The sequence below is a fragment of the Triplophysa dalaica genome, chromosome 23 (assembly GCF_015846415.1).
Source record: "Triplophysa dalaica isolate WHDGS20190420 chromosome 23, ASM1584641v1, whole genome shotgun sequence".
NCBI classification, from domain to species: Eukaryota; Metazoa; Chordata; class Actinopteri; order Cypriniformes; family Nemacheilidae; genus Triplophysa; species Triplophysa dalaica.
Window position 1 is genome coordinate 2,878,069 of NC_079564.1, and position 134,287 is coordinate 3,012,355.

Here is a 134,287-nt window from a genome sequence, read left to right on the forward strand (position 1 = left end):
TAAAACGTTACTTTACACCACTGCAAAATAGTTTAAACTAACAATATTATCGTGGTATCTATGAAACTTTGAAAAACTATATTATCATAACGATCTGTAAAAAGAAAATGTATTTACTTACATCAATTAAATTTTCAGCTACTCCCTCTAGTGGTCGACCTACGTAAAACACTGCATCGTTTATCACTGACACTATGACAGGATCCTGTCACCCTCACTGAGAACTTTCACCAATACTTTGCTCGTTTTTTCTTTATATTGAGATGTACTGTATGTATCGATACTTATATAATTTTATTTTATTTTTATCTTAATCTGTATTTGTGTATGTTTATATTTTAGTTCCCTTTGCTTTGGCAAAATGTTGTATTATCATGCCAGTAAGAATCTTTGAATTTTGAATCTATCACCACCTCTCACTAAGTCGTTAAAATACCAGTAACTTAACTGCATACAACATTTACAGCAGTGATACTTGGACTCGAAGACAAAGGATGAGTCAATACAATCGGTTTTAATGGACCACGGATACTTGTAAAGATTGATAGGCCTATTAACCACTGTATTGCTTTGCGGCTGTTTGGGCTCTGAAAATTGTTCTGCTACCCTATTTGCTCAAGACACCTGTTGTAGACACCATGATGTGAAGACTTTATTAATAGGGCATGTGATCTCCTTGAAAGTTGTAAAATTTGGCTTTATCTCTGTAGCATTCAATGATAAACTCCATTACGATGCACCCAGGGTCCATGGTTACCATAGGAACAGTATAGTTAAATACATGCAATTACATCGTTGTCCTTGTCTCAGAAAGTGAAAGAAAATAAGCAGTGGAGACTGATAATTAAGGAGTGAATGGGTTTTTTTTCTGCTTGTACTGATCCGAAACCTGCTTTTATGCCATTGTTTTGTAAGCACACACACATCTTGCTGAATGATGTGTCTCTCAAGCGCAGTTTTTTCCATTATAACAGATGTGTGAGCTCAGAAAGCCACGACTCAGATGAGGATGCATGCAATTTCCTTTTTATAAGATGATTTGATGGATTTGAAGTACTTGATGGATTGTTGGGTAATGGATGGGTTTGGATGTGGGCTAGCTAGGAGAGAGAAAGAAATTGCATATGGATAGAAACAGGTAATTCACATGGCATTAAATAAAAAAATGCATCAAGATCAGATTATACTTTGAGAACTAAAAATAACAAATCTGTCAAGTTTTCTTCTTATTTACACATATGATTATGTATTGCACTCCAGGTATTGAAAATATTTCATATTTAGTATTTGTCTCTGTGTTTGTGGACTAGAAGAAAAGATTCTGTCTGATTCATAATGCTTCAGTAGATGGGATGGACCCCTATGGCGCTGTTTTACAAAACACTCTCTCTCGCTTTCAAATTCATTTCCCTCCAGCCGGAGTGAAGATTTGGCCTCTGGACATTTAAACCCATTAAATGTTGTTCCTCCCTCTCTTTCTTCCACAAGCTTCAGAATGACAGCTTACACTGCTACAATCAGCCTGACTGATGCATCTCTTCTGGAACTTTAGGTTATTTTTAGACGTGTCCTTTTTTAGCCCTACAATCAATGACATTCTGTTTTCACAGTTTTGTCCCCACAAGACATTCTCTTGTTATTCGCAGTTAAACGGAGGTCAAAGAAATTGATTTTGGTTCTTGGCTTGACTGCATTATTGGACTGCTGCAGTGTGTGTATTTGCCTTGGGAGATTATTTTGTATCTAACATTTTCTATCTAAAGACTTTTATTGACTATTCTTTTGTTGTGAATTTTTTTAAGCTTTAATTGTGCTGTGTTTGATCCTCCCCTAGTACGATTGGGTGAGGTTTAACCTTTAAAGAAAAAAATAGAAAAGAAAGAAAACCATGAGGGGCCACCTCAGCCTCTGCGGCTGAAAAGTCTCACTTTTTACAGAACAGATAGTAAATAAGCCAAAATGACAAACTTAAGGGAAACTAACTCATTTTGGGTGGGGTGGTTACGGACTAAACACATCAGAAAAATTAAAAACAAAAAGCTTGGCACCCTCTCTATACAACTTCCACGAAAGGGGAGAAAGGTCTACTAAAAATGTTACATTGTAAGACTTGAGAATTTCCCAACTGGAAGCAGATAAGGTTTAGGAGCACTAAATGAGCACTATGAGGATGAACAGTAGTGATGTTACGTTCTGTGCTGAAGCTTCGGAGCGTGTGTCGAGAAATCTGGAAGCTTTCAGTGACGCACGTATCGTATGGAAGGCGAACAGAGACGAAAGTGTGAAACTAATGCTTTAACACATATTACATTACAGTCGTAGTTTAACACAGAAGTATCGTAGAGCCGTATCTAATGTTGCATACGCGCATTAATGTTCATTCATTTTAATCAACATTTTAATCTGTCTTTTTGGGGTGTTTCTCTGCTCAATGAATCCGTGTTTTGAACGACTCGGACGAGATAATGATTCAGTGAGTCATTCATCAAGAAACTTGCTTTGTTCTTGAATGAATCAGCTGTTTTGAACCGGTTGGTTGAATGATTCACGGACACAACAAATTGCCAGCAAGCCTAACACCTTCCTTTATAAGCGTTGCTATAAATGCAATTGGTCGCACATTGATTGAATTAGTTCCAATGTTAAAAAAAATGTTCTTTAGTAGTGTTTAGTAATGTTCTACAGCTCTCACTAGACACTAGTGTTTTTAAATCTTACCACAGTAAATATCATGGTATACAGTATTTTCTAAAACTTACTTAATTACTACAGTTAATACTACAAATATTGTTGTGTGCAGCAGAAATACGAACAAAATGGCGGACCAACAACAAATTAGAGATGCCCCAGCGTCTTTTAAATAAAAGTTTGGGAACACTTTGGAATTCGTAGTGAATGTAAATAAGTAGGCGTGGTTAACTCGGGGGCCCTGCAAGTTGGGAATACTCTTTTGACCTTTGTTCAGTCTGTAGTTTCGTGATTCCAGTCCGGCCCTTTCTCTCTCACCCGCAGTGCTGGTGCAGGGGTGCAGGTATCTGCGCGTGCTTATTAAAAAAGCTCATTCTCACGTATTTCAGAAGTCAGATTGTTTTGTAAAGCTTTTATAGTTCTTATAAAGTTAAACTTTTGGCGAGCCGAGGGTAACTTGCTTTTAAATGCGCGATGATGCTCATAGCGTGAGCGCTTTGACGTGATGCGCCGCAAACCCCATGCATGACAGATCTGTGTATTAAGGAATCTTTTTGGTAGATTTTAATTATGAACATGACACAGCATCGCAATACTACTTGGTATCATGATAGTTTTAGAATAATAATAATCGCCCCTTCTGCCAATTATAACCAAATAATTGATTAACAAACATTTGATAGCCCCATTCATTTCAAGCCAATACATTTATTACACAGTTGATATACAATCATTATATACCATCAAAAAATACGCATTATATTTATATAAATAGATGAGTCTATGTGGAAATTGATATTTTCTTCAACGTTATTTCTCGGCCTTAACTGTCGCAAAATACAGTGTATCACCCCATCAGGCACATCTGTAGTACTGTATTTGCTTGTTTTACACTCTTTGGCCACCAGATGGTATTGTGAGCAAATGAAGCCTTGATAAATGAACCCTTTTGTTAATCACTTGGCTAAAAAGCTTCAAAGCTTCTTGATGCTTCATCTCGCCACCACTATTGAACATAAACAATTAACACTTACATCAAGTTGAGGTACAAGTAAGGTCTGACGCAGAGGTGAGGGAACTCTCTGTGCCAGTGTTTCTGCCTCTTCTTTTAAAGCAGAGTTGTGCCCTACTCAGCATGAGCATCAGGTGACAGCAATCTGGGCTGCTGGTAAGCAAAGAGACAGACAAAAACACAACAAAAGCACATGGTAGCAAAAACATACACGCCCCCACAGGGTTAAATTAATGTAGAACTACAATACGTCTCTAGGACGTACTAACACCAGTATGCACTTTTATGGAGGATCTATTGACAGAAATGTAATATAATATAACTATGTTTTCAGAGGTGTATAAAGACCTTTACACAGAAGCGTTATGTTTTTATTACCTTAGAATGAGCTATTTTTATCTATATACGCCGCAGGTCCCCTTGCATTTAATTCACCATGTTGTTTCTACTGTAGCCCTGCCTAAACGGACAAACTGCTCTACAGAGCGCGTAACCTAAATACGTTATCTCCTTTGGCAAAGAAGCAAAAATGTGCCGACATGTTTGTCCTGTGTCAGTTGCTGTAGTGCTTTGAAAGAGAGGGGTGGAGAGAGCCGTTGGTTGCAAATCGCAATCTCACCACTAGATGCCGCTAAAACTCCACATTGCTCCTTTAAGGTCGTGTGCTTACAATTTACTTTTTAGTAAAGCAGAAAAAAAATACCCAAAGTTGTTATTTTAATACAAAACGTCCGTTTGAATAGTTAACTGCAAAATAATTTTTGGTCACACTAGGGCTTTAGAAGCACATTTTACATGTAAAACATGAAATTGGATGTACTTCTGTCTGCGTGGAGGGGAAAAAACAACAACACGGAAGAAAAAAATAGAACTCTCAAGAAAACAATTTACTTTAAAGACAGCAGTTTTTCATAAAAATAAAATCATGTTAAAAAAAGTTAAACAGTATTATCCACAACCATAACGACAATAATTTGCCTATCTTGTAAAACAACAGTGAGTTTGATTGTGAGAAAAACAGTGTCGAAAGCAAAGCAAGGCCTCATCGGAATTCATGTGGTCAGTTTTTGCCATTTGCACATGTTAACTGAGGTAAGATAAAAAAATTGATAAAACACAAAATAACATCTGCCTGCCAGCAGTAAGTAATGTGTGTGGTCTGTCATATTCCAGTGGCTGATGATGGGCCGTGCGCTCAGCACAGCCTGAGAGTTCAGTGTTAGTAACTGCTGTTTCTATCCAGAAACCAGGATGACATCTGGAGGTTTGGGTTGTGCATTGACTGAAATCTTCACAGTATCCAGGTTTACCATACTCGACAAGACTTTGCGCCCCTGTTCATGACTGAATTATCAGGGCAGTTAAAAGCTTTACGGAACTCCTCGTAGTTGCTCATCGCCCCAACAACCCTTCAACATGATAACATGGTTAAAGTGAGTGACAGTGAAGGGCATTATGTTATATAGATGTATGTGTATAACTGCATCGTACCTGTATTTAGGAGGACTGTGAACTCCACTCTGGACCTGATCTCGAGCTGCTTCTGGTCTGTAGGAATTGCAACGAACCTAGAATATAAAAAAATTGAAATACATTTAAGTTCTCTATAGCCATCGACAGATTTCCAATTGAAAATAAAATAACATCGAAATCTGATGAACATTCACATTTTCAGGTGTTGAGTACTAACATGAGCGTAACTGAGGAAAAAGAGCTGATTATTGGTCAGACCCAGTCCAGGCAGAAGAGGTTCTTCAACTCCTGATCTCTCTTTTTCAATCCATCTCCTGTATGCCTGTGGATACACGTTGACATGTACATACGTGAAGGAGAGACTTAAATATACACACTGTATGTTCTAGAGACGACAAGCTGAAGGTTAATAAGATTCAGGTTACTTTAGATACATTAGTTTTACTGTAGATGCTTTAATACCCTAAACGATTCTCTCATCCCTCCGTTGTCAGCAATATTTTCTCCCAGAGTCCTCTTACCCCTGACCTTGAGAGGGAATTGTGGGTAAGCGTTAGGTTGCCGACTCTGTCACATTATGATGAGAAGAGAAATGAAAGGCTGGTGCCTACTGTACATTTAGCCCCGCCTCCTCCCAGGTATAATTGTTGTATTGGTCAATCATGCATTGTGCCTTTTCAGTGAAGCGGGTAATTGATGTGTTGCTCCACCACTGGTCGAGGTTTCCGTCTTTGTCGTACTTCCTGCCTGGATAAACACACAGATGTCTATTAAGAATGGGTCATCGCCATAGCAAAGTGTGTGTTGTGCTGCTGTTATAAATAAAATGACCTCACCATTGTTATCAAAACCGTGAGTCAATTCATGTCCGACAATAACACCAATTGCTCCGTAACTTAAGGATCTGTGAAACACAAAATAGTTTTATCTGATGCAGGGCTCTTTATAAAAAACGAAATATTGGGTTTACTTTAACTAGTTATAAATTAGCAGTAATAAAGACTTGATACATCAATGATTACTTAATGTCATAAATGTAGGCATCGTAATATATTTTATTATATTAATGTGCCACTACATGTACAATTATGCTTTTAGTAGACGTCTGTAGTTTATCCATAATTTATTTACTTTATGTATGTAAAGTTAATTATTCATGTATTCGCTGCCATATGTTGGTACAATGGTACAATATGTTGGCCTTAAAATGTTACACTATATGTTATACTATATATATATAAGATTTGTGTCTCACCGAGGGTAGTCTAGTCCCCAGAAAAATGGCTTTTGAAGTTCGCCTGCAGGGAATCCTGGATAGATGAGGACAAAAGTCTGAGTCAAATTATATGATCCAATATATCATAAGAATCAAATAAAGGTGTCTGTGTGTTTAATTTTTGTTTCTCATTTTGGAAAAAAAACAGTATATATATATATGTATTATTCATATATATATATATAGAGTGTATATTTACTAAATGTACTATATACACACTTACGTATACTTATAATGAAATACTAGATAACTCACGAATCTGGTTAGTGGAGGAGCTGTAAAATGCATTCACTGTGGTTGGGTTGGTAAACCACCTAAAAGAAACAAAACGAGACAGATTGTCTTGAAATCGGTGTCTCTCGATTTAACAGGATCCAAGTCTTTTTAACTTACTCTGTGCGTTGGACTGTTTTCCTCAACCAGCCAATGTCAGCCTGAGCTACAAACTTAAGTGTCTGCATGACATTCCCAAAGTAATCCGTCTCAACGAATGACAACTGTGCAAAGAAAAAAAGTTATATGACCTTTGCGATTTCCGATGACAAAAATATCTAGAAACATATCATCGACATGGAAGCATACTCGTTTGATGTCCTCGTTGACATAAGTGTCGTTCAGGATAAACTCTGGGTAGCCCACTTTGGCCAGGACTGCATGAGCCTAATACGAGAAAATAACAGTGTCGCTTGAAAGAATAAGGTGAGAAACATCTGATGTTGTTGGTATGTGTATTCACACATCCCACACACACACACACCTTGTCTGTTGCTTTTGCCTTTGTTTCTGCATCCATCCAGTCATTCTCCTTTTCCAGCATGTTGATAAAAGCCCACCGGATACCATCTATTAATTCCTCCATCTACATAAAGTTGAACATACATTTGTTTATCACCTATTTAAATGTATTTCATCAATTGGTATTTTATTAATATTACATTGTGAAATAAAATACATTTAGGGTTTAATGCTGTCATTTGTGATTACTACCACTAGATGGAAACAAAATCACTATGGGAACCAATGGGTCGATGAAAGAATGACTGAAAACATAACATGAATAGACTTATAAACATATCCAAATATGTCAATAAATAAACAAACAAATGTCGTACCATGTGTTTCTTATCCTCCTGAAAATGCTTATCGACGAAGATTCTACCGGTGGCGTATATGATCGTGTTTTCTACATAATTCACACACTTGTCCCAGCGTGGGATCAGAGAAGTGGTTCCTGTGGTCACCTGAGAATGGACATTTATATTTGACTCCACTGAGACAACAACAAATGAAATCAAAAGTATTTTTATTCAAAGATCACACTAACCCGAGCGAAGTCCAGGTATCTGTAGAGGAAGCGTCGGCTAAGGGTGGTGACTCGGGACAAAACGGATCTCCATATGACGTAATTGGCAACCGTCCTGGGGCGAGGAAGAACATGTGTAGGTAAGGTTGAAGCAGAGAGAAGGCACAACAGGTATTTAACTGAATTAGAGTAAATTTGAGACTGGTATTAGTGGGTAATAGTTTACAAGGCACACACAAAAACACAGACGCCCTGTTGATACTGTCCAGACAAACAGAGACACATCATGCGGTCTCTGAAGGAGATTATAATAGAGGATGTCTGTTTTGAGCAGTCTGGATACCTGGTTTCGGTGGCGTTGATGAGTTTGAAGAGGTCTTTAAAGTACTGAGGGGAACGTACGATCACTTGCTCCGAAGAGGAGATTTTCAGGTCTGGATAAAGCTCAGGGTCAATCACTGCTTTGACAAAACCCAGCCAGTTAAACTGCAGAGAGAAAGTTAATGCAAAGCTTCAAGAGACATGAATTTAGCAACATGATCCAAACTATTGAGTGACTAATAAAGTGTGATTGTATACAGAATGAAAGACAAGATATTTCTTTATGAAATGATAAGTCAGACTAACCTCCGGAATAGAGCGCTGCAGTTTCGACAAACTGTACCTGTTGTACATGCTCTCGCTGGTGCGGTTTTCAAAGGGGATCAGTATCTACACACACAAGCACATGCTCCATTGAAACATCAAGTACGATAGCAGGACTGTGTGTTATCTTTCTGTGATTCGAAGGAATTCTGGCCCCAGTTTACCTGAGCAAGTTTCATCTCAAAATCAAGCACCGATTTCATCTGAGCCTCTGCGGCCTGCTCACTGGCTCCCAGCATGACAGAAACATCCACCATGAGCCTCAGAAGAGCTTCTCGATACTGAAAAGATACACAGGGAGAGATAAAGATGGAAGCTTCTGGTAGAGAGATGGATGGAATAGACGCCCTTAGACAGCTTTACCCTCCACATTGAGAGCTTGAGAACTGTCAGTTTGTGGAAAGTCATTTAGAACTGTTGCCATGATTGTGTTATAATGTACAAGTTAACAAATTACAGTACCATTTGGGCTTCTGTCGTGTTGGTGATGTAATCCTCTCTAGACGATAGTGCCAAGGATGCCTGATCCAGCTACAACAAAACAGAGACTGTTGAACATTTTCCAAAGTTATATATACATTATAGCCGATAACGATCATTCTCGAACATGGGAAGCCGATAACCGATATATTGTCCGATATACAGTAGCTAAATAATATAAAGTTTCCTGAGACTGAACATTATTTTTTCCCCTTGAAAATCACATATCAAACCTAATTTACACTATTTAAAGATCCTTGAACTTTTAAACTTTTTCGGGATATAATGTTTATTTAAAAAACAAATCGAATATGTTGTTCCAGAGCAACACAGAAAAGTGTTCTCAATAGCCACAAGTCTAACAAGTCTCAAGACAGAAAGCGTGTAGACAGTAGTCTGATTCAAACAATATGCAATACCTTTAACATTAAAAATGGCCATTTATCGGCCGATACCGATATAGCCGATGATTTATGTTGCATCGCTAATAAAAACATAATGCTTCAATATGTAAGATCTGTACACCTCTAAAAACATAGTTATGTATATTATATTGCATTTCTGTCAATAGATCCAGATCCTCAAAACAATTAGACACAGCACCTTCAAAAAGGAGTAATCTGGGAAAAGATTGCACAGTTCAGTTTTGGTGATGTTTGATCTCACCTTGATAATGTGCTGGATTGAGTTCTTGTCATCAGGAGAAACGAAGAGTCGTATGAGGACGGATTTGCTGTGTTGGCTGCGTATCTGAGCTAACGTGTCCAGCAGATTAAACTGAGACTCCACCCACTGCGAGGAAGAGCCCAACACATCTCCAAGAACCGGCCAACGGAATTCCTTCTGCTTTAGATTCTTCAGCAGAGGTTTTGCATCTTCAATCTCAAGCGCAGCTTTGAGATTTGAGAAAAAAATGATGGATTGGTAGACATGATGGTTTTGATAACACATCAGTGAGACTTGCTCCTGTATGCTCTATTTAGTTCTTACTTTCATTCATACAGGATGTGTAGAGGACTTTGGCCTTCTTCACCGCTTCAATGTCTTTATCTCCAATGGGTTCTTCCAACAATGCTATCAAACAAAGATGTCAATTTGAATAACTTGATGGCAGTATTTTTTTATTTTCAGAACATTGCACTGAGTCAACACACCTTTCAGCTTGAGGTCTACATTCTGTCTGAGCCAGGGGTAAATCCCATAGCTGGATGAATCTTCCGGAATGGGGTTTTCCCTAAGCCATCCTCCGCATGCGTACTGGTAAAAGTCATTGCATGGTTCTACGGATTGGTCCATTTTATTGAGAATAGAGCCAGCTACAGTGGACACATGAGCAAAATGAGTCACAAAGTTATTGAGAATTCAAACTCAATAATACATTAAAGTGAGTAATCACCCAAAAATGAAAAATGACTTTCTTTCTTCCACAGAAAACAAGATATTCTGAAGAATGCTGTTAACTGAACAACGGTACCCATTGACTTCTATTGTACGGACACAAAACCAATGCGTTTGTTCGTTTACCAACATTCTTAAAAATATCTTCTTTTGTGTTCTGCAAAAGAAAGAAAGTCATACAGGTTTGAAACGACAAGAGGGTGAGTAAATGATGACAGATTTACTACTAGATACTTTAAATACTAGATAAATATATCAAACTGTACTGCCCTACAAAGGCAAAGTGCAGTAACTACACATTTGATGAAAATTAAGATAAGGTTTGAAATCGACTTTGTAGCATCTGTTCTGTCTTTTGACCAGTCTCCTGTTTAAATTTAGTCCTGTTTTAGAGAAACAAGAGTGTTAAATTGCAGTAACTGTCTGCAATGACTGGCTGGTGTGAAAACTTTGAAGGCATTTTTCTCAGTTTCAGTGTTTGTGGAGTTACTGCACTTTGCCTTTGTAGGGCCGTGTAAATACACACAAAAATAGTTTGACCAGATGTTCTAAATGATAATGCCAGCTTATATGTTCACAGTGTAATTCAGAAATTTGAAATCTACCTGCTTCGATGCAATGTGGGGTAAGGCAGAATTCTTCATTGCTTGTTTTGTGTGACACTACAAGGGAACAGAAAAATACATCTGTCATCCATCCCTGAAACGACCACCAGACATTTACATTTAGTCATTTAGTATACGCTTTTATCTTAAGCGATTTACAGAGACATGTGTATTGTGGTTTCTGTGTCCCTCGCTGCATCTTGTGGAGGGTGCTCTGGGAGTATTTTGATTCGGGACCCTTTGCTAAGGGCTATCCGGACCCTGTATGACCGGAGCAGGAGCTTGGTTCGCATTGCCGGCAGGAAGTCAGACTTGTTCCCGGTGCATGTTGGACTCCGGCAGGGCTGCCCTTTGTCGCCGGTTCTGTTCATAATTATTATGGACAGAATTTCTAGGCGCAGCCAGGGCCGTAGGGCGTTGGGTTTAGGGTCCATACGATTTCATCTCTGCTCTTTGCGGATGATGTTGTCGTGCTGGCCCCATCAGACCAGGACCTGCATTATGCACTGGGACGGTTTGCAGCCATGTGTGAATCAGCTGGGATGAGAATCAGCACCTACAAATCCAAGGCCATGGTTCTCAGTCCGAAAAGGGTGGTTTGCTCACTTCAGGTGGGTGGAGAGTTCCTGCCTGAAGTGGAGGAGTTCAAGTATCTGGAGGTCTTGTTCACCAGTGAGGGAAGGATGGAACGGGAGATTGACAGACGGATCGGTGCAGCTTCTGCAGTAATGCGGTCGCTGTACCCGTCTGTCGTGGTGAAGAAGGAGCTGAGCCGCAAGGCGAAGCTCTCGATTTACCGGTCAATCTACGTTCCTACTCTCACCTATGGTCACGAGCTGTGGGTCATGACCGAAAGGACAAGATCCCGGATATAGGCGGCCGAAATGAGCTTCTCCGCAGGGTGGCTGGGCGATCCCTTAGAGATAGGGTGAGAATCTCGGACACTCGGGAGGAGCTCAGAGTAGAGCCGCTGCTCCTCCACATCGAGAGGTGCCCGCTGAGGTGGCTCGGGCATCTTTTCTTGAAGCCCCCTGGACACCTTCCTGGGAAGGTGTTCCGAGCATGTCCCACCGGGAGGAGACCCCAGGGAAGACCTAGGACACGCTTGAGGGATGTCTCCTGGCTGGCGTGGGAACGCCTCGGTGTCCCCCCGGAGGAGCTTGAGGAAGTGTCTAGGGAGAAGGAAGTCTGGGCATCCCTGCTTAGACTGCTGCCCCAGCGACCCGGCCCAGGATAAGCAGAAGAAGATGGATGGATGGATTTATAGAGAGTTCAGGGAGCAATAAAGCTTTACGTCATAGACCAAACACTGTGTACAATCGCCAATAAAACAAACCTTCAGCTCTCTATGGTCTGAATATCACTGAAAAACAGTGCATGCTCTATTTCACACATTACACGCTTTACAATAAGGTTGTACATGTTAACATCAGTTAATTCATTAGTTAACATGAACTATGAGCTATATAGTTTTCCAGCATGTATTCATCTTTTTGTAAGTTAATGCCAACCGAGTTGTTCAGGCTAGTTTACATAAGAGTAATGTACAGGCAGCCGGTTGTTATCGCAGAAATAAGCCCCGACATTGTGATCCGGTAAGAGCTTCTTGTATCACACTGAAGGGGCTTATTTCGCTATAACAGCCGGCTGCTTGTACATTACCCCGCTTATAACACCGCAACTTGCCACACGGGAAAAAACTGGACATGAAATGTGAAATATATTTTTTGAAGATTTTACCGAATGCAGTCCTTACTCGAGGAAAAGCCATTTAGTTTCAGTTTTAAAGTAAGAAACGCCATTCAAATGTCACGAACAGGCAAATTGCTGAAATCATTTGTAAATATAATGTCATATATGTTATTAAAATACATTTTTATTATACATTTTTGTGTAATGTAAAACTGCCCCTCTCATAATGATTTGTAGCATCAGCGAACAGGGTGTTTGAAAATAACAACCCTTGGAATGTCGCAACAGGCTAATCAGAATCACTCATTCAAACGAGCCATGTAATAATTTGATTTTAAAACGTATAAATAAATGCTGAAGTTAACATTAACAAAAACTAATAAATGCTGATAAATGATGGTTCAGTGCTAGTTCATGTTACTCAAAAGCATTAACTCGTTTGAACAAAAGTCCAACATACAGTACCTACAAGAAAAAAGTTGAGGAGTTACTTTATTACTTTGTTACATTTTTACCTAATTAGGCCAAATACATTCCAATATGTTTGAAGGCCACTCAGCATAAACATGTAAAAAATGCATGTGTCAGTAAAATTGTGTGAATTTCTGTCAGTCCCCAACACAAAACTATTTCATTGTTGTGATATCGGACAAGCATTGTTTTTAAAGGCCTGTGTTTATGGTTCAGTCCACAACTGGACAGCAGATGACCACAGCAGGATCCAGCACCCGGGCCGACCGCACAGAGCATCGACATCCACAGAACCAGCAGACACAGCTTCATATGAGTGTGTGTGACTGAAATATGCACACAATTGAGTATAATTACACTGCAGTCTCACCACTAATATGCAGGCAGCCCTCAGCGACTCACAACAATAAGACATCATTTACTCGCTGTCTCAAATGTACACCACCCAAGATACACTCCTATGTCCCAAAATACACAGAGACTCACGGGTTACCATCCACACATAAACCAGCAATGAACATTCAGGTTATTAGATCCAGAGCCGGATATATGTATCAGTATTTCAGTACTGTAAATGTTTCAAGTTCAAATAAAAGTTACAGTTCTATCATTTATACAGCCACATGTCATTACGTGCGGCTACTTTGTTACATTGAAGTTACATTGACTCCCTTTATAGCAGTAACAATAGTAGTCATTTCCTTCGTAGAAAGAAAGCCAAAAAGGTTTGGTATGACATTATGGTTGAGTAAATGATAACAAAATTGGTTCTGGTTGTTTTTCCTTTGAACACACTCCAAACCAACACACAAATCCACATGCAGTCATGCCTCAAAACTTTAAAGTTACACATATGTTCCCTACCCAGGGCTCCAACTTAGAGCAACTCTGTGCTAATTACAGCTTTGAAAGACACGCTGTGTGTGTAACAGTATACAGTCCTATAATAAGATCACACACAAACACACTTCACGTTACATCTACCTATCTATCTATTTTCATTTAACAGTAACTGAGATAAACGGTGTACTCACGTGTAATGACTGCTATAAGCAGTGCCAGACAAACGCACACACATACTGCCAGGGCGGCTTTCAGAAGAACGTTGTGTCCCGCGCTCGGTTTGGATCCTTCTCTCCCCAGCCTCTCCATTTCCATACTGTCACTAAGTTAAGCCCGTTCTCTCTTTCTGTGCCTCGCTCAACCCCTCACCCCCGCTGAGAGTGCCCTGCAGCCCGCCTGAAGAGAGGTCCTGATCCCAGATCAGTGGCCTATCGATGGTCCCTGTGGATGGTCGAGGGACCCCGGGGAAGTGGAATCACCTCACAGATTTTAGATCAGAGGAGATGCACGGTATGAAGATTAACAACTCAGCACAAGGCAAGTGGAACAAGAGTCATGCTCTACTTGTCAAAGAAGTCCCAGATGAAGAGGATGGTAGAGAGAATAGGAAAGGGAGGGAGGGAAGAGAGAGAGTGACCCAGAGAGAAAGAGAGATGCTGCACCTTACTACCAGACTTAATTATACAGAATCTTGTCGGAAGGGTGGAAGTTTGTCTCTCGTGAAATAGTACCTGCCCACAGCCCACTCTGGACTAAGTTTGAGATGATGAGTCTTCCCTACAGTTAAATGTGGAAACTTCCCTATTTACTCCCTAAATTTCAGAGCCGTGATAAAATGAAATGAGCAACATGCAGGACATGTGTGAATGTGCGAGGAACATTATCTACTTCACACACAGTTTCCTACACATGAATTCTCATGAGGTTTATGTGCACGCTGACTAATATATCTATATTTATTTATTAAGTTAGTTGTTGGTGTCATGCTGTTTAAGTCAAAAATCTTAAAGGGACAGTTCACCTAAAAATAAAAATTCTGTCATCATTTACTTATGTTGTTTCAAATCTGTATACATTTCTTTGTTCTAACACAAAAGAAGACATGTTAAATAATGTAGGAAACCATATCGTTCTGGTGCACCATTGACTACCATAATGGTTTCATTTCTTAATGTGGAAGTCAATGGTGCCCCAGAACTATTAGGTAACAAACATTCCTCCAAATATCTTCTTTTGTGTTCAGTGGAAGAATAAAATGTGTACAGGTTTGAATCAACTTGAGGCTGAGCAAATAATGTCAGAAGTTTAATTTTTGGGTGAACTGTCCCTTTAATATGCATGTTAGGGATTTACAGGTCAGAAAACTTTCAGGGTTAAGTCGAATGTATTTTTAAACTTATGTGGTGGGTTTTATTCTAACTCGGCAGACTTGGTCACTATGAATGATGATTGGAAAAATCTTCAAACTTGAAACAAAAAAGTCTTATATTTTTGAGTCAGAAATGTCAAGGTGTAGAAGATTCACAGCTCAGCAGTTGAAGTGAATACCAATCATAAAGTGTAAAAAGGATAATCTCACCGTGTCATTTTGCTGGCGTGTTGCGTTTCATTTCGGTGGTCACTGGGGGACTTGAGGAGGTTTATAAGACGACACATTTGTGAACACACAAGCGAACATATAGCATGTTGAACTAAAGCCCAATCTTGTCAATTGAAAACATTAACATGTAAAAATAGTCAGCAAATAATTCTTGCCTGGAAAACAGAAAGAGAGAAAAATGTTGGAATTACATCGTTGACACATAACCAGTAGTTCCTCCATCTGTAACAACTCTATTATATTAACACATATTGCATAAAAGACCCCTTACGCCCAAACATCCCCCTTGCATAACTGTAAGCCTGATCGTCATTACAAACAACAGATAATTGCCAACCATTTTTTTTAGTATCGTCCCCCAGAGTGAGTCTGCTTATTTTAATCTTGAGAAAAGCATGTTGTACTGTTCTCATTGAATGTTTGTATGAAGTGTCCTCATTAGAGAATTCAACACAAGCCTGTGAGTGGGTGGGGGGGTTAAAGGGAAAAAGAGGACAAGTATTTCAGACAGAATTGGCAATTTTGGGTAACACGTTTCTTTAAGGTGGGACGGATGATTTCATTTCAGAACCTACAGTATTTGAAGTCATTAAATTGCAATATTATATTAGATGAAGAGTTAAAATGTATTTTTCTGGTATAATATTTAGTTGTGATAACAAGTCAGACTGCACGAGTAATAGCAATCGCACAGAATTCCTTCCGAGGGGTTTCCCACATCCTGTTTTCACCATTTGCTGAAACCATCAGGTTTCAATGTTGATTCAATTCAAATGTAACATTGCAATTTGCGTAACATTTTTACAATAGAAATCATTCTAAAGCAGCTTCACAGGACAAAAAATGCCTCGCCAAAAGTTATAGTTATACACAAAGCAATTGTGGTTTTTGAGGGGGCGAAGGCATCTTTTTACAGACATTTTCTATGGGGAATTGCATCGTGTCTCATTATGCACAGGAGGCCGTGGTCAAGAAGACCAAGTACTGTACACGGAGAGGGTGGATCTCACGTTCTCAACATGGTATGGTCAGAGAGGAAACCAGTATTTAAAGTTAAGGGAAAGAATGCCACACATACATTAGTTGAAACACAGGACGCAGAGATAAAGAACATATGGAGATTGTAAAAAAAATTAGTCAGCCAATGAGGGAAGAGAATGAGAGACACATCCCTGAGTTAAACCTCATGCTGCGGGTGCACTGTTTACAGTACACAGAGAAACAGCCTGACAGTGTGTCATTACACTGAAGAACACAGTCTGAGAAACACACACAGGGTGGGTTTCAATGTTTTTGGGCGGACTTTTTAATAGACATCATTTTTATCATGTACTAATTATCCCCTAACCTTCACCATAACCCATAGACAAACCTTACTGCATTTTTACACTTTTAAATAAACATTAACTAATATTATAAATAACAATTCACTGACAACAAAGGACTACACATCTATGCAAACAAAACACACGCCTTACCAACATTTAACAGTCTTTAGCAGGATGGGACATTTACCAGTGCTTTTTAATCTGTCACCTTACATTTGATTTCTTACTGTATTCTATTTCATTAACTAAATGTATGTATTTGACACAATTTGACATTTATGCATTAGAAAAATACACCATATTTTAAGCAAGTATTTACAATATACAATACAATATCAGTTATGCAACATTATCACAGTTTTTTGTGTGAGGGGGCTTATAGTATTATCAATTATAGTAACTAATTTAGGTGGAAACAATTATTATACTATAGCTACATTTTTGTGAAAAACATCCAGTCCTAAATACCAACTCCAGCCAGTTTTTCCAAGCAAGATTAGTTTTACATGACAGTTCAAAACTGGTCATACCCACCAGAGAGTTGTGGTCTCTATTTCCCATAAATAGCCTATGAAGTTAAGCTTAACATAACCGCTTCATCAGACCAAGCCTTCCATTTAGAGCATTACAGGAGAAAAACGCAGAAGTTCTTAGTAAAAGTAGCTCTTTTCTCTACAAAGACATAAAAAACAACTGGTTTGGCGTCATGACATTTTTGAGGCCTTTGCCAACAACAAATCCTAAAACAAATATTCAGCAATCATGTGTCACAGTGACTTTTTGACTTTCTAAAACTGTTCCCTAATAATGTTTAAATATCAAAACTTATTAGTTTTAGTTCAACATGTTTCCTTTCTTCTTAAAAAAATGAAAAGCTCTTTGAATCATACTATTGATAAATGACAAAAGATGATCAGTTCTTACAAAACTTAAAAGCAACCTAAAATAAGGTGCTACAGGCAGGAATGAACACGCAGTAATTCAGGTTTATTTTCCAGACATGGTTCTGGATGTATATTAAAAGCAGTAATTAGTTCATCCCCCTAATCTATGAACAGACACACATATAAACAGTTTCAGGCGTTCTGGGTGATGTTAAGAGGGGAGGAGTCTGGTCTCCCCACGCACAACCACATCCGAGTGTAATTATCTTCTTTCTGAAATAGCACAGACATATCATCCTCTATTTTTACTGGGGGGGGGGGGGCACGTCCCAAACACGTCAACCCACCCTTCGTGGGAGGAAATGTGCCCCCCCCAAATAAACACGATGAGAGACGATTATAGTTGTGCGTCTGAGACATAATACAAGAGAAACGACCATCAAAGTAACTTTTCCAACCATGGCCATTCTCAAACACATTACTTTTTGCAGTTTAGAAATCCACATCCGTCTCGAACAAACTCAGCTTCATCCCTTCTCAGATGTAGAGATATCAAATTCACAAGAGAGCATGTGGAGGATAAACGGGTTAAATATTCTTGAGAATTACGTACATTCAATGGAGAGTTGTCTTCTCAAAACATACAATGACACAGAAAGATTTAGGAAAATTAACTTTATAAACCTTAAGTTTCATGGCTCAGGAGGGACATCAGAAGTGACACATAAAAAAAAAGTAGGCCTACTTTAAAAAAGACAATAATCAACAAATAAATCTCATTTCGGTGCGGTCATATAACCACGTCTGGCTTACTGTTGTTGGCGTGATTCAAGCACACTTTACAAAACGTGCTTTGTGACACATTCACTTGAAAACAAGTCATATGAACACTCCCATCCGCCGCTATGAAGATCATAGCACTTTTTGGAGGACCGCATTTAGATTTTGCAAAGTAAGAACTCTCCCTAAAACACTACCCCTTTTATAGGCCCCTTTACAAATGTACCTTTTTATGGGTATCTTTGTTTTTTTAAGACTGTGTAATACAATATTCAGAGTCGGCGCCAGGGCGCACAAAGTGATAGCCTGAGGCACATAGACTGATGATCTCGCTCTGTTCCGTGTCAGTGACCACGTTCACATCAGTAATCGAATGGTTTCCCTTATTCTGAATAAGCTAATATGACGATGATGGTGTTTACACAAGTTGCTTTAAGAGTAGCCCTTCCTGTTTTACATGTTACAATAGTTTGAATAATGGCATAGGCCTACGTCCCTAAGCGACGTTCAAAGAGCAATGCTCTTACCACTGAGCTACAGGAGATTGAAATGCTTATTAAAGGTCCAGTGTGTAATTTTTGGGATAATCTATTGATAGAAATGCAATAAATAAACATAGCTATGTCTTCAGAGGTGTATAAAGAGCTTACACAATAAAGCGTTATGTTTTTATTACCTTAGAATAAGCTATTTCTATCTACATGCACCGCGGGTCCCCTTGCATGTAATTCGCCATGTTCTATCTGCCGTCGTATTCGTAAGGGAGGGACTGGAGTGAGCGGTTGGTTGCAATTCGCCACCTTGCCACTAGATATTATTGACTGGACCTTTAATATCCACTTGGAGGAAAGCAAATCTTTTGACAAAATTACATAGATCATAGGCTACATAAAATACTGTGTATTTTAATTAATGAAGATTATTCATTTAATCGGGTGTGTCAAAAGCAGGCTTTGAAGAAAAAGTGACGGCAAAGCAGGGGGGACTGCTGAGGTTAGAGATTTGTGTCTAGAAAAACCATCGCAAACATTATAACAACACTTGAGCGAGCTATTTCTTTATGGTGCCAACTTTGAATTACTTTCACTGAAACGCGCTTCCATTTCACCAATAACATGATCCAAAGCACTGATAGACAGCCTGTTGTCTGTATCTCTATAACCTCAGCTCTTGATGCTTCTTTAATTCATATTCACAAAATTCATTTCCAAAGTTTTTAAATGATTTCGTTTATCAACATTCAAAAAGAGGGCACAGTGACTTAAATAGCTGGGCTAGCCACGCCCACCTTTGACTGCAAGACATTCCTGGCGGTATTTGTTTCAACTTAAAAGTATTATACCCAGTCTTTTTCAAAATGGCTATAAATATATATATTTATATATAAACCTTTATAATGTTTATAATAATAACATTAAATGCAATTAATACAGATATGTAACAGCAGGTGCTTGACATGACATCACTGCTGGTGGGAGGGGCCCCATCTCGTGCTTTGCGGTAAGCCACTGGTTCAGTCCAATAGATTCGTTTACAGATGTGATATATGTTCATTGCAGATTTCACTTTTAGGCAAGACCTGTTTTAATTAAGTTTTAAAACATGTAATTTTTTGTATTTGTCTTTAATGTTTGTACTAAGCATAGCGTCTTTAAGGGAGTAGCTCACTTTCAAAATACATTTTCATTATAATTTACTTTTCATGATCAGTGCAGCTTCAAAGGGCTTTAAAAAATATCATACGAGGAATAACGGTCTTATCTAGCGAAACAATCGGTCATTTAAAAAAAAAAAGACATGTATATGCTTTATAAACGCAAATGCTTGCCTTGCTCTGTTCTTTTTTACAAAAACATAAACATCTTGGATGACAGAGGGGTGAATAAATTATCATGAACATTTATTTTGAAAGTGAACTAATCCTTTAATATCTATACTCTTATCCTGGTGTAAATAAAGTATTGTATATGGCTTTTATTTTGTATATCCAAACGAAGTATACAGAAACAACTAAGCTGTGGAAAAACTGAAGTTTAAAGTCATAATACGTGTCTTCATACAGAAATGCCTCTACTGTATGTTTCGATGGATGATGACACACGTCATTTGTCATTTTACAGGTTAAACTAGACACTTTTAACACAACATGCTCAATGTGTGTGTATTTATGAGGCCACTACTGGTGCTGTCCTGAGGTCACGGTGTACACATGCAGCTTCAAAACCTACTCTTTGTTTCTAGCTGAGCACTTCAGACCTTAAACACATTGACAGCAGCACTCTCTGGCGCCCTCTCTTGGCTGGCAAGTGCTATTTTCACCAGTTGAAGTTCACAACCAGTCCTCTGCTCCATCAGTTCAAGTTCAATAGTAACATTTCCTCCAAGCAGTCTGATTGGAGGAGTTAGCTGTCTGCTACCGTGCGGTGACCATCCACAGGCCCAAAGCCACGTTGGCTGCTAGAAGGGCACTGCCGCCCAACATAAAAAAGAAACCGATCAGCTCTCGGTTGTTCCTTTCTTGGATCACAGAGCTCAGTGTGGCATCTAGAAAAGCTGTGAGTATCCACTGGCCGTCCAGCGCAAAGCAAGGAACAGCGTTTACTACTGCCAGAGCCCCAGATAGTGATACCAGATATCTGAATACACAAAAGGGTTAAGGATGAATCCATAAAACAACCCATGAGCCCACAAAAATAATGTCTAAAAACGGATTAAAGAGCAACTACAGAGAGAAGCAAATACTTGTTTTGTGAAAAGGATACTTGCAGAAAGTCTCCAGCATGACCGGCAGGTCCGGATGGAGAAAACCCAAACGAGGAACAAAGTTGGTGAGACTGACTAAAAGCACAAAGAAAGTATTTCTGTAATATGCAGGCGACATGCTGAAAGATTTTGCGCACCAAAATTTCCTGGACCGACGTATATCAGTCAAATGATAACCTTTAAACAAATACCCATCTGTCAGACCTGAGTACTGTAGGTGCGATGGGTAGCCGACGAAAAGCATGTCAGTCTGGGGCGGATGTTTCACCCGGATCAGTCTGGTTTGGTTCTCCAGAGACGGGATTAAACACAAGCCGGGGATGAAGTCTGTCTGACAGTCTGTGTTGGTACGACATGTGCGACTCGCTTCGATGGTTTTTCTGACCGACAGGCAGGCGAACTTGCGTGAAAGCAGACGGAGTTCAGAAAGTAAAAAATGTCAAGATTTCCAAAAATAGTTGAAAAAAGAAAGAGGAATTGTTCCCTCTTAACCAAACACAAACAAATCTAACCTGTCATTTGCAATTTTGCCTATGTAGGACTAGTTTTTTTGCAATTTAACAAAGTGTAATTAGGAAAAATCATAAATATAAGAATGAAATAACAATGTTGTGCGTTCCTCATATAGACCCCAAATATGAGCGTTAAAACTGTAATTTATCTGTATAGTTTACTTGTACTTTATTTGTCATTGCAACCGGTTTGCTGACATTATGAGTTTATGGCCGATATTAAAATGAGAGAATAAATCTTCTAATATTAGTTAACAGGATTACTATCCAGCTTGAACTCATCCACTGTGAATTTTAACCCAAAGTTTAAGCAAAAAATGTTCATAGTTCTTAGAGGCAACTATCTTTCCAGAAGATGTTTGTATTTTATTACTAGAGTACAGATGTGTGAAGCAGGTATATCATATGTATCCAAACTTACGAGCTTGCTTTCCACATTATTACTGTAAGAGAAGCAGAGGTCCGACATGCTGTTATTGCCACAGCACTCCATAGTGCCATCAAGTCTCTTGTAGGCTGTGTGGAAGAGTAAAATAAATATTAATAATAAAAAGTGATTAAAAACTGCACATCCTATACACCGTGCTCCAGGAAAACTTCACATTCATATAAACATTTCTGTTATTCTTACATCATCTCTTACATAATTAATGCAAACTAAATCTCTTCATTTGTGTAGGTCAGAGCTCAGTACCTCTCCCTGCCATCCAGCTCAGCTGAAGCTTGGCAGTGTGGACACAGTAGCCCGCCTGAGGATTATGGGAGAGATGTTGAATACAGTTGTGCCAGTCCTGTACTCCTCTCACGGGACAGTCCTCCAAGTGAGTAACCAGATCTCCTAAAAACAGCCCACGAGGTCCACTCGAGGGAGATCCCTGGAGACAAAAATAAGATTTCAAACACAAAGCAGAGTAGAACATGTGGTCCTGTGGTACAGACCGAGGGTGTCCTGACCTCCATCACCTCAGTGACCAGTGCTCCGGCACCCGTGTAGTAAAAGGGGAACATGAAGACAGGTAACAGGAACAGGAAGCTGAGGGCCGCAACACATAGCATGAAGTTGTGCCACACACCTGTACAAAGATGCGTAAGGTGGAAATGTTATATATTTTGATTGGTACTTAAATTGAAGGGTTTTAATGGGTTTGTAATCTTTTCATTATTTCATTATTTAACAAAACAACTGGTTTCTCAATAAGGAGTGCTGCCACCTGGTGGAGGTGTTTTGAAACTTGTGCACAGCCTGCGTTGACATGGAAAACCTGCGTTTGAAAAGTCTCACCTGCACAGAATATTCTCAGCTGCTGGACTGGAGAGATGAGGTTCAGGTGGGTGGTAAAGAGATCCACAAATGCACCCGGGTAAACCACAAACATAAACATGCCGAACCCGTTCAACCTCACTTGTTCCCTGAGAAGACACCAGATAAACAATAACACTCTATGCAAAACTAAAACAAACACTTTTAATACAAAACACACCACTTTTAGGTGTGACTAGCACTATCATAGCACAAACCTGAATATTCAGACTTACAGACGAACACAGAATTTTACTAGTCAAATGGGGTGAGACTAGAGTTTGTGACAGAAGACCCTACCCAAAACTCTGTCTTTCTTTCTCTTACACAAACACACACGTGCATGCAAACTACAAAACAAAAGAATGTTTCCCTCATACATTTTGCACCACGATAGACTTTAATGAGAGAAATTACACCTGCATCTTTAAGATCGTTATTTTACCTCAGCGCTGCCACCCCATGCCCAAACTCGTGTATGACGCCACTGATCAAAATAGCGATGAAGAAATACGCCAGCTGACTGACTGGCAGGTTCACACCAGGCACCTGATGATAAAAATTAAATTAAATTAACTGCAGTAATCATGGGTCAAGGAAGCCAAGTTAGGATATTTAACATCTTGTACACACCACTACTTGCAAGACCTGCTCATGGGACCCCACTGGGGTATCTGCCATCATTTGACTCAGAGTCTGCAGCAGAGTTTTGCTCAGCAAGAACACAGACCCAAACATCGCCAGAATCCCAAACACCATACCAGCATTGAACCTGAAACAGTACGTCAGCAACAAGTTAATTTAACACATCTTTTACACATGATGCCTGTATATTTCTGGGTTCTACTGAAGGGTTTGTTTTGATGAACAGTCTTTGTGGCATGTTCATGACAACCTATATCGCACAATAGATATGACAAAAAACAAATGAGTAGAGAGAGTGTGTGGGGGGTTACCCATGATGCTTTGCGGCTATAAGTGGTGACGTCATGAATACCATATCCCGGTCCAAGCATCTATTAATTTAAAGCGGTGATACAGCTTAAACAGCTGGTAGTGAGCACTGTTTACTCACATCGCATATTTAAATGGAGTATTATTAACTCACAGTATACACTACAGTCTCAAGGCTTACGGAATCTCAGACATCAATATTTGAATAAATTATTAAAAATGAATCACTGACTGGCCATGTGGGATTTCATCACGAAGATGAAGGTTAGGGTCGTAGTTTTCCGACAGCTCGCCATGAGCGTATTCGCAATTTTGTTGTTTCCTATAGCATCTTATTGAGCGTTTGGACCCGGAAACAGTAAATTACTTTCTATATATTATGGTGCGTGACGACGGACTACACAAACGAATAGCCTGAATCCTTCCCTCCTCACAGAAATGAAATAAATATAGGCAAACTGGGTATAGTATGTCAACATATGGGAAATGTAGAAGAAAAATGAAGAATTATTTCAAATTCGTCTTCGAGATTATTTGTATGTCTTCCATTCGGAACCTTGAAAATCATAATTAGCAGTTTTGTCAATGAACATACAAGAATTAGAACTGATCTGAGACAGAAGTGATAAACTCTCATACCAGATGTAGAGAAAGTGCGGGTTAAGATGAGCACATCTGGCAAACAGGCGGTTGAAGATGCTCGTGTGCCATTTGATGTGGAAGGGGGAGAGAGTGAATCCATTGGAGGACAACCACGATTCATAACGGTTCTTCAACGAACTGGACGACTGCGGGGAAAAAAGTTGGGCATCGATGAAGACAGGTAGTTGGGAACCAATGTACACCATTAAACCCTACTGGTATAAGGCCCAAACACATTACATAAAGGAATATTGTAATGGCTTTAATGGTAAACAGCTGATGGTTTACAAGGACATTTGTTAATGGAAACCATTAGATTTTTCTGTAAGGTTGTCACTAATAGAGTTATGATTTGATAACAAATACTGCGAACATATTATTTTGGCACAACGTTTATCATTAACCCCTAAAGAACTACATTTCAACAGAATATCAAAAATTACGGCTCACTGTATATAAACATGTTGAGTAAAGTTACAATCTTAAGCATTGTAAGAGCATGGGGCTATCGTGGGTTCGATCCCCGGGGATTGCAAATAGCTTACTTAGAAACAAATGTATAGGATAATGCAATGCAAGTCTGCCAAATGCGTTAATGTAAATAAGCTACCATTGTAAATGAATATTGTAGTCATACAGTATGACTTTTTACAACATTACAAGGTACACCGAACAATCCAAGTAATGTGTCATGTATCTGTGCCACAGTAGTCCCGCCTGTAAAGCTATAATGGGATGTAACGTACGTTAATGAAGTGACCCGCCTACCCGCAATAACGTGTCCGTCAGATAAACGGTACACCAGCCGCCCATCACACACACCACAACCCCTATGGGAATCATGGCACACCGGACTGCATACGTATCGACAGCGTCCGACTTCAGGGTCAATAAACAATAGAAAAATCCGATTGTCACGAGGCGACAACCACACTGTACACAAAACACCGCCGCTTCCGCGTATGCGTGACCAGCAAGCGCGAGCGCAAGACTACTAATCGACTGTGGACTTGAGTCAGACCGTATAGTTGCGCACAGAGCGATTTATTTAGCACCTCGTTATTTCGCAATGCAGCTTGTGTTACGTCATTTGCATTCGGTGTCAGCATCGGGTCACTCTTGCGCCTTGTGAGAGCAAAAAAGCTTTAATGATTTCCATTACAAATGAACCATCTGCTGTTTACCATTGAAAGCCATCATGAAATGTCTTCTGTGCCTTTTCAGTAAGATTAAAGTCAACGAAATGTTTAACACAAAGTTGCCGTGGTTGTCATACATGATTTTAATTGATTTATGCTTGTAATCTTTAATCCAAAACATTAAGGTCCTCTCCCCTCTCAACAGCAACTCTTCAACACATGATGTAAGCAACAAAAGAAGATGTGGGACCATAGTCTGTACAATGGCCGGCATTTTAAGCCTTCGCCTCGTGGCCTGAATTACAACAATCCAATCGAAAAGGGGTGGGAAAAATAAAGCCCATCCTACACTTGTTGCTATTTTCAGAAGCCGTTTCATTTGGATATAAGTCATGATACGGAAAATAAGTCAATCTCAACTTCGTGGTGACTTTAAATGATATATCCAACAGAACCAATCATATTATCAGGTCTACAGGGACCACTGGTTTCCATTAAATCCATTAGAATAAGGACGCCTGTGATGGTTTAAATCTTAAGTGTGAATGCAGTGTGTGAGTATTTGGCTTCTGCAAACTAAGTGTTTTTGGTACTCAAAACCCTAACCCAAAATATGCTCAGTGTGTTAATACAGACCAGAGAAAGATAAACAGCGCTGCTGTGGAAGCTGGATATGAATGTAAGCACACAAGAGCAAACGACGGGGTTCCGAACCGTGAAAGTTGCAGCCCAATGCAATATATTTGTATAGTTTTAGCTTCGCTGTGACATGTGTCACACGTTAATGAGTTATGTATATGTCATTGTTACACACATATTGATTTCTTCTTCTAAGTAGAAAAAAAAGGCTATGGCTAGTGGAGATTCCAATAACACAGTCTTCGGTTTAACTCCAAAGTCAATAGACCATGTGGTGATTGACAATTAGAGGAGGAAGTATTTAATGCCAGTTTGAGGGAGGAACATTCAGGTGAGTATTTGCATACTGTAGCTCTGCTGTTTGTAAAGGGCACAGGCACGTCAGGTGTGAGCTCCAGTACAGCTAACACTCCACAGTGACGTTACTGAGGAGTCGCTAACATCCAGGTAAGGACAGATGTTTTTCTCCACCGCAAAATGTTGTTTGTTATTATTTACGCCTGTTCATGGTTCATTTAGTAGAGTGGACTTTAGGATTAAAAACTCGGTTTTCTAGGAACCGGGATATTGAATGTGTAATGCATATGGTTGTGTCCAAAGTGACTTAATCACTGTATTCATCCGTGGTGTTGAAACTTTTTGCATGAGTTAGTATGATGATGAACCTCTTAATAAAACAGTTCACACCTAAAGGAAGATTAATTCGTAATTTTCTCACCTGTCATCCCAAATATGACTTTCTTCTGCAAAACTCAAAAGGAAATATTTTGAAGAATAGTGGCAACCAAACATTGGCCCCATTGACTTCCAATGTATGCACACAAAGCCACTGAGACATTTCTCAAAAAATGCAGGTTAGATTTTGAAATGCACTTTTAACTATCTTACCTAGCAGGCTCCTCTAGTCAACTATGAATGTGCTGAACCCCCAGCTACTGTAGACTAGCTCCGAATTAACACAAACTAGAATGTACCAGCTTGGACCAGGAAATTCATTTTTTAGCAAAGCTACAAAACAATCTTAAGTTTTAACTGATAACATGTGCTGTTACTGTGGTTTGTTTATTCCTGTCCAGTCGTCACTCAAAATTAGCCCAGTTTAAAACGCCTCTAGATTGGTGGCGCTAATACCACTGGGAACAGGTCGTCATGTCAAACCGTGGGCCAATCAGAGGACTCCCTGGGCTCTGTATGCTGGAGCCTAAATTAGGTCATGATCTTAATAAGTATAGTCGCTCTGTTATTCTGACTGCGTGGAAGAGGACCTCACAGAGAACAGACAGGGGCTTTATACTGGCCACCAGAGTAGAACAGACGCAGCGAGGGGGTGTGGACCTCACGCTGGCAGCTGAACAGGTAAGAACATGCTGAGGTCAGGGTACAGAGTCCTGGGTCATGGAGAGGTCGTAGTATACTCGTATACTTCCATCTTTGTGGTTGATGTAATTGAAGTGCTGTAGATGGTGTTGTTTGGGTTGTCCAACCTAAGGCATGTGGAGAACATTTTGATCTAGGTTATCGCTTTCTAAATATATGCACTAGATAGCACACATTTTAGATATATGTGAATGCTGCAAAGGCGTTGAGAATTGCAGTTTTGAACTTATGCTGTGAAATTTCAGAATGCAATGCTGGGTAATGCAACAACATATGTAAGAATAATGTTGGATGTGTACAGTATGTAGTTCGAAAAGCATCAGTGATAAACAGCACATTTTTGGAGGGCAAATTCAGAGGGCGGTTTAAAATCAGCCCATTAGTTTTCATTTATTTCATTAGTTTTTCTTTTCACATTTTTTAAATGTTATTATAAGCATAATAGAGCTAAGTACAGTATATTAGATATAATAGACAAAAAAACTAATCTAAATGTATAAACATTGCTAGTAACATTTTTAATCTCATTATTTAAATACAGTCTAAAAAACTGTACCCATGTACATATATGTGGTCACATTTTTTGTGTGGGTTATGCAAATGTTTTGGAAATGGCTATAGTGTGCATGGATCATATATACACACACATACGTACAAGGTCCTCAATGAATGGTCAGAGTAGACAGAAAGCAGGTCCCCTCTGTGTATCACACTACTATTTATAGTGTGAACGAATCCCAGATATGAAAGGAATCCTCCGCTCCTCCATAGCCCGGAGAGATTGAGAGGCGTTGAAGCAGAACCCAAGATTGTCCAGAAGTCCAGAGAAAAACAGAAGCAGAAGACGGAGAGAGAGCAAGAGAGAGAGAGAGAGAGAGAGAGAGAGAGAGAGAGAGAGTAAGATCGGCATTTATACTGTATCTGGAAAACTACAGTTTACGTTACACCAGCAGGTATGGCACCTTTGAGAGTAGAGGGAGGATTTGTGTGTTCACGTGTGATGTGTGCATTTATTTATGACAATTTAAGGTCACAGTTCATTTAAGAGAAGGGCTGTGTTTTCTTTAAGTAAGGCAAGATTAATAAAAAATTATAAATCAGAAGTGTTAAAACTTAGCGATCATTTTTTTTATAAATGCAGATTAGTGTATAGAGATAGTTATTATCGGGTATGACTGGACTTTGTTGTGGTGTTTCCAACTTTTTATCAAAATTCTTTTTTATATGCCACTTTAACATGCAGTGACAACTATAAGTAAACCATAAGCTGGTTTAATCAAAAGAGTAAAACACTTCAGTTAACTTTACTTAAAAATACTGTTATGTTTTTGTTCTAGCTCATTTATGCTAGCATGTTGCACTGTTTGCAAGTCACTGTGCATGTAAACTTGCAACTTTGTGTAATTCATGTCATAAACAATATGTGAGGTATATAATGTTAACCACAGATCTTTTTTGGTCATAAATCAAAAACCCACTGTAAATTTCATCACTGGGAAATTTTTCTCTTTTTCGGACGATAAACTGAACTGCTTGATTTCGTTGGATTTGGGTCTACACAATACACTATAATACAAGGCAAGGTTATTTAGAACTAAACCTAAGGGTGTGAATGTGTTTACACATGTAAATGATACTCTAGTTTTATTGCAGGAGCATCAGGCTATTTCATCATAAAACTATGAGGCAGAATCATTTGATGTTTTGCAAAATAAACAATGTTTATGGTGATCTCTATGTTTATTCTGTAAATCTGTTTAAATAACCACTTGACACATGGCACGTTCATAGACCTCATGCGTCGCCTTGTCAAATACACAGTTCTGTGTGCTTTGAATTAAAGACGTGTGTGACAGATAGAAAGATCTTGAATTTCTGAGGTTTCCATTGATTGTGGGCAGGTCATGCAAATGGATTATTCTTGTGAAAGCATTGTGGGAGATTTATGAGGGATTAAGAAATATTATTGGATTTGTCTTGGTTTAAAGACTGGGTTATATTTGCATCTCATTAGACCTGGACTGCATTAAACAGTTTGGTCGTGGTTTTAAGTTTATCATAATCAGGTTTATGATATCGACAGGGCTGATTTGTACCAGAAGCATTGTGCATATTGTGGTTTTATTTAGGGGGTTAACGGTCTTTTAGAGGGGCAGTGGTTTAGAGTCGACCATGTGCAGAAGACAAGTGTCGGACAGCTGCCTCTGCTCTCTTTGAATGATAAATTTAGCACAGAGACGCCGCACCAACAATGTTTATGTGCAAACAATATCCCTGGTTGTGGTTGCTAAGGTTCACTTCTAAACAAATTATAGGCATTAACCCCCCACAACCACACAGTCACACATAAGAAGAGCTCTACATGCACATCAAAAAAATGTTGGACCGTAATGAACAAGAGTGCACAGCTGTGTTTATTAAAACACTGAATTTATGTAGGCCTATTATTAAACAGACACACGAAATGAGAAAATGAAAAGAATCCTTCTCTCGTATTGTGAAGGTGAAACATTTTTATTTCCATGTTGAGGCTGAGTTGCCAATTATGCAAATGTCTTTATGATGTCTACGAAGTTCCACCTGTGGATCATTGTTAGAAAACAGTCCCTATTCATCAACATTGAAAACTGCTGGGTTATGTGTCTTCTTCCCTCTAAAATGTTTTATGTATTTGGCTGTTATGGAATGACATTTACCCCTTTAAAATAATGTAAGAGAGATAAAGTCTTTTTGACCACGTTGTTTAAATAGAAACCTTCTGTCCTTAGCCAAACAAAACATATTAGTGGCATCAAGTTTTTAGATGTGAACACAAATGTTTGAACAAAATACAGCCGACCTTTATAACCAAATCAAAATGTTAAGCAATCATCTTTAAAATTTTATTGTAAATGTGATCAAGATTTAAAAAATTATAATATTAAGTCAATTTCAACTGAAAAGCTCTCATTATATCTCCATTTCTTGTTATGTCTCAATTGGATTTAAGGCAAACATCAAAGTTGTTTTTTGAATTAAACATCATATAACCCCGTCAACTCTCATCTTGACTTAAAACAGCTACATTAAAAGGTCTATCTAAAATTCCCTGTCAGTTTTTTAAACATTCCACATTTCATGTTTCAGAAACTACAATGTGTATGTTATCCCAAAAGAGTCCTCTACCTTTAACATAAATGATTCAGGGGTAACAGCTACTACCTGCTTCTCACTGCAGGAGTCACTAAGCAACCGAAAGATTATCCACGGCCACCTGAGAGCCACAGGGGGCCTTTACTTTTCCCAGTCTCTGTTGTTCGGGCCTTTTGTAACATACTTACACATATTCGTATTCACACAGGCTCATTGTATCCAGCTGATCGATGCATTCAGTTTTTCCTTGTTTTTTCTACAGCAGGAACGTGGCATAACAGAACAGAATGTCTCAACAGCCATCGACCAACGTAAAAGCCCTTCAGGTGAGTATGCATCCATATTTAGTTTAAAGAAAAGCGTAGTGTGTCATAAGTATGTGAAGCTCTTTGGAGCCGATTTGAGAAGTGTTGTGCACATGCACTCAAAAACACATTGAGGGACGTCAACATTAAATAATTTAATCTGAAAAGCGAATTTCTACATTAAACATTGAGTTATAACTGTAAAAACACATTTCAATGCATATGGCATTACAGTATTGTACATCTCACAACAAGGCAGTTGAGCAGTACATGAAATTCACGATGCTATTGATGTATTTATTACAAGCTTCCAGCTAAACTCATTTCGTTAAGAAAACACATCTTATCCAAACAGAAACATGTATATAAAAATAGACTTGTAGACTCTAGTACACTCTTTCAAAGTTTCTAACAAGCATTTCCTTTCTGTCAACCGTTTATATTCTAAGTCTGGCTATGCGGAGAATTTACATAGACAGAAGAAAACAAGCATGGACGGACAGGTTTTCATAATGCTTCACCACAGTTCAGTAACACGGTGTGGAGAATAATTGACAAACACCGAATAGATCAGCCAAAAATCTCAATATATAGATCAATCAATAAAAGGCCCAAACTCACACGCGAGATGATCCATTAGAGCACAGAGAAAAGGAAGCATGCAGAGACTGGGGCACTTGGTCAATACTGTACAACCGTAGGAACGTTCATCCAGCAGCCTTTACAAACAGAACAATTAATGGAGATGAATAATGAATGGATGGAGAAAAAAAGTATTTTACGCAGGAGTTTGATGAACTGGCATGGCTCAAGTATTAAACCCCAAATGTGTTTTTCTTAACTAATAGTTAATGGTTCAACATAATCATTAAAATATGATTATTTAAAAGAAAAATATTATAATGGGTAAACAAAAAAAATTGACACCTGATCTTGTTTGCTTAGTTCTGAAGGTCTTTTTGGGAAGAAGTGAATTTCGTGACAAATCAAAAATGTTGGATTAATATTATTCTTTTTTGTTTCGGATGTTATAAAAAGGTGACCTTGGATATGCAATATAATTTTAGTCATGTATAATACAAAAAAATTGTTCTTTAGATATCAATTTTTGCATTTGTGATTTTAATCTCTATACATTTTTTTAAGCATTTTCATTTTCATAAAAGAGTCTGATGTATAGCTTATATTTATACTTTGGGGATCCTTCTGAAGCTCTACTTAAAAATTGCAGAAAAAAGCTCACTGATCAAAAGCACTCAGAAACGAATCAACAAAATGCAGTTTCAAGCATGGTAACCAGTGTAATGTAACCGACCTGACAAAAGATTTCCAAATACTTCTAGATGAGCTAGGTTTTTCTAAATTGTGCCTCTGCCTCTGAAACCCCATTTTTTTGAGATTTACTTTTTTCTACATAAAATCATCTTACATTATGTCAAGAACATTCTGTGAAAATATCATTTGAATATCTTTAATACTGAATAAGGCCATGTCAAAGATTGAAATCATGGTGATATTAATAATTAAAATCAGATTTTGATGCTCATTATCTCATAATTAGATAGTTATAAAACTATGATAATTAGACTTTAGCCTGGATTTCCCAGGCAGGGTCACAAAAACATGTTAATATTAATATTTTTAAATTAGAGTGGGATTTTTTTCAAATCTACATGCAGTCTCATTGTATTCTTCTCTAAAAAATAAACCATTTTGTTGAATGTTATTTGGAGATCTGAAGTGACCTTAAAGTGCAGTACATGCAAATCTTACAGATTTGGCTCAATGATAAACAATTGGTTGAAGCATCTCACAAGGTTTCCCGAATAGTAAAATTTTTAAAAATGCTTTTACTAATAAATTTGTCTTTGACCTTGTGTAGGCAAAACATGTGCGTGGAACTTTAAGAAAAGATGTTTCTTTCAGGTTTGGATGGTTAAAGACCCACTGAAGGGCCTTGAAATCTGCAGCTGTGTTCTATGCTTTGACACAATTTCCTCTGAAACAGGAAGTTAAGCGTGACATATTGAGTGACTACTCCTCTTTTACAATAGCCAATAGCGGGGACGTATGCTGGATTCTAGAGCTTTAGATTGGTCAGAAATATTTGATGACAAGCTGAAGTGCAGAATGATGTCATAAATGAGCCTGTGAAAGGTGCTTTATAAATTAATAATATTATTATTATAAAAATCTTTGATCTGTTTGGATAGAAGTGAGATGTTTGAATGTTTATGTGTTCCAAAATGTAAATTTTGTCAATGCTTTGAATCACACTAGTTTATAGATATCCATATGGCTGATATATTTATCCTTAAAAACATTTAGATTTCGAGGGGACTTTAAGAGAAACTGAAAAAAAAACACCTGACGAGATACTTTCGCTTTTCGCTTCCTATATTGTAAACACATTTACATTTTCACATTTGAACGCCTCCGTTTCATAACAAACACGTCATGGAGATGTCATCTAATATAGATCTGGCTAAAACAGACAGGGCTTTTTGTTTCGGTCTCCGCAAACACAGAGGCATCACTTGTCATCTCACTGGTTTATCTACAGTACATCGTACGCAGCTCATTTCCATACAGGCACTTTGCTCTTTATGAAAGACAAGCAGGAAGACACGTCCAGCAGGTTTTGTGGAAAGGCTTGGTTTCTAACTACACTCTGCCATTGCACAAGATCACATGAGCTTAACTTTGGTACTGTGGGGATTAGATAGGCATGGTTACAGGAGCTATTTGCAAATTGGTTGACTTCAGCTCGCTCCTTTGTGAGGGTGTGACAACGGTGGCAGCGTCTCATTGGTGCCTCTTCTTGTCTGTCTCAAAGGCTAACCTCAATATTCCAATGGGGGGTCTCCGTCCTGGGGCGGGACTTCCTGGGAAGAGGCGAGAAGAGTCAACAGAGGTTAGAGTCTGATGGAAGAATCACAGACACACATCTACATTTACAAAAAAATAAAGAAATAAGCCACACATATAGATGTCCAGGTCCTCGCCATGACCTTGACATGATCTTCACCAGCAGTATCTCTCACATTAACACTGATTATGGCTCATTTCATAGGCAACCCCGGTTTCTCCAGAAGAGAAAAAGCCCCTGCCTGGTGCTGTTAAACTACCGGGCCCCACCGTCAACCTCTCTGAGATCCAGAATGCAAGGAGTGAGCTCAAATGGGTCACTAAGGACTAAACAACACAACACAGGTATATCGGAGTCAAATATACACAAACACACTCGTTGGTTAGTCAGCCATCCCTGGTGACTGGTTTAAATCCTACGAAGACGTGCACACCAGTAGGCAAGAATGCTAGACCACACGATCTGATACACACATCATTACTTCAATCATTCTAGAGAGGACCCCATGTTGTGTTCAGAGACGACCACATGGTGTCAGTAGATGTTACCAAATAGCGTACACGTGTGTGAGTGTGCATATATCAGCCATGGAGCTGCTGTCTGGGAGTGTGAGGGGTATGTGGGTGAATCAGTTTCTATTAATACCAGTGGATCAGTGGGGCAGCGAAAGTCCGTCTGTTGTGCGCCATCCCAGCATGCCTCACCAGACTTACCTATTATAGAGCTCAACATGCTCTGTGACCCATTCCATCCATCTGTAGAACATGTGCGAGCGTGTCAACAAGAAGCAAATTCAATGAGATCATGCTGGGTCAGGCTTTAGGATAAAGTCAGTTTTCTGAGAATATTATGGATATTAACACTTATATATTATATAAATACTAAAACTTATAAAGCATATTATAAAAACTTTAGTTTTGTGGTTTTTATAAAGCTAACAATATTAAAATAAGTGACGGTTCTAGCAAACTACCTTGACCGCATACGTCGTGATCTGAACAGGTTTTTAAACCCATTTTTTTCCACAGGTGTCTCCGCCCCCGGTTCACTTGCAATCCCACGGTTACCTTCTCCATCCAATGATATTCAAGTATTTACCATTAACACCCTGAGCATCGATCACAATGTCATGACGGAATCGACGACGAGACTTAATTATAATGATGATACCCAACACGGATCTACAATAAGAGAGGGGGCGGATACTTTTAAAGCAAAGACTGATGGGAAATGAGGAGTTATAAGATCAGAGATCGGTCCCTGTCAGCTATAGGTCATCTCTGTTTAAATCTCTCTGTATGCTATTCTGTATTTTGTTTTTAAATGTTCTGTGTTTGGCATAGATTTGCTTTTAAAGTACATGTAGTTGTGTATTCTCATTCTATCATGTGTTGAATCGTGTAATGCTTTTATTTTTCACAATATCACAGTTTGAAACTACACAAAATGCACACTTTATATATGCTTGACAATTCCAATGAAACAGCAAAACTCCTTCACAATAAATTTCACAACAGTTCACAATAAAAAATGAAGTCATATGGGTTTGTAAAGATTTAAAGCTTCGTAAGTGATCACAGTGATTTGTCCATTTTTAAATTCTTCGAATCTTGAATCTATCACACCAACAACCTTTTCCTTTTTAAACACTTTCTTTGTAGCTTTGTTTTCACTCCCTGCACATCTTTCTTATCTCTGGCTTTGTTCTTGTTGCAGTACATGAGTAGGCTGTTGCATAATAAAACATAATTTCGCATTCTCTCCAGGAGCAAGCCTGTAGGAGGATAAAGCCAGCACTTGTTATCCTTGAACAAATAGAACTGGATTTCAAATGCAGCACCGTCGGTTTGTTATGTATATAAACCAGCAGCAGTTTAACTGTGTAAAGCTCCTCTTTTCCTCCTCTGTGAACCAGATCATACGTATGTGTCTGTACTACATTGTGGTCCATTTTGAGTGAAAGTGTCCTTATTAAAAATCACATGTTCCTGCTAAGTACGGTGTCAGAAATGTCCATCATTTCTAAGTTTAGATGACTTTACTGTTATTGTGCAATATAACAAATAGTAAAAAAAACGTATAATTTAAGATATGACAATACTGTTAGCGATGCTACAACAGCATCCTATAGGTACAAGAGGAAACTTACGTTTCATTCCACATAACTATGGACACAGAATGTAACTGGCAGAATTTTACATAAAGTTTACAACAAAAGAAAAAAGAAGCAACTTGGTATGTTAATCATAGATTAAATATGAACAATGGACAATATTGACAAGTTCAGAAATTGTTAAATTTATATTTGACCCTGGACAACAAAACTAGTCTTAAGCAGCAAAGGAAAATGTTTAGTAATCACCAAAAATACACGATTTTTCTTTTTGCCAAAAATCATTAGGATATTAAGTAAAGATCATTGTCTATGAAGATGTTTTATAAATTTCCTACCGTAAATGTATAAAAATGTGTGTCCTATTCCAATAAACCATAATCAATAGTATGATTATTTCTTCAGCTTTTAGATAAAGTTAAAATCTGAATTTCTAAAAATTGACCCTTAAGACTGGCTTTGTCGTCCAGGGTCACATATAGTGACAGCTGTCGCCAATCTATAATAAAAGATACTAAGACAATTGTGGAACAGGACCAGTCAATCCTGTGGCACTGGGACGGACTTTGCCAGGATTAAGCATCTGGCTGAAATGCTGGAACACAAGAGAGCAAGCGAGAGCAGCTGTCCCGCTAATCAACAAAGCCTTCAGAAATATTCCTTTACCCATCATGCAATGCAGAGAAAGCCTACCGTTATAAAACTTCACATTTACATTGACATTTATGCATTTGGCAGATGCTTCTCTCCAAAGCAACTTACATTAACTTGTACATTTATACTTAGGTAATGGTATGTGTAATCTCCTGGGATTGAAGCCACACTCATGCTCTTACCACTGAACTACAGGAAAGACTTCTCAACATAACTCAATTTCTCTCTTTGACCCTGTCACCAGTATCTGTATTATATTTTTTATAAATTCAATATTGCATTATATACAACGTGTGCGTTTGTATAAAAGGGTTTATCTTAACTAAAGCCGTATGATTACCAGATAAAATCTAAATTGTTCACCATGACCACCAAAGCCAACAAAAACCCAAACAGAAGGAACAGACGCTGTTATATATAGAACGCCACTCAGGTCTGACCGCATTCTGGATCCAGGGGTCAAAACAGGGACAACCGAATACACAAATTGACACACTGCGTGAGCACATACATGATGAATCGCCCAACAAACTTATAAATACACAACACATAAAAAGTGTTAAATACACAAATCATAGGGTATATTTAGACATTATAGTGGAGGGGAAAGGGTATGATCATGCGAAACCTCTACAAGCATGCAAGGAAGTGGAGTCTGGTTTTGTTGATGATATATAAAAAGTGCAAGATAATTAGTGCTTCTAAATTTACAGAGCTTTAATGTGCATCAAGACACATCTGCTAATGCAGTAATGGCTGAAACAAAAATATGCACAATGTACGTTGTTTGCTCCAAAAGGTCAATGACATAGCAAGAACTTAATGTGTTGTTAAACGAGTGCAGCATTTGGCAGCATTAACACGTCTACAAAATGGAAATAAATTCCTTGAAGTACCACACAGAGGTCCGTGGCCTCCTCCCAATTCATGCGATGGTACTAAGTGTTGGTGAATTTACAAGTGACTCCAGTTTCCAATTAGCTTGTAGATACGTTGTATTGCAAATGATGAGGGTAAAGAAACCAATCTAACAGGATCAGGAGCGGCGGCTGCGAGAATGTAACCAGAAGCTCTATCATAATCATCCCTCGCTTCTATACTTAGTACCCTCTCTCCAACCCTGCATCAACTCTCTGCCAGGAGATATTTAGGGTGGATGATGGTAGGATGTTCACGAGGTTGGGATGAGTGCTTTTTATGTGGATCACACACAACACACACATAAACACAACTCTATCCAACATAACAAGTCTTGCATGACCTCTCTCTTCTTTTAGTCAAACTCGTACACATTTGTTAGCTCCATCTACAGTTGTTATGTTCCTGTGGTTCAGCATTCAATCCTCTTGCATTTATGATTCTGATCGGTCTTGAGTTTCTATTACATTTGTTACTTTTGGTGGCGACAGTCAGAAATCTTGCTGACTTACATCTTTATTTATCAAGTGATGACTTCAGATCAGGTGGTCGTAATAAACTCCCAGCTTGTTGCCGCCTCCTGCCCTCTATATTCTTTACTAAAGGTAAAGGGCAGCAAGCTTTTAGCGGGCAGGCAGTTTACTCCCCCACAGCCCCCGAATGTTTGGCTGTCCTTTCCCCTCCCTTTGAGAGATCTGGTAGAATGCCTGTACCCATCTTGTTGAAAACAGATGTATGTGGGATGTATCACAGAGTGGCTTGTGGGCTGTCTACTGAGTGGTGGAGAAATGGTCGACCCTCCCCATTGCACTTTACACATTAGATCTCTGCAAAAGCAATGGACCACATTCTAACAGACGGGGCTGACACACTTTCGACAACTGTTCAGGATCAAGAGGACCAAGCTCTTTCTTTATTGATCACTGTTTTTTCTTAAAAAAGCGAGGTCTTCCATACCCTTTTCTTTTCCTTTATAGCAATGAATTACTTCCTGATGCTCAGCAACAGACACGGCGATGGTGTTCTATCACAGTACCAAAGCTTGCGTACGGAAGGTCGGATGTGCGATGTTGTTTTGGAGGCGGAGGGTGTGGAGTTCCCTGCTCATCGTACGTTGCTAGCCTGTTCCAGCGATTACTTCTGGTCCTTGTTCAAAGACTACACTCTGGAATCTGGAGCCCACATTATCAGTCTGCCAGCCTTGTCTTCCGTGGGCCTGGAGCAGATACTTGACTTCATCTACACATCAGGCATCTCCCTGTCACCTTCTACTTTGGAGGTCACACTGCAAGCTGTGACGTATCTGCAGGTCAACCATGCTATGGATCTTTGCACGGAGTACATCTCAGAAAGCATTGCTCTTGACAACTGCTGCTTTTTTGCTAACATAGCAGCTCGCTATGGCCTTTGTGATGCATTTACTGCCAGCAACTGTTTTATTGCCTGTAACATGTGCAGAATACTTGTAGGTGGGCAATACAAAGCTGAGCTACTGGAGTTAAACCTCGAGTCTCTGCAAGATGTGCTTGCAGCTGAGGAGATGCCAGGAGTGAAGGAAATTGACCTTCTACAGTTGGCGCTGGACTGGCTGGAGTGGAACCCGCTTTCTGCCCTGCAAAGTAATGCACTGCTAAGTCGCATCCGATTTGCTTTGGTTCCACCTGAAGAGCTGTCTCAACTTAGTACGTTTAAACCTGCTCTACGCACTCCCTTCATTCACAGCCTAGTGCAGAAAGCACTTCACTACCACCGTCAAGGTCCCCTCCAACCTCTTATTCAAAGTGTCCAAACCAGCCTAAGAGTCCCAAAAAGCAAAGTCCTGCTGGTGGGTGGAGGGCCAGAAGCAGACAGACCCCAGAATCAGATCCTGACCTATGAACCACGCAGACGGAAATTCTGCACCCTCTCTTCTAGACTGCCAAATAAGCTCCAACACCAAGGGGTATGCATGGTCGGGAACTTTCTGTTCGTGCTAGGTGGTGAAGTGGTGCAAATGGATGAGGAAAACGAGAAGACTGCTGTGATGGCCGTCACTGACCAGGTATGGCGCTTTGACCCACGGTTTGATAAATGGGAGGAAATGGAACCGCTTTTACAGAAGAGGGCACAGTTTGCTTGTTGTGTGGTGGATGGTGTTATTTTTGCCATGGGTGGGCGAGGACAGAAGAGTGAGCCTGCTTTATCATCTGTGGAAAGATACAATATGAATGCAGGGTGTTGGCGAAGTGGAGTGTCCCTGCCACATCAGGTCCACGGGCAAGCATGTGCCACCATCGGAGCGGGAATCTACATCTCCGGAGGCATCCATGGCAACAGCCCAGACAGCAGTAAAGAAATGATGTTTCTGGATACCTTTGAGGGTGATGTTTGGCAAAGACGTGCAGAAATGTCCATTGCCAGATTTGGGCACCAAATGGCAACAGTAAGGGGGAAAATATATGCCTTTTTGGGAATGTTTGAGCCATTCTGTGACATTGAACGCTACAATCCTAAAGAGGACCAGTGGACTCGTCTACAGCCCCTACTGAATGACCGCTTCTGCTACGGCTTGATAGCAACAGGGGGAAGACATGTGCTTATGTTTGGGGGAAGGAAATGGCAGGAGGGACAAGAGGTGTGCACCACAAATGTGCTGCAGTATGACACAGAATATGACGCTTGGAAGGAAGTGTGTAAACTACCAGGGCCCTTGTGTGGGACTCAGTGTGCCCTTATGGCCATTCAAGACCCTCCGGAGATCTAAAAGTCCCTCGCACAATCATTCTACCTACACAGAGACAAAGACAAGGCGTTCATTCCTTCAGGACCAGAGTAAGTTGAAGGGCATGGGTTAACTTTGTATCAGACCACTCTGAATTGTCAAGTGGCATGGACGAAAATGGATGTTTACTAACCCAAATACAGAGGACTTTGGTGGGGTGAAAAGCTATTAAGTCTTTAATAGCAAGTATTTAATAGCTCCTGAAAATGACTCGCAATGAATAGGGTAAAGAAGCCATGACATTGACAGATGACTTGTCATAAAAACATTGGTCCTGATAAATGGCATCGATTTGGCACGAACACTGGAACAAAGGACGGAGCTAAAGATTGAACTTTGTACATTTGCACTGCACTATGGTAAAATAGGAAACAGTAGGAAAAGACATTGGAACACATAGACGAATCTCCTGAAGCACAGTTTGGACAAGTTTTGAATATTTGGCACCATGTGAAGATCAAAGGTGACACTCAAAACGTTGTATGTCAGAAGGACAGCTGCGAAGAATGCTGTAGACAGACTGTGGATAGTAGAAAAAAAGAAATGAAACGTAAGGAGGGTACATTCACAGACGCTTACTCTAAGCCAAATACTCTAAAGGATACATGGAAAAGGGATAGTGCACATAAATATAACAATTCTGTCACTATAAAAAAGATATGCAGGTAATTTTTTGTCTTCTGTGGAACATAAAAGATGTTAATCAGAAGCTTTTCGAAGATATTCTTTTTTATACAATGAAAGTGGATGGGGACCAAGGGCTGTCTAGTTTTGTAACTAACAAAAAACAAATGAAAGCATTTACATTTGACTTACCTTACAAGTAATGCAAATGACATTTACTTTATCATCTCATGCATCAAAAATCAACCATATTTAAAGGGGTCATATGGCGTGAATACGTGTTTTTCTGTGTCTTTGTTGTGTTGCCCATAAGTTGCCCATGCATGTATTGCACGTAAAACTGCAAAAAAATTTGTTTCGAAACAAAAGATGCATTCTATCACCCAGACCTGCCTGAAAGAGAGGCCGGGCAAAGAGGAGATACAAACATGCACGGTATGTGGAAAATACAGTAGTTTTTTAACTTAAATCGTGTATACACACTGCATACATAATATTCGTTTTAGCCGTGTCATTTGACCCCTTTAATGTCAAGGGTAGCATCATGATAAATTAAGGAAAGGAACAATTCAAATTTGACAACATTAACAACTTGCCTAAGAATCTTGTTTATCAGCCGTCTCCACATTCAATTTCATTTTATAGCAGCTTGGAGATTTTGAAACACATAACACATTTTGTGTTCCACTGAGGAAACAGTGAATCAGATATTCAAGATGCTGGTGTGACTTTTTTTGGAAACAAGCAAATTCTTTCAGTTTCAACAATAAATAAATTGATCTCAATCTTAAAATCAACAAAAAAATTGCAAAATAGCAGCAAAGAAGGAAATGCATGAATAAAGATTGTTCAAAATATCTCTGAGCATGTTAGCCTTCATTGGAAAGAACATTTGGACAAATTCTGCATTACAACACACGGTACATAAATAAGTAAATAACGAGAAATAAAAAAGGGCAGTGAACACAAGGGCAGAAAAGGCAAATAAGGACATTTGGGTTTGGCTTGTTTGAGTAGTGCGATATTTCACCCAAAAATGAAAATTTGCTTGACTCACCCCCAGCCTCTAAAAGATCTAACAAGATGAGCAGAGGCACGGTTGGTTACAAAAACACAAAATTAATACCCAGAGGAAGAGTACAATAGGAAAAAAATGTTTGGGATTTGTAAACCAAGTATTATTCAGGTGCTTGGTCAGCTGAGTCTTAAACTTGACCAGTTGACAAGAGTCAAAACAAATAATGGACTGGGAGCAGACTGGGAGATATTTGGGACCACCAAACCAGTTTAGGTTGGTTTGAACCATATATTTCCAGGGTTGATAGAAAGAGAGAGAAAGAGTAGAAGAAATCAATAGACAGTTGGACAGAATGGACAGGTGAAAACCCAACGTTTAATCTTAATCCTCCATTAATTATGTAAGATGGGTCCATTACCCTTGCTGAACTGCCTGGAAACTTGCAAGCTTAGAAAAAAAGGAAATGGCTTTCTGGGAAATTGAAAGGAGGCTACATTTTGAATAGGTTGATGGAGAACGGTTCCCTATATATTGCCTGACAGGCATGTTAACATGAAGTTCACACTAAATAATAATAACACAATTTCTAAAAATAGCCCAGGGAAAAATGTACACGCCCGATTCTTAATACGGTATGATGTTACCTAAACAATCATTGACAGTTTTTATGTTTAGTCATAGTTGTTTAAGGGTTTCTTGTTTGTCATGAGTCATAAGACTGTCAGCTGATCTATTACAATAGATAGAAACATTCAGTGCTGCCCACAAAGTCAACGCCAATAAAAACTGTCATTGATTGTTTAGGTAACATCATACAGTATTGAGAACCAGGGGTGTGTAAACTTTTGCCCTGGGATGTTTTGAGAAATTCTGTTATAATTCTTTAGTGTGAACTTCATGTTAAGATTTCTTTAGTGAAATAACTGGCTAAGGACTAAATTAAAATTGAACCTTTATTTTCAAAAATCCTCTTATTCTTCCAAATGTTTCAGCTTTACCAGATTCTACTTTTGAAACTTTTGAGCACAACTGTAAATAGGTACCTCTTCTCCAGGACTTTTAAACATGACTTTCAATCCTGCCCACAAAAATGCTCTGTATTCTATAAGGCAATGGTAAGGACACATTTCTCCGACGAGAGAATCATTCACTGTAAGCGCAAGTATTCTGCACAGAAAAGCAATAAACAGTGATTTCAAGGTTACATCCATAAAAGTTTATTGACTTGATATAACCACATTGAAATCCAGAGAAAGCAATAACTCTGCTTAAATAACGTAATAAATAAAGTAAAGTTTACCAGGTTGTATGCTTAACACAACACATAGGAACTGCACTGCCCAAATGACATGCCCTATTCATAATAAAGACAGGCAGCAGCACAGATACAGATCAACTAGATTGTCTATGACAATTTGGTGTTAAAAATGGGTTACTAAAGAAACGTAACATGATTAGGAGGAATAACGTTGATATATTAGTAAAGTAAAATACTAATACACATCCGATCTATTACTGTAGCTGTATCCACTGGTTATCATTTACACTGTCTCTCCTCTGAAGGCTAATGGACACATTAGCAGTCAGTCAATCAAAATCAAGCAAATATTATCTTAGATTACATACAGAATAAAATGTGCTCTACAGTATGTCGCTAGAGAGAGTCATACCTGAAATATCAATATACACTATAAAATACACAACTTATCATACAATAAACTCTCTTCTGAACATTCAGTGCTTTCTTAATCTCACATAACAAGTGTTGGTGTATTCCAAGAGCCTGAGAACTTGGTCTGCACAGCATTTTCTAACATTCGACATCTTCGAATTTGAAAACAAAACTAAAAACTTAAAGCAAAAATATGAACGTTATATCTACAAGCCATGCAGCAAGAGAAGTGCTCTGCCAGTTTAAAAAGACAGATGACCTCCAGAACACTACATTTAATATCAGGAGTTGAGTTTTTGCTTCAAACGCATGTTGGAGTGCGATCAGGGCATCGGCTTTGCTCGGCTGAGCCGTGTGTCGAGTCCCTGTGCTGTGATGTTTCTTGATAACCTCGGTTGTCATAAAAGCTCACCGTTAGCTTGAAACAGATGTCCCTAAAGCAGAACTGTTGAGCGACTGCATAGCAGCTTGCAGGCTGTGCGATACTAAAACATAATACTGTCCATTTCGTTTTCTTAAACTGTTGAAATTAGTCCACGATCCAATCAAAGAGTTGTCTCCGATTAAAGGTTTCAAATGCACAAAGAACAGACACACAAGCTTGATTTATCCAATGTCGTACCCAATGGTTGCAATCTTTTGCTTGGAGCACCACTTTGTTTTTTTTAAAAGAGGCATATCATTTTACCCCAATATCAGGAAATGGGATAGAAAAACGTTCTCAGTCTGCCTCAAGTAATGCTGCTTCTGAATAATAATAATAATGCCTGTGCAATTTTCTCGTTAAAAGCCCGCACACTTCACTGAATGCTAATCCATTATCTACAGCATTTGCAGCATGTTGTCAACTACCACATTAGACTTGTTCCTCATTTCGTAATAACTACAAAATATTGCATTAACACTAATTTACTTTAAATGGAAGTCTGAGGCAAGGCACTGCATTATTTAAAACCACAAAATATACACGGTTTCTTAAGTGATGTTAATATGTGACTAGAGTAATCAAATCGCTTTCTTAATTTACATCCAACTCCCGTCATAATTGCGTGAAGCTGGTAATTCAAGGAACTTTGTATGATTCACGCAAGAATACCAGAAAGGAGTCGTTCACAGAAAGAAAACTAATATGCCCACGCAAATTGCTCATAACACATAAACCGAAGTTAATCCACGTAGTAGTCCCGCGGTTAAAGAATGATTTAACATTGTAGTTTAAATAAATAACAGACGTTTTAGTAAAGATGAATTAATGTGAGGTACAAAACTGCAATTCGTAATTTTCCCTCGCTATCGCCACTTCTGTTTAAAACACAAAATTGCAGTTTACTTGTCCTTATATTTACTGTACGTGAGTTGAAGTGAGTGATGTTTTATACATTATTATAACAATTTGACGTTTCTTATTTTTTTGTAAATTTAACATGGATTATGTATGTGCTTTACTAATAACTTTGGATTGTCGCTTTTACAAAAAAACATTTCTGCATTTTAATGCTCTGTAAAGCCTACAGATTCCCAATGTAGGGAAATGTATTATTGTAAACAAAACCTTTCTTAAGGTAGAATACTAAATCATGTTCAGTGGTACCCAACAACATTCCACATATGCTGTCTATAAAGCTGAATTTGTTTAAAGGAACATGCCTTTACAAGCTTATTTCGAATTACATCCTTAAATTAAGTGCTTGTCGAAACACTCCGCAGGTTAGATGAGGTAAACACATGTGTGTTTCATGACCATGCACACACGCAAACCTTCCACGCAAATGTACAAGTGCTATAAGTCGGGGCCAGCCGATGTGTAACAGCAGTTCATAGATATATAGTAATATAATACAGTGAAGTATATAGTACGCTCAAGAGGCATGTAAACATGTTACATGATGAGTATGTGTGTCCCCTATGATATTTGCTTAGTCAGGAAAACAGAAAACCACTAATACAGCTGCACAACAGAGCGAGAGTCAGTTTGTTTCAGGGTTGAAACGTTTCCTTTGGGCGTTTGGTTGACATGTCCCATTTCTCAGCATAAGTGCTCAGTTTGCTGGTTCTATATTGGCGTCCTGTCTAGGGGTTGGCCAGGTTTGTTCTTGGTGTGACCGCATTTCTGTTCAAGTCGTGGAGAGATCGGGTAACCATGGCAACCCCGTGCGCAGCGGTGCTGTACTCCCAAGCATGCGGAAAGTGATTCTGGCCTCTGAAAGTGCTTTGTCTGTACATCTATTTGTGCCTGTGTAAACACTGTTTCTCAAGTGCTGTAGAAGCGTATGCGGTCGAGGTGTGTACTTTCGAGCAAATGTGATTCGTGAATAAGTGTTTGAGTACCTCAGTTAAAAACAGTGCGCTGTGGGGGAAGGACATTAGAAAGTCCTGTTGTCCTAAAGTCATTACGCCAGCAAACATCTTCAAAGCTAAGAGACATGGACTGAACGCCACAAAACTTCTTTTTCATATCAAATCTACTTTTACTCACATTAAGTCTACCAACACTGATTCACGCCCCAGTTTTGCTCGAACACTCTGGCTAAGGTCCGTGGAAGCAAGATCGTGTTTCAATGTGAAAACTTCTTCGAAAAATGTGACGATATTGTGGAAAGTCTTGACAAGGACAACGTCAAGTCCAGATATGCAAAGTGTGCATTTGTGTATGTCAAACGTGAGTTTCGATGTAGGAGTGTGTGTGTGAGAGGGAGGGTGTGCGGGGGGCGGGTTCGGGGGTGACGGCAGGGCTGGGCTCGGAGGCGGGGCTTGGCTGCCGGTCCCGCTGCTTCTCTCCTGAAAACAGCTCCGTGTAAACTTTCTTCCATTCCTGGAACTCTGAGGACGTGAGCTTAGGATTGGCCAGCAGCTTGTCAATCATTGCTACCTCGCCCTCCCTGTCCTATGGAAGTGAAGAAAGAGAGCAATGGAGGGTGGGGATTACAGATACAGTCTCTTTCACACAGAGGTTAGGATGGCATAAGCACGCCACAGGCTGTTAGCTCAGACGTGAAGCGATGTAGACTCAAATAGATGAGTAGAGCGGCGCACACACACACACACACACACACACACACACACACACACACACACACAGCATGCTCAGATTTGACTGGAGTCCTCTGGCACTGTGGGCCTCATGCCCCCAATTAACCTTCATTCGAGTCTTGAGTAATAAAGGATGTTTACAATACCCACAATGCAACAGGAGTCTATGCCCCAACAGAACAAGCACAGAGTAGCAACATAGACCCAAGGTCACAGCACAGGCGCAGACCGACTGACTCGACAGACTGACCCAATGGCACCAGGCAGAGCCTAACCAGACAAAAAAAGCAGGGTTCTCAGCAACAGAGCCAGGAAGTTTAGCCATACCCTCTGCCCACGCCAGGCTGAGAACTCCGTCTAACATGAATGGGATTCTGGGATAGCAGCGGGCTTGAAGACATGAAAAAGGTTTCAGTTTGCTTTTGCGTCACTGCGCGTTTACGAAAACAAACAGTTCTGCTTTCTTCAGAATCCCACAGACATCAGACAGATGGAGTGGGGGGCAGACAGACGAGACAAATGCGAGACACAGGCACACACGGTGCAGTGGGACCCATGCGGCACAGAGGTCAGATACCTTTAGCGTGCTCTGCAGGATGCGCAGATGATGCAGTTTGTCATTTAGCTGCGGATCTTTGCAACGCCGGATGAAAAGATGTTTGTACTCCAGACGGGTAGAAAGGCGATGCTCACCAATGGGAGACAGACTGGCACGCTCCAGTGCCCGATACAAATCGCCAAGCGATTCCGCCTGCCCGTGGCTCTCCCGCTCCCCGCCTGTTGGGGTCGCCACAGAAAGCCAAAGTTAAAGAGGGGGGTACCACAAACAGACCACATTATTGTGAGGGATTACACATACAAAAAAGGTCACACTTTATTTTAAGGTCCGATTCTTAGTATTAATAAACCATTAACACTTGACTTTAACACATGACTTTTGCCTAATTAAACTACTAATTTGTTGCTTATCAATAGTAAGTAGGGTACTTGGTAGGATTAGGGAGGTAGAATATGGTCATTTTGAATATGTGCTTTATAAGTAATAATAAACAGCCAATATGCTAAAAATTGGCATCAATAAGAAACTAGTTAATAGTGAGTGCTTCCTTTTACTAAAGTGGCACTTTAAATGTTTCGGCCTGTCTAAGTTTGTTTCATGAGTCTGGCTTTTTTAAAGGTCATTGAAGAAGTGATGAGATCTGAATGAGAAGTGTCGTTTCTTAGCCTGACACACATAAATGTTTAATTAAGTCTCAGATCTATGTTAATATGAGAATGTTTTCTCTCCGTCTTAGTTTGTGAGTCATTGTCTAAATCAGTGGTTTTCTAATGGCGGTACGCGTACCCCCAGAGGCCCCTTTAGAAACTGACATATAGCAATAAATAATGAAGATCAATAAATTATGATAATAGTATTTATATATGAAATTAGGACTACACAAAGATGCATAAAAATAAATTAATACATTTAGATATAATAAAGGTTTGACTCTATCACTGTATTTTAAAGTAAAATGTTGTTGTCTGCTCAAGGGGTACTCGGCTTGAAAAAATCCTAAAATGGGGAACTTAAGCCAAAAAAGTTTGAGAACCACTGGTCTAAAGCAACTGGAGCTTATATATTATTATATTTTAATGATATACCCACACAAACACACATTTATTCACACTTAGATAAATACAGTATACACGTCCCTCAAATATAAACGCTTTGCCATTACTTAGTATGTTTTTCTTTTTTAATATACGAAAATAAATTAGCTGATATTTATTTGATTGTGGTGTGTGTTTGGCCATTATTTTGGCCATGAGAGGGCAGCATTCCCACACAACACTCAACAGCATCGGCTGCAGATACCTGTAGAGTGGACTAAATGTTGCATTTAGCAAGGGAATGAAGTCTTCATAAATATTGAATAATGAGGTCAAAACAGACGCTAGATGGAAATCAGTTCAGTACAAAAAAGACATTAAATCATTATCCATGCAGACACCATCCATTTACGCACTAAGGGCTCCAAGGACAGCCTGTCTGGAACAGGTGATTTATTATGCGTATGTCTTTATATCATTTTTTGGGGGGGGGGTGATTTGACACTTTTTATTGATAGTGACATTCTGATTGGTGACAGGAAATTACAGGGAGAAAATGGGCTTGGGGAAATGAAACCAATCCAAACGCTACTGTGAAAAGTAGTTGCCTATAAGGGCCAGCATGCAACACGACTGAACTTGACCCGGAGCACCACTTGTAAAGCCACTTATTCTGAAACTTCTGTATTTCTAACTAGTACTGCTCTTTGCCTTACTTACTTATAACTGTGGGTGTCTTACGCTTGGCAGGCTTATTCTTACATGCACAGTTTGAAATACATTAACAATGGGACAAACTACCATGAAGTTACCGGAGCTAACAAAAGCTTTCTGGACGCCTTTTTAGCTCTGTTAAATGGTACGGTCCTTTCTAGAACGCTCTTAAAGTGCAGGGAAACTCGTCTATTCAGTAACGCTCCTTTATCTACGGTTGCCGGGAAACATGCGTTTGAGAGTCATGATCAATAGGCCGTGGCTTGTTTTCTCTTCGGTATGTGTTATAGCTCGCATGTGGATGACTAACAGATGCCCCCAACTCCTCCAGAGAGAGATAGAGGCCGAACCATAAAGAAGACAATGATCAGAGAGATACTCATTAAAAGCGACTGGGATTATATATAGACCGCTTGGTCTGAGACGACGACAGGAAATAAAGGAGAGTATTGGAAGAGCCCGACAGACGCGGGCAGTGGGAGAAGGGGCTGATGGAAAATGAGAAGGGCAGATTGACAGTGTGATAGTAGACAGGGGGAATATAGACGTGTGATAAGGGGAGATGGTGGTGAGCCGTGAGGCGATAAACAGTGGGGCTGTGATGAACGGTAATATGATAAGGAGGCTGGTAAGCCAGCGCCAAATGGACGACTTCCTGTGGGGTTTGTGGAGAGGAGCATTTCTAGATGGACACCGAGGTGAACAGCAAGTGTGACAGAATGAATAGCCTATATAGATAAATGACCGTACAGCGTTTACTGCTCATTCATTGGTAACTAGCCATGAGTGGGAGTGAGTTACAGTGATTTTGCCATATGGACGAGGTAAAGCACCAACAGCAATAATGCCTGTAAACCAAAAGTTCTTGGCCACCATTGACTGCCAGAGTAGGAAGAATTATAACGGTCAAAAGTGCCCCAAAACTGTTTGCTTTCCTAGATTCCTTTAATCTTTAATCAACAGAACATAGAAATTCGTAAAGCAATTTTTACTACTATGGTAGTCAATGGTGGCCAAGAACTGTTTAGTTAGAAGCACTCTTCCGGATATCTTTCTCTGTGTTCATCAAAGAAATGTATACAGATTCGGAACAACTTTACAGAATTTTCTTTTTTGTGAGAACGGTTCCTTTAAAACCTTTAAAGCAGCCGTAACACACGCCGTTTCTGCTAATCTCATATTAATCTTGAGTACCTATAGAGTAGTATTGCATACTTCATATCTTCGAAGAGTATTTCGTTTTCATCACATTTATAAAAGACAGATACAGCTGTACGATTATTTCCGAAAGCATACGGCGCATGAGGGGGGGAGGGGTAGGCTGAACTAAAGCACGTGTGCACCAATTGGCAACAAAACACACCAGTTTCACTCACCACATGTGTTTCAAACGATCTCCAAATCCAGCGTTATATCCAAAGTTTATATAACATTCATCACCCAAATGCAGTGAACAAACAAACACCTGAACTTCGTGAACACATGCTCTCTCTCTCTCTCTCCCGCACACAAGTGAAAGTGAGGTCTGCGTGTGCTCCTTCTCCTGCTCTCCTTCGGCCGTTCCGCGTGCTTTTCCGAAAAGAATTGTCCAATAAGGGACTAAGAAAAGTTGTTACTAAACAGTTGTATATGTTCGAAAAAACTGGGGGAGTGTAACGAGCACAGAAATACTACGTAATACGCCCAACTGGTTTTTTGACAAGTTGACCATGTTAAGCATGAGAAGCCAGCCAGTTTAACATTGTGAAGAAGTCGGAATGGATGAAACACCGTTGCACGGCCGCATTAACAAAAAATGAATGCCGAGAAATTGGTTTATAAATAGACCCTGTCCTTGTAAATCAAAACCCAGGTAAAGTGGGTCAGGAGCTTGTGACAGAACCCGGCCAATGCTGCGCAGGTTTAGCGCATGCAGCTATTTCTGGAAAAAGATGCCTGCGTCCGTGTGTGTGTGTGCATGTAAAAAAAGACGAGTGGACAGCCCTCAGCAGGGAACCACACAGCACAGCTAAAAAAATACTGCAACAGTCTCTTGTTTATGCTGTCTGCTGCAAGAACACACATTTAATATTGGAATAACATAACAAGGAAAAAGAAAACCATTCGTAGGCTAACAAAACACAGGAAGTGTTTCTGCGGAGCTCAAATCCCCGCGCGTGTCTTTCTGTGAGGACTCTGCTCTTAACAATGTAATATCGAGGCACTCAAAAAAATTCACACGGGCATTAAAATAACTCTGCTGTGTCTACTGTTTTATAATGAGGGATGTTATTAAAATCTAATGGAACGTGGTTGAGAGGTTTTAGTAGACTGATTCGAGACGATCTAGTCGGAAGAACCGATTATATTCCGGCCCTGCTGCACACATTGCAAAATAATAAACAAGGGTTACACTGTATTTTCATAAACCTTTCATCACTTGTTTGTAATTTCATCGTTTTTACATTATTGGAATTATACCAACAGGAGCCGTATATGCTTATTTGACCAGCATTCTACCGGTTCAGTAGATCTATAAAGCCTAGCAGTGAAAACATAATTGTTCGATATAATAATAATATTAATTTATGTTTAGAAATGTGCGTCGGACCCACCATTGTTGATGCAGTGACTACGGCTGAGCTCCCTGCGGTTGGGGTCCCGCTGGTCTGCTATGCTAGAGGATGGTGTTAGGAGGGCATGCAGTCCACTATCTCGTGGCAGGGTGAAGCTGCGGGGTTTCCCGATCACGGCGGCAGGATCTCGGAGCCTTTCCCCCTCAACCATGGGGAAGGGGCCGTAATGTTCCTGCATCAGCGTGCGCTGGGCAGGCAGGGTGGACTGCCGACGATATTCCGGAGACAAACCTGCCCCTGGTTCACAGAAGACAGCATCCTCCAGGGGAAGAGTCTGCAGGTAGTGGAGGCCGGAACTGGTCAAGGGGGTCTCTATCAGGTCCTGCCATGAGCGGCGCTGGCTGGCAGACTTGCGAGCGGGAGAACCCCCTCCGCTGCTGCTGCCACCTTGCGGTTCAGAGCGGTATTCCTCGTGCGAGGATCGAGACTGTGAGGTTTCTGTGGACGAAAGGCGACCGTGCTTTGGTTCCAGGTAGGGACTGGCACAGCTCATCTGGTTCTTGAGAGAGAAACAAACACAGACAGCAAAGAAGTTGAACGTTAGAATCTGTCAAAGCGTTTACAAGATATCATAGATTGAAAACTTTCTACATTCCACCTTCAGGCAGATGAAAGTGTGCTAATGATCAGAGTGTAGATCGGGTCTCTGAATACCCTCTATACTTTAAGACAGGCGGATGAATAATGAGCAAGAGAGAGATCTGGTTTCTGCGGAAAGTGCCGAAAATAGAAAAATGGAGGGACGGGACAGAGGAGTTGAGGGAAAACATGGAACTATGCGGAACAGTTAGCGTGAAACTGGGCTCTGAATATGGGCCACCTGCTGTTTTGCTTTTACAAAACTGGCAATGTTTAAAAAGAACAGTTTTGACATCATATTGCGTATGTTAGTTTTATTGCAAGAGAGAAGGAGTGCGAGAAACCCAGAAAGGAGAGAGAAACTTCTTCCCTCCACCTTGTAATAGGTTTTCTCTTTGTTATCTTGTGGAAACACAAGCAGACAACTCTGGAGGTCCTACGCTTAACAATGCCAAAGTCCCCAATTCACTTTTTTTCTGTGAACAATGTGTGTTTGTGTGTGCATGTTAAGTGTTATGTGTAAGAGGGGAGACCGTTGGAAAATTCTTGTGTCTTTGTTTGCTCTTAAATAATGGCTTTGCTGATGTGTGTGGCCCCTGTCTGACCGACCACCAAAGTACACACACTCTTACACACGGACCTTCTAGATCCCACAGCTACATAAGAAAAAACTACTTTCATCCGCCAGGCCGGCAATTACCCACAATCCAAGCCTGATGTTCACATGTTCCTCACTGTCAACTTGTGAAGTCGAAATTTCCAACTTGTTATTGCAACTTGATAATCGAATTCTAGGTTGTAAGCTTGCGCAGAAATCTACAACTTCCAACAACATTAAAGAATATCTGTAAGGGATTTTCGAAGCATAAAGGCAGTACAACAATATTAAAATAAACGTATTATAATTCACATTTCTTCTAATCATCTCAAATGATGGCTGTTAAGTGATTAAAATTGTAATTTAATTGATTTAGCTAATGATGAAATTAATCACATTTGACGAGAAAACCCTTATGTGATCAATCCAAAGATATTTCAGGAAAGATTTGGAATATTAAATATGGAAAGAGTCAGAGAGATGAGGTGAAGGATTCAACCTCGCAGCATCTACACTCAGCATCATTACACAAAGGTGGTCCGACTCATGCATACACACAGATTCACAGTCGCTTATTTACTGCTAAGGGAAGCTGTGAGGGACGGCACAAGAAAACAGCTCTTTTACCAATGTTGAATGTCAAGCATTAGGAAGTCGTGCTATTGTGTGGGATTACACAATGAGATGGAGCCATGCATGATCATGTGTGCTGGAGTGGTAGTTCGTATGCTGACTCACTGAGGGTGGTCGTGGGTACGTGTCATAAGGGGGTGGCGGGCTGTCCTGCTTGGGCGTAGAGGGCGTTTCATTGTCTTCATGTTCACTTTCACTCCAGTAGTCTGCTGAGAGAGAGAGAGAGAGAGAGAGATAGATAGCAAAGAAAGAGAGAACGGTCATTAGCTTGTTGTGAAACATTTCCATAATGTACACAATAATTCAATTAAAGCTCCACAGATCATGTGCGGCACAAAGATACAGGTCCTACTTTGCACACACACACTATGAGTATTTCAAGAAACCGTGTAACAATTAGTGAAAATTTGTTCTGTTTTCAAATAATCACACCGAGATGCTGGCCCAAACCTCAATTAATAACTTTCATCGATAATTTAAACACAACAAGGATCAAATCGCATGCTTTCCAGGCCTCACCTGCCTCCAAGCCACATGAGCTTTGGATTTGCCAGAGAAAGGGAAGACCACTGAAGCTCCGCATTACGGCATTTACAAAACATAAACACTGAACTCTACTTCTTTTCTGCTCAACTAGTCGACTGGTAAAAACCCATACGAGCACAAACACGCGCAGGCAGACAGTGTAAATAGAAGTGATAGAGGGGGTCCAGACAGTGAGAGATGAAGAGATTATCTAGCCGGTCGGGGAGCAATATGTAAGTGTGTGCGTGTCAGCGTCTGAATAAAACCGCAGCTATCTCTGTCACACAATCTCTTTCCCCATCTCTCCCCTGGGCTCTTAATTTGTCTCTGTGGGTGTGTGAGCGGTAATGATGCTTGTCTATGTCTGCTGATATTTGTGCGTTCTCATTCTCTGTTTGTTTGTATAAGTTTAGAATCAGTACAGAGCTGATGTTCTGGAAAGGTCATACAAATGAGAAAGAGGTTGAGTGGGAGGAGAGAGTTTGAAAAAGGTGTTAAACATCCAAGATTTGAACTGATGAGAATTGTTAGCAGCTTGATCTTTCCACCTCCGAAGACCCGGATAATTCAGAGTCATTCTCTTTGTAGCCCCTTCTGCATTCATTTCCCATTTATGTGAACATCAAGGATATCTTAAAACTCCTCAACAAGAATTTGGAAAGCAAGTTTGAGCCTCTTTTAGAAACTTAGAAAATCTCACTTAAAATCTCGAATATCTCAATTGTTTCCTCCTAAAGAGCAACGAGATTGATAGATCAAATGTAGACTTTTGCTTCAAATCCTGAGAATTCTGACATCATCTCACATGTGACAATATGGCATCTATGAACATTTGTTTCCACCTGTTGCTCCACCCTTCTTACCTTGTTCCTGACGGATCCGCTCTCTCTCTGCAAAGCCAGCGGCTGCCATGTTGAGTCGACTCAACCATCTGTTCATATCGTCCACGCCATCGGCGGCAAAGTAGAAGCTCTTGATTTTAGGATGGCATGCTTTAAACGCGCTAGGGAGGAAGCACAGATACGTTAAGAATTCTTCACAAGTCGTTCTGCACGCGAATGCTTACATCGAACCTATACACAATCAAGTGTTTATCACTCACTACTTCTTGCGACATTCACTAGCTCTGTCCATTTTGAACTCCGGAAGGCTAACAAACCCTTCAGCCTTCGCGTCCTACAAGTGAGAGAGAAAAAATGAGAATGTCAGAGCGTGTTAGCGCACTCCAGAAGCTACTATAATGTCATTACGCCCTCATTAGGAGCTACACCCCCTTATTCCCTCCTTCCTTATTCCCTTTCCCCATTTTCATTATTCTTTTCGGTATTAAATTGTAGTGGCCCCTGCTAAAGCCTGTTGACAGGAGGTTCGCATAAATAAATGAAAAGCATAAATTGTTGAGGCTCTCGGTAAACCCGCCCGTGTTTACAAAAGCCACACAGTAGATCATCAATTACGCTAGAGCTGGACTACGTTGCAGGAGTCTCAGCGGGCCAAGAGGAACCCCTCCTCCTTCCAACGTATCCCCAGAACAGCAGCCGTTTCCAGCGACCGAGTCGTGATAAAAAGAGAGGACACGGAGGGTAATTAATCAAAAGCGAGGGAGAGCGAGCGAGAGTAAACGAGAGCAGGAGAAAAGGGGAGCGTTTGTTTGGCGAACTTCCTTATCTTCATTACAGCCAAGCTGTGTTTTGTTGGGGTAGATGAGCATTAATCTTGTTCCACACAAGAGGGTAAAGCCTGCACCAATTAAAGTCTCATCCCTAGATCAATACGCTTTCTGGTGCATTGGTGGATAAGAGAAACAACAGAGATAACTGTATCGGCCAACTACACACACTTGTGCGCTCACCTCCTCGTTCATGTACCAGTATAAGCAGGCGTCCTTCAAAACAAACCAGTACTTCTTCCATTTCTGCGAGAAGTAGCTCTTTGCATCCTTCTTTTTCCACAGCCAGCCTTCACAGTCTCCACGACCCAGGTCTTTACAGGAGATCCGTCTCTTGCTGATGGAAGACAGTTTACCTGCTAGATGCCAAAAAAAAGAGAACATTGTGTATTTATGAATGTTATTAGATTAAGTATTGATTATAATGATTATATTGTTTTTCTGCTTTAATATTGTACACGTCTAGATACTTGAGAGAGAGAGAGCTATTGGAGCTGGAACTGGAGAGCGAGCAAGAGAACGTTTTACTCTTTAACTCAATGTTGAATAAACTTTCAGTTAATCCGCGGGTCACATGCGTTCCGAACTGGAAAGCTCGATCCGTACGGATCACAGATCATCTGGCGATCCGTTTCACCGCGATACCGCAACGATTGTAGAGTTGTTTGTCCGTTTAGGGCTGCTGTACACAACATGGCGGCGAATTCAATGTATGTAGGGCCGCTCTGTATGTAGATATAAACAGCTCATTCTAAGGTATTACAAGCATAATGGTTCTTTAAGTAAGTTCTTTATACACCTCTGAAGAAATAGTTTTGTATGTTATATTGCATTTCCGTCAATAGATGCTTCTGAAAATGCCATATTGTTCCTTTAACAGTATGAAGACCTTATTATAAAACATTAGACTAAGAAAAATAAGTGATCACCTTTGCTCTTTTTCTTGGTCTTGGACAACAGAGAGGATCCCTGGAATGTCTATAAAGTAGAAGACACAAAACAGCAGAATTCAAACTTTACATGAATAGCAAAGGCAGCTTCAATTAAGACATAACCACTGAATAGCCCAATAAACATTACAGCTACATTCACTGTGTACGAGGCAGTCTATGTTTTTTTGAGTCTTGCTGAAGGGTATACAGGGATAGTAAATGGTTCGCATCTCACTCTATGTGAGGATTAAACAAGCAACCTTTTGATTACCAGCCCTGAGGCTCATCCACTACACCACCACCGTTCAACAGCCCCTGCGCTGTCGTATCTGGCAAAAGCACAGGTTTTAGAGCCAAAAGCATTTCTTCAGTAATTACATACTTAAAGTAACGCTTCCTGACCGGCATCTATTTAACCAATTAAAGTAACCAACTTTTAAGCTAATAACCTGCTGTTAAGCACGCCACATCTGCCCTTAAATCAGAGTCAGTTTGTACATCTTAAGGAAACCCGGCAGAGGTTTGTGCAGTTACTGGTATGTTGATACAGTCTGAAATAGGTCCGGATGCCTGAACAAACTGAGGACATCACCTCGGTTACAGCTCGGACAACCATCAAGCTTTCTATAGCTTTAAACAGATAGAGCAGGTCATAAATCCCAAAGAACACACATGGTTATAAAACGAAAACCTTGTTGGAAAAAGCATCTTCCAAACAGAAAGGGAAATGAGGGCAGAGCGAAACATGTCATCGGTCAACATGTCCGATTCTCCCGAGAGGAATCGCATGAAGGAAATGTGTAAGCACAACGATCTCTGAGCATCAATCCATCACATGACAAATTAATATCAGAGGTGACATCCGCAGGAGCGAAGGAACAAAAAACAGCCCGAGAGCAGGAAGCCAGGAAGGGACACAGTGAGCAAATAAATTAGCATCCTCCGTCTGTGTGTTTATTAAGCAGTGTTTCCTGGATGAGCATGCCTAGACCGAGCACATATTTATGATCCGAGCCCCGTGGCAATTCTCTTCCGTGCAGAAGCTTCCAGCATGCTTGGGCATTAATTTAAAGGTAAACTTGTGTTCTCGTGTATGCATTAGCAACAGTATCACTGCCACGACCGAAGATACACATAAAATCACGCTAGGTGATTGAATGACCTGAGCCTGAGGGCGCAACTTACTCCGCAACCCAAGAGGATGACTAGCATTGATTAACGAAATATGTCCATAAAGATTCTCCGTAATTCAGTTTGCGGCTGTTATTTATTCATTCAGGAGTGTCTGGGTTAAATTTCTCCACTTGCTACTTGCTCAAGTGGCCTCATTGATTGTTTGGTAGAATGGAGCTTTCCCCAGCATTTCACCTCATCACGCAGTGTCAATAAGACTTACTCCCAAAGCATTGTGGGAATCACCCTCCTCAGGGTGTGAATCACAGTTGCTGTATAAATTGGAGTGAGCTGATAAAAACACTTAAGACACATTGATACTTCCCCAAGGGTTACACACCTAGAAATGAATGAAACAATATGAACAGAATGAGAAGATGTGGAGGTTAGACTGTTCTCACACTTCATCTCTAGTAAAAAATTCTCAGGGTGGGTTTATCTTCGACAGTCAATTTACTGTGAATGTAGGCACAAGCCTTGATGTCCTGGATACCAAAAAGCTACATCTCTACCATGCTATAAAGGAAAAAAGAGTTCATTTATAAGGGACACGTCACCCCGATATGAAAATTCTGTCAAAAAATACAATGGTAGTCGAAAGTGCCCCAGAACAGTTTGCTGTCCTACATTCTTCAAAATGATAACAAAAAAAAGGAAAAGTATTTTTCCAACTATGGGAGTCAATGGGGGGGCAAAATCTATCTGGTTATAAGCATTCTTTCAAATATGTTTCTCTCTGTTCATCCGAACAAATAGATTTATGCAGATTTGGAACAACTCGAAGGTGAGTAAATGATGACAGAATTTTCATTTTTGGGTGAAGTATCCATTAAAAGGGGTCATATTACACGGCTAAAACAAATATTATGGTTTGTTTTCGATGTATTACAATGTATCTACACGATTTAAGGTTAAAAAAACGCTGTATTTTTCACATACATGCATGTTTGTATCTCCTCTTTGCCCCGCCTCTATGAAACGTGCAGATTTTTACAAAGCTTGTTGCTCTGAAGAGCAAGGTGTGAAATGATTTGCCAGTTTACCAGTGCATAGTGATTGGTCGAATACTGCAAGCATGTGATGGAAATGTAACGCCTCTTACTTATTTGGAACATCAGGGGTCCAAAGCAATTGCACTGACAGGTAACCCCACCATATTTGCATTTACATTTGGGTGGTCTTAGTCAAATCATACTACAAACTGACGTAGTTTTGTGGGTTTCAAGCAGGTCTGGGTGAGCATTTTCTTTTAAATAGAAAGCATTGTTTTCGACACTTGCATTTTTGCAATGTTACGTGTCTAATACATGCATGAGCTACTTCTAACACACCAAAGACACAGAAAAACATGTATTCGCGCCATTTAACCCCATAATAAATGTAGTCTCTAACACACATTAGTACGCTCACGTAGGACCTCAGTAAATAGATTCATATGGGCAACGTTTCTAGAAGTAATGTTGAGTTTCAAAAGTTGGGGGTAAATGCTGGGGAAAGTCAGTTAATCTACAATGTATGTAGCCACATGAATGGCAAACAAAAAAGTAAAGTAGACACAGCAACATAAATTCTACAAGACATCAACATGAGATGTGCATCAAGAGACTGAGCACAAACAAAATTCAAAATTCATTTCTAAAACATTCTCCTGAGAGAAAGAATGTCTTTAAAAAGACTGCAAACTTTGTGACCTAAGTAAATACAATACACGTGGCATGGACATGGTTGTGCACTTCTATACTGTCTGCATCTTAAGTTTTCTCTGCACAGCTGCGTCTTAGTAAGTTTACTAGAAAGACCCAAGAAATCTTGCAACCTAGAATATACATCAGCATCCTGTGTGGCATCCAGCATCCAAAACATATACATTCATGAAGTTGCAGATGGTTTTATCTGTTTCATCAAGACGTGTGTTGCTTGGAAACCAGACCCATCATTTTGCATAAAAGCCGCACACGCTTTAAAACGTCATCTCAAAACGGCAACTACGGGTGTCTCGCTCGAGGTCAAAGTCCTAAAAGAAGTGAATTGCTTCTCTCAACTCCTGTTTACAAGTCACGTGCCCTTTGGAGGAAAAACAGGCCGAGACTTGCCATCAGGCTACAGCTCAATGTCACATGGCAACACAGGCACTCAGTTCACATGACAAATGGTACGAACATCTTCTGCCGAGACATATCGGCCGCATCAGCGAATGACATATGCCCGCATATGTTCCTGCATTCATTATCCAAGTGATCTAAACCATCACACACTGCAACAACCTTTGACATTTTCAAATCTGCTCTCTAAAGGTGTGAGCTGATGGGTCTCAACTTATCTCCTGTCCTGTCTTATCTCATCTCAACTCCAAGCTTCTTATTTAGCAAATTTTTCCCCGTCTTGCCTTGATTCCTAAATTCTAAATTACTATAGTTTTCCTGCTTCACCTCATCAGATATCTTCTCATTTGTAATATTTTTCCATGTCTCTTCTCATCTCAATTACATTTATGCATTTGGCAGACGCTTCTATCAAAAGAGACTTACATTGCATTCTATTATACATTTGTTTCTGACTATGTGCAATCCCCTGGGATCGAACCCATGACCTTGGCATTGCTATTGCTCTAACCGCTGAGCCACAGGAACGCTCTGATATAAAAATTTGCTACCTTTCTTTCCTGCTCCATCTCGTCTCCTATCTTCTCATTTACTAAAACATTTTCTATCTTCTCATGTACTGTTCTATCATCTCAATGCAGTTTTTCTCTTCTACAGAGAGGACAAAAGCTAGAGTGCTTACAACCGCATTGTGGTTCTGGTTGTGGTCCAGTAGCCCAGTGATAGAGAGTTCTCGAGTACAGTCGTACACCTCGCTTTACCCTTATCAGAGTCATCACACAAACACAACACCCTGGTGAAGGTGTCTATAAACAGAAGCTGCATGTAAGATACACTGTAAAAATCACACTTATGCAAGACTCTCGCACCCCAGCTGGGAACTGGGAGTTTTATTTCACACATCTATATAAGGATCTATATTTAGACCACAGTCTGGAAAGAAAACCTATCCAAAACAATCCCTTCTCGCCTGCTGGGTATGCAGAGTTGAGCCATATATTCATGTATGAAGTACATGCAGCTGTATTAGTTTATATTATAACTCAGCCAATCATATCGCTACATGTTCCGTGACACCATCGTCAGCTATCATCCATGCATACTGTAACACACCACAGAAAGTGAACAACTATTCATTTTAAACACACATTTCAATATTTCGTTTTTGTGTGTAATTTAAAGGAGTAGTTCCACAGTAACTACTATGGAAAGTCAATGGGTTTCTTTGATAAAACTCGCACACACTAACTGAAGGCAGAGGACAAACATACTCATCATATACAGACAACGGTTGTCCAGAGTCATTGATAGAGAGAGTCACGTCTTCTATGTTGACTCCAATGGAACAGCTTTTTCACAGTTTCCATAGTTCCTGTAAATTCGACTAAACAGACCAACTGAGGTAAACTTCAAACCCATTTAAAGACGAAAGCCATTTAATGAATAAAAAAATGAAAGAAACGAAGCATTAAAAGAGAAAACAAAACTTCCTGCAACTATCTGAAGGCTCGATGAATCATTGACGCTCCAGGTTTTGGACTTCCGTTGGCAGAACTCTCTCTATCAATGGCTCTGGGATGTCAAACACTACCTGTACAAGGTACCATGTTGATACTAAAAAGTTACAATCATATCTTCCCGGTAATTGACAGGCAGCACCAAACACAATACCACATCATTTGAGTGATACGTAAGCAGCGAGAACTTTGTCGAAACACCGGCTACTCACGTGGTAAAGAGATGTAGAGTCTGGGTTAGGCGTGTTCATAGATTCCTGACGAAGTACCTCCATCTGGAGGGTGGGAAGAAGAGTGTAGTGTGAGGGGCTTCCACTCTTTTCGCTCTTTTTCTTGGTGCGTTTTCCAGTGTCTCTCTTCATGCTCCGTACTGCCAGATCGACGGCCTTCTCTTCACCAACGTACCGCAACAGAGAGTTTTCTGAGGGAGGAAAGATTTTAAAAGATACTTAATATTAACCAGCCACTTATAACAGTATAGGGATCCTATTAGTTTAAATGTCTAGTTCATTGGTCATTTTTAAGGCAATAACAACTCGGCGACAAAATCAAGCTGGATTTTATTAGCGTCGGCAGGGTGATTCATTCAGCAGGGAGTCAAGTTGCCGCTAAGAAACGCGTCTTGGCGCACCGACTCAAATTGGGTTTATGACTGAAAATTGGCTGTAAAGCAGTTAGTGGGACAATGGTCCTAAATGCTCTGATTATTAACGGCAAGGTTACACCATTCATTATACAAAAGATGTTTCTACAGTTTCACCATGGTAATCAGCCTTTAACTATACATGGCCTTTTCCTTTCCCTTCCCTATCATAAAAACCACCAGCTAGGTCGAGTAATTGCCATTAGTTGTGGCATTGGAAGGAAATCAAATTTATATTCATGCAGAGACATTTCTTTCCAAACAGTATTGAAATGGTTCCCCACTGAGCAACTGTGGACTGTGTCAAATCACCAAACAACCTGGCATTAGTATTCCATCAATCAAGCCCTCCTGTAAAACCCAAAACCTCAATTGGCCAATCACATTGATTCATCAATTCACAAAGAGGTCTATCATTAGCGCTATTTAAGCCCGTGCACTCTTCCCAAATCGGTCGAAACCAATCAAACTCTATAGGCTTATTCTTGCCTAATGGGCATAACGAGCCAATTGGTCACAGCCATATTAGCGAGCCAAATGAACAGGCTCCCAGCAGCCCTGGTTCCAGCTTGTCCTTTGATTTCGGAACCACCACAAGCATTGTCGGGTTTCCCTGCTCCCACGCCCAAGCACAACGTTGCTCGGCAGCAGCCAATGAGACGTAAAACACTCAGGAGAGCTCCTGTCAGAGTCTCCATGGCAACAGCGTTTCCAGAAGTTCCCTCTTTACCCCATGGTTTCCCTCTCTGTGTGATGGAAAAGTTCAAGAGATGAAAGGTTTTAACTTTTAAAGTCTCGGAAGACAGGTTACAACTTTTTGAGTCATAATATCTCATAATTTCATACATTAAGTAGGTTTTGAATTATAGAAATTGATTGAGCTGCGGCATAAAACTCGTTAAAATGGACATGAAATAAATCGATCTAAAATGTCAGACCTGAATTTCTGACAAATCCATCAATTACGAAGCACCTTTATAGTTTCGTAAAGCCATATAAAACAAGCCTCAAACTGTTTTGTTGATTTCAAACCCTGCAATTCAGAAGATGCCTGGGTACAACTATTCAGACACCTAAAAAACCAACTTGACTGGGAACGAAATATCACCCAAAGATCCATCTTTATTCTTCCAGACCCTCTTTCTAATATCTCACTTTCTCGATTACATCACGCTCATTTCTCAACATCCCTCCATCTCTGTTCTTGCAATCATCTGAGTGCTTTCTTATTCCTAGCCACCATCTGGCAAACCTACCCTTCTGCATTTTCTCCCCAAGCTTTGAAAAAAGGAATCGAGCGAATAAGAGAGCCATCAAGACGCTAATCTCTACACAATGGAGATAGACAGCGCTGCTATTGAGGATCAAGTAGCAGCCAGAACACACAGCCAGGTGATCCAAGATCATCCACCCCCTCAATTTAACACACACATATAGGCACACAAGTGGCACAAAGGAACGAGAAGAGAAAGGTTTGGGCAGCAGTAGGTCCTCTACTGAGAGACCAATGAAAGAAAACAGACATTACTGTGGGAAAGCAGTAAAACACAAGAAAAGTGAGTAAATAAATACAGCTACTGCCCCATAACACTAATGATGTTGGGACAAGGAAGATTTTGACATGAAAATAAAGATGTAGTTATGACATGGCCTCATATGGACGTCCTAAAAAACACGAACAGTATAGGTAATAAAGGAGCTTTATTTCTCTTAGAAGTGTCTGTTGGTGGGATCTAGACAGTACTTTATAGCAGCAGCCAACTGAGATGGTCTCTGTCCTGCTGCACGCTCGGTTTGTGTTAGTGCTCAGGGACTGCACTGTTATCCAGGCACTGCATGGAGCGCAGATACAGGAAGTCATCAGTAATGGACAACACAGTCCAGAGCCACCGTGCAGCGAAGGGAATTGGTTCCACGAAAGTGAGCTCATTTGAGTATTACGAGCCATGTGAATGTAATCACAAAGAGAGAAAACGAATGGGACAGAATGGGACAACAACAGGAGACAGATCTATAGATAGAAAAATAAATTCATTTTCAAGTGAAGATTAAAATTAGATACGGCTCAAATGACCCCATAAATGTCTCTGATTTGTGATTGTTGCTAATGTGATTCATAAGTAGGCAAGAATAAAACTACTTCTACTGTATTATCTTTCTACAAATGTAATAAATGTTCTACCGATACAACCAAGATTGTGTAGGCAGGGGAAATCATTTTAACTATCACTTTTCAATAAAATGATAGTTGTCATAAAAATTTCCTTAATTTCTACAAAATATTATTTTTCATAATACTTTTCAGGTATACCAAAACAACAAAATAAATAAATCAACAGAATATTTTCCTAAATATTATTCTGACAATTCCATGCAAAGGTCAATCTTTCTTAAGTTAAATGAATATTTGATGCTTTTAATACCCATGCGATGCCTCTCCTTAAGCTTTTAAAGCATTTTTGTATTTTTAAAGCATGATTGTTCATAACTTTCAGACATGGTCCATATTTCTCATAAATAGGCATATGTCAATTGAAATATAATACTATTGTATGTTCTACGAAGAGCCATTCCTTGACATTTGTTGTTTCTTATGGTCATGAATTCACACAGAGGAACCCAATTGCAGCCAGCGGGGATTAGGAGGGAAATATACATTCATTATGGATGTGACAAAAAATGACACAGTTTGTGGGATTTGTATGAATTAAAATGCACAAACTAGAAGCAATAATTGTCATGAGTCTTCATGACATGTCTATTCTTGGTCTTGGGGCAGATTCATGACGAAGTCTTATGTTTTATGTGAGAGAGAAATTTTGACCCCTCTGGTCTTCCATATACTCTCTCTCCGGTCCAGTCTCTGTTCCCGGCCTTTGGTCTCGTTATGGATTGTTAATTTGTTCATGCCCAGCACCTGTCCCTTCTTGATTTCTTCCCCTTAAAATAGTCCTCATGTTTTATTGTCTTTTGCTCGTTCATTGTATCCTTGTGCCATGTGCTTTGTTTGCTCGTCGTTAATTGTCAAGTAAGTCTAGTAAGCGGTCAGTTTAGTTTATGTATGATGTTGTTCATCTCATCTCATCTCATCTAAGTTTAGCTTTAGTTAGTTAGTTAGTTAGTTAGTTAGCTATTCTATGTCCTGTTATTATTCTGTTTTGTGCTGTTATACCCCATCGTGGGTCTTTGTTTTGTGTTTCTTGTATTTAAATAAACCCCTTTTGTTAAGAAGGAAATGTGTATAGGCTCATTTTTGGGTGAACTGTTTTTTAAATACAAGACATACCAAAAACTCTTAAGAAATACTAAAAAGATATTGGAGATGCTGGTCTTCCTTGTCGACTAAAACTTGTTTATTCACATCTCCAATACAAGGAACTCCAACACAAACTCACCTCTCCGACCTTCTCTCTTCAGTCTAGCCGGGTCCTCATATTCTGGAACCCAGTTATACTCTACAGGCATAGAGTTGGGCCTCAGTCGACCTGAAATACAAACATCACCGTGTCACATCCTGTGTGTGCAGAGATGGAAGTAAAATGACAGTGTGCAATTTATTTTCCTGACTGAAAATACACACTGTGTGTTTGTGTAAGACAAACTGTCACGGTTAATGCGTCCTCTTATTTTCAGGGGAAGCGGTGGACATAGAGTGTGTCAGCAGTTCTGTGCCGCTGCAAAATCCCCTGCTGGCATTTACCGACTCGAGCTGAATTCTCTAGTTCTCAGTATAATACTACATACACTAGCTGCATACAACAAAGTGAGCCCAACTCCCAAGAGCTTAATTACAGAAAATCTGAAACCAACTCCCCTAAGCAGACAACTAGTTATAGATAGACTCTCTTTAGAAACCCTTCTCAAAAACACAGCCTCATAAATCTATGAAAGGAACGACGATACTTCATAGAACAGTATGCAGCAACTAGCAGCTAGTTCGATGAGTTTTAACCATCTGCAATTGATGAAATCAATTCAATAAAAGTAATCGCTCTCAAGGGTGAGTAAATAATAATAAAAAATCTATTTTGGGGAACGATTTCTCTAAGTGAACATAGAGACAAGCACTATAAATGGGGTACTGTATGTTTTCTTACAGGAATAACACTTTGTGCTTATATTCGCAGTAGCATTGTGTGTGCCGCTGGTGTTTTGAATTATTCAGGACTCTCTGGGTCAATACTCAATCCCTCAGGCAGATGCTATAAAAGCCAGTTAAAAAAGAAATCATTTATGGTCTTCAAAAAGGCACAAACCAAATTTCCAATGCTAAGCGAGAGAGTTGTGTTTATATCTCTACTGCACTGTGGATAAGTGCTTCTTAACACCTGCTGAGATTAGCTCATAAACAATACTTTTTGTGCCTAAAAGTGTGTTTATGCAGATTTGTGTACCGTAAGTGGGTGTGCTGTCTCGACGGGACGTTGTTGGTCCGTGGCTGGGGTCGTACTCGTAGCAGTAGAGAACGGCTTCCTCTTCCATGATGGGAAATCTATGTCTGTATTCTTGATCCAGAAATGAATTTGGTGATTCTGACCCTTTTGCAACAGGGTGCCCGCCTTCACTGGAAAGACCACCACCTTTTTCATCTCTAAATGTTTAACACGTAATGCACAACATACAACATAACATCCGAATCAGAGTGAGGCTGAGATAGTTTCTACACCACTTTTAATGAAAAACTTTATTGAAATCATAATTTACAATAAAACTTTAAAGTGGCAATCCGTACTTTTTTTGATTAAAAAGGAACTAAAACCAATTATTGAGAAAGTGCATGCAAGAACGGCGTTTGAAAAACTGTCCTTGCTGGATTCACATCGGAAAGATTTTAATAATCGTTTGTAATTTTCCTTGTCGTGTAGTGTTTCTCGGGAAATCCTTATTTTATGTTTTTGCCGTCATTTCGTCACATTCGTGAACAGAATGAAGAGGATCCAGTGCTAGCCCTCGTGTGGATGCTGTGGGTGATGGGTTGTACCCAGAAATTTTTTGGGGGACACTTTTACTTTTATTTATGGCGGCGTTTAGTACTTTTACTTTAAACGCCAAGGGACATCTGGGGATTCATCAGCTGTGAAAACAGGAATGTGAAAGGACTCGTGCTTAAACAAGAGTTAATATTGGCAAGGCATTTCAAAGGTGGCGCGAACTCTGTGATCTGAAAGGAAAGAAAACGGATGCAGACATGGCTTTATTTCTTCTGAACAGAATAGATAACACAAAAACCGAAGCGTACTTGTTGTGTTAATACAGACGGGTACAGTTTCATCGGTTGTTCTTTCTCTCTTTGTTATGTTCATTATGATAAATGTAACTTAAGCCCAATTCGCACAGGATTAGTATTATGTGGGGACCTCGTGTGATATAGAAATTACCTCCCCACGTCTGTATTTCATGTGGCGCAAATTAGTACGGATAAGTGAAGCCTGTGATTTTACTTAAATTTACAGACTTATTTTCCGGGAAATGATGGCAGGGCTTTGCGTATAGTTTTTGTATATATAGTTGTATTGTCTATAATGATACATGACCGTACCTGTCACCATTTGACACCCGCGATCGCCGATCTTCTGTCCGGTTTGCGTTACGGGAGACTCTTGGTAGGTTTGGATGTGACCAAGCACCCGATAAATAATATCAAAACACTTCAACACAGCCTCCATTTGCTCTATTTGGTTCTGTTTATGTTCTTATTTGCTTTGTCTGCCACCGGTGCACTGTCACAGGCCACACGTGAAATATGACTCAAAACATCAGACTTATCTGTGCAGTTGAGCAGTGCCGAATCACAACTCGCGCACATAATACCTTCGCACATCAGTTGCAGTTTCAATTACAAACTGAAATGGCGACAAAGAAGCCATTCTTACGGACTGCCACTTTAAAAATGTAAATTTTCACAATAAAAAAAACAGTATAACGCAGTTCTAAACTGGACATGCTTACCTGGGCATGTACGGCTCAGGTGGAGGGGGCGGAATATACAGGTCTTGGAGGGCGGAGCTATCCCGCTTTGAGGGTGTGCTGATTGTAGACGTGGGCGTGGCCGAGCTGCTGGTGGGACTCCTGGGAACAACTGGCTGCTGGGCAGACAAGATCATTTAATTAAAGATCAAAGTTTAAATCAACAAAAGCTCAAAATATGTTTGAACACCTCTGAGCTCACAGCCAACTTTAATAAAGAGCACTGTTTCCAGGACACAACCCAGACACTGAAATCCGCAGACAGACAGAAGGGCAGAAATAGAGATTAATGGGTCGCTCAGCAGTGAGACGGTGCAGTCCCTCTGCAGTGCTGTCTGCAGTAAACAGTGAACTAGGATCTCTGGGTCAGGATGCCTTGACATAATGAGCGAGAGTCTATGGAACATATATAACATCTCTAGAGAGACGGAATGACTAGAGCCCATTACCGTCTCCAGAGAGATGAAAGGGTGAGAACAGTGGGTGTGACAAAGATTGCAGAGTTACATGTATAGACATGACATGCCCAAAGAGGCCAATGCAAATATTTAAAATGCTGGTGAAGCGAATTCCTTTATTAGAGTCAATTTCTAGTCCTTGCACTGTCCCTTGAATCAACTGGAGTTAACTCTAAACATCAATTTCTGTACTAAACACGCATGAACACAACACAAATTACATTCTCAACAATGACTGCCGCAGTCTTGAAACACATTCTTTAAACGTTAGATTCCTTTTTAACTCGACATGATGTCTCAAAGTGATCCCAAAAATGAAAATTCTGGCATCATTTATTCACCCTGTTTGACTGATCATCTATATGACTTTCTTTCTTCTGCAGAACACAAAAGAAGATATTTTGAAGAAAGTTGGCCCCCATTCACTGGCATTGGTTTCTGTCCATACAATAGAAGTGAATGGGGGCCAGTGGAACTTTCTTCAAAATTCCTTCTTTTGTGTTCTGCAGAAAAAAGAAAGTCATACAGGTTTGGAATGACAAATAATGACAGAATTTTCAATTTGGGGTAAATTATCACTTTAAGAACACAACGCATGCAGCAAAGCAATCATAGATGCAATTTACAAATACTTCTATTTCCATTTAAGGACAGACCATGATGTCGCATTTTCAAAATACTAGAGAAGACATGAGACACAAATAAATTTGTTTAGGGAGTGGCCTGGGGAAACACTTCAAGTTTAAACTAGAGTCACAAGTCTAGAACCAAACTTGAATCCAGCACCTAAGCTACCTACTAAAGCTAATCATACACACAAATGCGTTCACCTCCGCACACACTTTCTAACACTTTCACAGAAGTTTGCAATAAGTGCAAATGACTTGAAAATCACCATAAAAGCCACAATCGCAATTTCTATAACCACTGTTTTTCAGAAAGAAATATCCAAGGCAGTCCATTCAAAGTCGGATATGAGATAACTCAAACGATTTAAAATTCAACAGTTCTTCTAACTTTACAGTTTTTCCAAATGTGTCATATAAACCACCTTAAAAACAATGGTAGCAATTGCTCTGCGGGTATACAATTATGAGTAAGTCATTATAATTTATGTTAGGTAAACAGGTCTTAACATGCAGGTAGGTTTTAGTTTTTGCTAGTAATTGTTTACTAACTCATGTTTTGCTTTCCCAGAGAAAAGTCAGAAATCCCACTTTTTGAATTACCGGAAGATCACATTAGAGGTATAAGCAGGCAGGTGCATCATGGGCAGCCCACTGGAGTAAAAATTGAAAGGTTTTGCCCTTTCTGATATAAGGCTAGCGAGAGGCGGATGGGGGGTTGTAGTGGCCCAAAAGGATGAAAGATCTTGGGGACAGGTTGATTTGAATCCTACCTGCAGGGCCAGGGGCTTCCATCTCATGTTCTTTAGAAGGGCTGGGGCAGAGGTGAGAGTGCTCTGGGGACGCTTTTTCAGGGTCAATGTCACACCAGCAGGGTCCCCGCGCAGAGAGCTTACCAAGTTTTTCAACTGCCAGCCCACCTACAGCAACAAACATAAGGTCAAACATACACAGACTCGACAAAAACGCCACACAGAGACAAGCAACGAGTAAACAAATAAAACGTTCTCTATATTAACCGATGGTGAACAGAGAGGAAATATGACACACAATGTAACTTGTGTGTAACTTGTTTAACTGTTAACTGCGTATAGTCAGTGGTCCCTCATGAGGGCTTATGTTTGCTAATCTTGCAATTTCTTTCATCTTGAAGTCTACATTGGCATTTACCATTTCCTGTAAATATCAATACTCAGTTTATATGTGACATACAAATAACAAGTTACATTTTACCATCGCAATGCATAAATAATAAGTGCCAATTGGGCAGCAGATTCATAATATCATTTTGTCACAGCAGACTAATATGTTGTTTAAAATGTTCTTCCGCACTTCGTTAATATTTAAATAGAATTTTTAAATAATGTGACGTTATATACAAACTCGATTTCTTTCAAAGATGTTTACAACACCGAATATTTATGTAACTGAATTATTAAATACACCGTCTAATAAAGCCATAAGACATTAAAAGCTTTGCAGTTTACCATAGTAAATATCACTCTTAGAGGATGCAAAACCACTTAACTATGATGAAATAAAATGCACATTGTAACAGACTAGAGTAGTTAACTGGAACTATAAACCCAAGGTGGTGTCTGTGGTTAATATGTTAATGCTCAAACAATAACTCATTTAAAAGAATATCGCAATAAACGATTTTCCACCAAACACTTGTCAGTCAGCATGCAACCAAAGCTGTAGAAGATCTTGAATGTCAGCTATAAGCACCATTTACCATCTACCATAGCTCAACTCATTTTGAAGCCAGATTAATAAGTACTCTTCTGTATCCAAGGCGAAGTAAAAGTGATAGTTCCCCCAAAAATGAAAACTCTGTCATCACCTACACTACTCACCCTCTTGTCATTTCAAACCTGCATGAGTTTATTTGTACTGTAGATATTGTGAGGAATGTTGGTAACCGAACAGCAACGGTACCCATTGGTTTTGTGTTTGTACGATAGAAGTGAATTGGTACCGCAGTTGTACCAACATTCTTCAAAATATCTTCTTCTGTGTTCTGCAAAAGAAAGAAAGCCATACAGGTTTGAAATGACCAGACGGTGAGTAAATAATTGCAGAATTTCATTTTGGATGAACTATCCCTTTAGTAATATACACTATCACACACATACAAATAGACCAAAACTTCACAAATATTTACTGACATGCAGCCATAATACAAGGCCACACATACACACAAATACATACACACTGAGACGGGCTGGATCTGGATGTACAGGGCCCCTAAACTGAGGCACGGGGACTGACTAACTCTTGGGTTATTATGTATGGAGCAGCTCCCACAATGCACCATTCTTAAATGCCTGCTGAGGCTGTTCTTGAGCATAAACCAATCGTTGTTAGGACAACTGATTTTCTGTGAGATGTGTGCACAGTTTTCGCCACGAGCCAAATTTTAATCGCTTATCACACATTAGAGGCGCTTTTAACCAATTATAAAGGTGACGACAATCTAATTACTCAAGAATTAATGAGGCCTTAATGTTGTTGATCTTTCATCATGCAAACAGCATCATTCACCAAGGCAACTATATGATGGAAGATGTGCGGGAAAAACGAATGAACAAATGAAATTCTGGTAGTTAGAGATAGGATATCGTAGTCAAAAGAGTCCATCTTAAATGATGACTAATTTTATTTTTCTGAACTGTCCCTTTAAATTGTGCCCTCAATAGCCTTACTAAATAGGGAATATTTACCATTCTGCTTTAACAACTTCATAAACCATGCGAGAGTACTATTCACATATTCAAAGAATTATTCAGTACCTCATGCACATCAAACAACTTAAGGCACCATTCAAACAGAATTGATTTCATAAGCTAACTAGACACACTTATTCGCAGGAATAGCTCTTTATTAATTATCTGTAGGCAAACTCAAATAGGTACAGACACAAAAGTACCTATTAACGCACTCCACTGCGCAAACGCAAACAGGCAAAAATCACTTAAACAAGCCATGGAATGAGCATCTTTAAAAAAACACTTCATTGCGTTTCGTTTATGGCCTCTCAAATTTTAAACAGCACATTCAGAAATGCTTTTTAAGTGTAAAACACTCAACCAGCATTGAAAAGACTAAATTTAGTCAAATTGGAACATGTCCTAGAAATGTTAAAAACACATCAATATGCAAAATACAACGTTTTATATGCTTTAACAAGGATCTTTAAAAGCCCTAGTCAGTGATGCACCAATCTCACTTGGTTTTTTCCCTATTCGGATACCTGAAATGGCCAGAATGGAGTACTCATTTATTATCTTATGTTAAAACCAAATGAACCTCTAACTACATAATAATCCATAACAAAAAAGAGAAAAGTAAAAAAACATATAACAAAAAAGTTAAGGAAACATTAACAGTAATACTAATGAAAATACTTAAGAACATAAGAAATGACTTCATAGGACCTGGAATATCTTATGAACTTCTATACTGACACTTTGTTGATACTTTTATGGTGAGTTGTATCCTCTTAGGAGCTTGACAGTAACGTCCATGACTAATACAAAGTATCGAATTTGGATCAGTCACGTCTGATGCCCAATCCGATTATAAAGGTCATCATCTGTGCCAAAACCGATTCGGGTATTGCATCGGTGCATCCTCCCTTGAATACAAATACACCTCAATTTTGGTCCCACAATTCCACGCACACCCACAGACAGAAAGAGGGCACCTGCCACCAAACGTCGAGTGAAACTTACACATGTGGGGAAAATAAATGGATGAATGGACGGATGGATGGATACGAGTTGAGCAAAATGGACTGAGTGGCTGAGAGACTGACACTTACTACGGTCTGATGGTTCACCTGGATGACCTCATCACCTGCGTGGATCTTTTTACAGCGGTCGGCCGGAGACTAAGAAAGGAGGTGTCCGAGAGAGATGAAAAGAGGAAGAGAGAAAAATGTGAGGAGAATGATAAGGGGGATGAAACGGTACATATACCAGTCCTGTCTATATGGTTTTCTATCTCTCCTATTTCAGTGCAAGCAATACAAGTATACAATTGCTTACCCCCTCTGTGGTTCCAGTAATAACATGAAGTCCATCATATGTGGACTTGATGTACATTCCCTGTTTTAAAACGACAAGAGCAACTTGAATTAATCGTTTATTGACCCTCTTGTTGTTTCAAACCTGTGTGAATATTTTTCCTATGAGGAACAAAAGTGGCATTCTTAAACGTTGAATAATCTTGAGCCTGAAAACTGAATGATAACTTTAAATGTCAGTCACTAACATTCTGCTTGTCCCTAACATCTCCAATTGTTTTTCACTAGATATGAAAAGACACGGAGGTTTGAAACAACATTTTTGACAAGTAATGACTATTTTCAATGTTAAATGATAAATTCCTTTAATAACCTCTTTCTTTTCTTCTACATCAAAACACAAATGAAAAACAAAAGCTCATTCTTGTCTTGCCTTGTCTGCAGTTTTAATACGAGACGCTTCTAATAAGATTAACACATGCATTCATCCACACACAAACAAACACACACTCTTGTCAGAATGATGACATGCTTTGGCAAACAAAAAAAACACACTCACTCACCGTAACTTTACTATAGTCCTTAAATCAGAGAAACATTTTATCTGCTCTAAATCTCCATTTTAGCTGAATCACATTCATGCCCAGCCATAGGAAACTCAGCTTTCCTTCCTTTCATCCACGGTAACGTCTCTGGCACATATGTTAATATAGCTCAAACTACCAAATCAATGGTACATAACGATTGTGTAATGAGTGTGAGATCTTACCAGACCCTCCGTAGGTTTAATGTTAGCCAGCTGAACCACCTCCAGATGCGCTGACTGTGAGACCAGCGGGTCTGATGAAAGTGAGATGATGTGATCACACACTCCAGATAAAGTCTTACACTGAGGAGAGATAGAGACAGAACATCTATCACATCTGTCATCCTGTACTCGGTTAGTAAAGCACATAGAGTAGTGCCAAATTCATGGGATTGAATCCCAGGGAATACACATGATGAATAAATGTAAGGTATCCGTGGATACGAGCCTGAAAAGTGAATGAATATCTTTTTTATTATATTGAGCAATTGTTGCAACATACATTTATGACATATAATATCATAAATAGATATAATATATTTAACCAGCCTGTGTTTAGCTTTTGTGGGTCACTGTTTAAATAAACAGTTATTTCAGGCCCTGCCCTTGGTTAAAGTGTAGCTTTGGTCTTACTACAACAAACCAAACAAAGATTCTATAAACTTTTCAGATTCTTCAACTTTCCATCGTTTGCAAACTTTCCTTACATGCAGGTAATTCCTATCAGCCTCTTAGTTTCTCTTCCTATGTTCAGCCTGCTTCGTATTCTTATCATTTCTTTTTCTACAGTATTTCACTCAAAATCCTGACATCTTGCACACTTGAAATTTTACTTTCACTCTCAGTGACTATTTTGCTCTCACCCCTTAGTTTTCTATATTCCCTTTATCTCTTTCTAAACACAAGTTTCTTGGTAAACTGCAAACAATAAAAAAAAAGACATTTGGCAGTCGCTTTTATCCAAAGCGACTAACATTGCATTCTCCTGTACATTTATACATAGGTATTTGCAATCCCCTGGGATCGAACCCACAACCTTGCATTGTTAATGCAATGATCTTAGCACTGAGCAACGGGAAAGTTATTTACATTTTAAGTAAAATAAATAACAAAATAGACCAAGAAACTTCATACAGAAAGTGTCTATTTACTATACAGTATAAACTCATGTTTCCATCTTCAAATGTATAATTTTTAAAAGTTAAATTTAAAGATATACAGTTTTTTACTTTAAGAGTGAAAAGTTGGACCCGGATTAACCTGCATTTCCCTTCACGATACTCTTCTGTTGCGTTTCACCTGGCTCTGCATCTTTCTCTTACTCTTTCATCTGATGTCATTGGAGTGTTTGTTTCTCCTCCTACAGTCAGTAGTTTAGGTGGGGTGTTGCAGGGGAATCAAATCTGCTCCTGGCAGGAGCAATGTGAAGGTATTTATAGCTGTGGGACTCAGTGAGAATGACAGCTGTGCCCGGCCCAGCAGTCTGTGGTGACAACAGGACCTGCCACATACACACACTGGTGTGTGGTAGCGTGTGAGCTTGAGGAATCACACAAAGAGAATAGCTGCGGGTCTCTTTTGACTGTATGAACTGTGCGATACATGTTCACTCATTGGTTAGGTGTGGATTTTAAAACTGAAATACTGACAAGAATCTACTTTTGAAAGAACTTCATTTGAAAATTTGTTTACAAAAAATAAACAGAAGTTGGCTTAGGTCCCTGCTCAGATCTTAGAAACGCTATGTTAAGTTTAAAACAAATCGTTTTAACAATTTGATGGAAATGATCTGTAACCTATTATTAGATCTCTGGAATTTGCAGGAAGTTCTGGGAACATTACAGTGTCACTGGAGCTCAACTTGAAACGTACGCCGCTAGCAACATCAAGATAAAGGTTTGACTCTTATGTTGTGTTCCCACCAAACGTGAATGACGCGTTATGTGCAAGTGATTTTCACGTTAAGTCAATGCAAACACACGATAGGCAGGGCAAAATGAGCGCTTTGGTCGTTTGACGCGAGTTGAAAATCTGAACTTTGACGAAAATTCGCGCCGCGTTACCCAAACAGGAGCTTGCTCTAGTAGTTACGTGATTATGACGTAGCGAGCGGAGGCAGAAATCCGAAATAACAATGGAGGACAAAATCATTGTTGCTGAATGTGGATACCTGGAGCTGTACGATACATCTTACTTTTATCGAAACAGAAATTAAATGGATCTTGCTTGAAGAAAGTGAGTGAGGAGGTTGGACAATCTGTTTAGTTGTAAAAAACACTCTTTACTCAATTTGAGCTATATACAGTATATATATACATTTATGCATTAGGCAGATGCTTTTATCTAAAGCGAGATACAGTGCATTTATTCTAAACATAGCTTTTTTATCATTGTGTGTTCCCTGGGATCGAAAACATAACCTTGCGTTGTTAGCTTAATGCTCTACCAACTGAGCTACACAGAAAATTTACATTACATTTATACATTTGGCAGACACTTTTATCCAAAGCGACATTGAATTATCCTATACATTTATACTTAGGTATCTGCAATCCCCTGGGATCGAACCCACAACCTTGCATTGATAACACAATGCTCTATATATATACACGACTGGAGCCGCCTCTTAGAAGCCCCTCCCATGACGCGAATGAAGCGTCTGTTGTGAAGTGAATTTCACGCACTAATGAAGCGAGCAAACTCAAAATGTTCAAACGTTCAACTACGCGTGAATAGCACGATTTATGCGCACAAGTTGCGTTTGGTGGGAACACTCTATTAGGAAATGCATGAATTGATCAATAAAAGCATAATTGAAATGCGAATATGTAAGTAAAATGATGACGTAAACGTGTCCACAATCATCTTTTCACACCTCTGTATTCATAAACCCATTCAGTAGTAAAATTTTGTCTGCCACGCAAACAGTCCCATTCAGACTGAGTGTGTGGATGAACTGCACAGAACAACCTCACGTCTTACAGGTAATGAGGGCAGAGCTCACAGGAGGAACATTTCAGCACATTATTACTCCGACATTGCAGCGTAAATCAGAGTAGAAACACTTACCACATGGAGGATCTTATTTTCAGTTTCATGGACGGTGCAGTCCTGCGAGAAAGAGAAAGATAGCACTGTCATTTTAAACAGTTTAGGCCCACACACACTCTCTCGCACACACCGCACCGTTGAGAAAACATTTACCGTACAAAGTATCTCTGAGGATGGGATCATTTTCTAAACAGCTGGGTCACACTCTCTCTCTCTTTCTCTCTCAGATGCTGATCTAATAGGGGAAGGTTAAACAGAGGAGAGCCCCAGGCCTGATTTATCATTCAGGCTCTGATGGAGATATTTAAAGGAGCTCCATAGGTCGCCTCTGGGGGCCGGAGCTCCTGTGAAAGTTCAAGGGGGAAATAGCACAGTGTGTAAATGTGTTAGCGGAGTTGAATCTCTGGCCTGTCATTAACAAGATGTACACCTTGAATGCATTACCTTTTTTAATTGTATAACAACGTATACAGTATGCCATCTTCAATGCATGAACTATTAAATAAAATCTAGAAACTAAACTCAAACCTGGCTAGCAGCCATGGAAATGCCCACTCTTACCTCCTGTATCCATCCCTGACCCGTTACTCAACAATGCCGTCTAACTGGACACGATTTTCTATCTTGTACGTAACTATTTTACTCAATTTCAAACGAGCATGAGCATATTTTGTTCCACCCTGATGTATTTTTATTTGATCCTTTCATTCCGAACCGGTCGCTAACCGCTGTACCGATTGAAGCAGGCACTCGCCCGCACCTCTTCCCCTTCATCACAATTCATCACAATAACCTGCCCCTCCACCTGTGACTCTAACACACTGACGAAGACCTGTGAGCCAACGACAAAGAAATAGAGAGCGAAAGAGATGACAACACTGGAAAATGAAACCGCATTAAAACCCTCCTCTATCCATCGCAGCACCCCTGAGCATCTCTGCACCTATTCTCCGGAGCCGTCACTCAACCCATGCATCACCACACAGCATGCCAGTATGCATACTTGGTGTATGTTTGCGTGACTGTGCATGTGTGATTAAGACAGGTGGTGCAGATAAGGCGCATACTCCGCCACAGCATGGTGTTTAAACTTGAAGAGAAAACGCGTCAGGAGAGAACAAAAAAGAGAGAGAGACCCCGCCACCCACATAAATACATCTACAGTATTTACAAATATCTCATACTGGGATGCAATGCAAATTCTCTCAGTATGCAAGAGATTCAAAACCTGGCTAAACCACCAAGGGGTTTGCTCTTTTTGACACAGCAAATGGCTTTGCTATGAAGCTAATTAGAAACATGTTTTTATTTTGGAGAGCAATTTGTTGGCAAAAAAATGTATTGGTGCAAGTGTTTATCTTTTTATTATTCTTAGTCAGTATTTAATGTGTTTATTTGCTACAACGATACCATTATGGTCTCATGATATTGGTATTCTGGTCTACCAGTCATCCTCAGGCAAAATTAAAATGCTTTTAGACGGATGTCCTGCTCTGCTGATGGCAGACACTACTGGCATGAACTAAGATGGCGTTTAGTGCATTTTCCTTTGAAAAAAGCATAACTCTTGCTACCAGTGGCGTTTACGCTACTACCGAGTCTTCGACCCCCGAAAACTGAGACTTTTTGAAATGCTGCAGACACCGTTGCGTTTTTGTGAAAACGGACGAAAACGAAGACTTTAGAATATGTAGGCATAGTTGCCAACATTCGCTTAATGATTGGGTCTTCTGTATCTTTACGTTTCCTTCCCTGATTCGTAAAGCCCCTGTCATATGAGCCATTACGCTACCGGATGGCGACAATGACCACCTAAGAGTAGATTTTGAACTTTTCAATACTGTAATCTATCATGGATTAGGATTGTCCATAGTGTTCATGTTCAAGTGTTCGTGTTTGATGTGGCTGCGATCTTCTGACCAGAAACACAGCAGGGGCCTTGGATAATTTCTGACATGGTTTACCGCACAAAAAGAGCAGTTGTATTTTCCTTGCTATTCTGTTGGCCTATCACCAAATGCTACCATGTTTTCTTCCATGTGTCATTGCATCACATATAATCAGCATTCTATTAACAGAGTACTACTTTACCCATAATGCAGTGCATTGGCCTGATTCTTTAAATTCATTGTGCATTTTCATTGAGCTTTACACTCTGCCATCCGTCACCCACTTCAAAACAAGAAAAAATGGATGTAGAAAAACATCAAGAAATTTTATCCATCCATGAAAATAAATGTCAGTACAAGTCCTTAACCACTGTTAAATCATTCAGCAAAACATAAAAATTCGTAGTCCTTTAAAATCAATCTCCAAGCTACATTTCCTCTGAATGTACCTCCCCGCAGCTAGACTAAAGCCATACATTATTTCCAAGCTAGGTATTTTCCAGCTGCATCTGACTTTCAAAAATCCGGTTTCGGTCACGGGGTCAGGGTGAAGTGTCCACATCTGCGATTCCAAAGTGGATGGTAATGTGTTTGATTTCTGTGTTATTACCTGCTGTACTATGGTAGTGAGTTCCAGGCACAGCTGGATCACGTTGTTCCGGGTCAAAGAATAGTCCGTTACGGCAGCAAACGGTGACCTGCAAAAAAAGTAGCACCTGGAATTAACCGTTAGATCATTCTTACAACCAGACCAACAAGACAGACAATTGAAATGTGCGTGCATATAAATGCGCGGTGCTCAAATTTACACTTTAGTTATCAGATTTTTTTTCACTGTACAATGTACAGTTATAATGTACCATGATAGCTACAATAAGATACTTCCAACTTTATAAATGTACTGACTAAATGTGAATAAATAAAATTACATATATAAGATTGTTTAAAAGACATTCCTGCAATGTTGACAAAACCATTTCAAAGCACTCAGCTTGAAAATACTTTCCCGAGCATATCTCAGAAAGTCAAAGGCATAAAAACACATGTACATTATGACAGGACAAGTGACAGTCCCTCAACAGGCCCCGGGTCATCGTGTCATATGTTGAGACTTTGTGCGTGTCACATTAATTGTAGCTGTATGTATGTGTGCTTGTAAACCTCTGCAGTGTGTATTTGGTTGGGTTGTAGAATATGTTATCCCTGTTGGCCGAGAATGTACTCTAGACCCAGTTTCTGTCTCCCTGTGACTGACGGAGTGAATGTGGGTCGTGTGTATTGAGGCTGTGTGCTATATATACGGGCTGTAGGAACATTGGTTCGTCGTTTCCGTCACGTCTCTAAATATTTCTCCGATACCGCTGGGAACACCAGCTGACGCACACCCTTTACCATTTAAGAAATTCTAACAAGCAAACACTGTGTTTAAAATCATTCCTTAGGTTCATACAAAGACTCTACAAGCACTCCATCCCAACAAGCGGTCTGGAGTCTCTTCCCCGAACAGGATTTTGAATGCAGATTTGACTGCATACATTCAGTGATTTTCAACAGAGACAAACACATATCCTAAATGTCACCGGCTTCCTCCGACTCCCAAATATCACTTGGTAGATGAGTACGCTCGCAGCGTCTGACCCTGGTTCAAGGACACCTGTCAGCGAGCATAGACGGAGCAGACAGGGGCTTTACGAGAAGTGTTTGAACTAAACCTCGGGGCACAGTAGGGACTAGGAAGGGATAGCAACAAGAAACAAGAAAGAGTGGTGCCTGTCTGTGCTCAATAGGTGGATATTGAGGAATTAATAAAAATCATTTATTGAGCAAGTACAAAAAATCTGATTGTAAAACTATCTCCAGGTTTCAACGGTAATTTTATAATAATGATTTAAAAACAGGGAATGTAATATTAATGCTTGACTTCAGCACACAAAAAAATAGATAGCAAACCCATAAGTCACTTACATGTGGGGCCAGGCCCACATAGATAATAATGAATGATCGAGAATAAGGGAAAACCCAGTGTAATCCCAAAAGAAACCGGCAGAACCCTCCCTCAAATGATGATCACCAACGTGGCAAGTGGCAGAGCAGAGACATTGTCTGGATGGATTTCAACCAATAACACTTAAGGGACAGAGGCTCTCGAGTCAGTCATAGTGTCTTTAGGCTTCAAATCCATTCACCTGGGTGTAACATCTTACTTTTCCCTCTCTCTCAGAGTTCCTTCTGTTCCTCTGCTACGTCTGCAGGGGAGACGAGAGTTCTGCCGGGTGCTGTTTTGGCAGGAACGAGAGGCTGGGGAGCGTAATTAGGCCAGTATTAATGAACGAGGGGAACAAGGCACCTCCCCTTCTACTGGTGTCCTTCTTTCTGTTCTGTGTGTTCTTGAAAATCAAGACTGAAGTTGAAAACTCAACTAACCCACGAACACTTTCAACATCACTTCAGCCATCAAGCCACGACCCTGAGCTGGTGTGGATTAATCCTCTCAGTTTGGGATTCAAATCCAGATTGGGCCACCACACACTGTTCTGAAGCCAGGTGTTTCAGCCTAGGCCCAAGTGTTAATCCTGTTTGATTGTGGATGCGGACCTCTCCTATCAGGTCCAGGATTAAAAAGTGGGCCGGCGGGAGCCTGGGCAATGCGATAGAGAGATGGCTTCTCTGTGGGGAGGACTGAGCAAAAATCAAACAGAATCTGATGGAAAGGGCCCGCTGTGTGGTGATGTTCCAGTCCACAGCTTTAAGCTGGGCTCAGTCAGCAGTACCGGAGAGTTGAAGAGCGCCAAGCAGCTGCGTGCCAAATGGATCGTTCAGCACAAACCGCCTGCTTGATTTACCTTCATCTCATATTCAAAAAGAAGAAACACCATAACACTAGAATCCATATCTAACAAGCAGGGCACACGTACAGTATCTCACAGAAGTGAATACACCCCTCCTACCTATATTGTCATGTGACAATGTAAAGTAGTGAGTTTACAACTTGTATAACGGCGTAAATCTCCTCAAAATAACTCACCACACAGCCATTCATGTCGAAACCGCTGGCAACAAAAGTGAGCGATTTGGGGCATTTCTCTACCTGTATATGGTCCTAAATCAGATACAGATCTGATGTTTTTCATGCTGCTTTAACGTCATTTTTGATCAACATGCATCACAATTTTGAATCACAAGTAGATGTTCACACTTTTATGGAAAAAAAAAACTGCTGAGGCACATATAACCCGACTTTTGTGAACAGTGTGAATGTATCCTAAATTTGAGAAGAAGAGAAGGTTTCAGATTTATGGAAATGTATGGTCCATCTCTGAAACTTTGCTCATCAATACATCATGAAGAAATCACCATTAAAAAATAATACTAAAAAAGTAAGATAGACAGAGGGGATAAAGAAATTAGTAAGAGAAAGAATCTGTTTTGCATAAGAGCTCTTCATTCATCCTCATACCTGATTGCTAAGGGCTGGAGCACAAATCAACATGATTGAATCTGAGCAGACAAAGGCCGGCCCTCATACACACTAGACAAGAGACCCTGAGCTATTAAAATCTGAATATATTGTGCATCAAGCAAAACAATGTTTCATTTTAATTTTGCATGCCACCATTTTCCTGGAGGGATGACCGTGAACAGCGCAACTATTTCAACCACAAAATGTTTTATGGATAAACACCCTTAGCTGTGACCCTTTCTGTCAACATATAAATGACATAAGACCAACAACAAAGATATCAAAAGCATTTTCAAAAACATATTTATCGATGTACAGATGAAACTGAAAACACATCAGTTGACTAGCAACAGAGAAGCAGCCAGTGAAAAACACTGAAGCACACAAGACCCATTCCTATTCAACCTTCACGATCACCGAATCTTTTTTGATATCAAATATCATTTTGTCTTTCTCAAAGGAGGATCTCAAAGGCACTGAACTTAGCTACAATGCAAGAAGTGCTGAAAAGAAAAACAATAATTAAAAAATGACAACTTTCTGTATCAATTAAATAGTATATATGTGCAGATGTGTATTATGATGTATTCATTTGTGTATTGATCTGGTGTGCATGCAACTCTTAGCAGGGCTAACCTATCCAGCCAGCCCAGGAGACTTTTAGCAGCCGCGATGAGATCCACCACAGAAGTGAGGAAATCGTTGGGCAGCTTGCGTGTGGTCCGGCCGTCGTAATGGCCGCTTCGTCTTCGGCCTGTGATGAAGTTCTGCAGGTTCTTGGCAGAGGCGTTGAGCTTGTGAGAGAGTGTTTTCAGATTTTCTGTCTCAAGCCCATAGTTCTGTCAAATGAAAACCAAGAGAATGTGAAGTTCAGACACTGACTGGCAAACAATTGCAGGAATAACTCCAGCACAACATTGTTTCTTTTCCCACTGTTCTGTAGTCTACATTTATTTGTATTTCTCACTTTTTTGACTCACAATTCTTTCCTCTCTTTTTCAATTTGATTACTTTAGCAAATTTGCTCGTTTTAAGTGCCATTGTGTTGTATGCAAAACAATTTGGTTTAAAGTTAAGTTACACAAATAATGTAAAGTTATTAACCACAAACTTTGAATGTTGGCTACAGTGCTAAAAATATTTGTCTGCCTTGTGTTCCAGTTACACTTTCTAAATTCTTCAAAAGAGACATATTTTCATTTTGCTTTCCTTGTCTTTAAGAAGACAATATGTTTTTACAAAAAAAATCAACATATGTTCTCTCAAAACAGTCTGTTAATATTTTGCAATTCTTCATGCTCAAGTAAATGTCTCTTGTTTTAAGGATGTGTAGATGCTTACAAAATGACAAATACTAATTAAGAAAATTATTTGATGTGCTGACAAAGCCTTTGCCTGAAAGTAAACAAAGTCTGAATGTTAATTAAGTCTTTGAAATGTTTTTCTTGGTAGTAGTTTACCGAATGATTTTACTTACATGAATGACTTGTCTTATACAAATTAAAACACTAACACACTTGTGTACATGTGTGTGTGTTAAAGAGGTCACTAAATGTTGTGGCTTTTGCAGGACATGCAAAACATGACTGATCAAATGTGACAATATGCAGATACATTCAGGAAAATAAAAAGTGGACACAGATTTCTGAAGTGGTCCTCACTATTTAAAACATTCATATTCTATGAGGGCAGGGTTAAATAAACATTTTAACATCAACCTTTGTCTCTATAAAAAGTGTTTTAACAAATATAGTGAAACATCAAAACCTGCCCTTTGTGGATATTGTGGTCCACACCGGAAAAATAGTTCATAAATCATCCAAACGTTGTACTTTAAATCATGGGTTTTCAAACTTTATAATACGTGGGACCCCCAAATATGATAATGTTTTTGTCAGGACCCTCTTCCTAAAATACATATTCGTCTATACATTTCTGTCAGGTTCACTTCCGTAAAAAATGATTGACAATTAGCATACAGTTTAGATTGGTGCTGTGGTTCTGTTCTGGGCAAACTCCCTGCCCATTCATTCAGCCAGCTAGGATAACCCCCCTTCTCTTCTGGTGAATCATTGGGGGTCTCCGAACACCACTATGAAAAACCCTCCTTTAAATGTAATAACGCCAACAGGTCTGTGAGACAGTAAGGTCATGGGTATGAGGCAATGGGTAGAAAACATCATTAGCCAGGTATGAAATCAATATAGGTCTATGAGATGTCCTCACTGATATTGTAAAACAAATCTCTGTGTGTGTGTGTATGCATCAATTTCAGTATCTGTTCTCACATTAGCAGGATATCGATCAGAGTAATGTATTCTGTCTGGTCTGAAGAACAAATCTCTCACATACTTCATCGCACGCACATATATCTTGACAAAAACAGGCACACAAAACACCTGCAGCAGGCCTCACAAAAAAAGCATTCATCGGATTATGAGCAGAAGGAAACTGAGAGAGCACACAATGTGGTGGGGCGCTAAGAATCTTTTATGCTAATCTGTTTAAAAGCTGCCTGCACTACTGCAGTGCTGCGAAGCTAAGACACACACAGCACAATAGAATAAAGATAAAAACACAGGGAAGGTGAAATAAGAAAAACTAATTCTGTAAGTGTTTGAAACGGCAAGCAAGCTTCTGAAGAGGACTGTGGGGTCAATACGCTCTCAAATTATCAATCCTTCTGGAAGCAAACAACCTTCTTGCTGACATCTTTGTTAAAGGGATTCAAGTTCTGGCCACAAGGAGTTTGGAGTCAATCCTGTGAGCTGTACACGCCTTGTTAGTAATCACTCTGGATCCGCAGGTACATGATGCTGTGATATATAAGCAGGTGGCAGGTGCATAAACCTTTCTTAGCAAAAAACATACCTCAAACAAAAATAGCTTATGGCTTATAAAGGCTAAATAAAGATAGAGCCTCTCTTTTTTTAAAGGGATACTTCACCCAAAATTCTGTCATCATTTTCTCACCTTCGAGTTGTTTCAAATCTGTATAAATCTATTTGCTCTGATGAACACAGAATTTTTTTCTCTGTGGTCATCAGAACAAAGAGTAAATGATGACAGGATTTCCATTTACTGGGTGATGTATCCCTTTAAGCTTGGAAGCCCTTGTTCCCGTTTACTTTCATTATGTCTAAATAGCATTCTGCAAAGTATCTTGGAAGCAAACTGTACAGTTATAGCAGGCAACACAGGTTAGAAAACCATTTTAAACAGACTTATACAGGTACTTATTGGTTAATTTCATTCACGCTTAAGCAGGTTGACATTCTCACAAACGTTGTCAGGGATGTACATTAACTTTTTTTGCACATAGCACCGGTGCTACAGAGATTTAAAGATTTGTAGCACAGGTCAAAAAGTTGTAGCGCAAGTATACTGAACGTCTGTTGTCATCTTTTATAAAAACACAAGTACAAGTCATGACATAAATAGACAGGCAACCGAAAAAGGCCATTAACGTTATACAAATGGATAAATTAGGGCCTTTAATTTTTTTGCTTTTACCCAAATTTGTGTTTCCTTTTAAATCTTTCTGAGTTTTGTATTTTCAATTCTCTAAAGACAATTGTCCATAAAATACGGTATACTATAGTAATTAAAGGGTCATATGACGCGGCTTAAAATTAATATAATAGTTTGCTTTAGATGTAATGCAAAGTGTTTAAACGATTTAAGGTATTTTCAACCTACCTCTCTGAAACGCTCAGATTTTCTAAAAAGCTCATTACTTTGAAATGCAAGATGTTCTATGTTTGGCCAGTTACCGGTGCATAGTGATTGGTCGAATACTGCAAGCGTGTGACGGAAATGTAACTCCTTTTACCATATTTGGAACATCAGGTTCCAAAGCAATTGAACTGACAGGTACGCCCACCTTACTTACCTATACATTTAGGCAGTCTTTGTCAAATCATAACACGTACTGACGTAGATTTGTGGGGTGTGGTTACACTAGGTGTTTCAGCCAGGTCTGGGTAAGCATTCGCATCTCGATAGAATGCAATTTTTGTTTCGACACTTTAATTTTTGTAATTTTACATGTCTAATACATGAATGGGCAACTTATTACACACCAAAGACATTTTAATCGCAAAATGAAAATATTATTTAACCTTTGTTTATTTAACACGAACAACGACAAAAGCACTTCACACAAACAGGCAGCTCTGTCTTCAAATGCACCTGTCAAACTGTATCGCATGTGTGCTACACTATTAAATTTATTTGTAGCACAGACCGATTTTTCCATAGCATCTGTATTCTGTACAGCCCTGAGCAGGGTTTCCCAAAACCTTCGCATCACTACATCGTTCTTAAGAATATATCGCTACCACTCTTAAGGTATGACTTAAGAATGAAGTAGCGTTAAGAAGGTTTCGGGAAACCCAGCCCTGGTCGTTCTATTATGTGAATGTCAGCAGCAGCTCTGATCTGAGATCAGCGTTTAGAGCTCAGTCGTCTTTTCGTGATTAACGCTCTACTAAATGTCAACCGCACAGGCCAGTGGTTCACATTCAATCTCACAAAGCACAAGCTCATTATAGTTCACCCTGAATTGAAAATCTCACACCTCATACATTAAAACCGGCTAAAATCTAAACTCAGTAAAGGGCGCCATAAACACACATACTAGAAAGAAAGGAGTGAAAAAGAGCACAACAAAATGATTAAAGGACAAAGGGATATAGGTTAAGAAGAGACTCGGGATGGGGCGGCATGCGAGACAGCTCACACAGACGTGATAAACACTCATCCTGTCGTCTGTTCGCTCATGTCATGTTGCTGACATTCTGAAAGCGTGGGCTGGTAAGTCATTGTTTTAATACATCGGTTGAGAGAAACGATGGAGAGGAAGAATTAGTTATTAAATGCTAGATAATGGAAAAGGTCTAAGCAGTGCGCAGCAAATTTCAGTCTAAATCCTTTTTTATCGTTGGCAATGTCTGTCCTATTGGATTTAATCTGACTGAGCAATAACAATGTGTAAAGACAAGTACATACATACATAGATTTATACATACATACAAACTGTCCATACATACATACACACACACACACAGTTTCTGGTATGGACTGAGACCACAAAGAAACAGCCACATTTCAACGTTCATTTTTTAAACCATGTTCTCAAAATAGCCGAGTTTACAACACAGTCCTTTTGTAATGTGACATTTCTAAGTGAAAAAAGTTTAGTGGGTGGCATGTGCAGTGTGTATTTGATATAATCCATAGTGTGGAGTAAGCTGCTACACTATTGGTTGGTTCGACTTCTCTCCACCCACACCTCTTTGTTACATCAGCAGAAAAGTAATTTCAAAGAAAGCTGATATAATTATATTTTCCTAAAACAAATGCTTAACTCTGTAAAATAATAGCGGAAATAGAAATTCAAGCAAACAATGTTTATGGTATTCTGAGAATATCATATTTATATCCAACTATTCTCTGTATCGCATCTTTGTCAACTGCGACAAGATGTCGGATCAATCGTGTTAAGCAATGTGAAGACTCACCAGGGCGCACAGTAGGTCCACAGCTTCCAGGATCAGCTCCTGATGTCCTATGCGTGACACTCCAAGATCCTCCAGCTCCTGATGGGTGATCCTGAGCAGCTGGTCACCTCCCACCTTCTCCCGTTCAAAGTTCTTGATGTATTGCTGCAAGCAGTCGTCCAGACCTTTCAGCAGACGAAAAGTAAATGAAGAAAGAAATGATGAGCAACTGGGCTAAATCTCAATTCTTGTTCATCCAATATACAAGGCCAGAGCAGCATTAGCACATCTTAATCATATTATGATAAAAACAGCGAGCCTAAACTAATTCTGCAGCATTTTCAAAGTCTGCTTTCGGGCAATACTTTTGGAGCTAATTATACAGATGTATAAACCTACAGAACGCTACACAACTGTACATTACATTTACATTTAAGCATTTGGCCGACTTGCATTGCATTACTATACATTGTTTCTTAGTATGTGCAATCGCCTGGGCTCGAACCCATGACCTTGGTGTTGTTGGCGCAATGCTCTTACCGCTGAGACACAGGAAAGCAACATACATAAGATATAAGTTGACATCTGTCAATGACAGTTGTAAAAAAATTGATGAAAATATGTTGGAAGGCCTAGTTGTACATTACCCATGTTGTTTAAAAAAACGTGAAAAGCAAAAGCAACAGAGCTCAGAAGATTTTAATGCGCTTGAATGTATATGCGTTAATTTACCTTCGACTGTTATATTCCTGTCTGTGAGTGTTATTATTCCAAAACGAAGGGAGTATTTGCCATTTACTATAAATTTAGCTTATTAGCATACAAGTCACCGTGAAACTACCTCAGTAAAGAAACTCGTAAGCATGCGCATAAATCAGTCTAAGCGCACAACACATTGTTCGTTGTTCTTATTTTAAACAAATATGTGTTACTTTAAATGTAGGTGTTTTAATGTTTTTGATATTGTCACGATAGTAACAGGATGAGGATTAAGTTTTACACTTAAAGGAATAGGACTTTACAATATCGTTTAAGTAACGTGTTAATGCTGAAGTGTGCTATCTTTCATATCCGTGTCAAATCTGGTTAAAAAACATATCTGTTTGATCTGGCCTATCACTAATCCACTCTTTTTAATATGTATTTTTATTCCCATTACTGCGTTTCTGTACGCTGATCTGATTTTCCTCTGGTTTTATTACTGTTTACGTGCTTTTAGATTTTCATTCTAATATACAGCACTTTGGTCAGTCTTGTGGCTGTTTTAAATGTAAATTAATGAACTTGAACTGTCTCTAGAACAAAATTATACGAAAATATTTTCTGATAACGTCTAACTGTGACGTAATTTGCTTCAGGATCACTGCGGTCTATTTTGCCCAATATGCTGCGAGGTTGAACTTGAACATGGCGACTGACAACCTCCTTTGTCACGTCCTTCGACACGACAGTGAATGACAACCAAGCCTAATTGTATTAGGCTTTCTATGGTTGAGAGAGAGGTAAATTAAATTTTCTTTTGTGACTGCAGGGTTTTGCTCAGAGGTTGCTCTTTAACAACTCAGTATAGACACAGTTGTTTTGACCTAAGAATAACCTTAATATTTTACCTACAGTAAATTCTTAAGCAAAAATAAACATGTAGCCTAAAGTGTTGACCCACAGTAAACTATAAAATATGTGATAGCTCACATAATATGGTCTTGGACGAATTTGATGAGGAGTTTGAGCTAGTGTAGAGATCTTTAACTTGAATAGCGTCTCTATTTTGCCTTCTATCTATTCTTGCTCTCCATGATGAATATCGACAAGTTACTATTCCTACAATCTGAAGTTTGAAATTTCGTCTCTATAGATTGAGGGCTCTGGGTACAAGTAGTCTTTTTCAGTGGCTCCCTACCTGCAAGCATCAAATTGTCCAAAAATGTGCACATAATAAAATTTGTGATGAGCAGACGTGATATTTGTTCAAAGTGAAACTGTGAGCCAGCGTTTATTAATGTGATCATGAGTTTACTAAAGCACAGCCATTCTGAGATCTATATCATTCTGGCACGCTCTGTGTCCAAAATCAAAACATCCTTAATCCAATAAGAAATGATTTCTGTGCTGTCTGCAGTTATAGCTCTGAATGCCAATACGATGCACGGATAAATCAAAATAATAAAGCTACTGTCAGGTGGTACAGAACAGATGCAGCTGTAGAATACAAATACAGAACTGACAAATAAAAAGTGAGAGATTTTGATTTTGCTCAAAGCTTTGAAAACACCACCGGTGCACAACTGTGCATTTCAGTAACAACAGGTGACAACACACACCCTCTGGAGCGAAACGCACTTGTAGAACTGCAGTTGTCACTCTTGGGCATTCTGTTGTCCAATAGCACATCTGATACGAGACATTCTGTCTAAACAGCTGCATAACAGCAACATAACGTTCAGAATAAGACTTGTGTGTGTGTACTGAACATACTTACACTGTGAATAATTTGTGACTTTGATATTAATGTCGTCTGGCTGTGTATGTTATACACTTACAGACTAAATGTTGAAAATAAAACTGCTCTGTAATAATAATTAGCATAAAGTGGTATCTTTATTTCATGTGTTTGGGAGTAACAAAGCAAGAGATTATGGGGGTTGAGGAACACCTCTCTGTAATTCTAACAGCCCAGCCTAACATTGATAGAAGGTGACAATATGAATAGCATCAGTACAACCATGAGTATTATTATTAACAGAATGGTCCAACTCATTGGCCAAGACAGCAAAAATAACATTAATTGTCATTACTGCTCATAAACACTATCTGACTCATTCAATTAATAGTTCTTTATAAAATAAAAATTTCATGATAATTCACTCACCCACAATTTACTTACACACATGTATGTTTTTTTTTGGTCAAAAACAAATTGAAGTTTTAATATATTCAATAATTTTAATAATAAATATAATAATTTATTATCGGCCAATAATTAAATATAAGCTGATATATTATAGACGATTAATGATAAAATGATTTCCTCAGGTTAAACTTCTTCAGCTGCACGCTGCTCACAGTTATAAGACAGTACAGTACTGTCTTTCTGTTGTGATCATTCACTTACTGTTATTTGCAAAACATTGTTGATGTAGAAACAGTATTTATGCATGTGTAAATCATAGGAACAAAAGCGTATTGCTTGAATCAGACTGCTGTTAGGCATCTGGCTATTAAGAAACGTTTTCTGGATTGCTGTGGAAGAACATCCATCAATTGTTCATTAAATAAAATACATACTAGGAAAAGTTGAAGGTTAAAGAATCGTTAACTAGTGTAAAGTAGGCTTGGTATATGATTTTCAGGAGAGAAAAGAGGACTAATGGTTACCTTGTTTTCTGCAGTCAATGTTTTCATATTAAAGCAGTTGTCCACTTTTTGCCTTTTGTTTCAGTCTAAGGGGATTTTATATTTATATTGAGATACTGTATATCGGCCAATATATCGGTTATCGGCTTCCAATGTTAAAGGATTATCGGTTATCGGCCAAAATGTACATATCAGTGCATCCCTACTTTCCAGGGTTCTTATCCATATAATGCACTTGAACAGGGGCTGTTGGTGAAGGTCCAAATTTCAGTTTCATCACAGCTTCAAAGGGCTCTACACAACACTTGCTGATGTGAACACAGTGACCCCTTCTTACACCCTTGCACCATAACTCTTCACTTTGGTGAATTTCTTAATGAACCTTAGAGATTGTTTACAAATGATACATTCTGTACCGAACTGTCCACCTATCTCGCTCTCCTTCACCACACACACAGGGAATTATTAGCACATGCTCACTCTGTTATGGTGCATTATTTATTGCAAATACCCTGTTTGACAGGTAGCAGAGCAAAAAACACAAAGAGAGATAGAGAACATCCTGAAAAGATGGGTCAAAGATGTAAAGTAAAAAACGACAGGAAGCCGCAGTACTTAAAATATGACACACAATAAACACCCATTTTGCCTCCTGTATAACATACACACTCATATGCTATCTTAAAAGGAATGGATATTCCACATGAAGTAATGTAATGTCATTTTATCACACTCTTCTTTCTATATTCTTTCCGTCTTCATCCTTCGCCTCATTTCTGGCAGCAGTGCATTATGCGCACCTATGACCATCGAAAGGGTTGTCGTGACAACCGTTCAAGGGCACAAATGGGAAACTCATACCATATTGCTGATACAATTTAAAGGAATATAACAATTCGCTTCATTGCTCACATAATCATGTACTTTAGGCCAAATCCATATTACTTTCTTCCACGTAACACAAAAAGTCAAGTTTATAATACTATTTTTTATGATACTAGTATCATGAAATGGCGTTAAAAATATACGTCTTCGACAACTTGAGAAACATACTGTTCATTTATGACACCTGGAACGAACAATTGTATGGATTCAAATGACTTTCAATAAAGACCTTAATGACACTTTTATTTTGTTTAGCAGCTGCGCAGCCTCAGTGCCCATTCACTTTCATTACATAGAATAATGAAAATTTAAAATTCAATGAAAGAAGGTTTAACCATAGATCCAAAAACCACATGCATAGATCGCACAGGAAAGAGATTATAATGTAAATGAGTCAGCTGTGAACTCCTACACATACCGTACAGGCCTTTACTGTTCACATACAGTATGACACCACCTGCAAAGAGGCTCTACTAATGTGTGCGTATGTTTGTGTGTCCATCACAAAGTCATCCTTCCTCTGCCACTGCTTAATCTCAAACCCACGGGGAACTTTTGTAAATGAGAAATTCATCAGCTAGATAAACCCCGTCTCAAAATTAGCCGCCCAGCTGTGCAGAACCAGACCTCCAAGCCTCTGCTGAAAGAGAAGAACAAGCGCCGGTTTTGCTTTCTGAATTCGGAAGATAGATAATAGAGAGCAAGTAGACATTAGATAAATATCCTGTTGTTAAGCCATATGTTCATGAAACGTTCATCTTTTGCCACAAAGTAAACACATCAAGACTGCTTTCTTCTTTGTGTATGTAAACACAATATCAGTCTTGGAAAAGGTTCTTCTTATGTCTACTTATTTGAGCATCAATAAATAATGTTAGAGAAGAGGGTACCAATTATTACTGATTTCCAGTATCTAATTTGTAAACATGCAAAAAATATGTAATTTACCAAGGCGTTTGGATTCGGACTGACACTAGACACCCTTATTTTAACATATTAGGAGTAAAACATTTTTATATTGTTTCATACTCAAGGGAGAGTTTACAGAAGAAAAATAATATTCATAATTTACTCGCCATTACAACCTTCTTACTACTGCAGAATACAAAATATATTTTAAATAACACTGGTTACCAAACAACATTGGCTCACATTGACTTCCATTGTATGGACTCAAAACCACTGAGACATTATTCATATACATTACAAACATATACCTGTACATACATATTTAACATTAGGGTAAATAAATGATGACTGTATCTTTAAGTTAAGTAGTAATTGACCAGGGTTATTCACAAAATGTGCCAAGGTCCACTGTCCAAGGAGGGTGGATAGGGGGTGCTGGTAGGACCCCCCTAGAGCGCTGACACAATTCAACAAAAACTTCAGTGTGCAGACTGTGCATTTGTCGGCAAGAGCACAATGTGTTTAGTCTCCTAACGTGTACGTACTGTACAGTAATGGTACCTTCCTGAAGTGTTTTTCAGAAAATTTCTCTCTATACTGCGCAGCTCTTCAGTTCTATAAAGTGATTCAGAGATGACTCACACCCTTTACACCCACTGACAGCACACAAACACACTTTTACACTTTTTCATAGGAGGGAAGAGTCGCCCCGAGCCAAGCCACACACCCACACGCCCGCCCCTCAAAGCTGCAGACCAGGACACTGCGCTCAAGCTCTGCGTGCGTGTGCATTATTCAAAGGTCTTTCTCCTCTTTATTTCACTCTCTTTTCCATTTTATATTTCTGTCACACGCACAGTAATTCCTCACCAGCCCTGCCACATGTCATGTGAAATACAATATTCATGTGTTCCCTGAGGACACACCCCGCAGTCAGTTCTGGAATCTCCAAAATGCCGTGCTTGGAGACAAGAGAGCCTCATCTATGCGTGTGAGAGTACATATGTTCATCTGAGCACCACAAACAAGTGCTTTACATTCTCCAATAAACCATTTCGTTCCATAATCACCAGAGAACCATTGGAGAAAGAAGCCAACCTAATCATTCTAAGCTGACAGGCAGCGTCTAATTTCAGCAAAAGGCCTAAAAAAGCAGCTAATGCGCCTTCTTACATGACAATCAATTATGATGGCGCACGCGGAGAGAGAGAGCAGCGTAACACAGTCCTTTCATCTTTCTGACAAGATATTCAGCTGAAGCTGCGTTTGTCCCGCTGCTGGTTCACTAAAGGAAAAGTTTAACTGGAAAATGCCGCGAAGGGAAATTAGTTTGGGTTTTGTTCAAAATGAATGGGTTGAAAGTTTTGACGCTTTGAATTATGAATATCTTTTAGTCCAAGAATAATCACAATTGACATCTCTTTAATATCAAAGTAGTTTTTCCTGAAACTGTCATGAGATGAAATAGAAAACAGATGGATACTTTTTGCATTCATCTCCAGTCGCACATGGGTTTCCCCAGGAGGTTCATATTTATTTAAATCTTGGCAGCGTTACAAACTGACATTTAAGATGACAATTTCTGTGTTTCTTCAATCCATCGAATTCTTCTAAAAACAAATATACCTTCTCTATCATGGACGGTTTCTATGGCAACAAACTAAACCTATGTTATGTGGCCCAAATGTAACTTCCGGTTGACTTCCACAAACAATCAGATTTTTATTAAATAGAATTAATATACTATAAAATATTAATATAAATTAAATATAAAACAAATGGTTGTATTATAACCAAACACAGACCGGAAGTCTTTATATTAATATTATACTTAAATGAGTCAGATTGTTGTTGATGGATTATAAGGCATCTAAAAACTTGCAGAATAAGGGACAACAATATCATACAGACACAGTTGGGAGTTGTTTGATGTGGCTCAGTAACCAACCACATAGTAACCACCCAGAGCACTTAACCCATCACAAAGCAACAGCATCTTTACAAAATCTCATTTTAATTAACTCTAAATCTCGTCCGGGCTATTCTACAATTGATGTTGAAAGGAATATTATACCGAAACATTAAAACAAAAAACATAATCTCTCTATGTGAACTTTTTTAAAAATATCATCTTTAGCTGTTCAATGCAAGACCTGTAATGATTTATTCTCAGCCCAATTGATTTTGAAACCCAAATATATCAGGGGGTTCTGTAGCCGAATTAGAACTGGTCAGCACATTAATAGACATTGCTGCAGGTTGCCCAGAACCAGTCAATGACTGCAATGGGTTTACATTAACAAGAATTCATTGGCAGACGTGTTTAGTCCAAACTTACAGTGCATTCAATTTAGATCTTGTCATTTTGTGTTGCCTGGGAATCAAAGCTATGACCTTGGCATTGCTCTTGCCACGCATTACCAGTTGAGCTAAAAGAACACTAAGAAAACGTCGGCATATAAAACAGTTTTGCCTCTCGGTTAAACTGCAAGCCACAAAAGCTAAGCAAGACGAGTCTAACTGGGAACCACAGATGCTGGTTCTGTTTCAGCCAAAGAACTCCACCCTAATCTTTACAGAGATGGAGTCGTCCAATCAGATGTTTACTTCTGTGTTTTTGGAATGCGTGTTGGCCAGCGGTACAGATACACACTAGTAACCGGCAGGGAAGATTATACACAACAATCATGGGAATAAGCAAGACACAAAAGTAAGAAATGGAAAGAAAGTCCACGTGTTTTTTAGAGGAAGACCGAAATAGAAAGTTACGATTAAAGTGATAGTTCACCCAAAAATGACAATTCTGTCATCATTTCATCACCCTCTTGTCATTTTGAACTTAATGAGAAGATATTTTGACCGAACAGAACTGGAACCCGTTCACTTCCACGAAACAAAACCAATGCATGTGAATGGGGGCCAGTTAACAACATTCTTCAAAATATCTTCTTTTGTGTTATGCGAGAGAAAGTCAAACATGTTTGAAATGACAAGAAGTTGAGTAAATGATGACAGAATTTTTTAGTTTGGGTGAACTAGCACTTTAAGTAATGTAAAAACAAACACATCATTTACAGTCCATCAGCAGCACCAGGATGAAGTTTATATGGAGATTTAGTTTAGAGTTGATTGTGTTGTCACTGAGATTTTAAGATGGGTTAATGGAAGAAAAAAGGGGAAAGTGACGTAATGCCGGGATAGGCAAAATACCTTTGATAAATTAAAAAGTTGTATTATTATGAGTGGTCCAAATAATGACTTGAATGGGTCAGGCTGTTGAATATGAACAGACTAATTACAAACCCACTCAGAAATCGCCACTTTCCGTCCTGTCTGAATATAAATGAAGGTAAAATTACTTGAAATGCCCTGTGTGTAAGCCGGTTTTAGCAAGCACTCAGCTAGTTGAAACAAAAGGTGCACCAGTGCCATGCAACCATCAAAAGACTTGCTGTGTTTGCAGACGATTTGATGATTAAAGTAAAACATTTATTGTAAAAATTGTAGTCAAACTACAGGTCGTAGTTACAAATAAAAAAGCAGAATGACATTCAAAGCACTTAAGTTATCCAGTACTACCTGGGAATAAAATCCCCAAATAGTGCTGCACAGCAATAGTCGGATGCTACTTTGATTTGATCTGGATTAGGCCACTTCATCTCCGAAGTCCATCGCAGGCCACTGATACAGAGATGGAGCAGACTTGCCTATCAGGGTTGGCGAGGCTGCGGTGATGTGACGGAGCTTGATTACATCTAAAGCCCTGCAGTCACAAAACTAATCAAGAGGAAGGAGCAGTCAGACACACACCCACACGAACCCTGCGGCCATGTTTCCAGCTGTTGCGTTCTGAAGCTTATTTTATCAATGCAAGTTGATCTTATTCAAATAGCATTTTAAAACATGTTGTGAATGGCGTTGGTTAAGAACAATGCACAGACATGAGCAGTATGTGTTGACAGTAGCTGTCGTTTCGAACAGAGGCGTCGAGGACATGCTATTCCAGAAAAGAGCAAATCGATGTGGTGAATCTTGTAAGTCTCTAGGGCACAGAATGATTGTCCACTAAATGTCTTGCTGTATCTTTTCTAACCGCTGTATATTAAACGGCATGGCTTTTAGGGTCAATGACACATAGATATGGAAAGAACATTACTCTTTTGAAACATAAATAAAGTGAGCAGGCTCACTTGGATGTTCATCTCTGTATTTAAAGTTTTCAGCACATGATTGATATGCATATTAATTACAGTTACGCAATTTTCGGTGATGAATCATTGACACAATATTATTCAAGTAAAAATGATGATTACATACACATTCAATTGATTTTAAATAAGCAATACACATTCAAATGAATAGAAATTTAACACACAAATCTGTGTTAGGACAAGACTATATTGTTCCAAATAGAAAAAAACTTTAGTAAAAAAACACTTTCCTTTCGCATTCCTAGGATTTTAACATAAATATGAAACACATAGGTTCTAATTGCACTGGGTTTGTGTTAGAACACCAAAAAATTCTGTCTGAATTGTCAAAAACGCTCATGTCCACATTTTGATCCCTTCAAAGCATCCGTGACTAAAATCCTCCTCCGAACGCTTTCAGGAGTAAATGTCTTTGTGCCACTCCAGGCAGTCTTTTGGAGCGCCAATATACCATTCCAGCATTAGCGAGACGTTAATAATGGCATTTAGAGAGGGCCATAGAGGGGGTGTGCTGAGTGTAATGTGCAGGCCCGGGGGCGTACGCAGCACGTACATGCATCGATCAAAACACTCACTGAGTCAGAAACTGAGAAATAGATTTGCTTTAAGTCACAGATGCAGCTTGACCCGAAGCTCATGAACCCCTCCAACACATACTGAAGGCTATACTCTGCTCATACCGGAGAAATTCAGATATATCCTGCTTCTCTGTATGTTGCATTAGCTGCACTTATGATTTAATCTGCTCTTCGCCAGCAGGTAAAATACCCCAGCTCTGTCTATGGCAGGTTATGTTCTTATGATTGTGGTAAATGGGCCGTTGTGAGGTTGGGTGGGGGTTTAGAAGAGCGGCATCGAGCCATTAACGGACCATCTAGATACATTTTATGACTTAAGGTAGGGTTGAACGAATGAAATGTATATAGAGAGCACATCAATAAATGTGATTACATTTGGTGTCACTGAGGGTAAATATGGCTTTTGCTTTGGACGTGCGTAGCCTCTCTCACTTCGGTTTCTAAAGCACATACGTGGTGCAAAAACTGTAACTTTTTTGTATCATTTACCCACAGATTGGGTAAAACGAATAAAAGAGGTAAACTGGACATTATAATTCAAGAACTAATTATTGAATTAAATAAAGCAAACAATTGGCAACTCAAGTGTGATGAAGTAAACCAATTATCCATATACGTTTTCTTTACCTTATATATTGTAGTTTCATATCATGGTGCCTTCATAATAACTTGCAAATGAGAACAAGCTGATGTCAAAGATTTTGTTCTCATAACCAGACTCATTTCCATAACTTCAGCATTACACGTTTGCTGCGAGACACGAAATAAAACAATTTTACATTTGATATCACAACCCTTATATCACAGATCTGTGAATCATTATCCCACCGGGACACGCTCGAATCCTGTGATACAACCTCGATAACTCACGGCTCGATTTGTTATTGTGATGACGAATCTGGACACGCCGCCCACGCGAGCAGGGAAGGTGCGTAATTGCCCCCTCTCTGCCTCCGCGCGAGGTTCATTATCATCAAAGATGCTCCCTCACTTTTTTACTAATATATGAGCGTTTTTCTATGAACGTTTACTTTAATAGTCCTATTGAATGGTAAAGCGCATTTAAATTCGTGCCAGGTGGACATATTGGAGTATGTGATGCTTAATGCTCACCATTTTGATTCGTTCCAGATTCCAGTATTTTCTATGTATATTCCTTTATATATATTTTAATTACATTTAGGTTTAAGAAATCTGCTGTAGCAATTCATTTCTTATTTGGCCCGTTTTGCCACTGACATCACACACCTGTTCGCGCCGGCGGTGGGAACAGAAAAGCCATTTGAATATGTTACTTAAGATAAAGATATTGTTTCTTTGTAAAAGGCAGACCATTTAAACATCGTCTGCTCTTGGCTGCCCTGTGCCATTAAATGACGGGTTTTGCGGTTAAGATGCAAAAACGCATCACGTACCTTTCATCCAGTCCACAACTTGACTGGGGCTCCATTTACTAACAGGTTCCATGACGAGAGCCATCGCGAAACTTTCCGTGGATCCCCCTTGAACGCGAGTACGAGAGGCAGAAGGTTTGCTTTAGCGCAGCCCAGGGGAGTTCGGATCGGTGGTCTCGCGTTAAGCGCCTGTATTTGGCCCCCGGTTACAGGATTTCATCTCATCCAGCATCGCGCATCCGAAAGCGTCGCACCAAAGGAGATCCTCCACATTCCCTAACACACACCGGGAATGCGCGTCCCTTTACTCCTGCACACTCAACCGCTGACACCCATATCTCTGAGACTCCAGACCTGGTACCCCTTTAAGTTCAGATCCTGGCTTAAAACGCCATGCCTGCGACACTTCCTTAACCGGGTCCCCAAAAGCCGCGTCTTCATGTCACGCGCCAACACCAGTCTTTTCTCTTCTCTCTTTTCCCTTCCTTCTTCTGGAATCTCTACCTTTCAGAGGTGGACTGTAGTGGGTATGTGAAGTGAGACAGAGAGAAATGAGCGGGGACTACAGCATGTGAACGTCGCTTTCCAAACGCAGCGGCGAGCGTTGATTCAATTGGGCGCGCGCTCCTCCTGTGGGTGGCGCGGTAAAGTGAATTTGACTCGGCGCTCTGTTTATTTCCCACGAGGATGAAAGGCTTTCGGCTGTATTCATTTTAATGAGGGCACGTCGGTTCGCCCTGCTTTAAAACTGTGTTAAAGACGTGCGTTCATTCTTTCAGGGGTAATATTTGCGTATTAGACGCTAGTATTTTGGACTATAAGGTGACAAGTAAAAAAAATCATTCAGAGACGTCATGTAGGTAATTTTTATTCTAGAATTGACAATGGTAGCAACACATGGGATAAGATGTCCAAAAGGAACTTGCCATTGATGGCATAAAGTGCACAAGAGGCACTAAAAATACAGTTTCGTAGAAATTAAAAACAAAATTAAAGAAGTTTTCCTTGAAGTGAGCTCAAAGAAGTACCATTTGAGGTCCCCGGAACGTTTTGGCCAAATATTAATACAAATGTACAAGTATCAATATATCAAAGAATCAATAGAAACTATAATACAAATAATAAAGACAAAATAACAATAAAATAATATAAATAAAAAGGGTTAGGGAAAGAACCTTACTACAAAGTACACCAGAAACATTTTGTGGATGTTTAAGGTTCTTTATGGAACCCATACACCTTGACAAAGAACATTTTAGGAACCTTTGTTTTTAGTGTATGTCCAATTAAAAAAATTATAAGAATAACAAAAAAGTTAAGTGGAAAAATTATTTTATTATCTTATTATGTTTATACCATAGGTGACCTTTTGAGCGCATTGGCTCTTGATCAGACATTCATGAGTCTGACAATGAAACACCGGGCTTAAAACATCACCTGTTGTGAGAAAGTTGGTCATAAGTTATTTTTTAAATACTAGCAATATGTACAGTAGGAAATAAAAGCTTTCTTCGTCTTTGGAATTCTGCCTTAGACATCTGTGACTGGTTCACTGAAATACATTGTAAAATGATGTCTAAGATAATCCGACATGTTTTCTGCACACAATGCATGACAAAAAAGTTCCGTTTTAAGAAAAACATTTTTATAAATATCAAAGTGATGTAGCCAACCCGTCCTACAAGCACAGTTTCACCAGTTGACCATCATCTCTGGCCTTCATCCTGCTGCCTATTGATTCTGTTCCAACTCATCCTTACTTCAGAACCAGAGCAGATGGAGCCAGGAGGCTGGAGCCGGGCCCAGATCAGGTCCCAGTATGTCAGCATGAATCATACATGAACTCCACCACAGATTCACAGATCTGTGGGCTCTGCCCCACAAACGTGCACCCTTAATCGCACAGGGAAATAAAAATCAGAGCAGGGAAACTGGATCTGTCAGATTCATTTGCAACTCAAAGCATTGCTTTTTTCATATGTATCCTCTATGTGTGCGTTTATATGAGAGCTGTGTGTTTCTATAACTAAGCTGAATCAATGTATCAAATGTAGACATTTTAGATAGTCATAGACTTCTGAGGGAATCTGCCCCCTGCTGGCCATAAAATTAGCACAATATTGATTAGTTTTAATGTCATGGTTATTATCAATAGCCTACTGGTATACTGTGACACTCCTATTAATAAAAATCTAAACCTTTGTTTTGGTATAAATGCTGTGAAAAATTGTGGAAATGGGGGTCGTCCTTGATGAGTTTTCATAATGAAACTAAAACAGATGTCATAAAGGAATTACAGTTTTGTTGCATTATTTACTCTCCCTGATGTTGTTTGGACCATGTAGGCCTGTAAATAGAAAAGTTCATTACACTGTTTTTGCTAACAAATGACCATCCAAAGGTGATCCTGAAAGGTCAAGTCTGTGTTTGGAGAGATTCTGTTTCCACATAAAAATAGTATAGAAGTTTGGAACATGAAGAATTAAATAAATAAAAAATGTAATAAACATCTTTGTTGAGACAGAAATTGAAGTCTCCCTGCGGTATTTTAATGTTTGGAATATGGTTTAAAGCATAAATCCATCAGTTAACAACACTGCCGAGTATTATGTCCTTAAAACTGCAGTTTAAAGTCCCAGTGAAATTAAAAATGACAATTCTTATTTTTCATGAAATATTGCATTTTTGTTAAATAGCTTATCAATGTGGGTCATTTTCTTTTTAAAATTCATGTACCCTCGTGATCTTCACTTACAATCTGAAAATGCACTTCCTCCCTATTCCCTCAGTTGACGTGAATAAGACGCAGCATCCGCTAACTCCTTCCCTTCAACTGTCAGTCTGCTGCCACATCCAATTAATTCGCAGTGAAAAACAAGTCACGCCCAATAATTTTCTCCTTTGAAATCCTAACTCTAAATGTGGCAGATACGTAAGTAAAAACAAGAGCAACTTCTGGTTAACGGAGACTTTAAACACGATTTATAACCGACCCTGGCAACACGTTTCCCGGTTTGCAACGGTGTGCAACAGGGTTTGAGATACGTTTTCTCTTGTTTGGTGGGTGTGTCGAGGATGAAGGCATCCCTGTTTTCGTGTTATGGCTAGGAGGGATATACAGCTACGGCTGGAAGTGATTCAAAATCTTGCCATATCATTATAATAAAATACATTAGCTAATACCTACACCTACCCCAACCCTTAGCCTAGTCTTAAAATAATACAAAAATATGAATTAACTGTTGATGCGGAATTGAAGTGCGCATGCCCTGTGGAGGTAGATGCACCCCTTCTAGCCATAACCCTGTTTTCTGTCACGCGGTGGGATGACCCATAGATATAAATAACTAGTTGACATGTCGCATTCAAGCGCTCCGGGCACGTAGACTCGTCCACCATCTTTAGACGGTCCAATGATGTGACGTCACCCACAGTTGACTAGAATATCCCAACCTTGCACTGCGCAGCCATGGCTGTGAAAACCACGGGTATTTGAATTCCCGAATAATTGGATAACCTTTCGTTGCTGTCATGTGTTACAGTAGCAGAGTTTACAAAACAACAACAATAAATATGCTTTCATAATCATACAAATTCAGCATGATTGTTAATGTTAACGGACCGGCTCACACAGTTCCAATATGGCGGACAACCTACGGCCCATAGAAACATATGCTAATGCAGCATCTATTATTTATATCTATAGGTTGACCGAATTGGTGCCATCAATTGAGGCGTGGTCTAATTTGCATTTTCAAGTCATGCACAGTGAATGAGTGAGTGTGTGTGCCCTGCGATGGGTTGGCACTCCATCGAGGGTGTATCCTGCCTTGATGCCCGATGACTCCTGAGATAGGCGCAGGCTCCCCGTGACCCGAGGTAGTTCGGATAAGCGGTAGAAAATGGAATGGAATGGAAGTCATGCACACTTTGAACCTACAGCACAATAAGCCACAACACTCAAGCACAGATAAATCGCTTTGCTTCAGTACCATTATAAAGCCTTCGTGATGAGATCCGCTGGTCTGAGCCCTCTTTCGAGTTCTCTCTCTCGCCCACTCAGATGGCATATACGCTTTGTTGATGGATGTCCATTTCCACCAAGCAAAACAAACTCTCAAATAGACCGATTGCAGGCCATTAGGCCATTCTATCAAGACCAATGGAGAATTGTCTGGAGGAGGTATAGGGTCCCTGTGGTTGAGACACAGATCCATTCCTCAGCCCCGCCACTGTCAACAACTCTGGATTAATCTCCAGTTTAGACTTCAGATCCAATCTCGGGGCCAATTTGTGTAGAGCACAGTTACACGATTTTTAAGAGTCGATCGATCAAAGTTACTACCAAATTCCAGATAATTTGCCCAACACGAGTACTGAGTTATCTTCCCTATTTTTCCAAGGCACGTGGACTATTAATTATTCATTTATAACTTCAGTGAGCTGGAGGGAAGGATCGTGGACTGTGATGATGAGCAAATCCTTGTTTCATCTACAAATGGGGAAAAGATGAAAATGGCTAGTGGCTAGTAAGCATCCGTAGTTGTTCTCTTTTTTTTCCAACATTTTTGGCTTTCATTTGTATGCGTGTGCTTTAACCACCATTAAAGTTTTATGTACTCATATTGTGGAATGTGGTTTAACCCTAACGTTGACTGAACCAGCTACACAGTTAAACGCTTCTTAACCAAACCTTGTTTTCTTTCACGTCGGCTTTCTTCTTCTGTCCCTATGGTGCTGGATAACATCACTAGCATTTATAATAATAGGCTTGTTCGACAGTGACGGCGATTCGAACGCAAAGATTTTATTGTTTTTCGAATCGCTCTCGCGATACTTACATGTCATCTGCCTGTCGGATCTTGTGTCTCCGAATCAAGTCGAACAAGCATATTATAGAGAATATAACTAGGGATTTGTAAGGTCCTACTTTGGTTTATGGGGTGTCCAACGACAAGTTTATGTACATACAAGGTGAAAAAACACGATTATTTTGTAATAATAGGCAGTTATTCTTACCTCACTTCTTGACTGACTCTCAAATAATTTGTTCCAAGATTCATCTGTCTAATCCCCTCCTTTCCGCTAGCCTAGTCTGATGTGATTGGTCAGATGATCTAGTCTGCTAGGATTGGTCTGCCGCGAATAATGCTCATGACCTACAGTGTTTGGGGGAGAAGAGTGAAGTTTTTGCGGGCAGTCCTAGCAAAACGTAGGCGGGGAATACACGTAGTGACGTAAATCCATGGTGTTTCGTAAATCGGACTAGTGACGACTCATTTGCCTGATTCAGAGTCGACTCCCTTTTTTCCAAGCCAGTAACTTTGCAGACTGATTACTCTCAAACATGGCAAAATTACACACTGCACGAAATATTATTTTCATGATCTCATGGTATGTACTCTTTAACAGGCAGGTGGAGGATTGATAAGCTAATTTCGATGGCAATTACCGCCCTCATGTGGTGAAACCATGCAGCGCACGCTTAATAATTCATTCATATCTCAATTGTGTAACAGACACACACTCTTTTAAGTTGGTTCGTGAGATGTACCATTTATAACCGCATTTATAATTTAAACAGCCCAGGGTCTCTTGGATGGATTTTATTCTTTCTGGTCTCAGCTCGTCCCTGTCTGAAATCTCATAACATGGCAGCAAAACATCTTTAGATTATTTATCGAGTACCACTTTCACCCTGTAGAAAAAAAGGACAAGAGTTATTTGATTTCCTTTCTCAGAGATTTATTTAGCACACCTATTATACAACTTTCATAATCTCAGTAATCAAACCTACACAAATAGCCCAAAAAGTGATCAAAAAAAACAAGTCTCATGCTTTGTACTGCTGTCAAAAAACTCTCTATGATACATTATTTATCTGATTGCTGAAGATATTTAGCTGGGTTAAATGATAGGGAGGTCATAAGAAACGCTTGTTTCCTTCTGTGTAGGTAAACGTGTCTCCCATGAAGGGCAGCGCTGGTGGCTGGTTGTAGTTTGCCATCGTGAAGATGAAAATGGTACCTAAGATCATGACTGGAGTGACGACAAAGAAACACAGTCGATCCACAGTCCTGGCGATCCCACTCCAATTGTCCTTTTCCTGAGGTAGAAAGGTACGGTTGATCATAAACATGAACACGTTTATGTTTACTTTAGCCATCACTAGCTCAACTGGTAGAGCATTAGGTTTGATCCAAAAATTATTACCACTATTACTACCCTTTCAAATCTCTCTTATTAGATTATATTGTCTTCTTACCTCATTATAGTCATTTTTGTCATGCATGTGTTTAACAATGTAATTAGCTCCTTCCACAGCTGGCTTCATCTCGTTGTACAGCTGTTCCGACACCTCGGAGTCATTATTGGATGTGTACGCTGGGGGGAAATCGACTTGTTTACTGTCATATTAACATTGAGATAAACTGGGTGAGATTTATAGTGTCATGCGGGACTGACTGGCTTTGGGGGTGGGCCGAGTGGCGAGGCCGTGTCTCTCCGACTGCTTCTCAAACATCAGCTCGCTGCGGGACTTGACGCTGTAGTACTCTTCTGCCTGGGCGATGTAACCCATGGAGCTGGATCGCCGTGGCAACGCTCCGTTCGGACTAGGCATGTCGTTTTCCGGACGTGACATGTGCAGAAGACGTGGAAGGCGCTCTAGAAAAAACTGAGATATGTAGCTGTGTCATCATGTGAACTTCTCATCATCTAATGTGCTCAATATATTCTCATTTTGACTGATTGGATCAAAAATTTCAATGCAAAACTATTTGCTACGTTTAGTGCCTTGGGATCATTAACTAGGGTCATGCATGCACAAAGTTCTGGGACTGACCTCTTTGGTCCATTCTGTCATCACATGGGTGCTCGGAGTCCGGAAGTGAAGGTTCAGCACGATGACGCAATTCAGAACAACCACAGTGACGAGTACCATAATAAACATCAGATATCTGCCCGAACCCAGAAACAAACATTATGTTTATTTATTACTGCACATTAACACTGTCTCGAAACAATCAAAAATTTATAATCTCCCATATTTGAATGTGTTTTTAAGATCAAAGCTTTGGGTTTCACAGTGGTGTCAGAAATACTAAAACATTCTCATGCAATATTCATGAAATCTGTGTGATAATGGCGTACTTGACTATTAAGGGAACAGCCATAGAGGTTTCAGGTAGACGCTGTGAAATCAGCAGTAGAAACACAGACAGAGCCAACAGCACAGAGATAGACAACGTCATCTTCTCACCACCTGGAAACATTTAGATTTTAGAGCATGAATCTGTTAAAGACGTTACAGCGTTTATATGCTTTACATTCCTTCCACACTGTACAGTATATGTTAATGTGTTGTTGTTTGATATAATGCTGAGTGTTACCTGTTTATGTTGGTGACTAACAAATTAGCACAAACAAAACAATATTTTTAATATCATTTTAGTTGCTAAAAGTTAAGTTAGCTGTTTGTTTATTTTTAAATCTGTTAAAATATGTATATTATTTTAAGGAATAGTTCAATAGCTTTAATTTAGTTTTTGTAATTTGTTGTGAGGCTTCACTTACTGTCTGCAGGCAGGTAGTAGACAAGCGAGGCCAAGAAGGAGATAAGCACGCACGGGATGATGATGTTTACAATGTAGAACAGAGGCTTGCGTTTGATGATGAGGTAAAAGGTGATGTCCTGATGCTTGTTGCTCTCCATTGGAATGTTCTTATACGTGTTTTTCCTGGCAGGCTTGTGAACAATCTCCCACTCACCGTTTTCTGAAGTGAGAGATGAGTAAGGGAAAGAGAGAGATAGACTATATATGACTGCAGCGGCAGAAAGAAATGAACAGCAATGATGTCTCAGATCTTACCTGTGAAACCTGCAGGATCAATAACGATCCATTCGACTCTGAAGTTCTTTTTGTCCTCTTCTTCTACTTTAAGATGTAAGGTAATCTCTTTGGCATTGTATGTTAATGAGCTGAATGAGGCAGAATGAGTGTTGTGGGGATCATAAAGCAATAAACAAACTAGGTCATTAAAATGCATAAAAAAGGCCCAACCTGAATTTAAGGGAGCAGTTCTGCCAATCAAAAGGAAAGTAGTTGACGTTTATTGAACAGGAGCTGCGGAAAATAGCCGGAGGCAACCAGTACATGTCCCCATTGGGGTATATCAGGACATTGCAGTAATAGGCAACCTGGAACTGGGCATCATTGCTATTATAAAGAACCATGAATCAAAATCAATGCTAATGTCTTCATAGAAGAATTAATAAACTGTAACACGGTTCTTTTAGCTTACTTGTTTTCCAGAACAATCTCTGGTAACCACACCATACTGGGGGGAAGGCGCAGGATATCAATGTTATCAAACTCTGATTCATTCCAGGTTAGTCTATAATCCGTCCAGCCCTTAACAAAACAAGGAAAAGATCGATAAACACATACAAACAGCATTTCATAAACATGTTTAATGTAGGCCTCCATCAAATGATTTAAATGCACACTTACATGCTCCATCCACACATTTGTAAGTAATGTTTCATCAACTTCTTTCTGCCATGAAAAAAAATAGATATACCCAGTTACAGTATACAGGTATAATAATGTACAATATATTTTAGTTTCTAAATATTATAACGTGTATATCTTATTCTTTTTAACATATTTATTTTACAGTTCTTAGTAACGACTTTTTAGATTCACTTTGTTGTGCACTCACCAAGGAAATGAGATTAGAAAGTGTCAATGCCAGGTAAACATCTACAACCTCATCTTTATTTTCCACCGGACGAAGCTCTTTGTTGTAAGCACGCTCCTTAAATAGGTAGTGGATTAGACGTTCTTCTTCATTTCTGCACCAACATTCTGCAACAAAAAAAACATGCTTAGAAGGTCAGAGCTTTTATTGTGGATTTAGAAATAACTTTAAATTCATTTTTTATTATTCAAAATGTGTATTGGTCAATCTCAGGTACACTATTTTATTTTATTTGGATGTACTAATTTCCTTACATTTTTGCCTTTTTCTTGTCAATTTTTATTTTTATTTTTACATTTGATAGTTTTTGACAGTATTTTAAAGAGAAACTGTAAAAAAATTAATCTTGTAAAAAAGCGGTAAAATTACGTTTTTTTCCCTGTAAAAGTAAATATCCCCCCTGTTTTTCTTGTAATTTTACGGTATTTAAAAACATATATTTTTTATGTTGAAAATCCGTAAAAATAACAGAAAATTTCTTTAAAAATAAGTTTTTTACAGTGTAGTAATTTACCATTTTTTTTAATAAAAATAACTTCCACAATACTTCCACAGTAACTTAATATTGACACGCCCATAGCTACAATATCAGAAAATTAACTTTTGAATTTCCAGAATTTTTTGTTGAAAATGTGTTAAGGTAACAACACAGAGTAAAAACCAGGGGACATCTGTTCTAAAATAGTGTGGATTTAAATATAAAGTAATTATATTTAAAGCACAGATGGGAAATGGAATCATACATGACTCTTGAAAGATTTCATAACTATTTTATAGTAACGTAGTGATAAAGAGACATAACAAATGCTATGTTCCAGTGTTTTGGGTAAATTTGAAGCTTTATATTTTAAATGAACTGCTGCTAAATAATAATATATATTTTAAACGGCGTATCTTGGCCTGGGGACAGAAATGTCACCTATTCTGTGACCATTGCGTGTTATTGGTTGCTCTTTATGTTAGTTGGTTTGAAATGATTAAACAAGTTAACAAAAGCTGTTTAATACACAGTATCGGTAAAGCAAACATTTATGCATTCAGATAAACGGCCATACGAACAATCGGGTTTGAGTTCATATTCAAATATCAGATTTCAAAGTAATGAACATCATCCTACCTTGAAAAACGAAGTAAAGCGACACTATTAAGAGATAAGGAATGCTTCTCATCTTGTCCGTTGTGTGCCTTTTACTGTTTTTGTCGCACTCGTACAGTATGAACACGTCTGTCTTCTCCTGACTGACACACGACAGGTGCTGAATCAACTCAGAGAACCAAAAAACAGGCACATGATCTACATATATATCTATATAAAAAACATCTGTAGGGGTGATAAAAGCTATAACAGCTCAGAATGACATATGTTCAGAAACTAAACGTCTTCTTTTTTACAATTCTTTGCATTTTCACTCAACCCAAACGACCCCTACACAGAGATGGCTCTTGCTGTGCTGCAAGGTTTGTCCAAACAGAAGGTCTAAAAATGGATCAACAACATTCCAGGCAGTGACCCTGTGTGCCACCTGTTACTGAAGCAGAATGTTCTTAACATTCCGCTCTAAAGCAAAAGTTAGGTTTAGTGGAAGATATCAGATTGTAGTCGTGTATACGTGATTGTAATCGAGACTATTAAGGGCAAGGTTCTGCATTTCGTTAGTGTCAGTACACTCTGCGCGTAGTTTTGGGACATCCTTGAAGGTGGCCGGCAGATGGAGCCAAAGATTAATTCAAGAGGAAATCTAGATTACACAAGAATGCATTAGGAGGTTACTGTCTTTTATAGACATGTACACATAAAATGTCTTTGATCAATGGTATTGAGGATTGAGTGAGCTGCCAGGCATCGATATCTACAGTTAAGTAGTGTAGGAGTGTATAAAATGAATATTGGTGTTTTGTAATATTGCTTCATTGAAGAAAAACATTGTTAATGTTATCATCATCACTGCTATTATTTAAAAAGGAATTCAAATATATTTACGTCAAAATTGATTCAAAGATTTTTATAGTTGTTTATTTTTATTTGCACTAACATATTGGTGCATCCAGAAAGAAAAGATGGTAGGCTATTGTTTTGGTTGTTTTTCACTCGCACATTATTTATTTATTTACCCATGCACCCTCCCCTTCAAACCCGGATGAATGACTTCACTTTTCGTCTGGGTTTCCTTTATGGTCTCAGGATCTCCCTGCGTTTCTCACACGAGTTCATCGGGCGCGCGGTCGGGCGCACTCCACACTTCTCACGGTTAGAACTTCATCAGCAAACAGTGTTATTTAAAGGGTCAGCTGAACTTCATCAAGATCAATTGTGTACCAAATACCAACCATTCAAACGTCATTTTTACAGTTTCCCACGACATTCCCTGAGAAGTTGCGGAGCCATGTCCGAAGTGCTGCCATACAACGAGGGAAACATGAACGGCTACGGCGCGGACAGTGATGTCGGTCAGATATCCTTCAGCTGTCGACTGCAAGACACCAACTCGTTCTTCGGAACCTCGCAGTCCAAAAGGCCACCGAAACTCGGACAAATTGGCAGGGCGAAACACGGTGGGTACAACCTTCAAATGGCATCCACATCAAACTTTGGGCAGCAGCAACGACGCGTTGCACGCGCACAGACATGCACGTCAGAATTCACAGAATCACATTGTCTATTTTTCACAGTTTAAATAAACATCCGTGTTTCTCTTTACAGTGGTCATTGAAGATGACCGAATAGACGAAGTTCTCGAAGGGATGACAGACAAGTCATCTCCAGGCGTGTAAACTTGAACGATTGCCTCTTTTAATCACCGATTTGAAGCACTTGTCGACTGTGCATGTGAACAGTAAACGAGAAGTGAAGGAGATGGTACTGTGTGCGAGTGTAGGATGAAGAGCGATGGCGATGCGTTTTGGACCATGGGTTGACACAGCGAGGTGCTATGAAGAAGCTGGCCATTCTCCAACTTGAACACATACCAAACCGCCGCCGAGAAGAAAGCTTTCCGAGATGTCTGGTCATTTTGCCTCTTGTCGTGGGTCCGAGACCGATTTCATCACGACTTCACGAAGTCCGGTTTCATCCGTCACGCTTCTGCTGCGCGTGCAGGGGAGCTGTCCAGTTCAGCACCTGAAGCGCAACTTTGACTGACTCTTGCTCATTTTAAACCGTATTTCCAGAGAAATAAGCTATATTCATATCTTGCATGGAAACGGGCCGATGTATGTAATCGAGAGAAGATTTATTCATGGTATTATCTTCTTTATGACCCATTACATTAGTACAGACTGATTAATGCCCGTATACATATTAGATTGGAAACTTCAGCCAGCACGATGCGACGAACACATGGGGAGATGAGAAGGCGTTTAACTTCTGTTGGATTCATTGCGTCTTTTTTCTATGACTGTTTTTGTCCGGTCGTGTATAGATTCTCTTTGCATGAACTCGTCTCTTGTGCCATTGCGGGTGATTCCACCTCTGGGCAAAACCCTGGCAGGCACGATTCTTTATACCGAAATCAATATTTGTATTTTTTATATCTGAATATTTGTTACTCAGAACGATGATTAATAGTCTATCAACACAGGGTATGTGAAGATACGCGGGCATAAAACACTTTCGAGAGAAGGACAGTCTGAATGTTATTTCGGGGAGGGGTTCACAAATAAGCATGAACACGCTTTTCTTTGCAATAAGCGATCACACCTTGGTTGATAATTAAGATACTAAATACTTTGTGTTAGGAAAAACAAAGTAACACCACTGAAGTTCTCAAGTGTTTATTTATTTGTTTTTGTATTCTGTTAGAAGTATGGTTTATTGTGCATGAAGTCTTAATGATTTTCAACATTATGAACTATTTATGAAGCAAAATGTACACAAATGTCTCAACATTCTATGACTGATGTGATTGAATAAATTAATTCAAAGGATTCGTCCATTATGAAGTTTGTTCCATTTCTGCATTTTAAGATGGTGCACATCACCTAAAAAATAAGGATGGTTCAAAATAAGGACAAAAATGGAAGGAAATAAAGGAAATAAAGCAATAAACACCACAAGAGAAATAGAACCATATAGGTTATAAATCGTGATACGACCACGTTATACGGTGCAAATAATTTGGTGAATGGGAGGCTGAGTGTCTCAATGCCAAAATTAGACATGAAATAAATTGAATTAGATCTTATTAACTGTTGACAGAATTAAGTGTTGCCTACTCATCCAAGCTGCCAGCATGAGAACTCATCAGCAAACATGAAAACTGTGACACTTGAGCTATAAACTTCAAACTGAATTACAACACAGGGGACCAACGTGCATCTTTTTCTTATTTATTTCATGACCTTACACCTTTTAATGCATGTAAAGATGGCAGCTTACGTATTTTATTGAAGAATGATAACTGACATTAGTCATTAATACCAAATACTAGGATTTCTGTCTTCCCTTTGTTTACTTTCTAGTGCGCGGAGAGGGATGAGCTTGACACTTTGACATTTAAAAAAGATGAAGTGGACCTGTTTTTCATGGTTAATCTCATTTTACTCAGCTGAGTGACAGATCAGTCATCACATAACTGGCAGGTTATTAAACCAAATATCATCTCAAGGGACACACAAACACTCTACAATACAGTGGCGTGAAGTCTTTCCTGTTTTCCCATTATTTCTTAACCCGAAACACCCGTGAGACAGTCTGACACGTTCACACACCCCTCTGAGATAAACATTGCTCTGAACAGCTATAGCAGATGAATCATTATTGACAGTGTGACACGTATTGTTCACAGAAGAGGTGCTAGTTTGATAAATTCACAATTTTGAGGGGAATAAAATGACAATAGGGGCCTCAACAAGAGTCTCAAAAATCTCAACTGCAAAGAGTATCTCACTTGGAATATCACATGGATTCGGTTCCCAGGGGAGTGAGAAACTGATACAATTATTTATTATTTTTCCAAAGGTATGAGTTATTTATAAACAGACTAGTGTAGATCTTTACTGAAAAAATGTTTATAGACAGAATATCAGAGCACTTGTTCCAAGTTGAATACATGTTCTGTACACACCTTGACATACCCCCAAAACACTATCGTAAATAAAACATATTTCATTCAATATTATCAAATAGGTCATTATAAAGATACACTGTATAAGAAAAACAAACTCACCAAGTACTTTTTATTGAGACGAATGAGCTTGTTTGTCTTTAACAAGATTTGGCAGCTCAGGGATCAATCACCGGCTTACTCTGTCTGTAAAACACAATTGTGGATTTTAAACAAACAGGATTCCAAATGGAAAGTTCAACAAACACCATATACAGTACATTCCTGGTAAGGTGAAACACACCAGAAATAGTATGACGTGCAAAACCACAAATTTTAACACGTTATAACTTAAATGCACATACATACTTGTGAATCAATGCAACAAGGTGTTTCGTAAAAAACACACAGATATTTTTTTAATATGTTTATTTTAATTATAGAGAACTATTTTTTAATTATGTTTCCCCATAATAATCAGGGCTTCCAAGGTGTGTCGGGGGTCATAACGATAGCGAACTAAAAAGAGAAAAGCAACGAAGAGTCTAATCAACCCCAAAGTTCTTTTTTCTCATCAGGCTCTAAAACAGACAGAAATTACATTTCAGCAGAGAATTAAAAATGAATGATTTCTGGTTTATTAATGGAGGCCTCTGAAGAGTTTGCACTCTGCTGATGTGCCTTTGCGGCACGGTGCAGCGTTTGATGTTTCTCTGCAACAAATACAGAGGAGAGATGCTAAGGCAACAACAGGAGATGCCATCAGGCCTCTGATCTCGCAGGCAGGACACCCGGTGCTCTGTGAGTGCATCATCCCTTTATGAGTGAATTTCATATACGGACCCAAAATTGTCACAGAAGTGATAGATTTTTATCAAGAATTTGTTTATAAACCATTATTGGTCACCATCGCGTTTGTCTATGGGGTTTGCAAATACTTAATAAGTCAAAAGTATTGAAAATGATGTAATAGTTATAATAGAATTTCTGAGAAAAGGCAGCGATACATACTTTTAAGCTTTGTTAGAAACCTGATTACGAGAACAGCACTTCACTCCTATTCCTCCATAGACTTTGACAAGAGTGACTCCATCACAGAATCTCCATCATCATTGTTACAATGTTACGTCAGGATAAGATTTGACAGGTCTCCATGCTCCATGGCTCACGTTCCTTGGCAGCCAGGCAAATATACGTAGAACATTACGTTTTATAATTGTATAAAATTCATTTAAAATATTTTCACTCAACTTACTATTTCACACAGATATGGTACATCTCAAATAAATAAAAAAAAGTCTTATGAGGCTAAATATATTTTCCATAAAACATACAATTTTTTCATCAGCATTGACCACATCAATAACCTTATATTTCCTCATTTTTTTCAAGGTGTAGCAAAGTACACACAACGATTTAGGGCCTAATCCCTTCATTTTCTGCGAGTGCTTGAGATATTTAATGCTCTAAACAAAAATTAGGTCAGTCTGGAAGATGCTATATGGTAAAGAGAGACACTTGTCTCACGACTCAAATCATCCATGGATTATTTATAGCAACTCTGCTTGGTGTTTTAAATATGCCATAGCTCAGGTGTATTGTTTATTTGTCCGCCCTGTAAATCTAAAAATAATTTGCTTGATGGGATTTTCAGCTCTCTTGGTGCTAAACAGTAACTGCTGACTTAAAACTCACAGCAACAAGCTTATATTTAGTTAAGTCTGCAGAGCTGTGGAGCATCAGATTGTTATCCACTTAATTTATTGACAAGGAAAATGTGATGCTCTTAATATGACGAAATATATGTATACAGTGGGGCAAAAATTATTTAGAAGTTTTGTTAGGAACACAAAAGAAGATACTTTGAGAAATGTCTCAGTGGTTTTGTTTCCCTGCAATGGAAGTCAATGTGTTTGATCACAACGTTCTTTAATTAAAATGTCTCATATTGTGTTCTGCAGGAGAAAGAAATGTTTGGAATGACATAAGGATGAGTAAATAATGAAAGATTTTCATTTTTGAGTAAACACCCATTGCATGTGTGACAGTGACCCATTATTCAACTCTTCATTAGCTCACTGTGGGACTGTGAGCATCTCAGATGCTAGCACCTGGAAAGTGTCCATGCAAAATTGGGCCACTGTGTCTCTTGACCAAGAGTCTGTATGTGTGGGTTCATCTGAGGGATTTTCATTGATATATACATAATACAGTCCATTTATGATAGTGCATGTTTTTTTTTGTATAATGTTTAATACTCATTGTACAGGTGTAACCTTAATTCATATTATGCCCTGGTTTCACAGACAAGGTTGAAGGCTAGTCCCAGACTAAAAGGAATTTTGAGCTGTCTTAACTTAAAAAAAACTTGCCCTGACATATCTTAAAATATGTCAGTGCCATTGCTTCGTCTCAAAATGCACAAATGGAAATGTTTTTTCTGAGTCATTTTAATAAAAACAACTTAAATAGCCTAAATTAACTAGGCAGACCTGACTAAACCTTGTCTATGAAACCGGGCCTAATTGTATTTATTGCCGTGTTATATGCTAAACATATCACATCAAAGATGAACTTATCGCATTTAATGCTGGAGCTCAGTTCTTCTTTGGCATGAGTCAGAAAATGTTACTTGCACTATCATCTGGTTCATAAAAAAACCCCATCGAAATAGCAACCTTTGCTGGAATCAATGGCAAAATGTTTTAAAGTAAGAGACTTTCTACTAGGGAGAATCATTCATCAGAGCACAATGTTTAGCCTATCAAAGTTTTAAAATGACAGAGAAGAGAACAGAGAAATGTTGAGAGAAATGACAGAGAAATGTTTGTTTGCTTTAGATGTAATATGATGTGTATACAGTATTTTAGGTAAAAAAACGCTGTATTTTCCACATACTATGAATATTTGTATCTTCTCTTTGCTCCGCCACTCTGAACCGTGCTGATATTTTACAAAGCTCAAAGGTGCGCTATGATTGGCCAGTTCACTAGTGCGTAGTGATTGGTCGAATACTGCACGGAAATGTAACGCCTCTTACTATATTAGGAACATCAGGTTCCTAAGCAATTGTACTGACAGGTACGCCCACTTTACTTACGATTACATTTGGGCGTTCTTAGTCAAATCGTGTTACGAACTGACGTGGATTTGCCGGGGTGTGGTTACACGACGCGTTTCAGGCAGGTCCAAGCATTCTCTTCTAGATAAAATACATCTTTTCTTCCGACACTTAAATTTTTGCAATTTAAGTGTCGGAAAAGAGCACACCTCTTTCACTCCTTTCTGGTTTAATGTTTCATTTTGGCTTTTGCATTGCTATTCTGCTCACACTTATAAATATTTGGAAGTACTGTACCAGAAGTTACACCACAAGCAACATAATCTGACTATTTGTCAGAGTTAAGGATACATTTGATAGCTAGAAGAATCTAAAATATTTTTTCTCAATTATTCATAATAATTCCTTTAATATTTCAAAATCAATAATAATCCTTCAAAAATATCCCAGAAATGTGTAATATCAAACGCGATGACCAGGTCTAAGGTACATTCAGCTAGTTTAAGAAATCTTTAAGTCAAACAATAAGTAGACTCTAGTAATATATACTCTATTTTTTTCCTGTTGGGTATAAGAAGCCTTTTAGCAAACAACTGAAATATTGTGGGAAGGAGAATCAAATAATCAATGAAAGCCACAGAGACGCCTTTTTCATCAGCTTCTTGCTATGTACGTGCTTGTTATGTAAGTTTCATGTTCTCTACTGATAAGATATGAAATGACAGGCTGCAACTTATAAAGACAAGGAATGAAGCTGAGAGCTTTAGTTTCACAGTCATATCTGAGAAATACATTGTGTTTTTATTTAAAAGCCCCAAATTTGTAAATGCATGCACGGAAAGTATGTATTTTCCTTGCGCCTGGTGTACATTTTTGCAAAAAAAGTATATTTATTTTTCATTTTTGTCCAATAATATTTGGTTATATAAGAGGCTTTCAAGCATTTTTCCACTTCGACATTTCGAAGCAGTGATTTTTACTTATTTACTCACCTTGGTGTTCTGTTGTGCCTGTTCAAGCCCTTATGGTGAAGTTTCTTCTATGGAACACAGAAGTAGATTTCGGTCTTTTTTCCCCATACAATAACAGTTCAACAGTGACCACAGACCAAGTTCTGAAAAGAACAAACAATCCATATAGACGCTTTCATCAGACATGCGCCTTGCCCAGGGTTAACTTCTGGTCTGTGTTTGGTCATAATATAACAATTTATTTGATATTTATATTAATATTTTATTGTACATTAATTGTATTAAATTAAAACTACTCTTTTATAGATTCTTTGCGGAGGACTACCAGAAGTCTTCAATGTTTGTTGATGTTGTTGCAGGTGAAACCGTAAATAAAACTCCCCCCCAAATTAAATTGTGCAAATTAAATTGCAAGATTATGCAAATCTGCTGTGGCACCTTGCATGTTGGATGAATTTTTGATGAGGTGACAGACACTGTTCAGAATTAAAACTACACAAAAGCTCAAACCGAGATGGAAGTTGAAATTCTAATGCATCCACACAAAATCTGTGTCGGAATACTTTTCGTACACAGTAAATGTGAAGTACACAAAATGACACTTAAAACAACACATTGCCATGCGAAACTATTCTGCTTAGTCTTCTTTCGTCTATTATATATTGTCCAAATGTGTCATCGGGTCTAACTGCACAATATGTATCAATCAGGTGGATTTAACGGAAAAGACACTCCATCTTGTATTCAGGAGAGTGCTTATTGTTGGGAGGTATCAGAAAAGTAGGGCATGCTGTCTTTCTCATGTCACCCCCGCTGGTTCAGGGATGTGATCTACTCCGAGCGTGAGGGAGATCCGTGTGAGTGACGGCGCATGGCTTCCTGATAAGTCGTTATATCCATCTTTCCTCTTTTATTTCACAGGGTTTTTGCAGAACACATGATCGTTTCAGATAAAATCCCAGATTTGTCACACTTTGATTCTCCAGTCTCACCTGCATGTGTATGTAGAACACAACTGGCAAGTCCTAGTTGGGGAGGGCACTTACTTAAGCACATTACGTTTGGGCCATATGTCCTGCATTTTGCTACTCAAAGTTTTTCCTGGTGATAACTCAAGGCATAAAAGCAGATTACAGACTCTGTATGTGTGTGGGTTCATACGAATGTGCACAGAGCTCTCAGGAGGCCGACAGCTTGCTGAAGGCTCACTTGCTCCAATCAATGTGGAAGCCTGGGATCTTCAGACTGCTGAGAGATGTGCTCGCCTGGATCAATGAGCAAGAGCTGGGAGACTGTTACAGACTGACTCTTATTAAAACAAAGCACGAATGCAGAAGCTGAAGAGAGAAGTTGAAACAAACCAAGCCTGGGTGTGTTGGGTAACTGCCAAGAGAAGAAAAATAGGAAAATCAGGATCTAGAAAGTCCAATTATACAGTCATGTCAAAGGGTCTGAGACCACATCGGAATTTAAAATCGCCTGGAAACAAAGTTTAAGGACATTTTAAAAAGCACAACAACGAGACATCAGGGCCTGAAACGATGAAGAAATATTCACCTTTTTTTTTTAAGTTCACTTACTCAAAAAGCGAATTTGGGAAACTGATCAAGTTAGACTTTCTTCCATGAAAGCGTCAAATATTTATTTTAAATACTGGAATAACATGCACAAAAATGAACTGTTATTGCTCGAGTCAAAGTAGTCAATAAGGTAAAAGAGTGACAAATAAATACTTAGAAACTTGTGGTAATTTTTTAGATTGATGATTGTACAATTTTCAACGTTTTTCATGATTTTATTCAAATGATCTTTATCAAATGAGGAAAACGCAAAGTCTTTTAAACTCATGTTAGATAAGATATCGATGCATAAGTCTTAACCAATCTCCTCAAACGTTTGCAGAAATTCAAGGGTACTTAGATCAGCGTTAAATGTTTGCTCCGGGGATGCATTAACCTTCCTCCTCCTTTGAATTATCCAGGTCCTTCAGCTACTGGCATTGGGCCATATGCTGATTTGATCCAAGATGTCATTATAGGAGGTTTGGTTCACGTCCTATCCGATGATGGCTGTCCGAGCAGTCCCACTATTAGAGAAAGAAAGAGAGTGTGTGAACACAATCAATAGAGTAATAAATCAATGTGTCGCTCTGCTGAGCGAGGCAAAATCTGCCATTCAAATGACTGAATAGGGAATATAGTCAGAATCCATCTATCATGAGGTTATGATCAATATTACTGCAAAGTGTGTGCGAGGTGATGATCAACCACATGTCAAGTGACAACTATATCAATGTGGCCGTCAAACCTCATCGATCAGAACAAATAAAGTGTACATAAGTGCAATACCCATTCAGTCAGTTTTACACAATTTACACTTTAACTACATTTCCAATTATTTTGTGGCAGCTCAATAACGCTAAAATGCATAGATTACCACCAATTCCACTCTCAATGTGAACCCTTCCTTCAACACTTTGTTGCACTAAACCTAAAAAAGTCAATAAAAAGTCTAATTCATCTTTTTTTGCAAACACTTCGCTTTACAGATTTCCTGTGTTTATGTGAAAATCTATTATCTATGTTAAAACCAAACAATAACAAACTGGCTCAAAAAGAATAAAAGAATGCATCGCATAAGATGGTCATTCAATGGACTTTGAGCGTTCTGTAGGCGTGCCGCCTAGCATCTAGTTTATCAGAAACATGCCATCCAGGGCATAAGAATAAAATTGTGATTTATATAAATCAAACAGAGACACGTCAGCTTGCATTGATATTACTCATACTTTACATACCATTTATATCAAGCACTCTCACTAAAAACGGAGCTGACCTAGAGCTAATGCAGTTGAAAGATCATTTTTTGCACAGAAGCACCTGCTGAAGTTTCTGTCTGCGAACGGTTTCCTGCTTTGTGTGACCTACATTTATATAATAAAGTGGGAATAAAAAAGCAAGGTGGATTAGAGATGTTCCACTTTTTTCTCTATTTATACAACTAGGCGGGGGGTTATTGACACGTCGTAACGTTCCCTGTCTGTGATGTAGCTAAAAATATCTGCAGATTATGATTTGAGCGGCTCTTTTTGACAAAAGGAAGGGAACAAAACATTCCATTTTCTACCGCTTATCCGAACTACCTCGGGTCACGGGGAGCCTGTGCCTATCTCAGGAGTCATCGGGCATCAAGGCAGGATACACCCTGGATGGAGTGCCAACCCATCGCAGGGCACACACACTCACTCATTCACTCACGCACTCACACCCTACGGACAATTTTTTCCAGAGATCCCAATCAACCTACCATGCATGTCTTTGGACCAGGGGAGGAAACCGGAGTACCCGGGGGAAACCCCCGAGGCACGGGGAGAACATGCAAACTCCACACACACAAGTCGGAATCGAACCCCCAACCCTGGAGGTGTGAGGCGAACGTGCTAACCACTAAGCCACCGTGCCCCCCGGAACAAAACATCAGTCGGAATTTAGTATTAAAACTGTGAATTTTGTGTCATTTACTATCCCCGGGAACAGTAGGTGTTATTTTTACATGCCAAACATCACTTTCTGAATATCACTTTCGTTTTGCCATTGCCTAATTATAACCAATATCTAAAATAATCCTTACCAAGAAATTAAAAGGAAAAACAATTTGTCTATAAAAACAATGCCTCTATTTTTCGAATAAGCAATGTTCAAATGTGATAAGTTTTCCTAGTTATGAAATAGAGGTGCAACAAAGTATGATATTTATACAGCTTCTGACAAAATAAAAACATTGAAGGACATTTAGTGCATTTATAAATCCGTCAAACGCAGATTACAGTACAAATAAGACACAATATTAAAACTCAACATTTTCACATTTGTAGCCGCTATGAAATATGTGTGACAACATGCTGTTTCTAATATCAAGTAATATGTGGACAGTGCTTGTGTGTGTGTGTGTGTGTGTGTGTGTGGGCGAGAGCAGTATGTTATGGATGGTTGCTTCTCTTGTTAAAGGCGTCCATGTGGGCATTTCTTGGGTCACATCAGAAGCCCGGCTGAAGGTTTGGATGACTGACCCAATTAAAACTCGCCAGTGTTGACAGTGGTTGAAGTCACTTATGCGTGAGATAATCCCGATGCTCATTAACAGTACCTTGCGCTTCTGTTTGTGTGCGTGTGTACAGTAGGTGCGTGTGCATAAAGTGGCGGCACGTGCAGGAGATTCACGTGGTGAGGCTGCGCTTACTAAAGCAGAGAATCTGGGCTCTGCTGTTGCTTAGTTACTAAATTAAACCCAGAACCCCCTAAACAGGAACTTCTCAAACTGTTTTGTTTTCTTTTTCATCCCTGCAAAACTTAATAAAAATTAACAAATCTGCAAAAAAATTGAGTTTAATTGAACAGTGAGATGGCAGTTGTGTACTGTGGAGGAACAGTACTGTATATGAAATGTGATGCACAGTGACAGGTATGTCAGATGTGGATATCTTTAGCTTGACCTAAAAAGATGGGATAGAGAATTATCAGAGTGAAAGGGATTATAAGAGAACCGAGGGTGAAAACGGCTGGTATTACTGAGGATCTCTTATGATCAGAAGTGACATTTGCAATCATTGATTTTCCACATCCAGGATACTTATTTTTATTTTATTTTTTGGGGGTGATTTTTGCCTTTATTTACTGAACAGTAACAATGAGAGGAGAGGAAACAAAGTGGATGGGATCCGGAAAGGACCACGAGCTGGGAATCAAACTCTGGTGGCCCAGAGCGCAACAGCGCCATATGTCTGAGCACTAACCGACATATCCCAGATACTTTCTAAGGTTGTTTCAGGCATTCTAGAAAATCACTTTAGTTTCCTTTTTATGAAGAGCCTGCAAAGTGCAAAATCATTTTCTAATAATATATCAAATTTTCCAGTACACGTATCTAAACGTCCTTATAATATTATATATCTTCTTGAAAAGCATAAAAAACTTTCTAGATTTTAGAGAACCTATCTTCTAAGAATAAAGTTTACTGTTGTCTGTTGTCCCTTATCTAAAAATGTCACAAGGTTTAACCACAAAACTGGACAATCTGACAAATAGGCAGATAAGAAAAATGATTTGGATATTCTTTTAAAAATGGTACATTTTGCTTCAACTTTTTGTATCTGAAAGGGAAAGCTCACCCGAAAAATTATATTTAAATATTTAAACATAATTTATTCATCCTCGTGGTCAGAATTAGCATTTAACTCCCTCTTCTGTGTAGCACAAAAAAATATATATATTTTAAGAAATGTTCAAAGAAATGTCTGTGTGCATGTAATGAATGTAAAAGGAGTACATTCGGTTCTCAGCATTCTTCAAAATATCTAATTTTGTGTTCTACAGAATAAAGTCATTCAGATTTGGAATGACATTAGTGTAAGTAAATGATGATCAAATTTTCTTTTGGGGAGAACTACCAAAGATTTTGACTTTTCTACCCGGGGAAAAAGACAATCTAAAAAAATAATGATCACAATACTGAAGAAAAGTTTTGGTATGGATACATTCCCTTTGCATTTCGTGTAAATTGTGTATTTCAGATCAGTAGTATGAACTTATCAAAACTTTTAAACAGTAGTGTAGATATCCTATTAACCATAACTATGATATACCCACATAAACCTCATCAAAGGTGCAGGAAAAAAGTATTCAACAAACGACTTGATTTGTGCATTTTACTTATCCAAACTGAATATGTCCAGTGATTAAAGCTAAAGATAAAAAAGTTACACAAAACACATCTCTGCCTCCTCTCTCTCCTCCCTTTCGCTGGCCCACACGGTCCACACCCACATTCATCAGTTACCCATGTGGAAAAAGGCCCTCAGCTCCAGAGATTAACTGAAAAACAAAACAAACAAAAAAGCTGTTTTCCCCTCCATCGAGAGATTCTCTGCACCACGGAAGAAAGTGTCTGCACTATCATTTCTGCCAATTACCTCCAGCCCCCTCAGGCATCTCCAGTTTCCACGGTAACTCGCTGCACCCATTCTGGCTGGGATGCGCATCACTATGGCAACCGGAATCGAAGCCTGGTATCCCTGTGTCCGTAGCTTGTCTTCGGGGTGACAGGACGGACCGCTCTCATTACGGAAGGGCTCACGCTGAGAATAGGAGAACCTTTGATCACATGACCCAATTAATGGCAGATATCCAGTATGTGTCACAACACCAGACAGACTAGTTTCAACTAGCTCATTCCTGCTGTGCACAGATAACTTTTAACACACAGACCACCGAGCTCTCATTGTACTACTCCTGTGCAGGTTCAAACCACATTCTTATTAGTTTTCCGAGTCAAACAAGGATGAGAATGATGATGCAGCAATTCACATTAATAAACGGCCTCTTGAATCTTAAATGATTTACAGTTATTATAATTTGTGACGCAGGCTATGACTATTTACAAAGAAAGCGGCACAGGTCAGTTCAAATATTGAAATTCCATGGTCGATGCAGAGCCTTGAAATAAAAAACAACTTTTGAAAAGAAAGCCAAGTATATTCATTGAGGCTGACATGAATCACTACTTTCTTTATCCATGCTGCAAAATCACACCATATGAAAAATGATAAAAGCTTTTTACCTACAACAGAAGAGTCAACTTTCAAACTTAAAGTGACAGTTCATCCAAAAATGAAAAACCTGTATGACCTTCTTTCTTCTGCAGAACACAAAAGAAGATATTTTGAAGAATGGTGTTAACTGGCACCCATTCACTTGCATTGGTTTTGTGTCCATACAATTGAAGTGAATGGGTGCCGACGCTGTTCAACATTCTTCAAAATAACTCATTTTGTGTTCTGCGGAAGACAGATCCTCAAACGGGTTTGAAATGACAAGAGGGTGAGAAAATGATGACAGAATTTTATTTTGGGTGAACTATCCCTTTAAGGTTGCAATCTTTTACTTTTTATTTAGTCTTCAACACTCCGTACTTTAATTCGCAACGGTAAACTTATAAAGTGTATAATTTGAGCTGTCAGGTACTATATGGAAAGATCGAACTTTGTACAGTGACTTGCAACTTCATATTTCAAACAAAGATGGTGATACAAGGGAAAGGTTAGGGATTGCGGGTTGAAATGCATAGTTAAAAAACATATTTAAGTCTTATTATTTTGTGCAAGACAAAAGAAGATATTTTGAGAAATTTCTTAATGGTTTTGTGTCCATACAATGGAAGTCAATGGGGTCCAATGTATGTTATTAACATTCTTTAAAATATCTTCTTTTGTGTTCTGCCGAACATAGAAACTCAAACCAGTTTGGAATGTCATTTCTGACACAAATGGGCAAAAAATAAGGACCATGTTGAATGCACCGCTACTTAATATAAGTGTGTATGTATAGTTCAGTAGGTTGTGTTAGAGACTCAATAAATTGCATAAATTGACAGGCAGGGTACTGTAAGAAACAATGTGCATATAGCAGCCTGAAGGGTTCTGCCACAGGCAATGTAAAAATCGTTCTCCGTCTACATCACTTCCTCTATTTCATTCACTAACACACAGTGTCTGTCAATAACTCTATACCACACATGCCAAATGATCTTCTTCAAGTGTGTATGGATGTAAATGTGTCTGAAGCTAGTAACAGTGTAGACTATTGCATTATATCCAGATATTCCGAGGCTGAGCTGTCCTGAGAGGTTACATAACTGCCCCTGATCACAACACAAGAAACTATATCACAGAGAAAACAGATTGAGGTATTTATTCCTCACTTATGAATCATCTCCTCACATTAGCCCCTCACAGAGATGACTTTGTAAGAACACTATTGTTGATATACAGTAATGACAACTAGAGCACTTAGACAGTGTAAGAATACAGCTACGTTTGACATGGACCCATGATGCCTATAAAATATTTTCCTAACACCTCAGGAAACATCCTTGAAATGCACAACACATTTAGAATGATGAATAAAAGCATAATGAAATGTTCAATAGCTAAATGTAATTTGAAAGCCAAGAGTGAGAGACAGCATCACATGGAGAAAATGAAAGACCTACAAACCCAATTGCTGATTAACTAAACATCATGGGTTTATTTGATCAGAATATGTCTTAAAGTTCTCTGTTGTACGGAGTGACGCACCGAGAAGCGGAGAAGAGAGCGGGCGTATAGCTATTTTTGATCACACGATGAAATATTCACTGAGCTCTTCATGATGAAATAGCTTTCATATTTTCCCTCAACTGGCCCAGTGTCTCTCATTTTCTCGCTCTCTTATCTCCCACGTACTCTCTCTCATTCTCGGAAGCTACCTCTTTTTTGGGTTTAAGAAATGGGTCTGTGTCTCAAGGTTTCCAACTGTCGCTCACGCCTTCACGAAAACAACTTAACTACACAGAATTCAGGGCAAACGCCATTATTACCACGCTCTAACATCTGGTGGAAGGACAGCGTGGACTGCAATAAGAAAAGTGTTTATGGCGGTGAATCTGTTTATTCAGTGTGCTTGTTTGATTGATATTTGGGTGTCCAGTTTATATTAGATCGGGGGAAAAGTGAGCAATTCATAATGCGCTGACCTTTCAGTCACATAGGCCGATATGTTTGCGGAAGAAACCACTGTCCAGAGTCCTTCACGAATGATTCACTTTAAAAATGGCCAAAATTAAACACCTTGTCACCAAACTTCACCACATGCCAATGGGGATTATTTATGTGCATCCCACGTATGTTTGGGTCTTGCTGTATCAGTCGAGGCGCTGTTACGACTCCACCAGACACACACCGACCATTCAATTCCGACGGAGGCTGACAGGGGGTTGAAAAGAGAGTAGTGCCAAAATAAAGGATGTGAGGGTGGAAGAGAAGAGTGGGAATAAATACAGACAAAGAGAAGAGGAGCCAGAAGAGGAGTGCAGGTGGGGACTGAAAGGGCCATCACGATAAGCGGGCTCATCCGTGTTTGTGATTGACCGCTAAGGGGAAGGAGGAAACACAGAATTAAATAATTAACTTGTAAAGGACACATGACATCATTTTGGAGCAGACCAAAAATGGCATTTTAGGGATCTCCACGTTTGGATCACAAACAACCAAACTTTGATGTTGCATTAAGGTGAAACTACTCCCAAATTTCTTTATTCTGTCATCATTTATTCACATTCGAGTTCCAAATCTGAATAAGTTTCTTTGCTCTGATTAACACAGATAAATATATTTGGAAGATGTAACACTACACTGACAGATGCTACTCGTGAACAGGTGAAACAGGAGGTTATAATGACAATAGGTGAATCCAATGTAAGGTAAACAGCGTAACAGACACAGCGGGCCGGAACTAGTGAATATAAAATTACAACCAGACCTGACAGTTGACAAGACGAAACACACGTGTCATAAAGTGTCCAGGGAATGACGATCAGGTGCGGGTGTTATCATGGTGATGAACAGGTCCAAAGGATTATGGGGAGTGTAGTCTGTGTGCTGTCATAGAAGAATGCTTATAAACAGACAGATTTTGCCCCCTCACTGACTCCCATAACAGGAAAAATTACTTTATAATCTGTTGAACACAATAGATGACATTTTGAAAAATCTAGGACAGCAAACAGTTCGAGGACACTTTTGACCACCATTTTATTTTTTCCTACTATGGTAGTCAATAGGGGGCAACATCAGCTGGCTATAAGCATTCTTCCAAATATCTTTATCTGTGTTCATCAAAACAAAGACATTTATACAGATTTGAAAAAACTTGAAGGTGAGTACATGATGACAGATTTTTTTGGGTGAAGTATTCATTTGAGGAGTCAAAATACCCAGTGCAGTACACAGCTGTCCTCAGAGGAATAGGGCACATTTTATTTGACAGTTATGTGATCTTCTCTGGCTGTATGTGTGTGTTCTTAGAAACAGCTTGCAACTAAGTATTAATCACGTTTTAGAGGAATTTGAGAGGAACATCAAGTCTTACTGCCGCCAGAACCGAAATCATCCATCTGTGATGTGTGAAACGTGTGCCTAATGTCATCAATTAGTGGTCTTTATTCATGTTTTCCATCTAGATTAGTATGTTATTTAGTCCATTCAGGTAAATTCTTTCATAAGGCATAGTCTCAATGTTTTTATCCATTTAACGTTTACTTTTAATTTGAAGGGATAGGTAGCCCAAAAATAACACAAGAGAAGATATTTTGATAAAAACAAATTAGTGTTTTTGTGTCCTCAATTCAGGTCAATGTGGGGGCAACATTGTTTGGTTATTTTACAAAATATCTTCCTTTGTGTTCTGCAGAAGAAAGAAAGTCATACAGGTTTGGAATGATGCGAAGGTGAAGAAATGGTAAAAGAATTGTACTCTTAAATTAAAAGCCGTCACAGAAGCTGCTAAAATTACTCATTATCCCAAATTGTTAATTTTACACAAGAAAAGCCAGAAATGAAACCTATATGGATCATTCTCTGTGTATCTTTAAATACCCCATCACATCTTTCTCTCTCATTCACACACACATTCACCTTTGTATCTGACGAATTCTCATACAGACATGCGCTCGCTCAAATAAGCTCCCGAAGTTTAGAGAGGGCGAGCTGCACGAAACCGTTCCCATAGCAACAATCTCTTCCTGCTACCTCTCTTTTTCACCTCACATGGAGCCAGTTATCTTAAATTTGTAATTTATCCTAATCATATGAATTAATAGACAGACAGACGGGTCAGCCTCCCCCCATCAATCTTGTCAAAAGTTCGAAAAATTGTGTTTTTAAAAAAATGAATGATTTTAGGTAAACTTATCTCATCACTCTGGGACACTTGAGCTACTTCATACTGTCCTGTAAACACAGAGAGAACTGGCAGAGATTTTGGGTTTGGGTGTGAAACTGTGCTCGTAGGGTGATGGAGAGAGAAGCCTGACAGCCACCACTTAGATTTTCCCAGATGGGCTTTACTAATGAGTGCTGATGAGGCTTCCAAATTGATCTATCACAAGCAAATGCATCCATTATTCATGCATCACAGCACTCGCTTAACACACATGAGCAAACTTTAATTGTGAGAGTGTGTGTGTATATGCATGCTGTGTGTGTTAAGGTGATGCGTGACAGAACAAAATAAAGAATTATTATATACTGTAGAATTATACGGCATAGAATCTGTTATTTTATAAATCATGAGTGGTAAAAAACTCTCTGACCCTTCAAACTACTAACGTAGTTCCATCCTGCAGTAACCGGAATGACATTTCTATTCCTCACACAGCGCATCCAGAAAGACAGCATTACACAGCAGATTAAACCCTTCAATTTTCAGAGGAATGCTCTTGGGAACAGCAGCCGAAGGTCTATTACAGTAAGAACGGGATGGAGTCGAGCCAGTGGTGTTACATCACCCATCCCGGGGGACATTTTAATCAGCGTGGACATGGGCCGCACCAGGGACTTGTTTTAGACTTACCGCTTGTCAATCAGTCTGTCGCCCGCAGTCCGGGGGAAGTCTGGCAGATTATAGTCAAGGTCAACACTGACAGAACATATGTACAGAGGAGACACACACGAGAGGAAAATAATTTAGAGAAATGATTGCATGCCGGGATTTTGACTTTCAATCGGTTTCTTTGTGTTTATGTCCACCTTTACTTGCCCAGATTGACATTTCAAATTACAAGCCATAAATTCACACAGGCCAGAGTATTGTCATCTTAAAGGGATAGTTCACCCAAAATTGAAAGTTCTCTTAATTTTCTCACAATGTCATTCTGTATGAACACAAAGATATTTCGAAGAATGTTGGTAACCAATCAACATCGGACCCCCTAGTGATGTCCATGTATGGACTCTAAACCACTAGGAAATTTCGCAATCTCTTTTTATTTTAAGTAACACAAAATGTTTAACATTATCACTATCAAAATTTAACATCATTACAATCATTCACTTTCAAAACAATCAACGCCGTATGTATTGTATTGTCTAACGTTTACATCCCACAACACCTGTGCAGTAGAATGCACAGAATACAGTCGATTTTTCAAAGGTGAATCCTTATAAATTATATATATTATTATATAAGTCATGGAACATTTGCTAAGCCCTCTTCTGTTTAGCTTTGTGTGTCAACTATGATTGGGTTTTAAGGGCTTTTATACTTTTGATGGCTGCTGGCAGATTTTAATCACACACTGAGAAAGAAAATAGGGCAGAATCAGGAGTACAGCAACATCAGATTTAATCTCATATCCCCTACACACATGTACATTAGGATACACACTCGACCTGACTGAACCTGGAAATTTACAGAATTTCAGGACATTTACAAAAGCCAGATGTGACAAAAGTGTCCTGTGTGAATGGCACCAAATGGATCGAATCCAAGTGTGTTTTTCTAAAAGCTTAACTTCTTTAGTGTTGCTATGCAAGGCTGAACTACAGTACCATTTCGGGGAAACTAGCTAACATACATTTGGTTTATAGCAAAAGTACCACATTGGGTCAAAATGTAAACAAACAGAAAATAAATAATATCCAAATATGGCCTTGTATATTACAAAAAGGTGATAAATGGTACATTTTTTAAGTTAAAAGTGAATTGGAATGAGGGTAAATGCCTTTAAGTTAGCTGGAGTGCGGAGTCATTCGCACACTTTGCAAGCAGACAAACGACAGAATGCCTCCGCACGTTTGCTTAAAGTTACATTTTACAATAAGGCATTTGGAAAACGCTTTTATTTTTTTATCTTTCCATTGAGATGTCAACAACATGACACCCAAAAAATCGAAAATATTTATTTTATTAAAAATGTATAGTTATTTTTAACAAATAATCTTGAGGCACATGTATAAGATGACATACACATATTTTGACTGCTTGGCTGTTACATATTTAAAAATTAAGTTGATTTAAGTAATTAATTGACCTATTTTATCTTAATCTTTAAAAAATAATTGTATGTATACAGTGCAAAATCTCATTTTAAAAACTCTGGTAAGAAACCAACCAAGCATTCTAGTAAATGCTGTTGATGGGACAGGGAGGGTGAGCTTTGCTTTCATTAGTAAAGCCCTTTGCAGAGATGTTTACCCGTCTGCCGTGAGAGTTTATTAGGAGGTTAGTATTAGTACTCCTGAAGAGATTAGATATTCGGTGCAGAATGAGGGTGAAAATGTACAGACGTTACAAGCAAGATGCAAAAGCCATCAGCAGATGTGTTCTCTGCTGCAATCCAAATCCATCATATTATCTGTGCATACATTTGCGTGTCTCTCTGTCGGACGTCTTTAAGATTTGGAGTTAATAAGCACTTAGTAGACAAACTAGTCATGCCTTTAAATAACAGATTTACAGATAAATTGAATGTATCATACAGGAAGCCTAAAAAAACATATTAAGCAATTTAATATTATATTTCATTAAATGAAATAATTCATATTTAATAAAGTCTATTTCAAAGATCTGAATGTTTGAAACCTCACACGTGGGAATTGACAGGTCTTTTGTCATACATCTAAGGATGATGTCATCCCCTGATGACATCATTGTTTCATCCAGAGAAGTCGGTCCGACTGACCTGCGTGTCTCAGTGGTCCTCAGGGGCTTTTCTCACATGTCTTTATACCTACACAATTCTCAAATTATTTGCAGTTTGACTTCACTATGCATATCACCAACTTGGGTTGTTTCTGAAAATCAAATTCAGCATGCTATTGACACGTCTCTCTCTCTCTCTTCCTCTCTCTCTCTCTCTCTCTCTCTCTCTCTTACTGCATCCTCCATGGAAACCTCGCACTGGATGGGCAGCCCGTGTGCGCATTCAAGCCAAGTCTTCCTTCATTTTCCACTAGACGTCCGTGACCTGAATGTAACGAGAGTCTTTAGGGGGAGACTCTGGAGCCCCTCTGCCTTCCATTCAACTCTGAATCTCATTCATAAGAAACAGCACCACTGACAGAGGCACAAATGGAGAAAGGAGGGTGGAATCGCCCCTGGTTTCTGCCGCAAACACCACAAAAAAATCAATGAAAGCGCAGGGAGCGTACAGAACAGGGTGGGAAACAGGTATGCACCTGCATACTAAAAAGGAGATGAAAGCGATAATATAGACTCTCTTATAAGTGTGGAAGCTATGGGTGTTTTAGTTCACAATGAGGATGCTCAGATACATACTGAGTGCAGTGAATGACAGCTTTTAAGTGTAATTCATGCTTTGCCATGTTCATGGATATTTTAGAAGGGTGAAGCTTCTCTGGTTTCTCTCTCTATCGCATCTTTCACTCTTTTGCGCAGCTGCAGGATGTTTGTAAGAAGCGTAGTCTTGTAATTGTCCAACAAGCACCATTTTATTTTCATGTCTTTTGAAATACAGGAGTACCTTTTAAATGGCATTTTACATAAATATTTGTGAGAATTATTTATTATAAAGTTGTAGGCAATACTACCAAATATGAACACAACCTTTACATGACAGGTTTGGCTATTTCATTTACATAAGTAAAGTCACGCATGTTGTAAAATCATGCAAACATATTTTGAATGTTTTTATGTTCTAGCAATAAACCAATCGTTTACTTTGGTAAGGAAGAAATTGACTGCGCAACGCATGGGAAAATCATCCGAAACATATATGACATTGGTGTCCAATGCCAATAACCACAGTTTAATAAAAACTGTAGCCACTCTTTCATTTGAGCGTGAAGTATACAGACAGCGCAAGATGTCCAGATGATGTTAACATTAAATGCGTGCAAATGCGCACAAGTGTGATAGGCCTATGTAGGGCAACACATTAAACACGCATGTGTGGAGAAGGATACAACACGTGTCTCTTTTTGCTTTGCGCACTTACAGACATCCATTGTCATGGTATTCAAAAAACCCATAACATGTGTGTCAATATGAGGGGTGTGAAAATATGAAAACGTCAGTGAGTTTTGAGGATGGATGGCTGGGCTGCTTAATACGCACAGGCTATAGAACTGCGTTCAATTAGGATATAAGAAAAATTTCATGGACTGTCAGGGGTTCTGCAGTGCTGTGTCGATCGAGTAGTGCGAGAGTTCCCGTCATTCCCTAACATAGATTTCAAAAGCCCAGAGGTGATGCTGTACATGCTGAAGTCTATTCAAACAACTGCGCCCCTGGAGACTGATGAGGGAATTGCAGCCAACGCTCACACCTCCGCCGATTTGTTCTCCCACATCCCTCACAAAAATATTATTTGAAGTAACCAAAAACATAGTCATACACAGTACATGTTTACTGTTATAATTTAACAGTTTATTATTTATTATTATAGTTGATCTTCTGAACTAAAACTATAAGAAACCCGTCGTGAACAAAACACACCGGTCAACCGTAAAACAAAACGGTCTTATACTGACACCTTCTGGTTATTCATATGAATTGCATGCTTTTAAAATGCTTGGTTTCTCATTTGTTATCAGTAGTGAATGCCAATATAGTACACTACATTTCTCTCTCAGATTTGAAACACAATATGCAATGTATTATAAATACAAAATGATAAATAGAAAACTTCACATCGACCTAATGAACCCTACTTACATTAACCAGGTTTATTATAGTGTAAATGGAGTAACAATGATTTTTGGTGTTTGATTTTTAATTACTTTTGCATAAGAATTTGACTTGAAATTGTAAAAAAAAACATGGTTAACTTTGCTCATGTAGCAAAATCATTATTAATTTATGGATATTTGTTTTAAATACAGTTACTATGTATCTTTTAATATTTTGATCATTTTATTTCATTTCGTTTCGTTTCGTTTCATTTCATTTCATCTTATTTTATTTTATTTTATTTTATTTTATTTTATTTTATTTTATTTTATTTTATTTTATTTTATTTATTATTTTATTTTATTTTATTTTATTTTATTCATTGCTGAATAAAATGAAGGAAACAGAAATTAATTCAATCTTTTTTTTCTTTTATTTGAACATTCACAATACTATTCAAAAGTTGTACTACATAATGATAAAGGCTTGTCATCACTTCCCATAATGTTCCTTCAAGCACCACAGCTAAATACACATAAACTTGAATGAGATTTTAAAGATGGCAGAGATAAAGATTTCAAGTGGCCTGCTTTGATGTCGCTTTTTGGAGCTTGACAGCTCCTGATCACTGTACACTTTAGTATTTAGATTTAAAGAAAGGCAGAGTCAACGTTCACTTAAATGTTCCTAACGTGCCCCACACAATCTTTGTTTCAGATTTTATTCACAATTTCATGAACATTCACCAGGTGCATATCTTTTTGTATTGTGCTCCCTGTGATGGACAGACATGACTGCATAAAATGTAAGAAAATAACGTTTTGGAAACATTAGATAGCAGGTTAAAAGGGTTGTCTGTGATGACAACCCTGCAGGTCTGAACAAATCACTTTGAACTTGTTGTTGACTCCAGGTAATGCACATGACTGGAACAAGGAAGCCAATACTACCTCTCTCTCTCTCTCTCTCTCTCTCTCTCTCTCTCTCTCTCTCTCTCTCACTCTATCTCTCTCATGATACTGTTTGTCGCAGTGCTTTAAGTCAAGATATGTTAAGGGTTCACTGGAGGTTTTTATCAGTGGCCTTTGTTAAAGGATCTTCTAAAAACACTGTACAGATACACAAACACACACAAAGGACCTCTACAGATGCAACACTAGAACATTTATATGTAAAATGTTGTTGTATGTGAATGTTGATTTTGATCAAAAACCTGTTTAAGTATTGAAAACAAACTTCTGAACTTTTAACCCAAACTTGTGTTGTCTCTTTAATTTATTTAACACAAACTTCCAAAACACAGAAAAGTATATTACTTGACACATCCTTTTTGAGAGTGAAACAAATGTTTCATTGGATTTCATATAGGTCTTTCAAATGTGAGTACCCCTTCTAAAACAAATACATTTTTTAACATGTTTCATTATACTTGATAAAAATGTAGCCCTCACAAGAAAAGTCAAACTTTCACACAGGTAATAAATAACAACAAGGATGCTTAAAAGCTAGCTATATCCCCTCTACCAAAAACTAATTCCTTATTATTCTTCCTCTTAGAGAAAATATTGAGATTGTCCATCAGAATTACTCAGTTTTTAAATCAGAAGTCTTAATCTGAAGTAATAAGCACTTGTGTTATTTGTCAACACCAGTATGTCTAACTGATGGATCTTCCAGTCTCTTCCGTTTCCAGCGGTGACAATTTACAGTTTTACCTCCGGCTCTTTTGCCGAGTTGTGTGTGAAACTGCAGGTAGATCCAGCAGGTGGGCATTTCTCTACAGGTGCCATGTCATTCATTATCTTTCCATCTTTGCAGGTGAATAACCTCTTTGTTTGACATCCATGGCGCCTTC

At 39.1% G+C, this 134,287-nt stretch overlaps 7 protein-coding genes across 28 annotated transcripts; 3 read left to right on the plus strand and 4 right to left on the minus strand.

Annotated features, from left to right (window-relative positions):
- Window positions 1-1,028: 1,028 nt before the first annotated feature.
- On the minus strand, window positions 1,029-14,618 carry phex (phosphate regulating endopeptidase homolog, X-linked). Of its 3 annotated transcripts, XR_008905524.1 has the most exons (23): window positions 14,078-14,618; window positions 10,881-10,937; window positions 10,032-10,193; window positions 9,868-9,951; window positions 9,544-9,770; window positions 8,860-8,928; window positions 8,562-8,678; window positions 8,380-8,463; window positions 8,096-8,238; window positions 7,774-7,867; window positions 7,562-7,690; window positions 7,207-7,308; window positions 7,032-7,109; window positions 6,843-6,946; window positions 6,705-6,763; window positions 6,429-6,483; window positions 6,010-6,077; window positions 5,790-5,920; window positions 5,636-5,701; window positions 5,391-5,495; window positions 5,192-5,268; window positions 3,723-5,109; window positions 1,029-1,100 (listed from the first exon to the last, which is right to left on the minus strand). XR_008905524.1 is itself a non-coding variant. In XM_056739102.1 (22 exons), exons 1-22 carry the CDS (start codon window positions 14,199-14,201, stop codon window positions 5,093-5,095), a joined length of 2,175 nt encoding a protein of 724 aa, XP_056595080.1. In that variant the 5' UTR covers window positions 14,202-14,618; the 3' UTR covers window positions 3,412-5,092. The 3 variants fall into 3 exon arrangements, 2 of the variants coding, with proteins under 2 accessions (XP_056595080.1, XP_056595079.1); XM_056739102.1 differs by lacking the exon at window positions 1,029-1,100 and having other exon boundaries at window positions 3,412-5,109; window positions 5,368-5,495; XM_056739101.1 differs by lacking the exon at window positions 1,029-1,100 and having other exon boundaries at window positions 3,415-5,109.
- Window positions 14,619-20,437: 5,819 nt separating this feature from the next.
- On the minus strand, window positions 20,438-25,612 carry mbtps2 (membrane-bound transcription factor peptidase, site 2). Of its 2 annotated transcripts, XM_056739054.1 has the most exons (11): window positions 25,418-25,612; window positions 24,647-24,795; window positions 23,687-23,825; window positions 23,499-23,602; window positions 23,036-23,163; window positions 22,708-22,826; window positions 22,448-22,628; window positions 22,175-22,269; window positions 21,446-21,641; window positions 21,241-21,316; window positions 20,438-21,114 (listed from the first exon to the last, which is right to left on the minus strand). In XM_056739054.1, exons 1-11 carry the CDS (start codon window positions 25,490-25,492, stop codon window positions 20,892-20,894), a joined length of 1,485 nt encoding a protein of 494 aa, XP_056595032.1. In that variant the 5' UTR covers window positions 25,493-25,612; the 3' UTR covers window positions 20,438-20,891. The 2 variants fall into 2 exon arrangements, with proteins under 2 accessions (XP_056595032.1, XP_056595031.1); XM_056739053.1 differs by having other exon boundaries at window positions 21,241-21,641.
- Window positions 25,613-26,802: 1,190 nt separating this feature from the next.
- smpx (small muscle protein X-linked) lies at window positions 26,803-36,105 on the plus strand. 3 transcript variants are annotated; one of them, XM_056738989.1, is made up of 5 exons: window positions 26,803-26,874; window positions 31,199-31,262; window positions 34,078-34,155; window positions 34,315-34,454; window positions 35,139-36,105. In XM_056738989.1, exons 2-4 carry the CDS (start codon window positions 31,224-31,226, stop codon window positions 34,438-34,440), a joined length of 243 nt encoding a protein of 80 aa, XP_056594967.1. In that variant the 5' UTR covers window positions 26,803-26,874; window positions 31,199-31,223; the 3' UTR covers window positions 34,441-34,454; window positions 35,139-36,105. The 3 variants fall into 3 exon arrangements, with proteins under 3 accessions (XP_056594967.1, XP_056594965.1, XP_056594966.1); XM_056738987.1 differs by lacking the exon at window positions 26,803-26,874 and adding an exon at window positions 27,636-27,783; XM_056738988.1 differs by lacking the exon at window positions 26,803-26,874 and adding an exon at window positions 28,628-28,757.
- Window positions 36,106-38,350: 2,245 nt separating this feature from the next.
- Window positions 38,351-42,024, plus strand: LOC130412961 (kelch-like protein 34). Its single transcript, XM_056737778.1, has one exon. The coding sequence runs from the start codon at window positions 38,775-38,777 to the stop codon at window positions 40,536-40,538; it is 1,764 nt and encodes a 587-aa protein (XP_056593756.1). The 5' UTR covers window positions 38,351-38,774; the 3' UTR covers window positions 40,539-42,024.
- Window positions 42,025-43,419: 1,395 nt separating this feature from the next.
- cnksr2a (connector enhancer of kinase suppressor of Ras 2a) lies at window positions 43,420-99,704 on the minus strand. Of its 17 annotated transcripts, none has more exons than XM_056738485.1 (21): window positions 99,114-99,704; window positions 87,783-87,946; window positions 82,897-83,099; window positions 79,411-79,498; window positions 76,930-76,971; window positions 74,044-74,163; window positions 73,297-73,356; window positions 73,071-73,139; window positions 70,018-70,164; window positions 68,143-68,276; window positions 66,588-66,784; window positions 65,589-65,678; window positions 61,763-61,971; window positions 56,756-56,804; window positions 56,010-56,182; window positions 55,260-55,333; window positions 55,021-55,160; window positions 53,738-53,838; window positions 51,802-52,321; window positions 47,478-47,677; window positions 43,420-46,754 (listed from the first exon to the last, which is right to left on the minus strand). In XM_056738485.1, the coding sequence occupies exons 1-21, from the start codon at window positions 99,175-99,177 to the stop codon at window positions 46,524-46,526; spliced, it is 3,075 nt and encodes a 1,024-aa protein (XP_056594463.1). In that variant the 5' UTR covers window positions 99,178-99,704; the 3' UTR covers window positions 43,420-46,523. The 17 variants fall into 17 exon arrangements, with proteins under 17 accessions (XP_056594463.1, XP_056594471.1, XP_056594462.1 ...); XM_056738493.1 differs by having other exon boundaries at window positions 53,738-53,841; XM_056738484.1 differs by having other exon boundaries at window positions 53,738-53,841; window positions 56,010-56,185.
- Window positions 99,705-104,832: 5,128 nt separating this feature from the next.
- Window positions 104,833-109,427, minus strand: chrnd (cholinergic receptor, nicotinic, delta (muscle)). Its single transcript, XM_056738408.1, has 12 exons — window positions 108,973-109,427; window positions 107,817-107,962; window positions 107,606-107,650; window positions 107,397-107,506; window positions 107,156-107,311; window positions 106,964-107,073; window positions 106,668-106,868; window positions 106,245-106,356; window positions 105,937-106,051; window positions 105,558-105,768; window positions 105,358-105,476; window positions 104,833-105,198 (listed from the first exon to the last, which is right to left on the minus strand). Exons 1-12 carry the CDS (start codon window positions 109,022-109,024, stop codon window positions 105,016-105,018), a joined length of 1,560 nt encoding a protein of 519 aa, XP_056594386.1. The 5' UTR covers window positions 109,025-109,427; the 3' UTR covers window positions 104,833-105,015.
- A 601-nt stretch (window positions 109,428-110,028) lies between these two features.
- Window positions 110,029-111,779, plus strand: camk2n2 (calcium/calmodulin-dependent protein kinase II inhibitor 2). The gene is made up of 3 exons (XM_056738621.1): window positions 110,029-110,103; window positions 110,206-110,408; window positions 110,557-111,779. The coding sequence occupies exons 2-3, from the start codon at window positions 110,240-110,242 to the stop codon at window positions 110,625-110,627; spliced, it is 240 nt and encodes a 79-aa protein (XP_056594599.1). The 5' UTR covers window positions 110,029-110,103; window positions 110,206-110,239; the 3' UTR covers window positions 110,628-111,779.
- The last annotated feature ends 22,508 nt before the right edge of the window (window positions 111,780-134,287 follow it).

What these genes read in the sequence shown, in the direction of transcription:
- phex (XM_056739101.1), bottom strand. Translation starts at nt 14,201, where the DNA reads ATGGAAATGGAGAGGCTGGGGAGAGAAGGATCCAAACCGAGCGCGGGA. An exon ending in TCAACGAGGACATCAAACGA is followed by an intron (nt 6,947 to 7,031) that starts GTATGCTTCCAT and finishes TTCTTTGCACAG; the next exon opens with TTGTCATTCGTTGAGACGGA. An exon ending in GGGAGGAGGCGGGGCTAAAT is followed by an intron (nt 5,702 to 5,789) that starts GTACAGTAGGCA and finishes TTCCCTCTCAAG; the next exon opens with GTCAGGGGTAAGAGGACTCT.
- mbtps2 (XM_056739053.1), bottom strand. Translation starts at nt 25,492, where the DNA reads ATGATTCCCATAGGGGTTGTGGTGTGTGTGATGGGCGGCTGGTGTACC. An exon ending in TGACGGACACGTTATTGCGG is followed by an intron (nt 24,796 to 25,417) that starts GTAGGCGGGTCA and finishes TTTTCCCCGCAG; the next exon opens with TCGTCCAGTTCGTTGAAGAA. An exon ending in GCTGAGAATATTCTGTGCAG is followed by an intron (nt 22,827 to 23,035) that starts GTGAGACTTTTC and finishes ATCTTTGTACAG; the next exon opens with GTGTGTGGCACAACTTCATG.
- smpx (XM_056738989.1), top strand. Translation starts at nt 31,224, where the DNA reads ATGTCTCAACAGCCATCGACCAACGTAAAAGCCCTTCAG. An exon ending in CCAACGTAAAAGCCCTTCAG is followed by an intron (nt 31,263 to 34,077) that starts GTGAGTATGCAT and finishes TCTGTCTCAAAG; the next exon opens with GCTAACCTCAATATTCCAAT. An exon ending in GGCGAGAAGAGTCAACAGAG is followed by an intron (nt 34,156 to 34,314) that starts GTTAGAGTCTGA and finishes CTCATTTCATAG; the next exon opens with GCAACCCCGGTTTCTCCAGA.
- LOC130412961 (XM_056737778.1), top strand. Translation starts at nt 38,775, where the DNA reads ATGAATTACTTCCTGATGCTCAGCAACAGACACGGCGATGGTGTTCTA.
- cnksr2a (XM_056738476.1), bottom strand. Translation starts at nt 99,177, where the DNA reads ATGGCTCTCGTCATGGAACCTGTTAGTAAATGGAGCCCCAGTCAAGTT. An exon ending in CTCCTGGGCTGGCTGGATAG is followed by an intron (nt 79,517 to 82,896) that starts GTTAGCCCTGCT and finishes GGTTAATTCCAG; the next exon opens with GTGCTACTTTTTTTGCAGGT. An exon ending in GAAGAGAGAAGGTCGGAGAG is followed by an intron (nt 61,972 to 65,588) that starts GTGAGTTTGTGT and finishes TTCCTCCCTCAG; the next exon opens with AAAACTCTCTGTTGCGGTAC.
- chrnd (XM_056738408.1), bottom strand. Translation starts at nt 109,024, where the DNA reads ATGAGAAGCATTCCTTATCTCTTAATAGTGTCGCTTTACTTCGTTTTT. An exon ending in GAGATTGTTCTGGAAAACAA is followed by an intron (nt 107,312 to 107,396) that starts GTAAGCTAAAAG and finishes TCTTTATAATAG; the next exon opens with CAATGATGCCCAGTTCCAGG. An exon ending in CTACTACCTGCCTGCAGACA is followed by an intron (nt 106,357 to 106,667) that starts GTAAGTGAAGCC and finishes AAATGTTTCCAG; the next exon opens with GTGGTGAGAAGATGACGTTG.
- camk2n2 (XM_056738621.1), top strand. Translation starts at nt 110,240, where the DNA reads ATGTCCGAAGTGCTGCCATACAACGAGGGAAACATGAACGGCTACGGC. An exon ending in AATTGGCAGGGCGAAACACG is followed by an intron (nt 110,409 to 110,556) that starts GTGGGTACAACC and finishes TTCTCTTTACAG; the next exon opens with TGGTCATTGAAGATGACCGA.